At 42.0% G+C, this 144,179-nt stretch overlaps 1 protein-coding gene and 1 long non-coding RNA gene across 3 annotated transcripts; both read right to left on the reverse strand.

The window, feature by feature from the left end:
* Positions 1-48,446: 48,446 nt before the first annotated feature.
* LOC122539979 (uncharacterized) lies at positions 48,447-118,921 on the reverse strand. Of its 2 annotated transcripts, XR_015752510.1 has the most exons (6): positions 118,876-118,921; positions 118,626-118,751; positions 84,683-84,735; positions 80,162-80,278; positions 75,806-75,923; positions 48,447-48,597 (listed from the first exon to the last, which is right to left on the reverse strand). It is a non-coding gene; the product is annotated as an uncharacterized LOC122539979 (long non-coding RNA). The 2 variants fall into 2 exon arrangements; XR_015752509.1 differs by having other exon boundaries at positions 118,626-118,921.
* LOC122539978 (frizzled-2) lies at positions 100,426-104,381 on the reverse strand. Its single transcript, XM_043675225.2, has one exon. It carries the CDS (start codon positions 103,029-103,031, stop codon positions 101,331-101,333), a length of 1,701 nt encoding a protein of 566 aa, XP_043531160.1. The 5' UTR covers positions 103,032-104,381; the 3' UTR covers positions 100,426-101,330.
* Positions 118,922-144,179: the final 25,258 nt, after the last annotated feature.

Consider the following 144,179-nt stretch of genomic DNA (forward strand, 5'->3'; position numbering starts at 1 on the left):
CACAGGGAGAATGTACAAAGTCCACACAGATAATCACCTCAGGGTGGGACTGAATTCAGGTCCCTGGCTCGGTGAGGCAGCAGTGCTGACTACTGATCTACTGTTGCCACCCCTATGTCTCAACCTAGCACCAGAATATTACAAAACATGAAGAATACTATTTATAACTTCAGTTGCACTATGAACAACAGCTCATTATTTTGCGTGGCCTATCTTTGGCCTCAGTACATTGTTATTATTTGAAGGGAAACCAACCCGAGACGCACCAGCTATCCTGATTGATTCCAGCCCTTTCATATTTTTGCTGCCATCCGTTTTTTTTTCAATTTCTTTATAGGAGGGCTTCATGGAAGGCTGAAATATCATGAAGCACACAAGTTCCGTTTTGCTGGAAGGATCCATTCATGATTGAAAGAAAGCAGGAAAATAAAAACAGCTGAACACATCAAAAAAAGTGAACACATCAAAGGATCCATCCCTTAAAGAGATCTGAACAGTGCAGCCTGATGTAATGATCCTTCTTTTAACTACTTAGACACAACTGTTACATGGAAAATTAAAGACGGTGAATTCCTGGTGGCCTAACCATATTATCCAGTGTGATACTACAGCATGAACTACTGGAAGATTCTAATTTTAATCACTGGCCTATCGTGCTGATCTAACCTTAGCCAGGGCAGAGACAGGGAGGCCATTAACATAAAACAAAGAATTGTGGGAATTAGAGATTTGAAAGAAACAAAAACCGAAATTGCTGGCGAAACTCAGCAAATCTGGCAGCATCTATGGAGAGGAAATCAGAGTTAGCGTGTCTAGTCTGGTGACCTTCCGTCAAAACAGAGAACAGAAAAGGTCTCAGTGCCCCTAGGCCACAGGGAAGGAGGAAAGTCAGCCAGGGTTCTCTGAAATAACAGAAGAAGATGCATTTCTGTACCATCTTCACTACCTTATGTCACCCCAAAGCACTGTGCAACAATAACATGAAATTGAACTGGAACCACATGCAATATGTGAAATACGTCAGCCAAATTTTGTACAGCAGGATCTCACACATGGCACTGAGAGCAAAGGTCAGATAAATCTTTTGTACCCTTGGTTGAAGAATAAATATTGGTGCACACACCCCAGGATATGTCCCAGATTTTCTTTGAAATGTGTTGCATAACCTTATATGCCCCATTTGACACAGCAGATGGGGTCGCTTTTATCTGCAAGGTGACTGTGCACCACACTCCATTAGTACAGCATTAGTTTTCCAATCTAGGCTATAAGAGTCAGAAAGTGTGGTGCTGGAAAAGTACAGCTGGTCAGGCAGCATCCAAGGAGCGGGAGAGCTGACGTCTCAAGCATAAGCTCTTCATCAGGAACATTAGATACTTTAGCATCTTGTACATCTCAATTACATCTCATTCCTAATGAAGAGCTTATGCTTGATATGTCAACTCTCCTGCTCCTTGAATGCTGCCTGACTGGCTGTACTTTTCCAGCACCACAGTTTTGACTCTAATCTCCGGCATCTGCAGTCCTCACTTTCTTCCAACCTAGGTTATATGTTCAACTCCCCAAAGGAGGACCAAATGCAACAACCTTTTGGCTCAATGGCAAGCATTCTATCACTGAGCCAAGGCTGCGGTGCATTGATTAGCTATGGGAGTAGGCAATTCAACCACTAGAAGCTGCTCTGCCATTTGATACGATAGATGGCCTCAACTTCACTTTCCTGCCTGCTCTCATTACTGATTATAAATCTGCCTATCTCCCCCTTAAATTTACTCAATGGCCCAATACCTATCGCACACTGAAGTAATGAACTCCACAGATTCGTGACCCTTTGAGAGAAGTAATTTCTCCTTATCTCTGTTTTATCCCTTATCCTCGAACTATGACCTCTCTTTCTATATTGCGCCACATGAGGAAACTTTTACTCTGCACCAGCTTTGTCAATCCATTCTAGCGTTTTGAACATCTCAATTAGATCTCCTCGCGTTCTTCCCATTCGCAATCTCTCTTCATAAGACAAACCCCTCATCTCTGGAATCAATCGAGCGAACTTATTCTGAACTTTCTCCAATGTAACTACATCCCTCATCAAGTAAGGAGATCAATATTGTATACAATAAGCTTCATACAATCATAGAGTCATAGAGTTGAACAGCATGGAAACAGACCCTTCTGTCCATGCCGGCCAGATATCCTAAAGTAAGGTTTCTGTAGACTGGATCTTAGTCATTTCCATTTCTGTTCCATTAAGAAAGCAACAAATAAAGTGAAAATTAAATTTGGATGGCATAGATACTGCATTATTGTCACTGACCTGCCAAGATCTCTCACAGACATGCAATCTACCCCCTCACAGACTTGCTGTTCTGGCCACAGAAGCAAAGAGGAAGCAAAAGGATTTCCTTGAAAAGGAATGAGTGAGTTAGAAGATTATCTGAATGTAAATTAAAGGAAAGTAAATGGCCTACTCTTAGGAATAAAAAATGAAGATCACTACTGCTGGCAGCAACTGCACAAGCATGTGTCCTGTTAATAAACAGACAGCAGGGCTTTCCATGTTGCAATCTCAGTTCATTTTAAGTAGTGAGTAAACATGGATACTCCCAGTGTGTGCACAATTGTATCCGTGTCTGTCAAACCACAGGAACTGTGTAATGCAAGAAAAATAAATTGTGTCTCGTTGTCTCTCTTGTGATTGCACTTACATTGACAAATGTCACTTTTGTAAAATCTCTTCCTGAGCAATTAGGATGGCTTTAGAAAGACGTTGTTGGTCTTACAGTCAAGCTAGATGAATAAAGTGCATCAAAGTGGTTAGAAAGTGGATGCCCAGTCACCATCACTGACATTTAAGATGTAACAATATGTATGTTACTGATTGCCACTAACTTATACATTTTATCCAGTTACAGGACAATTTTAGATGGATGGAAAGGAAAGAAAATAAATAACATAGCACCTTTCATGATTTTAGATCATCTCAAAGTACTTCACAGTTAATGGAGCACTTTGAAACATCAACTCTGGTATAATGTTAGGAATAGAATAGCTATGTTGTGCACAAAAGATGAAAGGAAATAACTAAATAATTTGTTTATTTGTGTTGGGTGAGGGATGAATGTTGGCCGGGTCACCAGGAGATCCATGTTTCCTTGATGAAATAATGTCAAAGGATCTTTTACATTTAAAAGTACAGATGGGAATTCAGTTCAATGCTCATCCAGAGATGGCATATATGTCAATACAATGCACCCTCAGTACTTGACAGGAATGTCAGGCTTTGCGACACTCTCTGGCGAAGATTCGAACACACAACACAATGACGCAGAGGCACAAATGCTATCACAAAGCCAAGGCTTACACTTGATTATAAAAATATCTTGCAGTAAATGGAAGCTTGTAAATGTAATGGCTGCCGTCACTTGCAAGAATGTGGCATTGACTAGTGTGTCCATTTGCCAACCATATGGATGACACATTGCAGATCTTGTCAGTAAACCACAAATAAAACTTTCAACATCACATTCCATTTCTTTCTTTGCTTTTGTTGATCATCAGTGGAATGGCTTCACTTAGAAAAACAATGAGGTCCTTGAAAGTAATCACAATTTTAAGTGCGTTATACTGTCGAAAAAGACAGAATTGGCAAGAATGATTGAATATTTATTAAACTGATTATGAAGTATTTCATGCATCGCTGGATTTCGGAGTGCGTCTGGGAAAATTAACAAACAGTGAAATTCACAACTAATCTTGGAGGAACTGTTTGGGCGAAGTTCACAGCACAGAATCAGATAAGTGAATTGTCTTTAAGTAGAAATTCTGCAGTAGTGGGTAGAGTTGGATCTTTCTTGATTATATCTTTTTGAGATTTGTCTCTTGATTAAACTTAAAATATCAGCCATAACTATTAATTTAACGTGGGGCAGTGTTTTGTAGAGGAATAAGATGGTGTTATTTTCTGGGTCTGTAGATTGTGAAGGAGCAAAAATGGCCTTTGCAGTGATATGTACTTCTTGTCAGATGTGGGAGTTTAAAGAGAGTTTAAGGGTTACTGCGGATTAAATCTGTAATAAATGCTAATGGTTGCGAATCTTATCAGATCGAATGGATCGGTTGGAGAGACAGTTAGAAGCGATGAGGAATTTGCAACAGCAACAGTATGTGATGGATGGCAGTTATAGGAAGGAGGGAAAGTCTCAGATACAGTCACATAGATGGGTTAACTCCAGGAAAGGTAAGATGGGTAGGCAGCGAGTGCAGGAGCCTTCTGTGGCTATACCCATTTCAAACAAATATGTTATTTTGGAAAATATAGGGGGTGATGGGTTCTCAGGGGAACGTAGCACGAACAGCCAAGTTTCTGGTATTGAGACTGGCTCTAATGCAATGAGGGGTACGTCGGGTTCCAAGAAATCAATTGTGTTAGGGGACTCTCCAGTCCGAGGTATAGACAGACATTTCTGTGGTCAGCAGCGAAAAAGCAGAATGGTGTGTTGCTTCCCTGGTGCCAGGATCAAGGATGTCTCAGAGAGGGTGCAGAATGTTCTCAAGGGGGGGAGGGGCCAGCAGAAGGTCATTGTCCACATTGGAACCAACAACATAGAAAGGGAAAAGGTTGAGATTCTGAAGGGAGATTATAAAGAGTTAGGCAAGAATTTCCGGTGCTACGAGCTAGTGAGGGCAGGAATAGGAGGATAGAGCAGATGAATGCATGGCTGAGGAGCTGATGTATGGGAGAAGGATTCACATTTTTGTACCATTGGAATCTCTTTTAGGGTGGAAGTGACCTATACAAGAAGGACAGTTTGCACCTAAATTGGAAGCAGACTAATATACTGGCAGGGAGATTTGCTAGAACTGCGAGGGAGGATTTAAACCAGTTAGGTGGGGGGGACCCAGGGAGATAGTGAGGAAAGAGATCGATCTGATACAAGTACAGCTGAGAACAGAAGCAAGTCAAACAGTCAGGGCAAGCAGGGACAAAGTAGGACTAATAAATTAAACTGCATTTATTTCAAGGCAAGGGGCCTAACAGATGAACTCAGGGCATGGTTAGGAACATGGGACTGGGATATCATAGCAATTACAGAAACATGGCTCAGGGATGGGCAGGACTGGCAGCTTAATGTTCCAGGATACAAATGCGACAGGAAGGATAGAAAGGGAGGCAAGAGAGGAGGGGTTGTCGCGTTTTTGATAAGGGATAGCATTACAGCTGTGCTGAGGGAGGATATTCCTGGAAATACATCCAGGGAAGTTATTTGGGTGGAACTGAGAAATAAGAAAGGGATGATCACCTTATTGGGATTGTATTACAGACCCCCTAATAGTCAGAGGGAAATTGAGAAACAAACTTGTGAGGAGATCTCAGCTATCTGTAAGAATAATAGGGTGGTTATGGTGTGAACACAGACTGGGACAGCCATAGCGTTAAGGGTTTAGATGGAGAGGAATTTGTTAAGTGTGTACAAGACAATTTTCTGATTCATTTTCTGTGGATGTACCTACTAGAGAAGGTGCAAAACTTGACCTATTCTTGGGAAATAAGGCAGGGCAGGTGACTGAGGTGTCAGTGGGGGAGCACTTTGGGGCCAGTGACCATAATTCTATTCGTTTTAAAATAGTGATTGAAGAGGATAGACCAGATCTAAAAGTTGAAGTTCTAAATTGGAGAAAGGCCAATTTTGATGGTATTAGGCAAGAACTTTCAAAAGCTGATTGGGGGCAGATGTTTACAGGTAAAGGGATGGCTGGAAAATGGGAAGCCTTCAGAAATGAGATAACAAGAATCCAGAGAAAGTATATTCCTGTCAGGGTGAAAGGAAAGGCTGGTAGACATAGGGAATGCTGGATGACTAAAGAAATTGAGGGTTTGGTTAAGAAAAAAGAAGGAAGCATATGTAAGGTATAGACAGGATAGATCGAGTGAATCCTTAGAAAAGTATAGAGGCAATAGGAGTATACTTAAGAGGGAAATCAGGAGGGCAAAAAGGGGACATGAAATAGTGTTGGCAAATAGAGTTATGGAGAATCCAAAGGGTTTTTACAAATACATTAAGGACAAAAGGATAACTAGTGAGAGAATAGGGCCTCTCAAAGTCTCAGCCAAATCCCTCCAGCCCGGCACCGCCTTCCTGACCTGCAGTCTTCTTCTTGACCTCTCCGCCTCCACCCTACTCCGACCTATCACCTTCACCTTGACCTCTTTCCACCTATCACATTTCCAACGCCCCTCCTCCAAGTCCCTCCTCCCTACCTTTTATCTTCTCCTGCTGAACACTCTCTGCTCATTCCTGAAGAAGGGCATGTGCCCGAAACGTCGAATCTTCTGTTCCCTAGATGCTGCCTGACCTGCTGTGCTGTTCCAGCAATAAAGTTTCAGCTTTGATCTCCAGCGTCTGCAAACCTCACTTTCTCCTCTCAAAGATCAGCAAGGCGGTCTTTGTGTGGAGCTGCAGAAAATGGGGGAGATACTAAATGAATATTTTGCATCAGTATTTACTGTGGAAAAGGATATGGAAGATATAGAGTCAGCTATTACGAGGGGGCATAGCTTTAAATTAAGGGGTGGTAGGTATAGGATAGATGTTAGGGGTAGATTCTTTACTCAGCGAGTCGTGAGTTCATGGAATGCCCTGCCAGTAGCAGTGGTGGACTCTCCCTCTTTATGGGCATTTAAACGGGCATTGGATAGGCACATGGAGAATAGTGGGCTAGTGTAGGTTAGGTGGGCTTGGATTGGCGCAACATCGAGGACCAAAGGACCTGTACTGCGCTTTATTTTTCTATGTTCTATGTTCTATATAGACTGTAGGGAAATAGATGGTGACATCTTGCAAAATGTCCATATTACAGAGGAGGAAGTGCTGGATGTCTTGAAATGCATAGAGGTGGATAAATCCCCAGGACCTGATCGGGTGTACTCTCGAGCTCTGTGGTAGGCTAGAGAAGTAATTGCTGGGCCTTTTGCTGAGATATATGTATCATCAATAGTCAGAGGTGAGTTGCCAGAAGACTGGAGGTTGGCTAAAGTGGTGCCACTGTTTAAGAAGGGTGGAAAGGACAAGCCAGGGAACTATAGACCAGTGAGCCTGGCGTCGGTGATGAGCAAGTTGTTGGAGGGAATCCTGAGGGACAGGATGTACATGTATTTGGAAAGGCAAGGACTGAGTAGGGATAGTTAACATGCTTTTATACATGGGAAATCATGTCTCATAAACTTGATTGAGTTTTTTGAAGAAGTAACAAAGAGGATTGATGAGGGCAGAGCAGTAGATGTGATCTATATGGACTTCAGTAAGGCAATCAACAAGGTTCCCCATGGGAGACTGGTTAGCAAAGTTAGATCTCACAGAATAAAGGGAGAACTAGCCATTTGGATACAGAACTGGCTCAAAGGTAGAAGACTGAGGGTGGTGTTGGAGGGTTGTTTTTCAGACTGGAGGCCTGTGACCAGTGGAGTGCCACAAGGATCAGTGCTGGGTCCTCTATTTTTTGTCATTTACATAAGTGATTTGGACGCGAGCATAAGAGGTACAGTTAGTAAGTTTGCAGATGACACCAAAATTGGAGGTGTAATGGACAGCGAAGAGGGCTACCTCAGATTACAAGTGGATCTTGATCAGATTTGCCAATGGGCTGAGGTGTGGTAGGTAGAGTTTAATTTAGGTAAATGCGAGGTGCTGCACTTTGGGAAAGCAAATCTTAGCAGGACTTATACACTTAATGGTAAGGTCCTAGGGAGTGTTGCTGAACAAAGAGACCTTGGAGTGCAGGTTCATAGTTCCTTGAAAGTGGAGTCGCAGGTAGATAGGATAGTGAAGAAGGCTTTTGTGATGCTTTCTTTTATTGGTCAGAGTATTGAGTACAGGAGTTGGGAGGTCATGTTGCGGCTGTACAGGACATTGGTTAGGCCACTTTTGGAATATTGTGTGCAATTCTGGTCTCCTTCTTATCGGAAAGATGTTGTGAAACTTGAAAGGATTCAGAAAACATTTACAAGAATGTTACCAGGGTTGGAGGATTTGAGCAGGCTGTGGCAGTTTCTTATAGAGGTTTACAAAATTATGAGGGACATGGATAGGATAAATGGACAAAGTCTTTTCCCTGGGGTGGGGGAATCCAGAACTAGAGGGCAGAGGATTAGGGTGAGAGGGGAAAGATATAAAAGGGTCTTAGGGGGTCTTTTCACACAGAGGGTGGTGCGTGTATGGAATGAGCTGTCAGAGGATGTGGTGGAGGCTGGTACAATTGCAACATTTAAAAGGCATTTGGATTGTTATTAGAATAGGAAGTATTTGGAGGGATATGGGCCAGGTGCTGGCAGGTGGGACTAGATTGGGTTGGGATATCTGGTCGGCATGGACGATTTGGACCGAAGGGTCTATTTACATGCTGTACATCTCTTTGACTCTATGACTCTACTACATATATTATTCATCAGATCAGTTAGAGTGGGATAGTGTAGATCAGCCACAAGATTACACTGAAATAATTCTCTCAATTTCTCATTTGGATTCTTCAAACATACATTATTAACCAAGAACACAAGTGATGGAGAGCTGGTTTAGCAACTGTTCTCAATTGCCAGCTTACCCCATGTTCAAATGTCAACATAATTATTTGTGCTTTGTTGGTGGTCTAACTGCTAAAACAATATCTGATTTTTCTTTAAAAACATGCTTATCTGAATGAGGATGGTGAGTGAGGTGAAATAGAATATTTCCCCCTGCAACTCCCATGCCTACAGAAATGTGTGCAGAAGTAGAGTTCCTCCTATTTTGTCCTGTTTTTAGTGAGTACTCACAAATGTGATGTCATCACATTTGCTACACCAGTCATCCTTTGGTCTGTCTTAGTGCAATTGTAATACGAAATTAGGGACAGTTTTGTGTTGTGGATCCACATTGACATTGACCAGGACTGAAGCTTCACAAACACATTTCACATGGAACCTTTATTGCCAGTAGACAGAAGACATGTTCATTCCATGAAGCCATGTTGCATTTAAAGCTTAGTGTCAAAGGCAAAATTTGAATATTGTCCTTTGCTTTTTTTTTTCCTCTTCACAACTCTATCTTCTCCTTCTATTTTATTAAGTCTTTCTCTCTCACCACAGAATGAGAGATAGTAAGGATGGATTAGACTTCCAAGTAGGGATTTCAAAGGATGGAAGAGGACAGGAAGTATGCTGTCCATATGAAGATTATTTGAAGAAGAGATTAGATTACTTACAGTGTGGAAACAGGCCCTTCGGCCCAACAAGTCCACACCGACCCGCCAAAGAGCAACCCACCCAGACCCATTCCCTTACATTTACCCCTTAGCATGGCCAATTCACCTAACCTGCACATTTTTTGGGCTGTGGGAGGAAACTGGAGCATCCGGAGGAAACCTAACACAGACACGGGGAGAATGTGCAAACTCCACACAGACAGTCGCCTGAGGTAGGAATTGAACGCAGGTCTCTGGTGCTGTGAAGCAGCAGTAACCACTGTGCCATGTGCCGCCCACTATGATTTTGCTGCATCAGCTGCAGCTATCTGAATTCAACTGGAATGAATCAATTGCCCACACAGAAAGGAGCCCCTTGTGACTCGACACTTTGGACACAAAGTACCAAAGTGTTTGTTTTGGGGCATTTTTATTTGTGCCAATAAGTTGCAATCAGGATCACTTCAATACCTTCCATGACACATTGTACTCTATTTCTGGAATCCACAAAACAGGAAGGATAAGATTGCACTGGAGACAGTACAGAGGAGATTTACCAGGATGTTGCCTGTGCTGGAAAGTTTCAGTTATGGAGAGAGATTGGACAGACTGGGTTGAGAGGGAACATAAGATATATATGAGGGCTATGGATAGGGTAGACAGGATCCTTTAATGGAGAGATCACTGACCAGTGAGCACAGATTTAAGTTAAGAAGGAGAAGGTTTAGAGGAGATGTGAGAAAAATCTTTTTCACTTACAGGGTCGTAGGAATCTGGAACTCACAGTCTGTAAGAGTAGTAAAGGCAGAATCATCATACTATTTAATTAGATGCACACTTGCCATCCCAAGGCTATGGGCCAACTGCTGGAAAATGGCATTAGAATAATTAGGTTATTGTTTTTGACTGGCACTGACAATGGGCTAAAGAATTTTTTTTGTGCTATAGATAGGAGATAGCGAGGTCTGCAGATGCTAGAGAAGTCAGAGTTGATAAAGTGTGGCACTGGAAAAGACACAGCAGGTCAGGCAGCATCTGAGGAAGAAGACAGTCAATGTTTTGGATTTAACCCTTCAACAGGACTGGGGAGGGGGAAGGATGCTGAGAAATAAATGAGGGGGTGGGGCTAGGGGAAAAGTAGTTGGGATGGCAACAAGTGGGCAAAAGTAGGAGGTGATTGTGATGGGTTGGTGGGAAGTGTGGAGCAGATAGGTGAGAAAGAAGATGGACAGGTCGATCAGGTCAAGAGGGCAGAGACAAGTCAAAGGGTTGGATCTGGGATGGGCCACACCACACCCCCCCCTCACCTCCGTCCAAACCCGAAATGATCATTGCAAGTCCGGCAATTGACGCTGTGTGGTAGATCTCTATGACTCTATAACTCTAAGTGCCCAGCAAATGATTCATTAAATGACACAATTCCTTTATTCTTTTCTTTTGCATGAAACTGTAAGTAGTGGATTCCAATGTGTCTAAGCCATCCATTTATAGCTCACTTACTGGCATTGGAAAACATGTAAACAATAGTAAGCATTAGGAAAAGTGAGACGTGGTTTTATTACTACATTTTTTATGAAACTAAATTAAGCAGGAAAACATCCAAAATGAGTGTGGAGAACTTGTAGCAAGTTAGTTCTGATGATAAAGTTCCAGCTTTGAGGACTGCAAAGAGATGAGATAGTGTGGACCATGACAGATTGTTTTACTTTGTTCCAAGATATAGAACTGGGAAATGTGCCTGAAGAGGAATAGATTCAGGACTATTCTGTGGAAATGCTTACACAATGCACAAGTATAAAATCTATGGAGCAGGCTTCCTGGGAGCTAATGGAAAGATATAGTACTAATTTATTCAAATGAAATTCAAAATGCTTATTTTGGGATGCAGAATGTGAGTTCTTTGAAACATGATATGGTGAGTATCAATGGGAGATTGTGGTGACTTTGGACCTGAAGTTCCCAAAGATTTAACACCAAAGGTTCAGAGTGTAGTGACTGGGCCTGTGGCGAACTCATTTTTAGAGATTGGTTACCATTGTTTGTCAATGACTCCATTACCATTGCGTCATGAGAAACTAGGACAGTAGAAGGAAAAATAGGTGGATCTTGCACTTTCTAATTCCGCAGTCCCCATATTCCTAAATGGAATGTAATCAAAAAAAGACCATTTGAGAAGGTTTGGCAGCATCCATGGAGCGAGAAACAGAGTTAACATTTCAAGTCCATTATCACTCTTCTTTGGATTTTCTAGTTAAAGACCTAACTTCTTTTTTGCTCATTCTCTTCCTTCACAGTTTATATATTTTAACTTCTGTTCATTTTCCTTGGATACTATAATCTCCCTTTTTTCTTAGAAATAATACTTTGCCTCCTTTATTTCTGTGTCTTCCAGATGCCACTGTATATTTATGTAGAATTCCATTTTTGGGAACACTAGCTCTATGCTTTGACTAAAAACCAGCTGGAAATATTTTATTCAGGCAATCACAGTTCAGAATTGTCAAGGTTTAATTGGCTGTATCAAGTTCAGATGGAGCCTGACTCTTACATAAACTGCTTTTTCAACAATGATATCAGTCATGTGATTCCAGCCTAACCAGGACATGCCATTTATAGCACACAAAGGGTTAACAACAGACATTGCTTTTGGAAAGTTCCAACCAACCAACTCACAAACCTGATGTCCTTAGCCCAAAACATCATACACTAGGTATTATATGCCAGATAGGGTAATTTACTCATGTAAAATGCTTTCAAACCAGCATACGCAATGTCTTTGTGGTCTTCCTATCAAGAAAGCACATTCAGTACTATTACATACAGCCCTCATCTACACAAAATACCAAAACAAGTTTTGCATCCCACAGTCCAAAAATGTGTAGGTTAGGTGAATTGGCCAAGTTAAATTGCCCATAGTGTTAGGTGAAGGGGTAAATGTAGGGGCATGGGTCTGGGTGGGTTGCGCTTTGGCGGGTCAGTGTGGACTTGTTGGGCCAAAGGGCCTGTTTCCACACTGTAAGTAATCTAATCTAATCTAATCTAAACGTGCTTTCTGATTGAATATTTCTAGAATTGTATTGAGTGTAAATGGTATTTAAATATTCCCAATGCCACTGTCAATTTAAGCCATTTTCAAAACTCCTGGGACAACAATTAATAAAGATGTTACTAGTCTTCACTTCTGAAGTTGGATTGGAATGAAATCTAGCTGGTTGGGTTAAAATCTTCTCGAGCTGCAGGCTCTAAGTGAAATGAACCAGTGAATGTCGATCCAGTCCCTAGTGAGTGTGACCTCAAAATATACGTAGTCTTACATATGAGAAAAAGTGGCATTAGCTGACAAAGCATGTCTGTACCCAGTAACAGAATTTTTAACATTGAAAAATCTTAGCTGCAAAATACCCTTTTAAGAAAAGACTTAATTCTGTACAATACTATAATTTCATGGTTACTTTCTGCTGACCAACCCAAGTGCAGATTCTAGAATCCCTGGAAACAGGCCATTTGACCCATTGGGTCCACATCAACCCTTCAAAGAGTATTTCAAGCATATTCACCCTCATACCCTATTCCTGTAACCTTGCATTTACCACAGCTAATTCGCCTACCCTGCACACTACAGGCAATTTAGCATGGCCAATCCATCTAACCTGCACATCTTTGCCTGTGGAAGGAAACTCACACAGACACAGAGAGAATGTGCAAACTTCACAGAGACAGTCATCTGAGGCTATAATTGAGCCCAGTCCCCAGTGTTGTGAGGCAGCAGTATTCACCACTGAGCCACCATGCAACCCAACAGCTGAGTATACTGTTGTGATGGTGTTATTCGACTTGTTACAATCACAGCACATCTAATAATTTACATAATTTTGCTTGAAAGATTAAGGCTTCATTTTGATTGAAAATTTAATTGTAGGAAATGTTCCAAAGCAAAAAGAAATGAATGTCATTAATTAAGTTTTTAGTTTTAAGGGTGTCCATGAAGTTTGGTTTTTGATAATCTGTGGTGCTCAGGAATCTCAAACCCATTTATAAATTTTCTTTGCTGATATAAATTATCAGTGACTTCTCTGAATTACATCTCTAAATAATTTTGTTTGTTCTTCAATAGGTAAAAAAATAAATGAATACATAGACCAGAAGAAATTCAAAAAGTTCTTTACACTCACCCATTGGCAGATCAAACAGATTTGTTTGTTCGTTAACAGATAATAAATTCTATATTGCTTATGAATTTAATTTTGTGAATTTCATCAATGAGAAACATTCATAAAATCAAGCAGACATTCTGTTCCCCAACCTCTAAATCTGACATACATTCCTGTGCGCTGATCAGCAAATGACCCTGTATCTATAGCTATTGTCAGTCACGTAATGCTGTAATGCTTCAGTGATTACTTCACAAAGGCTAGTATTTCTTTTCTTTCTGTCACACGATGCTGCTGGCATAATTTAAACAGAGCTTTGTCAGTTTGAAAGAATTTAGCCAATGGTTTTTACCTTGGATGTTTGGGTTTTGATATCCCATCACAATCGGGGGTTTTTTTTAACTGTTTTCAAAGCAGTTCTTCTTTACATTCTTCCCAGTTTGTTTTTGCAAATACCTATAAAGCACTTCAAGTGAAACATGCCAATTGCATCACCTACCCTTTGCTCGTTCCATTTCTACACCACAATCGACTGAGTTCTATAAATGTTCCTGATGATTGAACAGGTTTGCAATATGGACTTGCTCTTTTTGACTGTGATCATAATGAAGTGTTCACTGTTATAATACAGTAAATTGGACAGCACCTTATGATGTCCTCACATGCACTTGGACACAAAAAATATAAAATTCCTTGTGAAGGCACACAACACTTCTATGAAATTGAGGACCTTGTCAACAGATTTAACAATAAAATCAATTCTTTGGCATGGACTTTGTGCATTAAGTCACTTGTTCCCTGCTAAAATTGGAAGCAAAACTTAAGAGATGCATTCAAGAGTATGTAATTTTTAAATAGCATGAGAAGTCATAATTTCTACCAAACAAGCTCAGTAACCCTAAACGTTTAAGTTTTCAAGTGTGGAGTCTTAATTGTCCTGAAGGTTCTTGTTGGAATTTTAAAGATAAAAATATATTAAAATAAGCACGTCTTCCTTTTTTTGTGTCATTTTTATTTGTTATCTCTCTAAGTAAAATTGGTCTTTCCCAATCTTTATTCACTTTCTGCGGAGGTTGTGTTGGATAATAGTGATTATCCCTGCCTCCCTGAGCCAATTGAGTCCATCCAGGACCTAATGGCTAAGGAAAGTGCACTCATTATGGAGTCAAGTGGGTTGAGTATCAATCAGCAAATCCTTCCAATAATTGCCAGTGGCAGGTCATAAAAGTAGGAGAGATTCCTGGTTAGCAATGCAATGCAAAGGAAGTGGAGCTTTTAATGTCAATATCCATAGCTCCAAGCTACAACATGCCTGTACAAGTATATGGGGGCAAGTGGCTCCAATATGAATCAGATTTGTGCCAGTAACATAGGCATCAATCCCTGTTCAGCAAGGGGTGGATTTGGGACCTGCTTACCTGCCCAACCCATGGTGGAGATTGCCACTGTGCTAATGCAACCTACTATCCTGAGTTGGAGGTGCTGGTGTTGGACTGGGATGTGCAAAGTTAAAAATCACACAACACCAGGTTATAGTCCAACAGGTTTATTTGGAAGAACTAGCTTTCGGAACGAAGGAGTGGTGCTCAGAAAGCTAATGCTTCCAAAAGAACCTGTTAAACTCTAAGCTGGTGTTGTGTGATTTTTAACTTTGTAATAGCCTGAGGTTAGTTTGATGATAGTCCATCATTTTTGGAATTCTTCCAAATCTCCTCAAGGAGAAATGAATAACACCCTGTAAATACAAATAACTGATGGTGTTCATAATGTTCTCATTAAGGACATCACACTTCATGCTATGCTGTTATACAAAGAAACATATTTTGTACACTGACCAGGACTGACTGAAGACATCTGCAAACATTGCAGTCACAGGAGCCTCTTGATCTGAGGGAGCGATGCTGAGCCATTAACGTTTTGTACAGAATTGATTTATCTTTTTAGCCTTGCTGCATGTACACTGGTTAACTATTCAAGGGCCCATGCAGCCTTAGAGAGCACACTAACCAAATGTTTAACAGCAGTGCAGTTGATTGATGGAGGAAAACAGTTGTTGAAGATCACTCAAGGTAAAGGACACAGAATGTTGAGGTTGATGAAGTAACAGAAAGCAGATGTAACAGTCAGAAGAATAATAAAGGGTTAAGGTAAGGGATAACAAGATAAAAGAAGAAAACAGAGAGATGAAAATGGTGAACTGAAATAAGGAAAGAGTTGAGAGTCTTAAGGACACAGGCAGTTTGGTAGAATGCATATTCTAGCAGTAGATGAAACTCAATGTAGAGATTGTGAAGTGAAACATTTTGGGAAACTATGGAGAGACAATACAAAATAAATAGTACTCTGTGATGGTAATACCATTGAATATCAAAGGGCTTTGACTCTCTCTTGTTGGAAACGGTAATTGCCTGAATTTTGTGTGGTTGAATATTATCAACTGAAGCCAGATGTTGTCAGGAAACAGCGAGGAATGCAGATGCTAGAGATCAGAGTTGAGAGTGTGTTGCTGGAAAAGCACAGCAGGTCAGGCAGCATTCGAGCGGCAGGAAAATCGACGTTTTGGGCCGGAGCCCTTCATCAGGAATGGGGACCACTGTGAGGGAGGGACTCACTAAGATCTTTGTAGAGACAGGAGAACTTCTTCAAGATAGGCATCCTTGGAAAAGGCTTCGCAGTCAGTTTGAAATCAACTAGGAGACAATGATGCTGGAGATCAGAGTCAAGAGTTTGGCGCTGGAAAAGCACAGCAGATCAGGCAGCATCGGAGGAGCAGGAAATGTTTCCCTGATGAAGGGCTCCAGCCCGAAACATTGATTTTCCTGCTCCTCAGATGCTGCCTGACCTGGATGTTGTCCAGGTCTTGCTGAATACAGCATGCACTGCTTCAGTATTTGGGCCATTGTGAATGATGCTGAACATCAGCGAACATCCCCATTCTGACTTGAAGATTGAGGAAAGGTCATTGATGAAGCAGCTAAAGGTGGTTGGGCCAAAGACACTATCCTGAAAACTCCAGCAGAGCTATCCTTCACCAGGAGAGTAAGGACTCCATCCAACAGATCATAGAGTTCTTGGTCTGTAGCTGTTGAGCTCAATGTTAAATCTTAAACTGTAAAGATCCTAAGCAGAAAATGTTCCTCCAGCTTGCATTGGACTACATTGGACATTACAGCAGGCCTAGGTCAGCAATATTACCATGAGAGCAAGATGATGCTTCTAAACGGTGAGTGACCTGAAGCTTAGAGTTATTCTTGCAGACAGAATGGGCATGTTTCACCAACCATTCACCCAGACCAGATTTGGTCTCACCAATGTAGAGGACATTGCATTGCGAGCAGTGGATACAATAGACTAAATTGAAAGAAGTGCAGGTAAATTGCTGTTTCAACTGAATTATGTATTGTGGGTTTGGACAATGAGAGGCAAAGGAATAAGTTTCACACTTTATACAATTGGATGGGAAGTTGCAGAGGTGTTGCAAGTGTCAGAAGAGTGAACGAGGGAGTCCCTGTGATCTTTCAAGCTGTTCTTCCACTTTCAAAGGTTTTTGTACCGGAATTCTTAAATCTTTATGTTCCTTTTAAATTTTTAATACTGTAGTGATTGGAACCAGGGCCAGGTGGATCTCATTGACTATAAGATACTTGACTGAGGTTGTTAACCTGGGCCAATCAGGGAGCCCTGGCTGACAGATATATACATGAGATTCCAACTCTATTTTGATTTAGTCCCTACCCTCCCCTTCACTGTTTTGATCACACAGCACTGCCCTTTGATGTGAAGGGCACTGCTTGTCACTGGACACTCAGGTGTTTTCCTATCTTCCTGGTGCACTTTGTGTCTTTCACTGTGTCTCACACGTATACACACACACCATGGTGCTGGGGATAAAATAAGCACTACCGCACTTAGGTGGTAGTGTGGGGGTTAATTTTAAAAAAAAGAAAGGAAAAAAAAATTAAGAAAAAAAAAATATATATACATGAGATTCAGAACGTCTCCACAGTCTAGAGACTGGCTTTGTACTAATTGTCAGAGCCCATGAAAATAAAGATGAATTGATGAGAGGATACTGGGCTCTGTACAGTTATTTCAACCACATAGCATATATTTCATTTCCTCACACTTCCTACTAAAAAGTATCACCTCCCATTAAATTTCAGTTGACATCTATCTGTTCAATGGATTAATCTATCTCTGTTCTCTTATAGACATGATGAACGACATAGGGAATTAACTTTGATGTACTGGGAAATCCCTCACCTGTAAGTAGGTTGGTTATGAATTATAAGCCTCACCTAAAAGACTTAAGCACCTAATGTAGTTTGAGACTTCAGGGAAGCATTGAGGGAGTGTTGAACTGCTGCAAGTGATGTTGTTCAACCTCTCTAAGGGAGGGAAATTACCCCAAAGTTTTTTTTTAAAGATGAGCAGGGCGTGACTTCTGGACAAATTTTATCATTCAATAAATATTGCTGAAACTAACTATTATTTTTCCTTCATTCATCTGTAGGTTGTGGCCATTACTGGAAATATCAGCATTTTTTGTCCATCCCTCATTTCCCTTTAACTGCTGGGTTTGCTAGAGCCCTTGGGCTGCATGATGGCTCAGTGGTTAGCACTGCTGCCTCACAGTGCAAGGGACCTGGGTTGAATTCCAGCTTCAAGCAACTATCCAGGTGGAGTTTGCACATTTTCCCCGTGTGTGTGCGTAGGTTTCCTCTTGGTAATCTGGTTTCCTCACAGAATCCAAAAATGAGCAGGATAGGCGGATTGGCCATGTTAAATTGCCCCATAGTGTCCAGAGATGTGTAAATTAGGTAGCTTAGCTATGGTGGATATGTGGTTATGAGGATAGGGTGGGGGCTGGGTGGGATGCTCTTTAGAGGGCCAGTTCCGAACTAATGGGCTGAGTGGCCTCTTTCCATATTGTACAGAATCAATTATTTCAATATCAGGCACATGGCTGCCTGTCAGCAGTTATAAGCCTGACATTATGAGGGGAGCAGACCTCCTTTCCTAAAGGATGCTGGTGAAGCTGACAGGATTTTAACAACAACTGAATATAGGTTTAAGGTCACCCTTCCAGTTGCCATAGTAGGATTTGAATCTATGACCTCAGATCATTAGTTTGAGCCTCTGAAGGACTGACTGAGAAATATGACCACTATGTTACCATCTCCCTTCGAATTGAATATACAGTGATATATCTCATCGCTGTCTGTGAGATCTTACCATGTGCAAATTAACATTGATGTTTTCCTATATAGCAGCTGGGTTTCCATTTTTAAAATGATTTCACCATTTGTGGAGCACATATGAAACTCTTGCAGGTGCAAAAGCAGATTTACATCTGCTGATGTTCTTTCTTTAACTATTTTAGCTCCACCTTAAAATTATAATGATTTGGAGATGCCGGTGTTGGACTGGGGTGTACAAAGTTAAAAATCACACAACACCAGGTTATAGTCCAACAGCTTTACTTGGAAGCACGCTAGCTTTCGGAGCGATGCTCCTTCATCAGGTGGTAGTGGAGGGCTCAACTACCACCTGATGAAGGAGCGTCGCTCCGAAAGCTAGTGTGCTTCTAGTTAAACCTGTTGGACTATAACCTGGTGTTGTGTGATTTTTAACTTTAAAATTATAACGTTGCCTCCCATATGCTTAAAACCAAATTATCATGGGCACTGTAAAAATAATTTCTGATATTTCTAAAACATCTGTATTTTATAAAGGTAAGTCTCTTCAGTTGTCATATTTAAATTTTCACAAGTAAAGCTTGCAAATGTGACTTTTGCAATCATTCAACCAAATGCTTTTCTGCCCTAATTCTGTAAATTAAAACATTTGATGACTCACTAATTTGTACAAGAAGTACTCTGATTGTAAATTTGCAAGTTGTTGAACTCTTGGTAATCATATCATAACAGAATAAATGTGAAATATTTTACTGGACCAATTCTTTTCAAATCTAAATTGTTTGCAAACCTAATCAGCTTGGATATTGCGCTGCAACATAACAAAATCGTTTTCTTTTGATAACTAGGGGCAGCTCAATGGTTAGCACTACTGCCTCACAGTGCCACAGATCCAGGTTTGATTCCAGCCTTGAGCGACTATCTATGTGGAGTTTGCACATTCTCCCCATGCTTACATGGGTTTTCTCCAAATACTCTGGTTTTCTCCCACAGTCCAAAGGTGTGAAGGTTACCTGGTTTGGTCATGCTAAATTGCCCATTGTGCTTGGGGATGTACAGGTTAGGTGGATTAGCCATGGTAAATACAGAGATGGGGTGAGTCTGGGTGCGCGGCTCTTTGAGAGGTCAGTGTGGTCTCGATGGTCTGAATGGCCTGCCTCCGCACTGTAGGGATTCTAAATTTCAGCATTTTACAGAAAAATGCATCCTTTCTCTTCCTTTTGCTGCTTCCCTCCTGTTCACTGTCCTACGCACTACCACATTTCACCTGCCACCACTCATTTTAGCCATCTCCAGCACTTACACTGCTTCTCTCTTGCTTGCCGAGGGGGGAAGGGAGCAAGTGAAAATGTCACAGCGTCTGTGTGAGACAATCCGGTGCGATGGTAAACCAGAGGTGGAATTTGGCAAGCTGGAAGGAAGTTAAAAGGGTTAATACTGTGAGTTGTTACAGGTCGGTAGACTACTCAGAGTTAGTAAGAAGGCCTCAGGGCCCAGTTCTGAAGAAGGATCACTGAACTTGGAACATCTGTTTCTCTCCATAGGTGCTGCCAGACCTGCTGAGTTTCTCTAGCAATTTCTGTTGTTGTTCCAGATTTTGGGGATGATTTTATTTAAGATTTACAGAAAGCATGGTTAGTAAGTTTATAGATGATACTAAGATCGGTGGTAGAGTGGGCAGTGAAGAAGGTTATCTAAGATTACAAAGAGATCTTGATCAATTAGGTCAATGGGCTGAAGAGTGGCAGATGGTGTTTAATTTGGATAAATTCAAGGTATTGCATTTTGGTAAAATAAACAAAGAAAAGACTTATATAATTAAAAGTAGTGCCTTGGGTAGCGCTGCAGAACAGAGAGACCTAGGTTTTGGTACATAATTCTTTGAAGTTTGCATCTCACATATAGATCAGGTGGTTCAGAAAGTGTTAAGCATTCATTGCTCAGACTTTGAGTATAAGAGTTTCGACACTACGTTGAAACTGTACAGGATGTTAATGAGGCCTTTTCTGGAGCACTCTGTCCAGTTCTGGTCTCCCTGTTACAAGAAGGATATTATTAAGCTGGAGAGGGTTCAGAAATGATTTACCTGGGTGCTGCTGGGAATTGAGGATTTGAGTTACAAGGAGAGGTTGAATAGGCTGGGACTTTTTTTGTAGGATTGTAAGAGGTTAAGGGGTGACATCATAGAGGTTTATAAAATCATGAGGGGTATAGATGAGGTGAATAGCAGTTGTCTTTCCCTAGGGTAGGGGATTTCAAGACCAGGAGGCATATTTTTAAGGGGAGAAGAAAAAGATTTTAAAAAGATATGAGGGGCAATTTGTTTACAGGGAGAGTGGTTCGTGTGTAGAATGAACTTCCAGAGGAAGTGGTGGATGAGGGTACAGTAACCTTGTTTAAAAGACATTTGGATAAGTACATGAATAAGAAATGTTTTGAGCGATGTGGGCCAAGTACAGGCAGGTGGGACTAGTTTAGTTTGGGATTATGTTTGGCATGGACTGTTTAGACAGAAGGGTCTGTTTCTGTGCTGTATGACTATGACTCGATGAAATAGCCTATGGGTTTTTAATGTAAAAAATACGGTCAGGAATGTAATCCACCTTTATTTGGTTTTGTTTACGGGAGAACAACCTTTATTTAGTACATTTTCACTTAGCCCATTCTTTCAGGAACACATTCAGAGTGCTAAATGAAGGATAACTGTCAAGAGTTAGCTCTTCCCATTTTAAGTCATTTTCTTAAATTATTCAAGTTTGACATGTTAAATTGCTGGAGCATTAATTATGACTGATAACTGCAAACAAGAAGTCACGTGAGTCCATTTATTCATGGTCTGATTTTCTTATGTCACACAAAAATGAGACTTGCACAATAAAAATAAAGAAATAAATGGCACAGAATCATGCTTTCTGTTATTTGTGGCTGGTTCACTCGATTGATATTACATAGCTGAGCACAGTTTCATTAGAAGATAAATGCATTACCGACCCAATCATAGAACTTCAGTCTGTAAACCACTTCCCATTCCCTCCAGTTGTATACAATCCCTGATCCAAGCATAACATTGCAAATTTTGGAAAAATATTGTTCCATGTATAAACTATTTCCCAAATATCCTGTTTTTAATGGTTGATACACTAAATCTAGTTAGTTCACAAATACCGCAGTAATGCCTATTTGCCTGTTTCAAGGATTATGGAGATTAATGTCTTACTTATATTAATAAGCAGCTTAACAGCCCTGCATCAATGTACAAATCAAGAAGAGTTATCCTCTTTCATTGCCTTCTGAACTGCACTGGGCTGCATTTATTCTGATCTTATATTAGGGTGGCCCATTCATGGAGGAAGTAGTGTCTGGTAGTGGGTGTTTCTAATCAAAAGAATGAATGTAAGGGGCTAGATCCATAATCCTGACTGGCAAACACTGATATATTAGGCACTTGCCTTTCTCCAAAGACTGTTCTGATCTCCATTAAGCTGCCAGGTTATATGAGGAAAACTGATTAAATGTGAATTTTAGGCTCATTATAACATTAAAGTGACCAAGCTACCTCGGGGGTGTGGTTGCGCTCCCCCACTCCTACCTTTGTTAAACCTGAAACTGGTATTGGGAGAAAGCAGGTTGGAATCAAATTTGACATTTTTAAGAATGATATACATTTCACTCAACCCTGGCTGGTTATGCGATTTAAAATTCATTCCTGTTCACAGTTTTTTCTCTTTCTACAGATGTAAGCTGTCTTGCAAATGTTTCCTGGCATAATTATTAAATCATAGTCATAGTTATTCAACATGGAAACAGACCCTTCAGTCTAACTTGTCCACCCTGACCAAATATCCTAAATTAATCGAGTCCCATATGCCAATACTTGGCTCATATCCCTTTAAACCCTTCTTATTCATACACCCGTCCAGCAGTCTTTTAAATACTGTAATTGTACCAGCCTCCACCACTTCCTCTGGCAGCTCATTCCATACACGCACCACCCTTTGCATGAAAATGTTGCCCCTTGGGTCCATTTTAAATCTTTCCCCTCTCACCTTAAACTTTGCCATTTGGTTCTGGAGTCCCCCAATTCAGGGAAAAAAATCTGGTCTATTTACAGGATCCGTGCCCCTCCTGATTTTGAAAACCTCTATATGGTTACCCCTCAGCTCTGACACTCTAGGGAAAATAGCCCCAGCCTATTCAGCCTCTCACTGTAGCTCAAATCCTCCAACCCTGGCAAAATCATGAGATGCACTAAACTCCACAAACCACAAATATCTCTTGTGATAGGTTAACTAGATCCAACAAACAACTGACCATGCCTCTCAATTCCTTTCTTTTCCAATTTGTGGGTGGCACGGTGACACAGTGGTTAGCACTGCTGCCTCACAGCGCCAGAGACCCGGGTTCAATTCCCGCCTCAGGCGACTGACTGTGTGGAGTTTGCACGTTCTCTGCGTGGGTTTCCTCTGGGTGCTCCGGTTTCCTCCCACAATCCAAAAATGTGCAGATTAGGTGAATTGGCCATGCTAAATTGCCCGTAGTGTTAAGTGAAGGGGTAAATGTAGGAGAATGGGTCTGGGTGGGTTATGCTTCGGTGGGTCGGTGTGGACTTGTTGGGCCGAAGGGTCTGTTTCCACACTGTCAGTAATCTAATCTAATTATATAATTTTGCTTCAGTGATCTTTTCTTTTGTCTTATTTTCCAAATTTTGTTGCTGGCAGCAGAATTTTTCTGTTTTACTTTCAAGAGTTATTAAGATTGGAGCAAATCAAAATTGCATCTTCAAATATGTTGGTGGCTCAGTGGTTAGCACTGCTGCCTCACAGCACCAGGGCCCCAGGTTCAATTCCAGCCTTGGGCAACTATCTGTGTGGAGTTTGCACATTCTCCCCGTGTCTGCGTTGGTTTCCTCCGGGTGCTCCGGTTTCCTCCCACAGTCCAAAGATGTGCAGGTTAGGTGAATTGGCCATGCTAAATTGCCCATAGTGTTAGGTACATCAGTCAGAGGGAAATGGGTCAGGGTGGGTTACTCTTCGGAGGGTCAGTGTGGACTTGTTGGGCTGAAGGGCCCGTTTCACGCTGTAGAGGATCTAATCTAGTGTTAATACTGAAAATGGACAGAGATGAGAGTAACAGTACAGAGGCTTCAGCCAATGTTGCCGTGAGGAAATGTATTGACCACTGACAGCATGTGGGAGAAAGGGAGGACTGCAGATGCTGGAGATCAGAGTCAATAGTGTATTGCTGGAAAAGCACAGCAGGTCAGGCAGCATCCAAGGAGTAGGAGAATCAACATTTCGGGCATAAGCCCTTCATCAGGAAACATCGACTCTCCTGCTCCTTGGATGCTGCCTGACCTGCTGAGCTTTTCTAGCACTGCACTCTCGACATTGAAAGCATGTAGCTGGATAGATAGCTAACATCTCACTTTTCTCAATGCCTACTTGGTTTAAGGGGGTTGAGAATACCACTTGGTAGTGCAATGAGAAAAGGTTCTTGGCTTAAACAAGACTGGTTTATTGCATATAGCAATCTGATAAAAGTTATATTCATAGGATAGATATTATTCTTAGCTGGAAATGTGTTGCTGGAAAAGCGCAGCAGGTCAGGCAGCATTCAGGGAACAGGAGAATCGATGTTTCGGGCACAAGCCCTTCTTCAGGAATCATATTATTCTTAAGTCTATAAGGAGACCTAGATGATAGGTCTGGTTTCCTCAGGGTTCAGAGCTATTTTGTCTTCCCCACGTAATTCCTTATCACAACAATAGATTGGGTGGAGCTTAATGCAACCTTTCAACACCATTATCTTTTATATATATGTAACTGCTACCCAATTTAGTCTAGTCATAGAATCCCTACAATGCATATAAAAGCCATTTTACCCATCAAGTCTGCGCCAATCCTCCAAAGAGCATCTTCCCAGACCCACACCCTCCCCCCATAACCCCACATTTCTCATGACTAACCTACCAAGCCTGCCTATCCCTGGATGCTACAAGACAATTAAGCATGACAAATCCACCTGACCTGCTCATCTTTGGACTGTGGGCAGAAAACCACACAGACACCGGAAGAACTTGCAAACTCCACACAGACAGTTATCTGAGGTTAGAATCAAATCCGGGTCTGTGGCACAGTGAGGCAAAAGTTCCAGCCACTGTGCCACCATGTCATCCAGTGATATTTGGGGGAAATCGATGGAAATTCTTAAATATATTCAAATAAGGTCAACCTGATGTCAATATGATGTTTATGTAAAATTGGTTCAAAACACTAAATTATGACAGAATCTGTCAAAAATAAGGAGAGGTAATGGCCTTGTGGTATTATCACTGTGTTGCTAATCCAGGGACTCAGGTAATATTTCTGTGGACCTGAGTTCAAATCCCAACTTGGCATGTGGCACAATTTGAATTCAATAAAAATCTGTTATTAAGAGTCTAATGATGACCATGACTCCATTGTTGATTGTCAGGAAAATCCATCTGGTTTACTAATGTCCTTCAGGAAAGGAAACGGCCATTCTACCCTGATGTGGCCTACATGTGACTCTGGACTCACAGCAAATACCCTCTAAGCAATTAGGGATGGGCAATAAATGTTGGCCTAACCAGTGACACCCTCGTCCCATGAATTAATTTTTAAAAATGCTGCTCTATAAGATGATAGGTCTGGAACCATAACACCATAGGTCAGATCAGAACAGCATGAAAGAGCATGTGGCCAAATGATGAACGGTAAGTTGGAGACAGGTGCCTGAAGTAGTCATTTGCACAGAGAGTGATCAAAATCTGAAACAAGTTGCCAGGCCTGGACAGTGGACTAATTTCAGCAATGTAACTAGATATGGTAATGTTGAGATGGTGGGATTGGTACTCTGAGAGCAAATGAAGAGAAAAGGTCTTTTTGTCCACTTATGTCCATGCTGGAGCAAGACGCCAGAGGTTCCATGATCCATATGGTCACAGAAAGCACAGTGAAAAACTACACAGAGTGAAAACAAATAAAAATTAAATTTAATCCATAAAGATTTCTATTGAGCAGACTTTGATCTTTACAGAACATCGCTTTGATATTTTACATGGCAGTGATCAGGACTGTTTATTTGTCCATTCCAAAGAAAGCTGGAAAGAGATCTTTTTGTCTCATTAAAATTTAACAAACGCACACAATAAATGGAAAATATGTGCTCAGTAGTCTGATGCCAATTTCTATTTTACTTTTGATGAGTGTTGGATAATTCACTCTTGAAATACAAGCTGGGGCTCCAATGCCAGCTATCGAATGATATTCTCAACATTTTTCGTTAATAACACAAATGGCTCCATTGTAAAATGTCATGGAAAAGTTTGGTATAATTTTAACATATGAAAAATAACCTGTGGGTTTCTGGTCTCTCTGTAGTAACAGGACCACATAAAACTCTGTGAATGTAACAGTCTAGGAGCCACACAATTCCTAATTTGAACCAAAACATGGCAATGTATCAGCATCCTCATTCACTCCCTCATCACTACTTCACCGTTCAATTAGATCAGGAGTGATCTACATCTCACTTAATCCATCTTTCATCCATGTCTCTTAATATCCTAAACCAGTTCTGTCTAAACATTTTTCAAACCCTGAACCCATTTTTGAAATTTGAAAACTATCACAATACTCAGTGAGTGATGGGGGACGGGGAGCAGGATCAAGGGTTGATGGGATAGCTTGGTCATTGTGACTTGAAGCTCATGACCCTAAAATCTCAGCTCATGACCCCACTGGGGTTCCCAACCCTCTTTATGGGAAGACCTGTCTTGTACCAATAAAACTCTTTCCATCTCAATCTTGGAATATTGTAAATGACCTTCACAACCTTTTGAATGGCTGAATTCTACTACTTCACATGTGAAACAGTGGGGTCTTCCTCATTTTTGAATAGCCTTTATCTGATTTTATGACAGTGATTCTTTTTCTTTCATTTGCAAACAAAATTCTCTGTCTATTCTGCTAAATCCATTTGTTGTTTAAACACTCCAATTAGGTCACACAATTCAAACAAATACAGTCCAAGCAAAGGTAGCCTGGAATCCATTAAACCTCAATATAAACATATTGAATCCATGCTTCAACCCTCTACAGTCAATATATCCATTCTGATGTACTGTGTCCAAAACTAAATGTAACGTCCTAGAGGGGGTGGGCGGGGTTCTGAACAGGCTATTTTCAACTAAAACAAAACTTTCTTTTGTTTTCTACCTGTGCAGAAACTTTCAATATTTGGCTGCCAAGTTCCTTGGCTCCTCCACGTTGACATTAAGAAAATAGTCCAATTGGCTTTCTTGAATCAAACATGGATTCTTTATTGAACATTGAACTCCCTTTGCTATTCTTTTTACCATTCCCTTAAACAGGGTATGTTTCCCTTTACTCTATACTGCCAACGATATAAAGTTATCATGTGTCTGAAGGTAGCATCACCTACGTACAGTACAATGTTATATTCCTTCATTCAAGTCATCAACATTGAGTTTGCACCTTCTCCCCATGTCTGCGTGAGTTTCCTCCTGGTGCTCCAGTTTCCTCCTACAGTCCAAAGATGTGCAAGTGAGGTGGATTGGTCAGGCTAAATTGCCCTGTAGTTTCGAGGGATGTGCATGGAAGGTGGGTTAGCTTTGGGAAATGCAGGGTTACAGGGATCTGAATGGGATGCTCTTCGGTGGGTGAGTGTGGACTTGATGGGCCAAATGGCCTGCTTCCACACTGTAGGGATTCTATGATTTTACAAATATGCTGACTCAAACAGCTGGTAAACAGCTGACTCAAAGAAATCCCTAGAATCCCTTGCCACATCCCTTCCATAATTTCCCGTTATCCTTATAACCTGCCTCCTACATCTCAATGATACAGCAAGCCATAACGCAAAATAGTTGTGTTGAAGTGAGTACTTGTTCTCCATCCAGCATGTTCTGACTTGTATTCTGTGCATCAGTAAGTTTCTCCTCTTACTATTTGGCATATGATAATGAAGTTACATTCCAGTTTCACAAGCTTATCTTGATTAGAAACTGGGATATTTCTTTTAGCTATCAGAGCTGCCTATAATTCAAAACTACCTCTGTTGAACATAAAGTCTAGCATGCAGATGCCCTATGCAGGAGAAAGTGAGGACTGCAGATGCTGGAGATCAGATTCGAAGAGTGTGGTGCTGGAAATGTACAGTCGGTCAGGCAGCATCCAAGGAGCAAGAGCGGCGATGTTTTGAGCATAAGCTCTTCATCAGGAAAGATGCCATATTCAGAAAAGTGATCAGAAATCTCACCACTGTCTGTCCAACAATATGGTACTAATTGGGTGGAAGCAGTGAAGGTCTGTAATAGCAGATCCTGGCCATTTGTAGTGGTCATCCAGACCATTTGCTGTCATTGTTTCCAGCAGTGTGTGGAAATGCTCATCTTTCTTGAAAAACCTCATCAGGAGAATGCTGCTGTCCTTTCTGCTGTCCTTTCTGTCTGAGTTATGTTCATTCAAAACCATGGCACTTTAAAACAGATGCTTGGGATTAATAAATGCACTGAGGAGCAAAATGAGAGTTTAAAAGGATGACCTTCTGCATTTACAGGTGATTACCGTGTCAGCTGTAGGAGACATTCAGGAAACTGAGAGACAGGAGCCCCTTTGTTTACCACATCTGGCCATTACATTAAGAATCCAAATATCACACAGGACAATTCCACATGTCCGACCATGGAATGGCAGGGTGTACTGTGCATGGCCTGGTTAGCAGACCCTATTCATCACCTTTTCAATGGTATACATTTACGCAATGTATAAATGGCGACTTAGCATTGTCAATGGGTCTGATTCTGTCGGTCGGGAGCAGGGGAGAGTTAATGACATTTTTCATCATTCCCCCTCTGAAACTGATGATGATTTCAGAATATCAGCCAAATGCAGATCAGTGTGGAAATGCTGACATTGTGATTTACCACTCGAGGCTACGACATAGTGTACCCCATGCACCACTCCTATCCTGAGGTACCCACCAAACACCTAATCCCCAAGCCCCACTCCAACCGCCTTGATCCAGTGACCAACTTTCCAGCCCCTGCACCACAACTAGAAGCCCCTTACTCAATTATAATGTGCAGCAAGTGGTCAATCAGACATTTCTAACAGCGATGTGATGAATAAAATCTGACGATCACCAGAACCAAACTTGAATAAATAATTTTATAATCATACAGTACTGTCATATGATGAATTAGCAGTTATCTTAAAATGACTTCATCAAATTTCAGAATATGATGGTTTTTACCTTCATCCCATGCATCTGTCCCAAACTTTACTGAAAACAACAAATACTGGAGATCACAGCAGGTCACGCAGCATCCATGGAGAGACAGCAAACTAACGTTTCAAGTCTAGATGACTCTTCATCAGAGCTGAAGTGAAGTATGGAGGGGGCACCATTTGTACTATAGTTCAGGAGGTGGTGGCGGGTGGTTGTTGTGGCAGTGGTGGGTGTAGAGCACTGGCAAAAAAGAGAGGTTGATAATTCAGATTAAGTGATCAAAATATGAGAATGGCAGAATTGCTGCAGGTAAAATTGATCAAAGTGACTTTATTTTAGTGCTTTTAGTTCCTTGCATGCTTTCTGCGAACATCTTTTTTGTTGTGATTAATTACTTTGTCGACCTGATGACATGACTTTAGCTCCAGATAAGAGTGGGGCACTCCATTGCAGTATCACTGCACAGCGAGAGAGGTAAAAATCACTTCAGGAAGACCATTAGCTTTCTCAGCACATTCTTTGTAGTCAGTGATGAACACCTTTTCTTAAACACTGACTGCAAAGTCTAGCCCACTGTGTACAAACTAATCACTTGAAAGTCAGCATGAATTATAATAGGAACAACAATATGAATTTGTATTTCACCTTTAATATTTTTAAATATTTAAAGGCACGTCTCCACGGGACTTTTGAACCAGATTCCATGCTAAGCAATATAACATCAGGTGATTTAATAACATGGTGAAAGAGTTAGATTTTAAGGAATAATCTAAAGGAAGAGACATCAATAGGAAGGCAGTGGGTTGGATGGAGGAAATTTCATGTGTTAAGGGCTAGGCAGGTGAACATAGGGTGTGATTAAAAAAGAGGATGCACTAAAGGCCAGGTATAGCAGAATGCAGAAATCATGAAAGTTTGTAGGGATGGAGAGAGTTACAAAGATAGGGATAGGTCGTAATTCATGTTGTTAGGAAGTCCCTTTCAGCCAATGGTTTATAGATAGATACTCTACAGTATGGAGAGGCCCAAGAGGTCCACACCGACCCTCTGAAGAGCACCCCACACAGACCCATTCCCCTTCCTTATATTTACCTCCTGACTAATATACGCAACACTATGGGCAATTTAGCGTAGCCAATTCACCTGACTTGCACATCTTTTTGGATTGTGGGAGGAAACCGGAGCACCCGGAGGAAACCCACACGGACACGGGGAGAATGTGCAAACTCCGCACAGACATGGAGGCTGGAATTGAACCGGGTCCCTGGCGCTGTGAGGCAGCAGTGCTAACCACTGAGCCACCGTGCCGCCCTGTGTTCGGTTTACAGCTATTGCAGTGTCCTGCCAAAATTTCTGCCCAGAGAATCTGCAATTATACATTGAGGAGCTCAGTTGTCACTTGAACCACAACCATTTGACTCAAAAGGCAAGCGTTATACCACTGAGCAAACATAAGATTGCAAAAAGCTGCATCATTTCCAAATTCCTTGCAATTTGACAGGAGTTTTCCACCACAGCAGCTACAGGGCAAGCTGTCCTTCCATATCCCTCCTTATCTATAGTTCCCTGCCTGCCACTCTCTCACTGACAGGCAGATCTGTTGTAGTCTGTTTGGAATACATCTACTGTAATCAGACAATCCTAAAGGCTCACTTGACAGCCTCACTTGGGAGTTACGCCTTTTTCAAAGGAAAATGCTGTCAATAAATGAAAGCAGAGCAAAAGTTTCAAAGTTTACAAGAAACACACAATTTGTTTTTTGTTCGCAGGTTAGTGCAGCTGGCAACATTTCTATTTGATTCCACATCACTGCCAAGCCCTGCTTATGTGGAATTAGAAATTAATGTCTCACTTTTCTTGCGTGCTTACAGACCAGCCTCTTTTAATTCAGCAGCATTTATATACAACTATTGGCAAAAAATTTAGAAGTCATATTACACATAAACTCTAGCTGTCTACTTTGGATAAGTCAACCCTCTTGAACAGCCGTCAAAAAGATTCTTATCATGTGCTAACAAACATCAAAATCTGGAATGGGTTGTGAATGCAAATTCTCAAAGCAGCTCTCTGTCTCCAGTGGTAATGTTGAGGAAATCAAAACCTGCCAACATTTCACTGAACCCAGTCAACTTCTTTGCTCGGATTATCTTTGCACCGAGGTTTCTGTGCACCATTGCAGTCAATCTCAGCCTCAACACAATGGAATCAGATCAATGACCAACTCGATTATTTATTAGATTCCCCTACAGAGTGGAAACAGGCCATTCAGCCCAACAAGTCCACACCGACCCTCCGAAAAGCAACCCTCCCAGACCCATCTCCCTCTCTCTAATGCACCTAACACTATGGGCAATTTAATGTGGCCAATCCACCTGACCTGCACATCTTTGGATTTTGGGAGGAAACTGCAGCAAACCCACACATACGCGGGGAGAATGTGCAAACTCCACACGGACAGTCGGCTGAGGCTGGAACTGAACCCAGGTCCCTGGCGCTGTGAGTTTGCAGTGCTAACCACTCAGCCACCGTGATTACTCAGTCTTTATTTGGCTGATTTGGAGATGCCGGTGTTGGACTGGGGTGTACAAAGTTAAAAATGTTGTGTGATTTTTAACTTTATTTGGCTGGTGTTGCTAGGAGGGAACCCAAACAATCCCAAAGATTATACAAGGTGTCAGTTATACATTGAAGATAAAGTGTAGTCCTCTTGAGAGCTTGGAATGCACTTAAGTTATGTATAAGTTACATCCAGCTAGAAATGTATGGTTTAAGTGTCTAAATTTGCATTTACTAGAGAGGTTAGAGCACAGAGCAGAAGGGTGCTGCCCCCAAGAGTAATGATTCAAGAATAATACACAAGGAACATAACGTTTTCAAGCTTTGGATCAGTCTTCCCTTTAATGGTTCAGTGCCAATTTTGTCTGATCCTGTGTTGTGCCTTGGGACATGAAACTAAATTCAGGATGTAATAGAAAAACAGATTGCTGTTGTTGTACTAAGGGACAGCAAAGAAATTAGAGTGTTTTCTTTCTGGAAAAGAATGCATTCAAAATGGTTTAAATTTTGTAAATACCACCACACAAATATTCACATATTAGACAGTGGAGGGAGAAGAATCGGGCAATGAATTTGCACACAAAGGATAATAAATTGGTGGAAAGAAAGAAGAAACAGCTAATACCTACAAGGTGCCTTATCACATCTTTTGGACATCACAAGGCAATCTGCAGCCAATGGATTACTTTAGGTTGGAGTAAGGTATCAGGAAACTATTTAAAACAAATGAATGTTTACTTGGAGATAAACAGTTGAAAGATATGCTGAAGAGTGGGATGGGTAAGGTTGAAATCTATTTATGAGTATAAGCCAGTCTTGTCTGGTGAATCCCCACTGTTTTGAGAAGTTCTTATAAAGAAGACAGGATTCATCAGTTGTATTGATCAAATCAGTTTTTTTTTAACAAAAACCATGAGCCCTTCTCATTCAACATGATCTAGAATATCTTGGAAAAAGGCATCAGAATTTTTTTTTTAACCAGTGAGTCATTTGTCAGAATTGACACCTTTCCATCACTGATCTGATTGAGTTTATCGTCACATGCAGCATATAGATTTCGAACATCAGCGATGACGTAAGTTTGCATTACACCTGTCAGCAAGTTTCAGGAAATAATTCCCAACAGGAAACTGGATAAATCGCAATTTTTTTCAAGTTATGGTCTGAATTGTAACCGCTGATGAGGGTCATGCTGACAGGAACCTCTACATTATGAGGCCCAATAGATTTTGACTTCTGAGTCTTATCTGCATAAACCCTGTCAATCTTCTGCGCACATATGCTGGCTGATTGGCAGGAGAGAGACTTTGGAAAGCAAGAAGAAGCATCATTCTGGCAGTCAGTCAAGTGGTTGACAGTGGTGGACATTGCAATCAGAGACAAGCAATCTATGGGGAATCAAGCCTCATCATCTCCATCTCCACTGGAGGAGGGTACTGTTTTCTCCTGGCTTACAAGGAAGCTTGAGAAAAATAAGGAATACTCAATGTTTGGATGAATATATGCTAAGCTGCATGTAGCCATTATTGAACAACTTTGTATACACTTCCCTAACATAAGCGAAACATGACAAAAAATTCATCTCTTGCAATACATCACACTTCTGTCACTTTCAAAAAACAACCAAGGCATTAACATGTAAAATTGTACCTATACAATAATTGCCCGATATATAATATAGCTAAACAAACATCAACAGCACTTGAAAATTTACCAAGTTGGGTTTCAATGCTTTTAAAAATCAGAATAAAAATATATATAACTGATACTGCTGGAGACATTTATTTGCAAAAACGTTGTTTTTCCTCACCATCACTATATGCTTAATACAAAAATCATATCAAGCTTTGAGAAGATTTTAGCTCAGGTTGAGCTTCTGGATGCAGGTTTGCTCGCTGAGCTGGAAGGTCCATTTTCAGACGTTTCATCACCATACGAGGTAACAGCTTCAGTGAGCCTCTGGACGAAGCACTGCCAGTGTTTCCTGCTTTCTATTTATAAGTTTGGGTTTTCTTGGGTCGGTGATGTCATTTCCCGTGGTGACATCATTTCCTATTGTGATGTCATTTCCTGTTCTTTTTCTCAGGAGGTCGTAAATGGCGTCCGCGTCCAGAAACCTTAGCCACTCTCCCCTACATAAAAGACATCTCGGAAATGACTGCCAGACTACTCAGACCCCTTGGCATCATGGTAGCCCACAAACCCACCAACACGCTAAAACAACAGCCAATGAACTTGAAAGACCCTATCCAGACAACAAGCAAAACTAATGTCATTTTCAAAATACCGTGCAAGAACTGTAACAAACACTACATCGGACAAACAGACAGAAAACTAGCCACCAGGATACATGAACATCAACTAGCCACAAAATGACATGATCCTCTCTCACTCTCTCCCTCTCTCCTTACATACAGACAAGGAAGGACATCATCGACTGGGACAACACATCCATTCTAGGGCAAGCCAAACAGAGACATGTACGAGAATTCCTAGAAGCATGGCATTCCAACCGGAACTCTATCAACAAACACATCAAATTAGACCATATCTACCACCCCCTGAGAAAAAGAACCGAAAATTGCATCACCTCCGGAAATGATGTCACCATAGAAAATGGCATCACCAACCCAAGGAAACCCAAACATATAAATAGAAAGCAGGAAACACCAGCAGTACTTCATCAGGAGGCTCACTGAAGATGTTACTTAGTATGGTGATGAAATGTCTGAAAATGAACCTTCCAGCTCAATGAGCAAACCTATATCCACAAATATCATAATTTAACAAGGAATAAGGAAAAGAACAACTTTTCCCTTCTTTCTTCCAACATAATTTCAATGGAGTATCTGGCTTTGCTTTCTCAATATTTCTAATTATGTCAAATCTGAACCTTGCCTTTGATTGTGAGCCACACTTAATGATTGGACATTTGACCTTGATTGAATTGTATTAACCAAAGTTCCTGATTCATGTCTCTCTACATTTTCTAATTTTAGTTTCTTTGCAGAATCATAGAATCATTGCAGTGTGAAAGCAGGCCATTTGCCTATTAAGTCCACATCAACTCTCCAAACAGCATCCCACCTAGACCCACCTCCAACCCCCCTACCCCATGGCTAATTCACAAACGTGCAAACCACGGGCAATTTAGCATGGCCAATCCACCCTAAGCTGCACATCTTTGGGAGGAAACTGGAGACGACAATTGAACCCTGGTCCCTGGCGCTGTGAGGCAGCAGTGCCTCCCTAATGTTTCATTTCTTTCAGATTTTTTCTTTGGTCTGTTGGAGAAAGTTGGATATAGGAGGTTTCTCTGGCTCTCCTCTTGTCAGATTCCCTCTTGTAAACAAATATTCGGCAGGACACCAACAGAGTTTCTCCAGTCTTTGCCCAATGTGTCACTGCACCCAGACTTCTTACAGTAAATCTACCACTTCCTCTTATCAGCCTTGCATTCCTGACCAATTTTGAACTCTTTAAGGTGCAAGGTTTGTGTTTCAAGACTCACTTGCACTTTTTTTTTGGTTTTATCTTACTTTGCAATTGACGTCAGGCTTAAACAATCTCAACCTAGTCTGAGCAGGATGCTTAAACACTAACTCATAATGGAGGCAATCTGTTAAAGTTTATATTCTGCAAATGAACAGAAAATGTTTTACCTATGACAAGGAAAATCATACAAATTATTGCTTTCTTTGTCACTTCTGCAAAGACAACTTCACAATCAGCATACCTTTCTCTGCAGCCGCATTTGCTGCTGGATTATATGGTGGTACCAGAGTGTATTTGGCTCCATTCTACACAGAAATATTTCAAATACTTTGCCTTGCTGTGAATTAGTAGGTCATTTAAGAAGTGAATTCTCCTCCCAGCCCAATTAGCATCTCATCCATGACACTCTGGAACATTGTATGACCAACAGACACCCCAAATGGTAACCTTTAACACTGTTACAATGCTTTTCTGTGAATGGTTGAACAGTTCCTAGCTCTTGGCTGTAAACATGAATTGTGAATATGCATTTGACAAATCTATTTCATTGAGCACTTTTCCATTAGCTAATTAGAAAACCAATCTTCACAAATAGAAAATGAGTAATTTTCAATTTCCTTATTTACAGTGTGATTATAATCTCACAAATCCAAAGAGACACACGTGCTTTTGAACTATGACAATAGGTGCAGCCCATTCCCTGCCTTTCACCTTCTTTATTACCCCTCCCTTTTTAACCTATTCAGCTATTTACTTACTGCTTCCAAATATATACCAGCCCTGGTTGAGATCTGCAAAATATCAGCTGAATATTGTCCTTATCTTGACTTCAGCCTTGTGATGCTTAATTTTATCATTTGATCCTCTTTGCTCAAAGACTACTTTGTGCTCTCACAGCACTTTCACAATGTCAGATAGATTCCTACTTATCCGTATTTTATTAAGATCATAGCTGGGCAGTTGATGGAAGTTAGTGTTTAACCTTGTCAGTGAACATCAACAATGTTTGTGCAGTATAATCTGTCTGTACATGACCAAGCAAGAGAGGACAGCTCTATAACTCTACACACTCATATCCTAGTTCCATATGACCTGATAGTATCTTGATGTAGCTCCATACAGACATCCTGAAGACAGAGTTAACCCTTTACTCCACACTGAAATCCAATGGCTATCTCCTGGTGGATCAGGGAAAGAGCTTCCTAACAATCTATTACACATTCTCTCTCTCTTTCTCTGACATTTTCATGGACACTACCTCAGTTTAATGCCTTTACTCAGTAACTTAGCCTGGATTTTATTGTTCATTAGGCCTTTTACAAACTTGTCACTGAGGTTGATTTCTTTGTTTCTCAGTTATTTGCTTTCATTCCTTGTTAAAATGGTCCTCCATATAGGGGTTGAACTCCCCTATTCTCTCCAGATATGTCTCCAGTTCCATTTTTAGTTGATGTACAATGCTGAGTCATGGTGTATATATAATATAGAACATAGAACAGTACAGCACACTACAGGCCCTTCTGCCTTTGATGTTGTGCTGACCTTTTATCCTACTCTAAGATCAAACTTACATACCCTTCATTTTACTGTCATCCATGAGCCTAGCCAAAAGTCACTTAAATGTCCCTAAAGAATCTGACTTTACTCCCACGGCTGGCAGTGCATTCCATGCACCCACCACTCTCTGTGTAAAGAACCGACCTCTGACATCTCCCCTGTACCTTCCTCCAATCACCTCAAAATTATACCCCCTTGTGATAGCCATTTCTGCCCTGGGAAGAAACTCTCTGATTATTCACTCTATCTATGCCTCTCATCATCTTGTACACATCTATCAAGTCGCCTCTCATCCTTCTTCACTCCAATGAGAAAAGCCTTAGCTCCCTTAACCTTTAATCATAAGACATGTCCTCAGTCCAGGCAGCATCCCAGTAAGTCTCCTCTGCACCCTCTCTAAAACGTCCACCCTCTCTAAAACGTCCACATCCTTCCTATAATGAGGCGACCAGAACTGAACGCAATATTCCAAATGTGGTCTAACCAGGGCTCTATAGAGTTTGCAGCATAACCTCATGGCTCTTTAACTCAATCCTCCTGCTAATAAAAGCCAACACACCACATGCCTTCTTAACAACCCTATCAACTTGGGTGGCAGCTGTGAGTGATTTATGGACATGGACCCCAAGATCCTCTGTTCATCCACACTGTCAAGAATCCTGCCTTTAATCCTGTATTCTGGATTCAAATTCGACCTTCCAAAATGAATTACTTTACATTTTTCCAGGTTGAACTCCATCTGCCACTTCACAGCCCAGCTCTGCATCCTCTCAATATCCCATTGCGAACTACAACAGTGCTCCACACTATCCACCACTCTACCAACATTTGTGTCATCAGCAAATTGACTAACCCACCCTTCCACTTCCTCATCCAAATTGTTTATAAAAATCACAAAGAGCAGAAGTCCCAGAACCGTTCCCTGCAAAACAGCACTGGTCACTGAGCTCCAGTCTGAATACTTTCCTTCTACTACTATCCTCTATCTTCTATGTGCCAGCCAGTTCTGTATCCAAACAGCCAGGTTTCCCTGTATCCCAGACCTCCTTACTTTCTGAATGAGCCTACCACAGGGAACCTTATCATATGCCTTGCTAAAATCCATGTACATCACATCCACATCACATCCACTGCTCTGTCTTCAATGTGTTTTGTCACATCCTCAAAGAATTCCATAGGGTTGTGAGGCATGACCTGCCCTTCACAAAGTCATACCTTAGTTTAATGTGTGAAGGAAGCAATTTTTCAATATTTCATACTGCTCAACCCTTCTCAAAATTAACTTCAAGTGTTCAAAAAATGTGACAAAATGTTCTTCAGTCTTTAGACTGTGGCTGGGGTGCTTTTCAACCTGAATGGTATGACTTGATATTGATACAACTGTTCTGATGTAACAAAAGCCAATATCACTTTAGCTCTTGATGTTAATGGTATTTGCCATTTCCCCTTTCGTAGATCAACCTTTGAAAGGAATGTGGCACTGCCAACCTTATCAATCCCAACAATCTTCAACTGAGGAATTAGACATAGCTCAGTTTTTATTACTGTGTTTACTTTTCTGTAATCATACAATCATGGAGTTATCCAGCATAGAAACAGACCCTTCAGTCCATGCTGAACATAATCCCAAACTAAACTAGTTCCACTTGCCTCCTCCTGTATTCCTCCAAACCTTTCCTGATTATTGTGCTTATCCAAATGGCTTTTCAATGTTGTAATTGTACCCACATACATGACTTCCTCAGGAAGTTCATTCCATGTGTGAACCACCCTCTGTGTAAAAACTTGCCCCTCTTATCTTTTTTAAATCTCTCTCTTCTCGCTCTAAAAATGTGAAATCCTCCGTCCTAGGGAAAAGACAACTACCATTAACTCTGTCTATACTCCTTGTTATTTTGTAAATTTCTATAAGGTCACCTCTCAATCTCCAGGCTTTCCAGCTTTTCTATATAACTCAAACCTCCATATCCAGCAACTCTCTTCTGAACCCTCTCTAACTTAATAATGATTTGGAGGTGCCGGTGTTGGACTGGGGTGTACAAAGTTAAAAAAATCACACAATACCTGTTGGACTATAACCTGGTATTGTGTGATTTTTAACTTAATAATATCCTTTCTACAACTGGACAAATGGAACTGGACACAGTACTCCAGATGAGGCCTCAGCAATGTCCTATACATCTCGTTAGTTTAGAAACGAATACGTAGTGAACTCTAAAAGTTTTGAATAAGTTCAGTCAGGTGATTTGCTAGCAGGTATTCAACATCCCTTTCCAAAGTTGACTTTGTGAACTGTCTACTTCTTCTACTTCACTCTTGCTGTCTCTGTCAACCCTGTTATTTAAAAGACCTGATACACTTGTTCTCCCTTACCTTCCTCTCTATGATGACATTGCTTTAGCATGTTTGTGTAACCCAATGAATTCGAGTTACTGCAATCTGGAATATCTATCAGACAAGTTACATTTCTAGCCCTCCTAACTACCTTACATAGACTAATTGATCTTACTTTCAGAAGATCATCACCTAAAGGTAATATCGTGAACACTTTGTGTCCTGTTTGAAATGTTCCATTTAACTTGCTTGTCTGCAAATTATTTCATCTTTGCCTATGAAGAATTTGAATACTTCTTTACCTCTTTGTGAGGTTTCCTAGAAAGATGATATGTAATCTAACTGGTGGATCGGTGGCTCAGTGGTTAGCACTGCTGCCTCACAGCACCAGGGACCCAGGTGACTGTCTGTGTGGAGTTTGCACATTCTCCCTGTGTCTGCGTGGGTTTCCTCAGGGTGCTCTGGTTTCCTCCCGCAATTGAAAGATGTGCAGGTCAGGTGAATGGGCCATGTTAAATTGTCCATAGGTGCATTAGTGAGGGGTAAATATAAGGTAGAGGAATGGGTCTTCAGAGGGTCGTTGTGGACTTGTTGGGCCGAAGGGCCCGTTTCCACACTGTGGGGAATCTAAACTAACATTGAGAATCATCTTTTTGTCTAAAAACATTTTCTTGATCAATTTTAATGGGTTTCTTATCTCATGGTCATAAATTGAATCGATTAAGTCCAATCGAATCATTTGGCAAGTCTCTCGTGCAACTCAGTGCTCACTGTAACGTAACAGGGTTATTGTACAGTTTGAAAAATTCAAAGGAAGATTCCTAACACTTGATAATAGACCAGCCAGATCTGATGATGGGAAAACAAATTAGTTGTGCACCAGATACAGTCAGGTATGCAGCCCCATTGACTTGTGGGAATGACCAGGATGAGAGAGGAACTAAAGAAGTTGGTGGAAACAAAGATGTCAAAAATGCAGTGGGGACTTTGCTGAGGAACTATTGATGAAGAGAAAGCTGTAGGTTAAGAAGTTTAAAAATGCAATTGTGAATAATTTGAATGATTCTTTCCCTGGTGGGGAGATGGAATAAATAGAAATTGGCAGCACTTTATATATATGGTGGGTGCGTACAGATACCGTGGCCAAATTTCTAATCCTCCCTCTCAAACTAGAGCAGGCAAGGTGAGGGGTGTGTGTAAAATGTGGTGGCATAATGGAGGGGGCATTGCTCCTGTTGCCCTACTCATCGCTATTGGTTGAAATTCAGCTGTCAGTGTGGCCACATTACATAGGGAGGCTAACAGATATGTCTGGCAGCCTGACTGAGGGCTCAGGAGAGGTTTCCTCCTATTTGGCCACAGTGTGCCTCACAAATGGTCCACATTCGCCATCCTCCCAGTGGCAAGGTCTACCCTTACTGGGAGAACAAGCTGCCTGGGAAGCCCTGGATAGCCCATCCTACTGGTCCAATTCTCCAGCCTCCATTGCTGTTCCTGATTGGGAACTGGCTGCAGTCCCACAGGTGGCCATGACTCCCAGTGGTGCTGCTGGCACTGAAGAGGTGTGGGGCCATTGAGTGGTTGGTAGCTTTCGGAGGCAGGATATCCTTTCTCAGGGGGACAGAAATCATGACTTCAGGTAACTAAATGCCTAAACACTGCAAACTCCATTTCATCATTTCAACCGTAGTCCGGGGGCACCATCACCACCACGTTCAATCCTAACCAGTGTATCTCTGATAAACACCACAGGAGTAATGAGGGCATGGGAGACATTTCAGCCTAATAAACAGGACATTATTTGGAAGAAGAGGTTTGGGATAATCATGAGGGCAATAAATTCAAAGGAGAGAGGGCAAGTGGACCTGAGACGAAGACAGAAATTGCTGACAACAATTAGCCATAAAGCAGAACTTACAGAAAGATGGATGGAGAGAATATCTTGTTGAAAGATTCAGGGTAGGGTGAGGAATAGTAGACAATGAAGATCTTAAAGGGAAGACAAAAAGTGTTGAATAAGTTCAGGTCCTCAGAAGCAGAAGATGACCAGAGAGAAGATCAAGGTGTGATCGTGGTGCTAAGGGCTATATTGCCACCACAGGAGCCTGGTTGGGTCTGGATTGAGGTGAATGACTTTAACCTTGACTCAACACAAACCTGCCCCTATTATAAGATTGAAATTCAGCCCTGAATCCGAATACATGAGATGGGAAGTTGTTAATATTGTGGTTGAGACAGAGGCAACTTGGTCCATGGTGTGTGCACTCAGAGTTTTGTGAGGAATGAAGAGAACATGAAGGAAAGAGTATGAGCAGGGATGTAGTTGAATCTACTACTTAAAATAAACTAGGGTTAAAAAATAAATTTGAAGAAAAAGACAAGGAATTGGAACTAGGCAGTTTATTTTGCAGAGTCTGCATTGGTACAGGCAGAATGAGTTTAATAGTTGTCTTTCATGCTGTAATTTACATGAACTATATGCATCTATGGTGCTCAGAGTTTTGTTATTGCAACAATTCTCCACCTCATTGCAAAAACCGTGTCCAAAGGAAGAACATGGATGGAGTTAAATACAACTCCTGAAGTGAAAACGAATTCTGTGAAGTCTTTAATGTTTAACATTTAATACAGAGAGCAACTGGCAACACCATACTGTTTGCTCTTTGCCAATTTTGATCAATTCAAGTCGCAAAAATCCAAAACAAATGATTAGTTCTAATTATGAAATAGTTGGGACAGTGACCTTGGGTAGATCAAATGCTAATGCTGTACTGTGCTGACTTGTGCTCTCTGTATTTTGTTTTGTGGTCTGTGTGTGTGTCTGATAGCTGCCTTTGGGCTGGAATTCATGGATAGCAAGCTGTGAGTTTAACAGGGATATAGTGTACAAATATCTTCCCTCATTAACAAAGCCTACTGTAGTTGCAGTGATTGTAACAAAGTCAGCTGGGTTGACATCATAAACTATACATTCCTTGATTGGGGCTCTTAACCGGATCCAATCAGGGAGTTCCGGCTGACAGAAATAAACAGCAGTCTCACTGCCAGCAACCATGCTGTTCTGCAGCTTTTCCAGGGAGATCAGATTTGACTTCAATTGCACAGAGGTGCCATCTACGGTAGCAGTTGGAAGTATTCTACCTTTTCTGGCTACCTCTTGTATCAGGATTGAAACAATGTGCTTGAATAGCTAAAATGCTTTGCACTCTGATCACTGTATCTTTAAGGGTCACTGAAGAGAGTTGCCAGAGATGACTTGTTAAACTATTGCAGTGGTTTTGTGGAATTTGGGTTTGCACTGATTGGGCACTTTAACCTGTGATGCCTTGCTGGGAGAGTTGTGAATATATTGTTACAGAATGTTATGACTTGTACTTGTCAGTCGAAGACAACTTTCTGTGACTGTTTGAAATGGATAGATTCCCTTAGCAAGATATTCTGCTATTTACAATGCCTCATGGTGCCTCAATAAAGATATTCTGCACTGTTAAAAAAAAACAGTAGTCTCCGCGGTGGCGAGGGTGACCAGGGTCGGGGACGTGCTGGGTGGCAAGGGCCTGGGCTGGACGCTGCCAGAGGATATATCGAGCAGGGCAGTGCTAGACGTCCGGTTCGTGGCCACTGCCAGCCGACGCCTTAAAACGGCAGTGCTCGGACCTGAGGTAGTGCACCAGTTGGAGGATGCTCAGGTGTGCGGTGGGATCCCGTCCGCACTCACCCCAGCCTGGACGGAATTTCACATTGGCCCCAAGGTCCCATACTTCCCGTGGGAGCCTGTGTCCCACAACCTGAGCCGCCTCTGGAATTTTCATTTTGTCCCTTTTAAGGATGTAAAAAGGCGGGCCCTGTATCGACTGCTGCTGCACACCGTCCACCTCTTCTCCCTCATCCACCGTCCGGACACGCCTTGGCGTGCCCATTTGCCAGACTGTCTGACCTTTCCATTTTGCTGACAGTCCACCTTTAAAGTATTCAAAGTTTATGAGACGATTTGTAGCTCGGGCGCTCGTTGTTGTGGTTCTGTTCGCCGAGCTGGGAATTTGTGTTGCAGACGTTTCGTCCCCTGTCTAGGTGACATCCTCAGTCCTTGGGAGCCTCCTGTGAAGCGCTTCTGTGAGGTTTCCTCCGGCATTTATAGTGGTTTGAATCTGCCGCTTCCGGTTGTCAGTTCCAGCTGTCCGTTGCAGTGGTCGGTGTATTGGGTCCAGGTCGATGTGCTTATTGATTGAATCTGTGGATGAGTGCCATGCCTCTAGGAATTCCCTGGCTGTTCTCTGTTTGGCTTGTCCTATAATAGTAGTGTTGTCCCAGTCGAATTCATGTAGCGTGTGTGGCTACTAAGGATAGCTGGTCGTGTCGTTTCGTGGCTAGTTGCTGTTCATGGATGCGGATCGTTAGCTGTCTTCCTGTTTGTCCTATGTAGTGTTTTGTGCAGTCCTTGCATGGGATTTTGTACACTACATTGGTTTTGCTCATGTTGGGTATCGGGTCCTTCGTTTAGGTGAGTTGTTATCTGAGAGTGGCTGTTGGTTTGTGTGCTGTTAAGAGTCCTAGTGGTCACAGTAGTCTGGCTGTCAGTTCAGAAATGCTCTTGATGTATGATAGTGTGGCCAGTCCTTTGGCTTGTGGCATGTCTTCATTACGTTGTCTTTCGCTTAGAGATCTGTTGATGAAATTGCAGGAGTATCTGTTTTTGGCGAATAAACTGTGTAGGTGTTCTTCTTCCTTTTTTTGCAGTTCTGGTGTGCTGCAGTGTGTTGTGGCTCTTTTGAATAGTGTCTTGATGCAACTTCTTTTGGGTGTGTTGGGGTGGTTGCTTTCGTAGTTTAGGACTTGGTCTGTGTGTATGGCTTTCCTGTATACCTTTGGTGAATTCTCCGTTCGGTGTTCTCTGTACCATCACGTCTAGGAATGGGAGTTGGTTGTCCTTTTCTTCCTCTCTCGTGAATCAGATTCCTGTGAGGGTGGCGTTGATGATCCGGTATGTGTTGTCTATTTCTGTGTTTTTAATGATTACAAAGGTATCATCTACATATCTGACCCAGAGTTTGGGTTGAATTTGCGGTAAGACTGCTTGTTCTAATCTTTGCATTACCGCTTCTGCTATGAGTCCAGAGATGGGTGAGCCCATGGGTGTGCCGTTGATTTGTTCATATATTTGGTTGTTGAATGTGAAGTGTGTTGTGAGGCACAGGTCCAGTAGTTTGAGTATGCCGTCTTTGTTGATAGGTTCACCATCTTGTTGTCTGTTCTGTATGTCCAGCAGGTTGGCTATTGTTTCTCTGGCTAGGGTTTTGTCGATAGAGGTGAACAGTGCCGTTACATCGAATGAGACCATGGTTTCTTCCTTGTCTATGTGTATATTTCTGATGATGTCCAAGAATTCCTGTGTTGACTGTAGAGTGTGTCTGGATCCGCTGAACAGGTGTTTCAGTTTCTGCTGTAGTTCTTTAGCCAGTTTGTGTGATGGTGTCCCTGGTAGTGATACTATGGGTCTGAGTGGGATGTCTGGGTTGTGCACTTTAGGTAGTCCATAGAATCTGGGGGTGTTATTGCTTTCAGGTTTCATTCTTTGTAGGTCAAACCTGGTTATCTGTCTGTTTTTTTGTAGGTTCCTCAGTGTGTTGTTTATCCTATTGGTGAGCTGTGGGGTGGGGTCAAACTCCCTCTTTTGGTAGGTGTTGGTATCTGCAAGTAGTTGTTGCGCTTTTTGGATGTAGTCTGCTTTGTCCAGGATGACCGTCATTCTGCCTTTGTCTGCTGGTAGTATGATTATGTTCTTATCGTTTCTTAGTGATTTTAGTGCTTCCTACTCCTTGGTGTTGAGGTTATGTGTTTGTCTTTTTCTTGTTATCAGCGGTACGATACTTTGTCTCACTGTTTGTTGTGTCTCTTCTGTCAATCCATTGTTCCTGAGTGTGCATCCTAGTGCTGCTAGGAAGTCTGCTGTCTAGGCGTCCCTGTGGTTGTAGTTGAGTCCCTTGGCCAGTAATGTTTTTTCCATGTCTGTGAGCTGTCTGTGGGAGAGGTTTCTAACCCAGGTGTGTGTTGTGGTGTCCTCTCTGTTGTGTGTTAGTTTGGCCATTTTTTCTTTTAGTGCCATTTTTTTGCGGTGTGTTGTCCTGTTCTGTCCTATGGTGACAGCCTGTTCTATGGTCCGGGTCCATTCCTGATTGGTGGTTTTTGAAATTAACGATTTTTGGCATGCAATTTCTTGTCTGTATTTGTGAAGTCTGTTGTGAGCATCTGTAATCATTACCTGGATCATCCTGAATCCGTTCTGTCTGGCTGTGTCCCTGGCTTGTGCGTTGTTGACTGGTGGTCTGTATCTGACACATGGTGGAAGGATTCGATTCTTTCGGCATTCATGCAGGAACCGGAGTTGTTCGTATGTGGCGCTTAGGCGGTTAGCGCAGGATTCCCATTTCCTGGCTTGTCTTAGCGTCTCTCGCCTGTAGATGTTCAAAGTTTGTGAGAAGATTTGTAGCTCGGGTGCTCGTTGTTGTGGTTCTGTTCGCCGAGCTGGGAATTTGTGTTGCAGACGTTTCGTCCCCTGTCTAGGTGACATCCTCAGTGCTTGGGAGCCTCCTGTGAAGCGCTTCTGTGGTCTTTCCTCCGGCATTTGTAGTGGTTTGAATCTGCCGCTTCCGGTTGTCAGTTCCAGCAGTCCGCTGCAGTGGTCGGTATATTGGGTCCAGGTCGATGTGCTTATTGATTGAATCTGTGGATGAGTGCCATGCCCCTAGGAATTCCCTGGCTGTTCTCTGTTTGGCTTGTCCTATAACAGTAGTGTTGTCCCAGTCGAATTCAAGTTGCTTATCATGTTGCTTTAAAGTATCTTGAATACTTTCACCTAATTAACATCAGTACTGCTCCTCCTTTCCTGTTCCGTTTGTGTCCTTTTCTTGTGTAAACCCAGGTGAGATGTTTAATTTATGCCTCTGTTATGATTTGACTTAAAATGAGATTCCTCAGACTATAGCTGGAAAAAGCCCCGAAATTAAGCTGAAAATTTGAAAAGTTAAGCATATTAACTAACCCCCTACAATGGAAACCCAGGTACAGAGATAAATCTGAGATCCCACATTACTGTTGATACACAACAATCAATGACATTTGGGATAGTTTGGAGGGCAGAAGGAATGTTGAGTTGAAAATAGCCAAAGCTTTATTTTAGACGAATGTCAGTTCTTGAATAGGGCCACTCTTATTATCATATAAACTACCACTTCTTATTGTAAACTTGTTATCAACCACACTCCCACCAATTTTTTGCTCCATTCATAACAGTTGAAGGTTCTTGGTGCTGTGAACACTCAGCTGTGAGCTTGGCAGTTGCTCAATGTGAGGTTTTCCTTGTGTTAATTTGTGACAACCTGGAGATGACAAAATGATTTATTTCACCTCCTGAACAAGGTTTCTTTTCTAAAGTGAATCCCTTGAAAAACTCCAGAATCATGTTGAAGAAGGAAAAATAACAAACTAGGAAAACATGCTGTAATGAGGCGACATTGTCAGTATTTCACTGGATCTGGTAAGGGCGGGATTGCTGCTATTCTTGTATTATTGTCCAATCCAAGTACAAGTTGAATTCCCCTCTGATACCTGGCTTGCAAAATAAACCTCCACGTTTAAACTAAAGGGCCTACGACCCAATGGGCCTGGATTTTATGACCCCCTACTCCATTCGATGATGGCGGTGAAGGGTGGCTTCATAAAATAAAACACATGGCCTTCCCACTGACGCCCCAACTCTAACTTCTGCCAGACTACACACTTTTGGAAAGTTGCGATGTAACCACTTAAGGGGTGAATGTGTCCATTGTACCCATCGGAGGCACATCTGATGATTGCACCCCCCCCCCCTTTAACTCTTAGACCTTAGACCTTAACCTCTCTCACCCACCTTACTGAGATCTGCCATCCCATTCAAAACCAGCGACTTGCCTTCGATCTGGGCTCCGTTGCTTCTTGGTAAAAACAATGACTGCAGATGCTGGAAACCAGAGTCTAGATCAGAGTGGTGCTGGAAAAGCACAGCAGTTCAGGCAACATCTGAGGAGGATGCTGCCTGAACTGCTGGGCTTTTCCAGCACCACTCTAATCCAGACTCCATTGCTTCTTCTCCAGTGCTGCCTACAGTCCCGACAGCTACTGCTGTTGACCCTCGTGCTGCTGTCACTACAGAGCTCCCTAAAGTCGGCCAGCTGATGGGGGCAGAAGTCTTACCCTGAAGCAATTAAATCTGTTCCAAGTATGAAACAGTTGCGGGGTTTTGGATGGTGATGATCAGAGTTTTGGTCAGGGCGAGGAATGCAGAGGCAATAGTGTAAACTCCAGCCCAATGTCAGTACTGTATTACCTCACTGCAAAGGAAACTGCCAGCCGTGAGTATTGTAGAGTATGTTTTTCTGGGCAAAGTCTTCAAATGGATTACATAAAGCTTGAAACAGGAATTTGACATATTTCTTTGACCCAAAGTCAATTAGGGATATATCTATAAAACAGGCAGATTAGTTCATCTCTCAAAGATCCCTGATCTCCTGTTCTGGTCCAATGATCTGTTTAAACACTGAAGATGAATTTTAAAAGAAATCTCTGTCCATCCAGTTTGTGAAGTTTATGCCATGTAGAGATCCCAATAGCCAAAGCTACAAAGTTGGAGGAAGTTAATCCCAGAAAAAGAATATACGGCAGATATCGGAAATCTGAAACAAAAGATGCTGGAAACTCTAACAAGGTCTGTCAGTGCCTTTAGAGAAAGATAAAAATCAAACAACACCAGGTTATAGTCCAACAGGTTTAATTGGAAGCACACTAGCTTTCGGAGCGACACTCCTTCATCAGGTGATTGTGGAGGGCTCGATTGTAACACAGAATTTATAGCAAAAATTTGCAGTGTGATGTAACGGAAATTATACATTGAAGAATTGATTGTCTGTTAAGCCTTTCATCTGTTAGAATACAGTGAAAGTTTCACTTCTTTCATGTGTAAATCACAAAACCCTTTTTTTTTAAAGTTGCATTCTCAGGTTAGCTGTTAACAATGGTGATAGCTAGACAATATGTTGAAGATGTTGGCCCCCTGTGTTCTCTGTCTATGACCTGATGTTTAGATTGGTTCTAATCTAAAAAGTGAGATAACAGAGTTTTACATAAATTCATGCAGTTTTTGAGCTCAGAGTTCGACATGAATGTATGCAGTTTTTGAGCAAAGTGCAATGTAACTCTGCAAGTACAAAAAAATTCACCACACAAAATATATGTGTGCATGTGGGTCTTTGTCTGTGTGTGTGTGTGTCTGTCTGGGGTGGGGGTTGTGAGTGTGAGAAAGTGTGTGTGTGTGTGTAGTGAGTGCAGAGTGTCTTAAGTCTGTGAGGGGGTGCATGTGTGGGAGTGTGTGTGTCTATAAGGGTGTGTGTGGGTGTCTGTGTGCGCATCTGTGTGTACCTGTGTCCGTGTATATGTGAGAGTGTGTGTGTGTAGGAATATCTGTGTGTGTGTGTGTGTGTGTGTAGTGTAATGGTGATCACCTGTAATGTGACATGAACCCCAGGTCCCGGTTGAGGCCCTCCCTATGGGTACTGAACTTAGCTATCAGCCTCTGCTCGGCCACTTTCCTCTGCTGCCTGTCCCGAAGTCCACCTTGGAGGATGGTCACCCGAAGGTCCGAGGCTGAATGTCCTGGGCCACTGAAGTGTTCCCCAACAGGGAGGGAACCCTCCTGTCTGTTGATTGTTGTGCGGTGCCCATTCATCCGTTGTCGTAAACTTTGCTCGGTTTCCCCAATGTACCATGCCTCCAGGAATCCTTGCCTGCAACGTATAAGATAGACAACGTTGGCTGAGTCACATGAGTACCTGCCATGTACAAGGTTGGAGGTGTCCCCACGCGTAATAGTGGTATCTATGTCCACAATCTGACACGTCTTGCAGCGCCTACCGTGACAGGGTTGTATGGAGTTGTCCTGAGAGACGGGCAGTTTGCTACCAACAATGATCTGTTTGAGGTTTGGCGGTTGTTTAAAGGCAAGTAGTGGAGGTGTGGGGAAGGTCTTGGTGAGGTGCTCATCCTCATTGATAATGTGTTGCAGGTCACGGAGAACATGGTGCAATTTTTCAGCCCCTGGGAAGTACTGAACAACGAAGGGTACCCTGTCAGTTGCAGCACATTTCTGTCTCCTGAGGAGGTCATTACGGTTCCTTGCTGTGGCCCGTCGGAACTGGCGGTCGATGAGTTGAGCATCGTACCCCGTTCTTGTGAGGGCATCCTTGAGTACTTATAATTTCATTTACATCACACTGCAAATTTTTGCTATAAATTCTGTGTTATGATCGCGTCCTCCACAATCACCTGATGAAGGAGCGTCGCTCCGAAACCTGGTGTTGTGTGATTTTTAACTTTGTACACCCCAGTCCAACACCGGCATCTCCGAATTTAGAGGAAGAAGCAGAGTTAGTGGGAGGTATTCAGTGTTGGCAATAAGCATCATTGCTGCAGCTGGATAGGCAACAAGGAGTCAGCATTGCCTATTTTCAAAAAGGTTTACAGAGGCACCTTGATTATCCAAATGCGATGGGCAGGCCGTATTTCGTTCGGATAACTGATTATTCAGTTAATTGATTCAATGCCTCTCCTCTGGGGCTCAGATGTTTTGGAAGTTCCCTTTTTCCTTGCTCTGCCTGCCTTGTTCCCTCTCTCTGTCTCAGGGTTTGTTTCTGAGCAGATGCACTCTTGTGCATAAGGGACCTGCAGCATTGCTGAAGCCTCACCTCATCCCCCTCAAACAGTTGAATGGGATTGACACAGCGAGCACTTGCTAAGTCAGCTTTCTGCTCAGGAGACGAGGCAGCAGCACACTGTGCGCATGACCTGACCCTCTATCTGCCCCCATTCGGCCCCCAACTCCGGTCCATCCCCATCCAGGATTCCTGAAGAAGGGCTCATGCCCGAAACGTCGATTCTCCTGCACCTTGGATTGCTGCCTGACCTGCTGCGCTTTTCCAGCAACACATTTTCAGCCCTGGTCCAGATTGCTCAGACATTGTCTGGGCAGATAGTGCAGATTCTGCTTAGCTGTTTCATGCAATGCTGGAAGTGGTAGAGGTCTTGTCATTTCTTTAGAGACAGTTTTAAGATTCCTACTCAAGCAGACAGTCAGCAGCAGGAATGGTGAACATTTAAGATTTCTAAAGAAGAAAATCTTGTGCAAGATTGAATCTACAATGGTCAGTGATAAAGGATTTCGGATCTGGTCAGAGATGCACAGGAGCTGGAGAGTTGGCATAATTTTTAAAATCTGGAGTATTAGTCAATCCAGGCAGTAACAGAGTGTCTCAGGTGCCTATGGTCTGTAGGAGCAGTGCTCATTTGGAATTCAGCCTGCGAGTGAATCAGAGATTCTGGGAGCAAAGTTCGAATCCCTGGTGGACAAGGAACACCATTAAAAAATTGGGCAGATCTACGAGCTGGGCAAGTGAAAATCAAGAGAGCCACTTATGATTCATATTGACACTGATGCCACAGCGGGCAAGTACCACACAGCATGGCTACAGTTAGGGAAATCACAGGCCGCAAAAACAATTTAAATTAAAGCCAGCATTAAAATAATAAAGGGGCTTTTTATAACCCGAAGCAGATAAGATCTATTAGATGAAGAAAGGCTCATGTTAGGATGAGACATGAAGGCCCAGTTAGGGCACTTGAGAGTTACAAGTTAGCCAGGAAAGACCAAAAGAAAGAGCTAAGAAGAGCCAGGAGAGGACATGAGAAGTCATTGGCAGATAGGATCAAGGAAAACCCGAAAGCTTTCGATAGGCATATTAGGATTAAAAGAACGACTAGAGAAAGATTACAGCCAATCAGGGATAGTAATGGGAAGTTGTGCGTGGAGCCTGAGAAGATATGGGAAGCGCTAAAATGAATATTTTTCATCAGTATTCTCACTGGAAAAAGACAATGTTGTCACAAAGAATACTGAGATACAGACTACTAGACTAGATGGTATTAAGGTTCACAAGGAAGAAGTATTAGCAATTCTGGAACGTGTGAAAGTCCCCTGGGCCGGATGGGATTTATCCTAGGATTCTCTGGGAAGCCAGAGAGGAGATTGCAGAGCCTTTGGCTTTGATATTTATGTCACCATTGTCTACAGGAAAAGTGCCAGAAGTCTGAAGAATAGCAAATGTTGTCCCCTTGTTCAAGAAGGGGAGTAGAGACAACCCTGATAGTTATGGATCAGTGAGCCTTACTTGGGAAAGGTTATAAGAGATATGACTTATAATCATCTAGAAAGGAAAAAGTTGATTAGGGATAGTCAACATGGTTTTGTGAAGGGTAGGTCATGCCTCACAAACCTTATTAAGTTCTTTGAGATGGCGACCAAACAGGTGGATGAGGGTAAAGCAGTTGATGTGGTGTATATGGGTTTCAGTAAGGCATTTGATAAGGTGCCCATAGTAGGCTATTGTACAAAATATGGATTCATGGGATTGAGGGTGATTTAGCAGTTTGGATCAGAAATTGGCTAGCTGAAAGAAAACAGAGGGTAGTAGTTCATGGGAAATGTTCATCCTGGAGTTCAGTTACCAGTGGTGTACCTCAAGGATCTGTTTTGGGGCTACTGCTGTTTGTCATTTTTGTAAATGACCTAGATGATAGCGTAGAAGGATGGGTTAGTAAATTTGTGTGGAGCGATTCACTTTGGAAGGAGCAACAAGAGTAAAGAGTACTGGCTAATGGTAAGATTCTTGGAAGTGTAGATGAGAAGAGAGATCGCGGTGTCCATATACATAGATCTCTGAAAGTTGCCACCCACGTTGTTATGGGTGTTAAGGAGGCATACGGTGTGTTAACTTTTATTGGTAGAGGGATTGAGTTTCAGAGCCATGAGGCCACGCTGCAGCTGTAAAAGACTCTGGTATGGCTGCACTTGGAGTATTGCGTACAGTTCTGGTCACCACATTATAGGAAGAATATGGAAGCTTTGGAAAGTGTTCAGAGGAGATTTACTGAGATATTGCCTGATATGGAGAGAAGGTCTTACGAGGAAAGGTTGAGGGGCTTGAGGTTGTTTTGTTGGTGAGAAGAAGGTTAAGAGGTGACTTAATTGAGACATATAAGATAATCAAAGGGTTAGACAGGATGGACAATGAGAGCCTTTTCCCTCAGATGATGATGCTGGCACAAGGGGACATAGCTGTAAATTGAGGGATGATCGATATAGGACAGATGTCAGAGGTAACTTCTTTACTTAGAAAGTAGTTGGGGTGTGGAATGCCCCGCCTGCAGCAGTAGTAGACTCTCCAACTTTAATGGCATTTAAATGGTCATTGGATAAACATACGGATGAAAATGGAATCGTGTAGTATAGATAGGCTTCAGATTGGTTCCACCGTTTGGTACAACATTCAGGACCGAAGGGCCTGTACTGCGCTATAATGTTCTATGTTCTATGAAAGTTGGGAGACTATTGGGACCAGAGAGAAGGTGGGAGATCTGAATACTTAAGTCATGGTAAAGGCAGGAAGCATTTATTCAACCCAGGGGCAACAGGAGTCATTTAGGAGAAACCATTAAAACAGTAGGATTTATTTTATGAGGTTGCTCAAAGTAGGAATCATGACTGAGACAGGGATTGGAAAGGGAGTCACTTCTTAAAGCCACAGGCAGTGGGATTAATTTAGTGCAGGTGTTAATGAAATAGGAATTATTTACTAAAACCACAACTGTTGAGATTCACCCTAAGAAACTCAAAAAGGTGCAAATCTTTTACTTTATTCATAAAAGATTGAAGAAACACTGTCCATAACAGAAAGTAATCCAACTACCTGGCCGTGGAAATGTATCACTTATGATTAAAAGTATGCTGCATATAATGCTGTAATACAGGGGTATCAGATAGTAGGAAACTTAGATTTTAGATGCTGAGGTGATTCAGAAAGTGAAGCTCAAACTGCAAATGCTATTTTCTGATCTTCCCAGGATAAATCTGGAGTGCCTGTAACAAAGAACACACCAAGCAAAAACCAATCCTCAAGCATTATGACTGAGGAAGTGAGCATGCTGGTTTCATTGAGGGTTATAGGAAGAGTCCAAGTTGAATACCAGATTGCGGTAAGCAAAACTATATACTTCAGCATAGATTAAAAATACAGTTCTGACACAGATCAAAAATGTGGTGCATCCAATTCCATTGGGGTCATTACTGAGAAGACATATCCAATGGTGAAGTAGCAATTGCCTGGCAGGATACTACAAAGGAAAGAATTCCTCGGTCTAGTGAAACAGTCATTTCCACAGGGTCACCATGTCTATGCCTACCAGCAAACATCAAACATCACAAATTCCATTTACCAGCACTTCATAGAAATCACAGAATCCCTATAGTGTGGAAGGAGGCCATTCGGCCCATCATGTCCACACCAACTCTCCAACATCCCACCCATAACCACTCCCACCTACTCTATCTCTGCCATTCCTTTGGCTAACCCATCCAGCCTGTACATGCCTGGACACTGTAAGCAATTTATATGGTCAATCCACCTAGTCTTTGGACTGTGGGAGGAAACTGGAGCACCCAGAGGAAACCGCACATACATAGGGAGAATGTGCAAGCTCCACACAGACAGTCGCCCAAGGGTGGAATTGAACCTAGTTCCCTGGCGCTGTGAGGTAGTAGTTCTAACCACCGAGCCACCCTATACACTTGGTCCATAGCCTACTATACCCTAGCATTTTAAGTGTTCATCCAGATGCTCCCTAGAGTGCCTGCCTCCTTCACCTTCTCAGTCAGAGTTTTCCATATTTCTTCCACTCTCTGATTAGAAACATTTTTCCTCAGATCCCCTCTGAAGCACTTACTCCTGACTTAAACTTATGCTCTCTGGTCTTTGACATATCTGCCATGGGTCAAAGATTCTCACAAACCACCCTATCCAGCCTCTCACAATTTTGTATACCTCAACCAGATCCCCACCCAGTCTCCTCTGCTCCGGGGGAAACGTACCCAGCCTACCTAGTCTCTCCTCATAACTGAGAAAGTCGAGAAGGTACAACAATGCCTCCTCTTTTTAGTAGGCTAAGGAGATTCAGCATGTCCGTAAGGGCCCGCACCAACTTTTACAGATGGACTGAAGAAAGCATTCTATCTGGATGTATCACGGCTTGGTACATGAACTGCTCAGCCCAAGATCGTAAGAAATTACACAGAGTTCTGAACACAGCTCAAACTATCACACAAGCCAACCTTCCATCCATTGACTCCCTCTACATATCTTATTGCCATGAAAAGGCAGCCAACATCAAAGACCCCTTCCGACCCTGGTCGTAATCTCTTCTAACCTCTTCTGTGGGGCAGATGGTACAAAAGCTTAAACACACAATCTGACAGCTCAAGAACAGCTTCTTCCCTGCTGTCATTAGACTTCTTATAGAACCTCTCATACTTCAATTTGAATGTTGATCTTTCTTTTTGTGCACCTTCTTTGCAGCCAGATGTGCCAGTGGGCTGAGGAGTGGCAGATGGAGTTTAATTTAGACAAATGTGAGATGCTGCATTTTGGGAAAGCAAATCTAAGCAGGACTTATACACTTAATGGGAAGGTCCTTGGGAGTGTTGCTGAACAAAGAGACCTTGGAGTGGAGGTTCACAGTTCCATGAAAGTAGAGGTGCAGGTAGATAGGATAGTGAAGAAGGCATTTGGTAGACCTTTATTGGTTAGAGTATTGAGTATGGAAGTTGGGAGGTCATGTTGCAGCTATACAGGATGTTGGTTAGGTCACTTTTGGAATATTGTGTGCAATTCTAGTCTCCTTCCTATCGGAAAGATGCTATGAAACTTGAAAGGGTTCAGAAAAGGATTACAAGGATGTTGTCAGGGTTGAACTATGAGGAGAGGTTGAATAGGCTGGAGCTGAGGGATGACCTTATAGAGGTTTATAAAATCATGAGGGGCATGGATAGGATAAATAGACAGAGTCTCTTCTCTGGAGTTGGGTAGTCTAGAACTAGAGGTTTATGGTGAGAGGGGAAAGATATAAAGAGAACTAAGGGGCAAACCTTTCACACAGAGGGTGATACACGTGTGGAATGAGCTGCCAGAGGAAGTGGTGGAGGCTGGTGCAATTGCAACATTTAAAAGGTATCTGGATGGGTACATGAATAGGAAGGGTTTGGAGGGATATGGTCCGGGTGCTGGCAGGTGGGACTAGATTGGGTTGGGACATCTGGTCAGAATGGACGAGTTGGACCGATGGGTCTGTTTCCATGTACATCTTTATGACTCCATGACTCTGCAACTTTCTTTACTTGCTCTGTTCAATCACCCTGTTATCTTTGCATGTTATGATCTGTCTGTACTACATACAACACAAAACGTTTCACTGTACCAAGCTCCATGTGACAATAATAAATCAAAATCAAATTTTAAAATCACTTTTTATCCCTGGCAACATCCTTGTGAATCTCCTCTGCACCCTCTCCGGTGCAGTCACACTCTTCCGATAATGTGGTGGTCAGAACTGCACACATTTGATCCATGGCCGAACCAACATTGAATGAAATTGCAAGGAGACAACATTGTTCCTATATTCTAAGCCCTGGCTAATGAAGTCAAGCATCCCATATGCCTTCTTCACCACCCTGTCTACATGTGCTGATGCCTTTGGCAATCTATGGACTTGTACACCTTTTGTTCCTCAGTACTCCCAAGGGATATATCGTTCACTGTGTATATCGTTTCCTTACTGGACTTCCCAAAAGGTATCACCTCATATTTATCAGGATCAATTTCCATCTGCCATTGCTCTGCCCAATTTACCAGCTGATCGATATCAGACGATAGCTGAGACCATTCTCCTCACTATCAACAAGACCAATTTTTGAGTCATCTACAAACTTACTAGTTATACCTTTTACATTTGCATTTACGTTGTTAATGTACATAACAAACAACAATGGTCCCAGAAATGATCTCTATCATACCCCATTCGTCACAGACTTTCCATCGTAAAAACAAGCCTCCACCATTACTCTTTGCCTCCTTTTTGCAAACCCAATTTCGGATCCAGTTTGCCAACTTGCCCAGGGTCCCATGGGTGCTTACCTTTTGACCAGCCTTCATGTGAGACCTTGTCAAAGGCCTTACTGATGTTCATGTATACCGCATCTACTGCACTACCCTCATCAATACATTTAGTCACCTTTTCAAAAAACTCAATTAAATAAGTCAGACAGATGTCCCACCAACAAATCCATGCTGACTACCCCTGATTAATCCCTACCTTTCCAAACATTGATTAATCAAATGCCTCGGAACTTTTTCCAATTATGTCCCTACTTGTGACATCAGACTAATTGGTCTGTTAGTCTATTCCTGCCGCCTTTCTGGAACAAAGGAACCAAACTTGCTATCCTCTAGTCATCCGGCATTTCATCTGTGGCCAGTGAAATATTAAATATCTCTGCCAGGGTCTCAGAAACCTCTGCCTTTGCCTCTCATAGCAGCCTGGGATACATCTCAACAGGCCTGGGGGATTTATGCACCTAAAACATCTAATACCACCTCCTTATCAATCTTTACATGCTTTAGAACCTCACCATCTAGTTGAAATCCCGAGCAACAATGTCTTTCTCTTTTATGAGTACAGATGAGAAATATTCATTTCAGACATCCCCCACATCCCCTGGCTCCATGCATAGATTGCAATTTGGTCTCTCATAGACTCCACTCTTTCCCTGGTAATCCTCCTGCTCTTAATATACTTAGAAAATGTCTTTAGGTTTTCCTTAATTCGATTTGCCAAACATACTTTGTGGCCCTCTTTGCCTTCCTAGTTTATTTTATATAACATTACTTTCATATTGCTGAAAGGTCTCTTTATTTATGGAGCTCTGTACCGAACAAGTGCTTCCTTCCTTATCAATATCAAGCTCTCAATATTCCTGGACAACTAGGGTTCCCTGGACTTTCTGCTCTTGCCCTTGCCCTTCAACATTCACTGAAGTACTTTTAAAATACTTCCACTTTTCAAATGCAGAATTATCTGCAAGTATCTGCTCCCAGTTTATGTTTGCCAGATCTTGTCTAATGATATTGAAATTGGCCTTCCCCCAGTTTAAACATTTAACTTCTGCATCATCCTTATCCCTTTCCATAAGAAACCAGTTATGGTCACTCTCCCCACAATGTTCATCCACCAACACTTCACCTACTTGACCGGCTTCATTCTCCATGGTTAGATCGAACATAACTCCATTCTGGAAGGATTATCTATGAACTGGCATAAAAACCTCTCCTTGATGCACTTTAAAAATTCCACCCTGCCCAATCCTTGCACACTGAGTCAATCCCAGTTCATATTAGCCAATGTGAAATCCCTTACCACAATAATCCTATTCCTCTGTCCTAATCCTATTCACTTACATATTTGCTCCCCTATCTCTCTCTGACTGGTGGGAGATCTTTAATATAATCCCAAAAAAGTAATTGCCTCTGTACCCAGACTGCCTCATTTGAGGACCCTTCCAATACATCCTTCCTCACTACTACGGTGATGATCACTTTTTTCAATAATGTAATGCTCCGTCTCTCTTATCTCACCCCCTATCCCATCACACCTAAAACTTCTACACACTGAAGTATTGAGCTGCCAGTCCTGTCCTTCCTTCAACCATATCTCAGTGATTGCAACAATACCAACTCACCATGTAAGGAACAATTCTCTAAGTTCATCTGCCTTACCACTCAGTCTCCTTACATTAAAACAGATTTCTAGTTTAGCTCTCTGGTTCTCCCGTGTGCCTTACCTTGCCCATATCTTCTCCACCGCTGGACTGTCCTATTGTTCCTTCCTTATCTGATTGAACCTTGTTCCTGATTTCCCACATATTACACAAAGAGCATTCCAAAGGGCACAGTTCTCCTGCCAATGTGATCCTTGCCAACTACAAACAATGAAGTAGGAACTTTATCCACTACTCACCAATCACATTTCTCTCTCTCCCTCTCTATTTCTAACAAACTATTAATGACAAAAATAAGGACTTTACACTTTGTCTCCCTCCCAGTACTACTCTCTTAGGCTCTAATGTTTATTTCTAAGCAGCCAATCATCTGACTGCTTCCCTGTGATGTGACCGTGATTGTTTCGCCTTGTTCGGACTGTGTTGGGTTCTTTTGTAATCACTCACTGCTCAGTGCAAGCCCCTTCCCCGCAGGCTCTGCTCTGAGACCCCAATTCCCAGTGAGTGTCTCCTATGGTTTTCCTGTGATGTCACTCTGTGCTTTTAATATTTACTCACAGGACATGAACATTTATTGGCTGTGACCAGTTGCCCTTGAGAAGCTGCTGGTAAGCTACCTTCTTGTATCATGATCTGTAGGTTGCCTTGCAATGCCATTAGGGAGGAAATTCCATGATTTTGATCCAGTGACAGCGAATCATAGAATCCCTACAGTGTGGAAACAGGCCCTTCAGCCCAACAAGTCCATATCGACCCGCCGAAGAGTAACCCACCCATTCCTCTACCCTATTATCATACATTTGCCCCTGACTAATGCACCTAACTTACACATCCCTGAACACTGTGGGGCAATTTAGCATGGCCAATTCACTTAACTTGCACATCTTTGGATTGTGGGAGGAAACTGGAGCACCCAGAAGAAATCCACGCAGACACATGGAGAATGTGCAAACTCCACACATACAGTCGCCCAAGGCTGGAATTGAACCCGGGTCCCTGGCGCTGTATGGCAGCAGTGCTAAACACTGAATGACGATATATTTCCAAGTCAGGCTGGTGCATAGCTTGGAGGAGAACTTGCAGATGGTGGCGTTCCCATGTATCTGTTGCACTTGTCCTTTGAGATGGCAGTGTTGTGGGTTTGGAAGGTGCTGTCTTAGGGTCTTTAGTGAATGTCTGCAGTGCATCATGTAGATAGTACACATTGTTGCGACTGAGTGTCGGTGGTGCAGGAAGTGGATGTTTTTGAATGTGGCATCAATGAGGTGGGCTGCTGTATCCTGGGGGTGACAAACTTCTTGAGTGTGCTTGGAGTTGCACCTACTTTGGCAAGTGGGGACTTTCGCTTTGGAGATGGTGGACAGAGTTTGGGGAGTCAGGAGGAGTTATTCGCCACAGTATTCATGGTTTCTGACCTGCTCTTGTTGCCACCGTGATTATGTGGCAACTCTAGTTTAGTTTCTGGTCAATGGTAACTCCAGTGAGGGATTCGTCCTGTTTTTCATCCTGGAAATTTATTCTGTTAAAAGATCTTACCAACTATGAACCAGGAAAAAAACAACCAAACAGCACCTCTTCCCATCAGTAATGAATTCCCATGCTGCTCCGCAACTCCCAAAATATTTCCTCAATCGGGCAGTGCGCTACTCCAGATGTAATCGCTCCTTCCTAACTGCGTGACACCAGTAAGCCCTCGCTTAAATAGAGCTGAGATGACTCACATTAGTTAAACTTCAATTACTAATCAGTAGCTATTAAAGGTCAAAACGTGTGGTGTTGGAAAAGCACAGCTGGTCAGGCAGCATCCAAGGAGCAGGAAAGTCGATGTTTCGAGCATAAGCTCTTCATCAGGAATTCAGCTCTGACGCTGCCTGACCTGCTGTGCTTTTCCAGCACACACTTTTTGACTCTGATCTCCAGCATCTGCAGTCCTCAATTCCTCCTCATAGCTATTAAGCGCTATTCAAGCTTCGGGTGATTGACTGATAACTGTCCCTCAGTCGGCCGATTCAGCCAAACAAAAATAGAAATCACTGCAAAAGCTCAGCAGGTCTGGTAGTATCTATGGAGAGAAATCAGAGTTAATGTTTTGGGTCCAGTGACCCTTCTTCATAACTGATGGTAGCCAGGAAAATGTTGGATTATGTGCAGAAAATAGGGTGGGGGGAGGGGTGAAGGAGTAAACGATAGATGGGGTTAGAGTCCAAAGAGAGAGAGGAACAATTGAATAAACAAAGGAATGAATAACGTTCTGGATAGGAGGGTAAATAGCTTTTAACGGAGACTGTTCATGGCTAACAATGAATGGTGTGTTACTATGTGAAAATAAGGCTTGGTGTGTGGGGTTGGGGTAAGGACATAGGAGAGCTCAAACCTTAATGTTATTGAATTTGATATGGAGTCTGGAGAGCTGCAGAGCCCCCAAGCGAAAAATGAGGTGCTGTTTTTTTTCATCTTGCGCTGAGCTTCAGTGGGACAGTGCAGGAAGCCTAAGATAGAGATGATGGTCAGAGAACAGGGTGGTGCGTTGAAGTTGCAGGCAACTGGAAGCTCAAGTCTTTTTTTTGTGGGCAGAACACAGGTGTCCTGCAGAGCGGTCACCCAGTACAGGTTTCATTTCCCCAATGTGGAGGAGACCACATTGTGAGCAGCAGCTGAGTCAACTACATTTTAAACCTTTTAAAAAAACAAAGATTTACTAATTGTTGATCCAAAATCCCAAAATGATGTATTCACTTGGGCTATGTCTCACTCTGGATGTGAGCACTCCTTCCTGACCGTGTGAAGATTACTGACAATACCCTCTAAATATCATAAAGGAGCAATTACCTGTTTCAGCAGGAGAGACATCTCTGTGAAGGTAATCCAAGAGATAAAGTGTCCACCTGTTTAAAGGACTTTTAGACCTCACACCATCAGGGACAGAATCAACATCCACAGCTTGCCCAACCAGCTAATCTTCCAAATCCACAGAGCACATGTTCGGGGAGAACAGTTGCAAAAGTAACAGTTTTGACCAAGTGAGTTAACCTAGTCTTATTTGTCTCTGGAGTTATCCATCCTGACAGCTTTCCATTATGATGACAGATTATTTGTAATAGAACAATTTCTTTTAGTGGTTATTCCTTCTCTGTTTCCTTTATATCTCATTCTAACTTCCTTTGAGATTTGCAAGGAACTGCAGAATATGTAGATGTTTAAATTGGTGTTTTAACTTGCTTGCTGGACTCTATCAAAGTCACTCAGTAAAAGAAAGCAAAGTCCAATATGAAGCAAATAGTAAAGAAAACAAACTATGTTGTGGTTTATTCTATATGGGTACTTCATCTAAATCTACTCCAGGCTGTTGGAAGTGTCTGTTGTGTATTTAACCTCTTGTAAATTGAATTTAACTGAACAGCATCATCTTAATATATGATCTGAAATCACTCAGGACAAGTCAGCAACTCTTAAAACAGGATGGGTGGAACATACCTTCAGCAAGTGAGCAAAAACAAAATGGGAAGAGGGTGGAATATAATTGATGCAGCCCAATGTAAGGAAACATCACAATGGTCTGCAGTTCAATCTTACATTAGACATTTGGATGGACTCCAGGTATCAGGAATTGCAATTGGAACAGCCCTATTAGGGAACCAGGAATGAGCAAGACTCTACAGGCCTTGAAAGCTTCCAGCTGCTTAAAGTGGAAAATCTGTTTAACCATGGATGACAAAAGGTCTTTTTTTCATTATGCCCAGGACAACAGATAGCACCGTGCTTCACACATCTGACCATGTAAATGCTAATGGGTAGATCAGGCAGGGAAGATAGAGGTCCTGCTTGGTGCAGAGCAACAATGTTTCCAAGGGATAGCAACATTGAGTGAGTGAAAGAAGATGGATGGAGAAGGAAGTGGAAAAGTGAGATGATGCATGTGACTAGGGTATCATACCGTTATTAATGCTCCATTTACAAGTTGGAATTTACACTGCAAAATGAATGGGTTAAAAGTAAGCAGTATAATGGAGCTCTGTCCCATTTCTTACTGTCAGTTGTTGGTTAATAAGGCTATAACACCATAAGAAATAGGAATAGGAGGCTATTTGGCCCCTCAAGCCTGTTCTCCATTCAACAGGATCATGGCAGATTCATCGGTCCGCATGTCCACTTGCCTGCATTTCTCTGTAACCCTTGATTCACCGACTGATGAAGGATCTATCTGAGCTTTAAATATACTCATCTCAGTCTTCAATTGGTGCCCCTTTATACCCTCTAGTTCTAGCCTATTCTATGAGGGGAAACATTCTCTCAGCTTTTACCCTGTCAAGCCCCTTAAGAATTATGTGTATTTCAATGAGATCACCTCTCATTTTTCTAAGCTGCAGTGCATAGAGTCTGAGCCTGTTTGGCCTTTGCTGACAAGCCAATCCTTCCATACGAGGGATCATCCTAGTGAACTGCCTCCAATAAAATAATCTGTTTTTTTTTACAAATAAGGGACCAAAATTGCTCACAATAGTCCTCACATGATCTCCTCAGCATTTGCAGTAAGACTTCCTGACTCTCATACTCCAACCCCCTTGAAATAAGGGCCAACAATCTATTAGTCTTCCTAATTAACTGCTGCACCGGTTCATGCATGTGTACCCCAAAATCCCTTAGTGTTGCAGTTTTCTGCAGTTTATCTCCATTTAAATAATACTTTGTTCTTTTGTTCTCCCTTCTGAAAAGGAAAACTGCACATTTTCCCACATTATGCTCCATTTGCCAACACTTAGCCCACTTAATTAACCTATCAATATCTGCTTATGAACTGAAATTGCTGGAAAAGGCCTACTCCCAACAACCCCACCAAGCTTTGTTATCGCACAGTCTACTATTTCACGCAAACCATTTTTAGCCACTAACACTCCCCATTAATAGCTATTTGCCCTTGTTACCAGACCGTTATCCACTTATTTGTCTGTCCAACCTATCATCTACTCCTTAGCCCTTCTGCTCCACCCTATCTTCTGCAAATAAACCAACAATATTTGATCACACAGCATTGCCCTTTTGTGAAGGGCCGTGCTTGTCACTGGCCACTTGGGTGTTTTCCTATCTTCCTGGTGGTGGAAATTGAATAAAGATTCGTGCACCTTGCGTCTCTCACTGTGTCTCACACCTGCACACACACAACATGGGTGCTGGGGAAAAAATAAGCACTACCGCAGTTAGGCAGGAGTGTGGGGGTTTAAAAAAAAAGAGAAAAAAAGAGAAAAAAAAAAAGAAAAAAAAGAGAAATAAAACCAACATTTTTCTAGCTACCAGCAGTTCTGAGGGGGGGTCACTTGACTTGAACTATTAACTCTGATTTCTCTCTACTGATGCTGCCAGACTGCTGAGCTTTTCCAGCAATTTCTGTTTTTGTTTCTAATTTACAGCATCCGCAGTTCTTTTGGTTATAACTATAAACTGTTTGTATCCCTCTCACTTCTTGCCTTTCCACCTATATTTTGTTTTGTCTGCAAACTTGGCTACAGCATATTTGCTTCCTTCCTCCATGTTATCTATATATATATATATATATATATAGTAAACAGTTGTGGTCCCGACACTGATCCCTGTGGAACCCTCTGGTCACAAGTTGCCAACTGGAAAAATAGCCCCTTATCTCCACTCACTGTTTCCTAACTACCCATGATTCAATTCTGTATCCACGTCAATAATAAACATTCAACACCATGGGCTTTTATCTTATAACTCAAACTTTTGTGAATGCTCTACCTTGTTAAAAATCACACAACACTAGGTTATAGTCCAACAGGTTTAATTGGAAGCACACTAGCTTTCGGAGCGCCGCTCCTTCATCAGGTATGATTTTTAACTTTGTACACCCCAGTCCTACACCGGCATCTCCAAATCATCTGTACCTTGTTGAATGTTTTCTGGATGTCCCAACACAACACATCTGTTGTGGTTCTGTTCGCCGAGCTGGAAAGTTTTGTTGCAAACGTTTCGTCCCCTGTCTAGGTGACATCCTCAGTGCTTGGGAGCCTCCTGTGAAGCGCTTCTGTGGTATTTCTTCCGGCATTTATATTTCGGGGATGAAACATTTGCAACAAAAATTTCCAGCTCGGCGAACAGAACCACAACAACGAGCACCCGAGCTACAAATCTTCACCCAAACTTTGAACAACACATCTATTACTTGATCCACTCTGGTTGAGACCTCCTTGAAAAACTCTAATAAATTAGTCAGAAACAATTTCTCTTTCATGAAGCCATGCTGACTCAGCTTGGTTAGATTATAGTTTTCCTGATGTGCTGCTATCATTTCCTACCAATTGCTTCCAACACTTTTCGAACAGTAAGCTAATTGACTGATAGTTAGCCACTTTTGGCTTCATTTTTTTAAAATAGGGCTCTAACTCTGGCTGTGTTAACATGCCTAGAGGTAGGGCTGAAACTGGAGAAAATTCTAAGTTTTGAATTACATACATGTATAGAAATTAATATTTGAGGCAGCAGCCATTTTCTCAGCCATAGCTGAGAGGCCCTCGTTGTACCTTTGCTGGATTCCTGCAAGAAATTACTGTCTAATACAGGATCATTCTATGACCTACAACTTATGTCTTTGCCACAAAATTAAAATGCAACCTTCTCCCAGCTCAGTAAAAATATCTATTTCTGACTCAGTCTTATTGATCCAATACACAATATTGATCACTGCCTTCAGTCTTCCTTTAATAATAATTTCTATATTTATATATTTTGCTTCAAAACATTTTTACATTGTGATTAATTTTCTAAAAGTGTCAAGATGGTTAACCTGTGGGTCAATGTAGCAGCTACTCAATTCCAACAGCTTTTATAACTTCCTGTCAGCTTGTGTTACATCTAAACTTGGATGAATCATAATGTCGTCCAGCTCAAACTTGGTAGATGGTGGTTTTTGGTCTTCATTTGCCAACACAAACTTTGTGCACTAGTCAGTGATTCCATTTCCTGTCTCAGCCAGGCTCTGAGGCTGAATGATGCTGTTTCTACTCCCAGGTCTCCTGCTTGACATTTAGTTGAACTTTAAACCTCACTGAGGCAACTCACTCCACATCGATGACTGCATCTGCTTTCACCTCAGTCTCCCTGCTGAACCATTGCGTGTGCATTAATCGTCCCTGGGCCCAACTATTCTAACATTCACTTTGGTGTTCTTCCAGTCTCCAACTTTTTCATAAGTCTGGTGATGGTTAGATTCTCTCTTATCAGAGATGGTTATTGTCTCTCACACATGTGGCATAAATGTTATTTGCCACTTGTCATTCCAAGCCTGGATATTGTCCAACTTGGACATCAACTCGTTTCCTGTCTGAGGAGTTGTAAATGGTGCTAAACATTATGCAATTATCAAAGAATACTTCCACTTCTGACCTCATGATGGAGGGAAGGTCATTGATGAAGCTGCTGAAGATGGTTAGGTCAAGGGGGAGAGAGGGATTAATGAGGTGAAAGTGGGTGGCACAGTTGTTAGTGCTAGTGCAGGTTGTCAAAAGGTGGTGAAGTGTCCAAAAGAGTGAGAAGGCAGCACAGAAGCAATGGAGAGGGATTAGGGAGGGACTGAGAGCAAGGGAGGGAATATATTTCATGCAATAGTAACTGTTGTAGACTATGAGGCTTGATGAAAGGTGAGTGAAGTACCAGGGGTAGAGTGTGGGTGAGATAGCAGAGAGAAGAGTGTGGCTGTTACCCTGGCAGAGCACAGAAGGGCTTTGACCTTCTTGCAGCATTGCAGGTGGTTCCTCTGTAAAATGGAGATGGCACTGGTGTTGACCTCGGTCCAGGCTGCCAGGGTCTGGTGACTTGCCCTCTTCTGCTGGTACTCCAGGAAGAGGATGGCCATCCTCTGCCCTACCCTATTCATCACGACCTCCAGTGCCCTATCAGAGAACCATGATGCCATTCTCAGACACTCTCAGAAAGCCCATTCTTCCTTTGATGGGCAATGCAGTTTTGGAATATCAGAGCAAAGATGGCATGGGTGCCAGGGATGCTGGATTTTCAGCAGATGTCTGCTAAGTGTTGAGCTCTTCTAGGAATGGCAGTTGTAGGATTGGGCAAAGATCAGGGAATAGGGTGCCATGGGGTGGGATATATTGTTAATGAAGCGAGTTTGGTAAGGTACGGCAAGCAATCTCACTGGGCTTCACAGAGGGAACTCTCTGTGAAACTGAAAGAAAATTACACTTAGCAAAAACTTCTCGGATTCAATCCATTGTTTTATCAAGGAATAGCATCCTTTGGGGGATTGAATAATGTAAAATACTCATTTCATGCTAGGATGTTATCTTTAAACCGGAAGCACATTGGAACACACTTTGGAAGGTGGTCCTGGCATCAAAAATTACTGGAAAAAAAGTAAAGAGATTTTTCTATTTTACTGGTAAAAAATATATGAAATTATGGATGAGGATTACAATAAACTCTAAATCAATACAATAAACTTTCAGAATAATTAATCCATTTTAGAAGTATCATGTGACAAGAAGCTTCGGGAGGCACATCATGGAAATCTACCCCACGCAGAGAAGGAGCTTCTAACCATCTGATTTTCCTGTCTATAAATAGAGGGCATGAGTCTTGCACATGTTAATGAACATTTAATGCCAGCCTGATTCTCACCAAACCAGCAGAAATCCCTTAGTTTCTTGATGTTGCCGTTCAGCTCCTGTAAAGTTTGATGACAGCAGAAGAGAATAAATAACAACAAAAAATTGGATCCCGTGGGCTGTCAAATGTCACCGCAGCTTTTGAACTGATCAGAGCGACCTGGTCCTGACAAAGGAGCTTTCTGCAGATTCTGCAGAGGGGAAGTCTGAGAATTGGGCCAACTCCTTGATGAAAATTTGCTGCCATTGGAATTGAGATGGTCCTGTCAGTGGCCCTGTACTACATCTGCTATCCTCCAGATTAGCATCTAGGGTAGCTGTGGTGTCAGAGGCATGAGTGTGGTGCTGGAAAACCACAGCATCCAGGCACAGGGTAGAGGAGATGACCTGGGGTGGGGGGGGGGGGGGGGGGGGTTAGCTGTGGTATTAGCCAATTTGCTGTCCATCCATGTATTGATTACTCAGTGCGATTGATATCATTTTCTCTAGCTCTGACCAACATTGATTAACAGCTCAATTTTACCAAACTACCCAATTCCCAATGTTGTACTTGTTCAGAATGTTAACAATACATAAACAGAGCAAATTACAAGATGACAGTACGATACGTGTACTCTTTCTAATTTATGAACTTAGTTGTTTTTGTTTCATTTCTGATTTATCTGGCTGTATTGAAGAAGGTGGGGGACATTGACTTTCATAGTGCCATAGTGTTAAGGGTTTAGATGGACTGCCATAGTGTTAAGGGTTTAGATGGAGAGGAATTTGTTAAATGTGTACAAGGAAATTTTCTGATTCAGTATGTGGATGTACCTACTAGAGAAGGTGCAAAAACTTGACCTACTCTTGGGAAATAAGGCAGGGCAGGTGACTGAGCTGTCATTGTGGGAGCACTTTGGGGGCAGCGACCACAATTCTTTTAGTTTTCAAATAGTAATAGAAAAGGATAAATCAGATCTAGAAGTTGAAGTTCTAAATTGCAGGAAGGCCAATTTTGACAGTATTTGGCAAGAACTTTCAGAAGCTGATTGGTGGCAGATGTTCGCAGGTAAAGGGACGGCTGGAAAATGGGAAGCCTTCAGAAATGAGATAACAAGAGTCCAGAGACTGTATATTCCTGTCAGGGTGAAACAAAAGGCTGGCAGGTGTAGGGAATGCTGGATGACTTGAGAAATTGAGGGTTCGGTTAAGAAAAAGAAGGAAGCCCACATCAGGTATAGACAGGATGGACCGAGTGAATCCTTAGAAGAGTATAAAGGCAGTAGGAGTGTACTTAAGAGGGAAATCAGGAGGGCAAAAAGGGGACATGAGGTAGCTTTGGCAAGTCGGGTTAAGGAGAATCCAAAGGGTTTTTACAAATACATTAAGGAAAAAAGGGTAACTAGGGAGCAAGTAGGGCCCCTCAAAGATCAGCAAGGCAGCCTCTGTGTGGAACCGCAAGAGATGGGGGAGATACTAATCAAGTATCTTGCATCAGTGTTTACTGTGGAAAAGAACAGGTAAGATGTAGAATGTAGGGAAATAGATGGTGACATCTAGAAAAATGTCCATGTTATAGAGAAGGAGATGCTGGATGCTTTGAGATGCATAAAAGTGGATAAATCCCTAGTTACCTCATCAGGTGTACCCTAGAACTCAAAGGGAAGCTAGGAAAGTGATTGCTGGGCCCCTTGCATAGATAGTCACAGGTGAGGTGCTGGGAGACTGGAGGTTGGCTAACGTGGTGCCACTATTTAAGGAAGGTGGTTCGGAAAAGGCAGGGAACTACAGACCAGTGAGCCTGACATCAGTGGTGGGCAGGTTGTTGGAGGGAATCCTGAGGGACAGGATTTTGGTGTACTTGGAAAGGCAAGGACTGATTAGGGACAGTCAGCATGGTTGTGTGTGTGGGAAATTGTGTCTCATGGACTTGATTGAGTATTTTGAAGAAGTAACAAAGAGGATTGATGAGGGCAGAACGCTGTATGTGATCTATATGAACTTCAGTAAAGCATTTGACAAGGTACTCCATGGGAGACTGGTTAGCAAGTTTAGATCTCATGGAATACAGGGAGAACTAGCCAAATGGATACAGAATTGGCTCAAAGGTAGAAGACAGAGGTGGTGGTGGAGGGTTGCTTTTCAGACTGGAGGCCTGTCACCAGTGGAGTGCCACAAGGCGCAGTGCTGGGTCCAGTGCTTTTCATCATTTATGTAAATGATTTGGATGTGAATGTAGGAGGTATAGTTAGTAAGTTTACAGATGACACCAAAATAGGAGGTGTAGTGGACAGCGAAAAGGGTTACCTCAGAGTACAACGGGATTTTGATCAGATGGGAAAATGGGCTGAGGAGTGGCAGTTGGATTTCAATTTAGATAATGCAAGGTGTTTAAATTGAACTCCAATAGCCACTCCTCAAATCAGAGCAGGGCTTACACACTTAACGGTAAGGTCCTGGGCAGTGTTGCTGAACAGAGAGCCCTTGGAGTGCAGGTTCATAGTTCCTTGAAAGTAGAGTCACAGGTAGATAGGCTAGTGAAGAAGGTGTTTGTATAGGTAAAAACAATGACTGCAGATGCTGGTAACCAGATTCTGGATTCGTGGTGCTGGAAGAGCACAGCAATTCAGGCAGCATCCGAGGACAGGCAAAATCCGAGGACAGGCAAAATCGACATTTCGGGCAAAAGCCAAGGTGTTTGTATGCTTTCCTTTATTGGTCAGAGCATTGAGTATAGGAGTTGAGAGGTCATATTGCAGTTATACAGGACATTGGTCAGGCCACATTTGGAATATTGCATGCAATCCTATCAGAAGGATGCTGTGAAACTCGAAAGGGTTCAGAAAAGAATTATAAGGATGTTGCCAGGGTTGGAGGATTTGAGTTATAGAGAGAGGCTGAATAGGTTGGGCCTGCTTTTCCTGGAACATCAGGGGCTGAGGGGTGACCTTACACAGGTTTATAAAATCAAGAGGGCATGGATGCAGTAAATAGACAAGGTTTTTTTTCCTAGGGTGGAGGAGTCCAGAACCAGAGGACATAGATTTAGGGTAAGAGGGGAAAGATATAAAAGAGGCTTAAAGGGCAGCTTTTTCAGACAGAGAGTGATGTGTGTATGGAATGAGCTGCCAGAGGAAGTATTGGAGGCTGGTAAAATTACAGCATTTAAAAGGCAGCTGGCCGGGTATATGAATAGGAAGGATATTAGATTAAATTAGATTACAGCGTTGAAACAGGCCCTTCGGCCCAACAAATCCACACCGACCTGCCGAAGCGCAACCCACCCATGCCCCTACATTTACCCCTTACCTAACACTACGGGCAATTTAGCATGGCCAATTCACCTGACCTGCACATCTTTGGACTGTGGGAGGAAACCGGAGCACCCGGAGGAAACCCACGCAGACACAGGGAGAACGTGCAAACTCCACACAGTCAGTCGCCTGAGGCGGGAATTGAACCCGGGTCTCAGGCGCTGTGAGGCAGCAGTGCTAACCACTGTGCCACCATGCCGCCCACCAAGTGCTGGCAAATGGGACTAGTTTAGGTTAGGATATTTGGTCGGCATGGATGTGTTGGGGCAAAGGTTCTGTTTCTGTGCTGTACATCTCTGTGACGCTATGACTCTAAGTCTTTCGGGTCAATGCAGGTCAGTTAGTCGCAGTTGTGTACCCCAGCTACTTCTGTGATCTGTGTTGTTCTAAAGTGTATCAAGAAAAATGTTACAAGGGACAATGTCCTTTCCATTTATGCAATGGGATTTTATTGAGACTGCACAATTGGTCTCTCTTGAATTGTCACTGCCTGACTGCAATGGTCTGTTGCATTTTTGCAACCATATCAACAATAAGTTCTTCTTTCTGAAATAGATTGATGTGATTGGAGTGTAGGGTCACCCTGGCAAACATGTTTTGAATTTGTTCAAGTAGTAGTTAAAGTCTGAGGCAAGAGTTGTTCATTGGTGAGACCCAACAGACTGAGATAGGGTCTTTCAATACTCCTGAGGTAATTGTTTACGGTGTGTGCCAGACTTGTTCATTAGTGAGAGTCAGCAGCACAAGGCAACTTCTTAACCATATGTATGAAGTAATTGTTTTTGTAACCGTCAGTGAAATACTTGGACTGAACAGAGAGATTTTTTTTAAAAATAAATGAGATTAGGCAAAATAACAAAAATGTACATGGTAGTAAGTATTAACATATTTGAGATATGGTAGAGTATTAAATGAACAAATTCATTCCAGCTGGCGTTATAGATTGACCAGTTGCAGGCTTCCCAAAACTCCAATTAACCTTAGTTTTGCATGTACTTGGAGAAATCTCAAATCGGGATTTTCCCATTATACTTGGACGAGTTATTTTCAGCAGGATAAAAATGAATGCAGTCCATGTGAAAATAGCACCAACAACCTTCATTATTTCATACACCAAACATCTAGGGTAAGTAATTTACTCCTGAGTAACTTATTCATTAATGAAGACCCGTGTGAAGTGTTTGTGGACCTCACCTGTGAATAACTCAATGTTTGAGGAAATGCATTCAAAAATCAATTTCAGGTTTCATATGTCAATGACATTCAGTTCTATCCCGCCACCACGCCTCCAGACCTCTGTAGTGTATCTGGTTTTTCACATTGCTTGTCCACTATTGAATACTGTGTGATATTTTTCACCACAGTGTCAATCCCTAGTAAATATCACCAGCCAAGCTATTTGCAACCTTAGCATTGTGTTTGTCCCTGAGGTGAGTTTCCAACCATAGATCTGCATCATCACCAAGCCGAACAACTTCTACCTCCATAACATTAAACAACTTTGGCTCAGCTTATCTGTTGCTGAAACCCTCAACAATACCTTTGTGATCAGTGGATTCCATTATTCTAATGCTCTTCGGGCTAGCTTCCCATCTTCCACCCTACATGAAGCTGAGTTCATCCAAAACTCTGCTTCCTGTATCATAACACCCTAAATCTGATTCACCCATCACCCTTAAGCTTGTTGAAATTCACCAGCTCCAACAGTGCCTTAATTATAAAATCCTCTACCATGTTTCAAACCCCTCTACGACATCATCCTTCACTACCTAAGAAACTCTTTCAGCCCTATGTTGCTTCAGTATCTCTGAACATTTCCAATTCTTGCCTCTTGCGTGTATCTCCGATTTTAATTGGTTGACCAGTGGCCATGCTTTCATGGTCTGAAATTCTCAAATTTTCCACCAAGCCCCATTGCCTTTCAACTTCTCTCAACTCTGAAAATGATTCTTGAAACATCTATTTTTATGGTCAAGCTTTGATGACCTCTTCTGTCAAAAATCTATTTAAAGTTTGTGCGAAGATTTGTAGCTCGGGTGCTCGTGGTTGTGGTTCTGTTCGCCGAGCTGGAAGTTTTTGTTGCAAACGTTTCGTCCCCTGGCTAGGCGACATCATCAGTGCTTGGGACTGCACAAAACACTATATAGGACAAACAGGAAGACAGCTAACAATCCGCATACATGAACATCAACTAGCCACGAAACAACACGACCAGCTATCCTTAGTAGCCACACACGCAGACAACAAGCAACATGAATTCGACTGAGACAACACTACTATCATAGGGCAAGCCAGACAGAGAACAGCCAGGGAATTCCTAGAGGCATGGCATTCATCCACAAACTCCATCAACAAACACATCGACCTGGACCCAATATACCAACCACTACAGCGGACAGCTGAAACTGACAACCGGAAGCGGCAGGGACAGAGCACTATAAACACCGGAGGAAACATCAAAGAAGCGCTTCGCAGGAGGCTCCCAAGCACTGATGATGTCGCCTAGCCAGGGGACGAAACGTTTGCAACAAAAACTTCCAGGTCGGCGAACAGAACCACAACAAAAATCTATTTATTGATGTTTCTTTCAGGACACTCCACCATTCCATTATGGCTGATCATCTGACTCAATGTGACTTTCCTACACCTAGTTCCAAATTTCTTGATATCTGAAAAGAGACATGGTCCCAGTAATAATCTCTGCAGGACATAGCTGCATACTTCTGTTCTAAAATGTAATCATTCTAAAGTGATGATGTTAGTGACTGCATTAAGTTCTAACTTATCTGTTGGTGTTGAACAGATTTGGGTGAGGAGAAGGCAGAACATATCAGAAGTGCGTACCAAGATCAATAGGTCTCCTCACTGATTAGTCACAAAGTCTAATGAGCTTATGTAACTTGCACCTAATTGCTATCATGCAATACAATACACCAGGTTAAGCTAAAGGTCTCTCCTTGTTAAGACTCAATTATGTCTGATCTTCTGCCACTGTAAATCAATTAAGCCATCAGACCCAGAGGAAGGAAAGGGGATTGGGAGCAGCTTTCTTCAACCCACAATTACATATGGTGACTAGCAGTGGACACCGTTGCTTAATATCATAAGATACAACATGAAAATATTATTGAAACTCAGAGAATAAATTTCCAGAACAACAAGTAAGTTTACAGTTTCAAGGATTTTACCATTTTAAGAACTACTCACACAGACAGGCCACAACTGCAACAGCTTGAATAATTTAGCAATCAGCAAGAACAAACATGGAAAATGCTGGAGAAACTCAGCAGGTCCAGCAGCATCCATGGAGAGAGAAGCAGAGCTAACGCTTCAAATCCAGTCTGACTCAACTTCAGAACTGTCATCAGGAACTGCTAGAAAGGTCAAAATGAAGAATAAGTTCTCCTGGCTAAAACGTTTACCTCAGACCTGGAAAGGAAGTGAAGAAAAAGCAGCATGGACTAGAAAGAACTTGAAAAGCTGTCCGACTTGATAGTTACAGATTTCATCGGGAATCAAGGATTTGGAGAGGCATTCCAATTAGAGATTCAGCTATGAAGTAACCATTTCAAAGCTCTGTGAGTGAAGTTAAAAATCTTGTTAGACAAGGAAGAAATGTGCAAATGAACAGCAAAAAAAAAACTGAGAAGGCTGGAAGTAATTAAAGGTTGTCCATGCAGTTCACAACAAGTGAACTGGTGCAGTCACAATTCTGGTGGGAAGAGTGCACTGGAAATATATCAGGTGACTCTGCCCATTGTTCCATGAATCATCACAAGTGGGAAGTATGATTGGTTTAATCTCAAGGATGGTTAGTGACTGACTGAACCACTGTCAAAAATGAAAGAAACACCCACAATGTTTTATCAATGAACAATCAAAGATAACCAAAAACCTAATCATTGTAAAAAACCTATCGTCTGATACGTGGCAAAAACAAATTATTAATTATAAATATGAAAATTTTACTATAGCCCCTTTAAATTCAAACATACACAAATTTATTCACAGCAGGATTGACAGATGTAGTCAACAAATAGGGGCAACACAGTGGTTCAGTAGTTCAGTAGTTAGCACTGCTGTCTCACAGCACCAGGAACCCAGGTTTGATTCCATTCTTGGATGACTCTGTGTGGAGTTTGCATATTCTCCCTGTGTTTGCGTGGGTTTCCACCAGGTGCTCTTGCTTTCTTCCCCAGTCCAACGATGTGCAGGTCAGATGGTTTGGCTATTCTAAATTGCCCATAGTGTCCAGGGAATTAGGGTTGGGGGTGGTTCTGGCTGAGATACTCTTTGGAGGATTGGTGTGGACTTGATGGGCTGAATAGCCTGCTTTCACACTGTATGGATTTTATGAATAATGAGAAGATTTGTAGTTTAGGTTGAGGTTTTGGATGTAGGTTTGCTCACTGAGCTGGAAGGTTCATTTTCAGATGTTTCATCACCATTCTAGGTAACATCATCAGTGAGCCTCCAGACGAAGCATTGGTGGTGTAGCTCGCTTTCTATTCATATGTTCGGTTTTCCTTGGGTTGGTGATGTCATTTCATGTGTTCACATCATTTTCTATGGTGGTATCACTTCCTTTTTTTCCCTTGGGCATGATAAATGCGATCCGAGTCAATGTGTTTGTTGAATGAGTTTCACTTGGAAAGTCATGCTTCTAGGAATTCTCGTGCATGTCTCTGTTTGGCTTATCCTAGGATGGTTGTGTTGTCCCAGTCAAAGTGGTATCCTTCCTCATCCGTATGTAAGGATACTAGTGCGAGTTGGTCATGTCTTTTTGTGGCTAGTTGGTGTTCATGTATCCTGGTGGCTAATTTTATACCTGTTTATCCAATGTAGTGTTTGTTACAGTTCTTGCATGTTATTTTGTAAGTGACATTAGTTTTGGTTGTTGGATAGGGTCTTTCAAGTTCATCAGCTGCTGCTTTAGTGTGTTGGTGGGTTTGTGGGCTACCAAGATGCCAAGGGGTCTGAGTAGTCTGGCAGTCATTCCCGAGATGTCTTTGATATAGGGGAGAGTGGCTAGGATTTCTGGATGTGTTTTGTCCGTTTACATTGGTTTGTTGCTGAGAAATCATCAGACTGTGTTCATTGGGTACCCCTTCTTTTTGAATATACTGTATAGGTAATTTTCGTCTGTTCTTCATAGTTCCTGTGTGCTGCTGTGTTATGGCTCGTTGGAATAATGTTCTGATGCAGCTTCATTTGTGGATGTTGGGATAATTGCTTCTGTAGTTCAATATTTGGTCCACATGTGTTGTTTTCTTTTGGAGGCTGGTTTGCAATTCTCCTTTAGCTGTTGGCTCTACTATGACATCTAGGAATGGCAGTTTGTTGTTGTTTTCCTTCTCTTTGATGAATTTTATGCCAGTAAGGGTATTGTTAATGGTCTTGAAGGTTTCCTCTAATTTGCTTCATTTAGCGATGACAAAGGTGTCATCCATGTAGCAGAACCAATCTAAGGAAACCCAAACACATAAACAGAAAGCGGGCTACACCAGCATGGCTTCATCCGGAGGCTCACTGAAGATGTTACCTAGTATGGTGATGAAACGTCTGAAAACGAACCTTCCAGCTCAGCGAGCAAACCTACATCCATGAATAGTGACTTTAGGAATATCATGGCTGGAAAATGTAGTCAAAAAAGCGCAAAGTCTGTGGATCAAAATCCAAGCCATAAGGGGAAACGAGGAGGTGACTTCTCTCATTGTTTTTGGTTTCTGGCGATGATATCACATTGTCAATGGTAGCAATACTGAACTGTTCCAGACTCCCTCTGGGAAGATATTCTGAAAAGGATACACTGGGGATATTGGGCATCCCAGCTGCACAATCAGGGTCCAGTCAGTGGTATTGTAGCCAGAGATTTCAACAGAACTTGAAGCTCTCATAACTCATTGTGAAATCTGCAAATGTCCAGGATTTTCCAATTTGGAAAATAAAGCTCTCATCACTGGAGAAAAGTAAACTGACAGAAACCTGCAAAGTTTCCAAAAACAAGTGAGCTTGAGCTCATTGATGGAACCTTTAATGGAGTTGTTCAGACAGCACTAGACTTAGTGAACAAATTGTAATAGCAAAATTGAATTTGATGTCAAATGATTAAACAACACAAAGTCAAGAAGAATATTCCAATTCTTCATCTTCCAGGATGAACTATCAATACCAATGACCTACCTCAGTCAGCAGGATAAATCCACCAATTATTTAACTGAAAATGTGAATATGTTGGGTTCACCAGCAAGAAACCAACAGAGGGACAATAAGATATTCAACTTAATCAATAACTTAAAGTAAGTAATTAAACATCAGCATAGACGTATTAACAGATTGAGAATAAAGATTTATTTACATCAATTGAAGATGACCTGCACATAACTCCATGGAACCAACACTGAGGTGGGATGACTAATATCCACTTGTCCAGGACGTGGTCAAGACAAAACTACTTGGCACGGAGATCCAGGATACTGTTGAAAAGAAATTGCCTGGTTAGAAATCCAGGATATACTCATACAGACTTGGGAGGTGATCCGGCAGATTATATTGAGATCTCATGAAGTGTGGACCTATAATAATAACGTTCCCTATAGTCTTAGTAACAATATCTGATTAACTGATGTTATTTGGACCTAATTACCATCATATGAAGCCAACAGCCTCTTCTTATGAAGGCATAATTGTTGTTGATTGTCCACCACTATGAACCAATTAGGTCCTTAGACCAACCAAAGGAAAGAGGATTTGTTACAGCATCCTACTACCCATTAATACCACACCATCCGGCCTGAAAAACTATTGACTCACCGCTTATTTTTGCTTTGTGTCCTTCAGACAATATTGTATCAGTGCAGCTGCTACCACTTTCATCCTATGGGTTTCAATTTTGTCAACAATTCTATAATGTAGTAATTTATTAAGTATCTTTTGAAGCCCATACACGCACCAAGTACAGTACAGTCATTGCTCTTTCCATTACTTCAGCAAGAATTAGATTAAATTATTCAAACATGATTTGCCTCTAAGAAATATTTGGCTGCTTCTGTTGTATTAACTCCTATTTTCCTAAATGCCAAATAAGTTTCTCCACCACCCAATGTTACTCTGAAGTGTTTGTGCAGATGATCTGTCAGTGCTTTTTTGAACCTTGTTTTAACATTTACAATCCTCCAGTTCCCTGACATCACTTCAATACCTAATGGGGATTAGAAGATTTAGGCATAACGACTCCTATTCCTGTCTTTGGTGTCTTCATCAACCAAGGATGCATCTCATCTGGACTGAATAAATTTTATATCCAAAAAAAATGACAAACTTTTCAGTACCTCTTCTTCATCTATTTTTATCCTGCCCAATTTTTCTGTTGCACTTCCTTTAAATGAGCATTTCAGAAACTCTGCTTTAATAAAGACAAGTACAAAGTACTCTTTCGTACCCCTTTCATGCCCTCTGCCTCTTCAAGTTCTCTACAAGACAGCGAAGACCACATCAGGAGCACCTGATGCAGTAAACCACATTGGATGTCAGGCAGGTGAACTTCTGTCTCAGCTTAAACACTTCTGCCAACTCCAACTAGACCCCAACACCAAGAACATCTCCCCCCCACCCCCCCCACCCCCTCCCCCACCACCACCCCTCTCTGTCTTCCACAAGGATCATTCCTTTTGCCAGTCTTTGGTTTGTGTCATTCTCCCCACCAACTACCCCTCAAATTCCCAAGTACCTTCCCTTGCAACCAGAAAATATGTAAAACCTGTCAGTACACAACCTGCCTCCCCTCCATCCAGGGCCCCAAACACTCCTTCCAGTGAGACAGAGGTTCACCTGCCTCTCTTCCAACCTAGTTTACTGCATCAGGTGCTCCTGATGTGGTCTTCACTCCATTAGGAAGATTGAACAGAAACTTAGGGAATGGCTCATTGAGCATCTCAGCCAGATCCGCAGGGGTCGACCCGACCTTGCATTCACAGCCCAGTTTAATTCCCCTTCCCACTCCCTTTCCAACATGACAATCTTTGGCTTCCTCCATTACCACAATGAATCACACCGCAAATAGGAGGAACAACACCTCAACTTACAGCCTGGAGGACTCAACATTGAGTTCTCCAATTTCAAATAACCTCCCTCCCATCCCCCGACTCCCTTCGTAGCCTCTCCCCTTCCCTTCCACTGCTCCCTGCCACCAACCTGATTCATTCCTCCTATTGACCAACCAGGTTGTATCCTCGACGTGTCATCACCTATCCCCACTTCACCACCCTTTCCCCGCTCCCCCCTTTCTCTACAGCTCCCCCTACACCCACTCCCAGTCCTGAAGAAGGATTACAGCTGAAACGTCGACTTCTGCACCTCCTGATGCTGCCTGGCTTGCTGTGTTCTTCCAGCCTCCTGCCTGTTATTTGGAAATTATGAACTTAACATTTATTTTAAACTTGCATTTTCTGTCACCCTTTAATCGCTATATATTTAGTCATCCAGCGAGTTCTAGCTTTGCATGTTCTTCTTCCCTACCTCAAGGGAATATGACTACCCTATACCAAAACTGTCTCCTCTGAATGATTCCCATTGTTCAATTAGTGTATTTATGATTCTATCTTAATCAATTATTATGATCCAAATGGAACAGAAGACCTCCATCTGACTTTTCTTCCAGTTTTGCATTTGCACATTTGATAATTCTATTGTCTCTTTCTACTTTAAAAATAATGATATTATGATCACTGTTTCCAAATGTATGCTCCATTTTCAAATTAGATTTCCAGGAAATCACATCCTCTGTTGATTTCCAGAGCATATGCCCAATGACAGCATTCAATGCTGACTTACTTAACTCATTCCAAAAAGAAGAGATTCATACCTTGTTGGAAATAGAGGTTAAATAAGAGTATAAATAGTGATCGTAAGGTAGGCTATGAGATTTATGGGGAGAAAGTGAGGTCTGCAGATGCTGGAGATCAGAGCTGAAAATGTGTTGCTGGAGAAGCGCAGCAGGTCAGGCAGCATCCAGGGAACAGGAGAATCGACGTTTCGGGCATAAGCCCTTCTTCAGGAATTTATGGCCTCAGTAGCCTGAGACCAAAGAATTATCAATGGAGGAAAACAATCAGCCAGAATTCAATTTTTCAATTATGGATTTGTGGTAATGGTCGAATCAATGGAGGTTTGCTTGATTGCTTTGAAGGTGGAATTACATCAAATATTTTCCCAGAATCCTTTGTCAGAATTTTCTGAGTCTTTTGGTGAGTGACTGGGAAAAATGGAAGACCTACAAATGGCACAGAGTAAGGAGGGAGAAAGTGAGCACTGCAGATGCTGGAGATCAGAACTGAAGTGTGAGGTGCTGGAAAAGCACAACTGGTCAGGCAGCATCCAAGGAGCAGGAGAATCGACGTTTTGAGCATAAGCCCTTTATCAAGAATGAGGGGGTGGCCCAAGGGGCTGAGAGATAAATGGGAGGTGGGTGGGGCTTGGGGGGGGGGGGGGAAGGTAGCTGAGAATGCAATAGGAAGATGAAGTTGAGCTTGAAGGTGATAGGTCAGAGAGGAGGGTGGAGCGGATAAATGGGAAGGAAGATGGACAGGTAGGACATGTCAAGAGGGAGGTGCCGAGTTGGAAGGTTGGAACTTGGATAAGGTGGGGGGAGGGGAAATGAGGAAACTGGTGAAACTCACATTGATCCTGTGTGGTTGGAGGGTCCCAAGGCAAAAGATGAGGCGTTCTTCCTTCAGTTATTGGGAGGTAAGGATTTGGTGGTGCAGGAGGCCAAGCACCTAAGGATAAAAACACCTCCCTAATCTCCAAGATCTGCCTCATGCCCCAAATTCATATTCCCTTTCTTGAGAGCACATAAAATAAAGACATCTTTCCACTTACTACCTTAGTAACGGTATTCACCAGAGGTGCTTCTGCTCAAGCCCTCAGCTCCTTAATTACACAGCAGCTCCAAAAGAAGTCTCTTAATTGGCCAGCACTGGCATCAGGTCCTAACATCAAACGACACAGATTCAGCTTCCACATTCGGCCCTCACAACAGTGTTCTGCCAACTCCATCAAATTCCATTAATTATTTCCATGAATGTTACTTCTATTTACATTCAAAAGAGATTAGATAATACGCAGCAAATGAGATACCTGACCAAAAATGATCATTGGAGGATCTCTATTAATTTAAAGACATTGGAAGACATTGCACAGGGATAGTGGATACATAGACCAACCAGCAGAATGTGACTGGTGCTACTTCCCAATGGGTCTGTGCAAGAAGCCTAACATTTCACAGCACATGCAAAATAAATAGATGAAGGAATAGAGTAACATTTTTCCAAATTTTCAGACAACAGCAAGTTAGGTCGAGTACTGCATTCAGTTCTGATCGGTATAGCTGAGGAAAGATAAAATTGATTTTTGAAATGCTTCAGCACAGAGTCACCAGAACAATATTGGGAATAAAACATTCTGTGGACCGGTTCTTTATGTTAGATTCATTTTCATTTGAAACTGAATGACTAACAGGGGTGTTGTGGTGCAGTGATAATGTCCTTACCTCTGGGCTGAGTTCAAGTTCCAGTTGCTCTGGTAGAGTGTTATAAAATGTCTAAGCAGGCTGATGAAAAACAGTTGGTGAAAAATTAAGGGTGATCCAACTGAAATGTGAAAAGTGATACACAGAATTGTCACAATGCAAAGGAGGCCGTTCAGCCCATCTTACCAGCACTGGCGGTCCAAGTGAGCAACATGGCTCAGTGCATTTCTCTGTAACCTTGCACATCATTTCCATTCAGTAATTTAGTGGTAGGTAGGGATCAAGTATTTCCTCTGGAGAGACCTGAGTATAACATTAAAATTAGTGCAAGACTGTTCAGGGAATGAAGGCAGGAAGCACTTCATACAAAGAATAGTGGAATTTAGGATTCTATCCCACAAAAAAATTACATTCTGGCCAGCAGGTCAATTGAAAATTTCAAAGCTGAGATCAAAATTTATTTTTTGGTAATAATTCATTGATGAGAAAGCAAGGCAGGTAGGTGGAGGTGGAGATTCCCACCACATTGACTGTGCATAGTAAGGACGTTCAGATGTGCCAATTACATCTTTCTACTCACAAAGAAATCCATTCTCTGTAAAATCATGGAATCTTGAACATTTCACAGGGTCTAAAAAATCATCATTTTGATTCTGAGTGCAGTGAGAACAATGTAATATATTAAAAACAAGTGTTCATACAAGAAAAGCATTTGTCAGAAAATATGCCCTCTATAGTCGGAAATCCCAGCATCCAACAAACTATGAACACCATGTTTAGCCAGGATTAGTCATGGTTAGAGACAAAAAAAAACAGCAAATGCTGGATTCCAAGGTAGACAAACAGGAGGCTAGATGAATAGGGCCTATAATGGGGCAGCACAGTGGCACAACAGTTAGTACTGCTGCCTCACAGCACCAGGGACCCGGGTTCGATTCCAGCCTCGGGCGACTGTCTGTGTGGAATTTGCACATTCTCCCCGTGTCTGCGTGGGTCCCCTCTGGGTGCTCCGGTTTCCTCACACAGTCACAAAGATGTGCAGGTTAGGTGAATTGACCATGTTACATTTGCCCATAATGTTCAGGGATGTGTAGATTAGGTGCACTCATCAGGGGGCTGGGTTACTCTTTGGAGGGTCGGTGTGGACCTGTTGGGCCGAAGGGCCTGTTCCTACACTGTAGAGATTCTATGCAGAACACAGCGAGCCAGGCATCATCAGGAGGTGCAGAAGTCAATGTTTCAGGTGCAACCCTTCTTCAGGATGATTAGCTATGGGCCATGCTGAACTATAGGGTAGGAGGATAGGACTGGGTCGACTGCTCTTTGAAGGGTCGGTGTGGATGAGCCGCTTCCACATTGTAGGGATTCTATTATTCTATATGGTCTAATCAATTTGTCCAGAAGCACATTTCAAATCCTCCCCCCAAGAAATAGATTTTAAATTTGGCTTTTAATGGTTTGGGTTTCTGCCCTTTCCTTTTTTATATTGAAGACGCCCTCTGACTTTATTTATACCCCTGAACAATAATTCTGAAAGTTTCTCTCAGATACCACCTTCCGACATTGAAAATTCCAAATTCCTTGCCTCAGATTTCAATCCTTTGACACCAGGAATCAGCTTTCTGTTATTTCTCTATGGCACCTTGCCCTTTCTTTGCCCTTCATTGATAAAACCAGGAAGATGAGATTAAATTCACAAAGCCAGTGTTTCTAGTGGAGGGCTTCACAAAAAGGGAGCTAGGGCTGTCGAATCTGTACTATATACCACTCTGCTCAGAGGAGCCCGGAGGCAATGAATTTACTCCAGGGTTCAGTCTGACCAGGAACCTCACTCTATGATTTAGCAATGGAATGCAGCCTGTTTGCAATCCCCTTATTTTTCCATTCACCCCATGAACAATGCAACACCTGGTGAAGGGGAGAGTGTTGTTCATAAATAACAAATAACTAAGACAAAGAAACAAGTGTCTGAAGAAGAGCAGGTGGGGATGGAACAGTTTGAATCTGTAATGCAGAGTTCCACTGCTCCTATTATCTTTTAAGGACTGGCATGAAGTTTGTTTGCAGTAATCAATGGTTAAAGTCCTAAGGTTAACTCCTATTTGATTCCAAGCCTGTAGTGTAATTAATGTGGTGTAACTGTACTAATGTTAAAAGAAATGAACAGTCAAAGACCTACAGGATGGTGCTCTAGATAAGATTAATTATTAAATTAATATTTATCGTTAAATTTATAGCAAACATACCCCATGGACTGGTTGCTTGGAAATTGAGAATATGGTGGAGATTAAATTATTGCCTCATTGGTCCCATGAGGGTTGGAGAACAGAAAACCAGTTCATACTATGATCAGAATAACTTGGTGAGGTGGGCAAGACACAACTGGTGTAATGCTGAATCCTGAGAAGACAGGTCTGGCCTATCTGGCATTGATCATGTGGATAGCCAGCACGATAAGGAACTGTGTCTCGGCATGGTAGCAGGCTCTGGTTGAAGTAGACAGACCAACCACATGGAGACTGAAAGCAAAGAACTGATCACCATTCTGACAGAGAGAAGCCTAGCAACTTTGCACACATGACCATGTGGCTATATGTCTTACTAGGTATTTGTTTTGAATGTCACATTAAATTTGTTATTTGCATTTGAGAAGCTTGAGTTGTTGATGCTCAAAATTAATACATGAAGCAAAGAGGGATAATAATTTAATAGGGGCATTATTTTAGAAGGTTAATTTACAGATGACATTACACATTAAGTTCACTTTTTCATCCAATATATCTGATATATTTCTGTGTTAGACTTTATCTGATTCTGTTTGACTATGACTATTAATTTGATGGATTAATAAGCAACATGTCAATTTGAAAAATACAATTGCTTATCCATGCCAACCCAAATGCAAATGGGTCTAATTCAGTTTGGGATAGCTGGTCAACATGGACATAGAGCCATAGAGTCATAGAGATGTACAGCATGAAAACAGACCCTTCGGTCCAACCTGTCCATGCCGACCAGATATCCCAACCCAATCTAGTCCCACCTGCCAGCACCTGACCCATATCCCTCCAAATCCTTCCTATTCATATACCCATCTAAATGCCTCTTAAATGTTGCAATTGTATCAGCCTCCACCACTTCCTCTGGCGGCTCATTCCATACACGTACCTCCCGACTCCTGTACTCAATACTCTGACTAATAAAGGAAAGCATACCAAACGCCTTCTTCACTATCCTATCCACCTGCGACTCCACGTTCAAGGAGCTATGAACCTGCACTCCAAGGTCTCTTTGTTCAGCAACACTCCCGAGGACCTTACCATTACGTGTATAAGTCCGACTAAGATTTGCTTTCCCAAAATGCAGCTCCTCACATTTATCTGAATTAAACTCCATCTGCCACTTCTCAGTCCATTTGCCCATTTGGTCAAGAACCTGTTGTAATCTGAGGTAACCCTCTTCGCTGTCCACTACACCTCCAATTTTGGTGTCATCTGCAAACTTACTAACTGTACCTCTTATGCTCGCATCCAAATCATTTATGTAAATGACAAAAAGTAGAGGACCCAGCACCGATCCTTGTGGCACTCCACTGGTCACAGGCCTCTGAAGGGTCTGTTTCCGTGATGTTTGACTCTATGATGCAAAGACGCCCACGTGCCATTTCATAGAACCATAATGCCAATCTCGAATCTATACTATTAAGGTATGTGCAATGCTAGTATCTGAGTCGATAGCCAAAAGTGTTAGATCAAGGAGTATTATCTTTTCGTCAGTGCCAGTCTGTCATTATCTCTTCTCTTCTTGGGACTGCTGTGGCTGTACAGGTAGTAGATCTTAAGTGTCTGAAATCAAGGAATTAAACTTGTAAATTTTGGGCATGTGCACAGGCAGCCAGCAATGTGGCAGTCAGCCCTTTGAACAAGCAAATGAGATGGCACCAGCAAATTTGCAGAGCCACTTTTAACACTATATCCATTGCAGTGATGCATCTCTCCTTCAGAAAGAATAAAGTCAACTTCCACACTTTTACTCCATTTTTGTGGATATTAATGCTTAAATTGAGCTGCAAGCAAATGGAACATGTTTCACCTGTATAGGTTATAGAATCTCTACAGTGTATAAACAGGTCATTTGGCCCAACAAATCCACAATGACTTGCTGAAGAGTAACCCACCCAGACCCATTCCCCTCCCCTATTACTCTACATTTACCATTACTAATGCACCTAACTTGCACATCATTGAACACTATGGCCAATCCACTTAACCTGCACACCTTTGGACTGTGGGAGGAAACCGGAGCATCCTGAGGAAACCCATGCAAACACCGAGAGAATGTGCAAACTCCATACGGACAGTCAGCCGAGGCTGAAATGGAACATCGGTCCCTGGTGCTGGGAGGCAGCAGTGCTAACCACTAAGCCACCATGCCACCACTTTTTTTAAAAACAAGTTTACTTCCTATCCCATCAAGCAGCTTCAGGTATTACACAATTAATGTGAAAGACAGATCTCCACACTGTGCTTCAGTAGTTGTTTTCAGCACCAGAAGTTTTGTTTTTGTCTAACTTGGCAGCAGAGATGATTTCACCACGGGGAAGTTGGCAAAAAGTATAGGGCAGGTGGAGAGTGTGGTGCACAGGTCCTATGGCAAAGTGGTTGGATTGGCAAGCAGTATGCGTGTGTCAGGGATAGTGTATAATACCTGTCCTGGAAAGAGGAGTGACTTCCATCCTTGTAACCTGGGTTTCATTTCAACTGAAAAATCAAAGAGGAAAGCTATGAGTTGGGGATCATCTGTAGCTCAATCCAACAATCAGAGTTCTGGGCCAAAGAACTGCCAGTTCAAATTTTGCTGTAGGGTCATGGGCACATAATCTAGGCTGAAATTCCAAAGCTATGCCGAGGTGTGCTGCACTGTCGCAGATGCTGTCTTTCGGGCGAGAACATTAAATTGAAGCCACATTTACTTTAACTTGAGGAAAATATTAAAAACTCTCCCATAGCATCATTTCAAAGAGAGTGGGGTAAACTTGCCCTGGTTTTCTGGCCAATATTTATTCCTCAAACAAAGAATCCAAAGAAACAGATTCTCTGGTCACTCTGATATTTGTGTGATATTGGTTTGGATACATTGACAGCATATTCCTTACTTTACAACAGGGATTTCACCTCAAAAGTAATAATTAAAATGCACATTTGGGACGTTGTCAGATCATGTATAGAAATTCAAGTCCATTTTTTTACGTTCATCTCGAAACTTAGTCCAGCTTTAATTTACAAAGAGAATTCAGATTAAATTAAAATGAAAGAAGGATTAAGAAAAACAATGGGGTTAATTGAACAAGGATCAGTCTGAATGGAACCATGCTGTAGTTTTACCGAGTTCCATGAACTAGCGAATGTCAAATTCAAATATTGAACTTCAATCACAGTTTTGGATTTAATTGTAAACAAGGTATGAGGGCGCTTTATATAGATGTATTAGCAAATTTGTATCAACAGCAAAAGCCAGCTGCTACCTAACTGGGAAAATATAGAAAGTAAGTAAGACTTGCATTTATATAGCATCATTCATCATCAAGTCATTCCAAAATACTTTACAGTCAATGAAGTATTTTTGCAGAATAATCAATTTCGGAGACACAGCAATCAATTTCCACAGGGCGAGCTTTCACAATCAGCAGTGTGATAACATGCAGATAAACTCCAGAGAACTCTTTGCTTTTCTTCAAAGTAATGCCATAGAATCTTTTACATCTACATACTGGGGCATCAGTTTATCATCTCATCCACAATACAGCCCCTCCAACAGTGAAGCACTCACTGCAGATCCATGTGTCAGTCTAGATTTTATATCCATATAGTCATATACTTCTGAGCCCTGCCCAACACTCCCGAATATTAATTACCTTCACTTCTGCATGACTTACTTAGTCTTCAATGTTTGTCACCAGATTCCAAAAAAACAGCATTCTGCAAACTTTGGGAGCGTTTGTTAAGTTAGTTGTGACTCACTGAACGGATTCATTGCTGTGATTTTGCTACAGGAGTCATTCAAGTTGGAGAATTGCATAGGAGTACAATGAAAAGATTATGTCTGCTTCCAACAATAGCAAATTTTCTAAACCGGATCCCCTTTTCTTTGATAGTACTGGCATGTTAAAATTCACCAACTGACCATAGTCAGAATTTTCTCATCTATGTAGGAGCCAAAAATAGACAAGCTCAGGACTAGTAGTATAGAGGTCCTGTCATTAGGCTAGTAATCCAGAAACACAGGCCAATGTTCTGAGGGACATGGGTTCAGATCTGACCATATCAGCTGGACAAATAAGTAATTGTTGTTAAAACCCTACCTGATCACTAATTTACTTTAGAGAAGGAAATCTGCCAACCTTACCTGAACTGGCCTACATGTGACAGCTGACTCACTGAAATGTGGCTCACTCTCAAGCGCCATCTAGGCAATTAAGAATGGGCAATCAATGCAGGTCTAGCCAATGACACCAACATCCCATGAATTAATATGAAACGAAGGTAATATCTTTGGCCAGTGTGTTACTATTATCAATTTCTCTTGGCAATTTCCCCCAAGGTGGGTTCAGAAGAAAGAGGGCCACACCCCCACAGATGCAAATTGAAAGCCCAATTATCAGAAACTGACTGGAGTTGCCTGACAGATGTCCAGACTCAGGAACAGATCAGCAGCCTCCCAGCAGCAGATTGAATGGCTCGCCTTTCTGAAAGGCTTTGACATCCTCCCAGGCTGCCTGACCACACAGACTGCCTTGTGGAGGGGATTCAAAATGCAAACATTTTGAGAGCTTTTGGGAAAGTGGTCCCCCTCCTCTCACCTCTCTTCCTGCCAAATTCTCTCATCTACAATTGCAGATAGCAGCTTCTGACAAGCTGGCCACCGGAGCCCCCCTGGAGCCCTTAAGCATAGCCTCTAGCCAATTCAAGGAAGATCAGAGTCAGGTGCCTGCTCCCAACACAGTGTGCAGTTGGGGACCTCATATGACCCTGACATCAGGATGTGACCCAAAACCTGAAATCCTGCCTTTTGCATCAGTCTGGAGGCCAGTTTGACATCAGGTTTGATTGAATACAGATACTGGAAATCACTAGATGAATACCCTGCTCCAGTGTCTTGTGATAAAAGACAGTCTGTTCTGTTACAGACATGCATTGTTCGATTTTGTGCTCTAGTCTGGACACTGTAGAACGCAGCTTGGTCATGCAGCCTAGTTGAACATTCCGTCTTTCAGACACTCCTGGTATAGAGAGATCTTCAAATCTTGCTCATTTCAGAATAATCTTGCGGCTTTTTAATCAGATTTCATATCTTGTGTTGGGTTTGTCAGTACAAGATGTTTTTTAATCTTAGCTGTCATCGCCATTTGGGAACTCTTGTTGACATCTCATTTTTTTCCCTTTAATGTTCAGGTTTGCACGCTCTCCGTTTTGTTTTGGTTTAAGCAAATCTTTATTTAAGTTTAAAAAAAGCATTGATTTGATTTTGGAACTGTTTTCTTAGGGATAAATAAAGATCCAGTAAAAATAAATAGGGGCTATTAGGGAATTTAAACACTTATATTGTTTGTATTTTTTAAAAGTAAACTCTTGCATTTATATTGTACATTTCATGATCTTAGAACAACAACAATGTTTTAACACTGATGGACTGTATTTTATGGAGTGTTGTTTGTATTGTAATGCAGGAAGTAAGAGTCATCTTCTGTGCAGCAAGTGCCACAAACAGCGATTAAATAAGTGACTAGTTAACACGTTTTTGGCTTTAGCTACAGAATATATTGGCAGAGCTTCCCTGTTCTTCCTTGAATCGTGTTACAATGGAGCAGGATCATAAGACACAGAATTTATAGCAAAAGATCACAGTGTCATGATATATTGAACAAACCTCCTCTTTCATCTTTTAGAATGGGTTGCAGGTTTCGGTTCATTCTGGGAATTAGATATTAATGAACCGAAACCTGCAACTTATTCTAAAAGATGTCCCTCCACACCTGGTACCAACCCAGTGAACCTTCTCTGGACCATCTCCAATGTCAGTATACCTTTTCTTAAATAAGGGATCCAAAACTGTTCAAAGTATTCAGGCTGTGGATTAATTAATGAGTTGAATAGTTTTGCAAAACTTCTCTATTTTTGTTCTCCATTCCCTTTGAAATAAAGACCAAAACTCCACTTGTCTTCCTTTGTATCCGCTGAACTTGGATGCTAGCTTCCTATGATTCATACACAAGGACTCCCAAATCCCTCTGTTCAATAACTTTCGGCAGTCTGTCACCATTTAAATAAAATTCAGCTCCTTTATTCTACCTCCCAAAGTGCATATCCTCACAGTTCTCACATCATTTCCCATCTGCCAAGCTTTTTCTCATACACTTAATCCTGTTTATAGCCCTCTGCAGACTCTTTGCGTCATCCTCACCAGTTTCCTTCCCAATTAGCATTGTGTCATTGCAAAATTGGCTCTGTACAATCATCTTCGTTATCAAAGTTATTAATATACTTTGCAAATAACTGCAACCTCAACATTCATCTATGTAGCACTGTGCTAATTAAAGGTACAATCCTGAAAATGCCCCACTTATCCCAACACTGTCTTCTATTAGTCATCCAGTCTACTCCTCGCTGCTTCAATGAGACTCTCTGTAGTCTTCACAAGTGTTTCTGTACTGTTTTTTCTCTCTGGTCCTGGCCAGTTCAGAGCATTAGAGGCAGGCTGATGTGCTCCTGGAGCTTTTGCATTCAGAAATGACTGGCTGCTGTCTCTGCTGCAGCTGCTAACTGGCTGTAACTTAAAATGACTGCATTCTCTCTTTTCTTCAGGTTGTTGTGCACTCTTCTCATTAAACAGCAGTCTACACTGCTGGCATCATCTTGCAAGATGGGTGTCACAGTGGTTAGCACTGTTGCTTCACAATGCCAGTGAGCCAGGTTAGATTCCAACTTCGGATGACTATCTGTGAGAAGTTAGCACATTCTCCCTGTGTCTGTGCGGGTTTCCTTTGGATGTTCTGGTTTCTTCCCACAATCCAACGGTGTGCAATTGAGGTTGACTGACCATGCTACATGGCCCATAGTGTCCAGGAATGGGTAGGCTAGCTGGGTTAGCTATGGGAAATGTAAGGGCGATAGGGATAGGGTAGGGGTCTGGGTGGGATGCTAATCAGAGGGTTGGTGTCGATTTGATTGGCTGAGTAGCTTCTTTCCATACTGTAGAGATTCTCTGAGATGCCTATAGATGGCACCTGGGTCTTTGGTTAGATCTGCTGCCACTAACATTCCTTGTGATTTGTAATAACAGGCTCACTAGTGTTAAGTGGTGAAGAATTAACCACTAATAATTCTTCAGCAAAAGAGGCACATTCTTAGTAACAAGAAGTAGTTTATTACATAACAGCAAGATAATAGGTTACATAAGCTTGAGATTGGTTAACCACATAAATGCTAGTCAAGAGATATTGTTATCTCATAAGAGGTAGTAGTAACTAGGTCCGTGCTACATGGCTGTAGTCTGTAGAATGTAGAACTGACAGCTACAGCAAAACCAACCAGGTCTTTCTGAAGCAGTCATTTGTATATCACTCGGCACAGCTATTCCAGATTAACCTTTTCAGGCCAATTACAATCTACTGAGTCGCTATATAGGCACAGCTATAGAATGAGTGAGGTAGTAATGGCTGAAGCTGCCTGTTAAAGTATAATAAAACATACATCATTTGTCTGAAGAGGGGAATGGTAAATGGAAAAAAATTATAAAAGATATGGGAACAACTTTAGACCCATAATTCATTGAGCCTTGAATGTCAATCACTTTGTGATCACTGCTTTGAGTGTGATCAATAATAACCCAGAACTCTATGGAGGAATGACAAAAACTATAATATCAATGAACAACAACACTGCTTAAATCCGTTCTTCAAATGGTTTATGCCATTCTAGCGAGTTGCAAAGGGTAAAGTAAGTGGACAAAACTGTAGCACATGAAGGTCATTGTAAGAATTTTATCTGTCATTCCACTTTGGACTGAAGGAAGATGAATCAGTGTGTTTTAGGAATGGTGTGTAGCTAAGAACTGTGGATGAGGAAAAGATTTAAGGATCCCTATATAAAACATCACTACAAGTTAGTGGACGGCTACAAAAAAAAATAATTAAAAGGCCAATGGAATTTTGATTCTTTTAATTTTAAGGGGACTGAAATACAAAATGAGTTTAAGTTGTACTATAAGTCTGGTAAAAAGCTCTGGTCAGACCCCCCTCGAGAGTACTGCATTACCTCAGGGAGATGAATTGCTCTTGCATGGAGTGCAATCGTTTTCACCAAAAGGACTAAAAAGGGTAAGTCATGGGAGCAGGCTGTACAGATTAGATTTATATTCTCTTCAGTATAGACAATTGAAATGTAATGCAATTGAGGCATTTCTGATAGCTAAAGGCATTAATTGGGAGAAACAGTTTCAACTTTTGCAATAGTCCAGTTAGGGAAGAAAGCCTTAAAATATGAGCTCAGTCTGTGAGGGGTGATGTCTGAAAGTCCTTATTCAGAAAAAGGGTAACAGGAATCTTGGATTCTCTCCCAAGTCATAGAGTCATAGAGATGTATAGCACAGAAACAGATCCTTTGGTCCAACTTGTCCATGGAGAAAGTGAGGGCTGCAGATGCTGGAGATCAGAGCTGAAAATGTGTTGCTGGAAAAGCGCAGCAGGTCAGGCAGCATCCAAGGAACAGGAGAATCGACGTTTCGGGCATAAGCCCTTCTTCAGGAATGAGGAAAGTGTGTCCAGCAGGCTAAGATAAAAGGTAGGGAGGAGGGACTTGGGGGACGTGCGTTGGAAATGCGATAGGTGGAGTGATGTCAAGGTGAGGATGATAGGCCGGAGTGGGCTGGGGGCGGAGAGGTCAGGAAGAAGATTGCAGGTTATTTCCTCATTCCTGATTAGCCTGCTGGACACACTTTCCTCATTCCTGAAGAAGGGCTTATGCCCGAAACGTCAATTCTCCTGTTCCTTGGATGCTGCCTGACCTGCTGCGCTTTTCCAGCAACACATTTTCAGCTCTGATCTCCAGCATCTGCAGCCCTCACTTTCTCCTCGAAGATTTTAACCTACTGCGAATCCTCTTACAAGGATGCCTTCCTTGAAGAAGCTCTCTTCCTCCCTTTACAAGGATTTCAGTGAGTCCCTCTCTCACTGCACACGCAAGGTCATTTCCTCTGCACAGAAGTCCTAACCTGCAATCTTCTTCCTGACCTCTCCGCCCCACCCCACTCCGTCCTATCACCCTCACCTTGACCTCCCTCCACCTATCGCATTTCCAACGCTCCTCCTCCAAGTCCCTCCTCCCTACCTTTTATCTTAGCCTGCTGGACACACTTTCCTCATTCCTGAAGAATGGCTTATGCCCGAAACGTCGATTCTCCTGTTCCTTGGATGCTGCCTGACCTGCTTTTCCAGCAACACATATTCAGCTCCAACTTGTCCATACCAATGAGATATCCTAAATTAATCGAGTCCCATTTAATAGCACTTGGCCCATATCCCTCTAAACCCTTCCTATTCATATACCCATCCAAGTGCCTTTTAAATGTTGTAATTGTACCAGCCTCCACCACTTCCCCTGGCAGCTCATTCCACACATGCACCACCCTCTGTGTGAAAAAGTTGCCCCTTAGGTCCCTTTTAAATTTTGCCTCTCTCACCATAAACCTATGCCCTTTAGTTCTGGACACTCCCAACCCAGGGAAAAGACTTTGTCTATTTTCATTATCCATGCCCCTCATGATTTTATAAACCTCTATAAGGTCACCCCTCAGCCTCCGACGCTCCAGGGAAAACAGCCCCAGCTTATTCAGCCTCTCCATATTGCTTAAACCCTCCAATACTGAAAGTATCCTTGTAAATCTGTTCTGAATCCTTTCAAGTTTCACAACGTCCTTCCTATAAGAGGGAAACCAGAACTGCACACAATATTCCAAAAGTAAAACTGTTGACAATGGGAATGCAGTGTGGGGGTAGGTGGAGGGGGCATTGAATGGGGATGGGGCGGTGTCAATTGAAAATTCAGAAACTGATAACTAAAGACTTTTCTAGGCAGGGGTATTAGGTGTTCTAAAATTGAGGCAGGGAGATGGAGTTAAAGAAATAGATCAGCCGTGACCTAACACAATGGAAGAACAGGCTCAAGAAGCTGTTTGGCTTATGTTCCTACAATTATTATCTGATAATGAATGGATGTGGGTAGTGTATCCAAAACTAAATATTGGACAGACAATCTGAAAGCATACAAGTAATAGAGTGATGTAAAGGTTGTTTCTATTTCTGACTAGAATGGCCAGGTTTGAGTCTCACATGTGTTGTGGCATGGTCAAACAGGTTGATTAGAAATACTTGCAAGAAGGAGTGGGGGGAAAAGGATAAGCTTGATTTCATCAATTGACCTGATGACTGGGCATGATGCTGCTGAGGAACAGCTAAGTGAAAGGAGAGTGACAACAATATCTCCTCAAGAATCTCCAGAGGTGATGGTCCAAAGGCTGACAATTCGTGGACCTGGTTGATAAATGACCAGATATTGCCTGGTTTCTACAGACTGTTAACCCAGCAAGGAGTCAGTTTTTGGGGGGAGAGAAAGTGAGGGTATTCTAAGAAGAATACAAATAATAAACTCAAGTTATTCTGTGTTTACTTTAACTTGGATTAAGTTTCATTCCTTGATGCTATTTCTGTTTGGTGGTGTTGCAAAAATCAATGGTTTGTGATCATCAATCATATAAAAGTTATATCTGAAGTCTTTCTATTATGCAGCCAGGAAAAATAAATTAGTCACAGTTTTAGTTTTACAGTTTTCAAAAGACCATGCAGTGGCCCGGCACACTTGTGGCCTAATAATTTTGATATGTAGAGCTGGGGGCAAAATTTGAATTGAGTAGCAACAGAAAATAAGCAATAATTGGAATGAAATGGCACTAAAATGGCTCACCAGAGGAAGATATGCAAATAGAGAAAGGTAGTGAGGAATGGAGTTCACAGCAATGAAAGGTCGGTGCAGCTGCACATATATGGTTCGGTTCTGACGATTAAGAGATAATTTCTCATACCTGGATCTCAGGTGGTTGAAAAATCTCAAAAGTGCTAGACGTAATTAATTACCGTTTGGAGCTGTTATGTAGGTAAATGGAATGCCATTTTGTGTTTGCAACATTTTACCAACAGGAATGCATTCTGAATAAGTAGTCAACGTATTCGTGGTGTCATTGAAAGGAGGTATTGGGCAGGATACGAGAAGAATTCTATTCTTCCAATACTGCCCATGGGATCTTCAATCAAATTTAAGGGAACCCTGAATTAATATCCCACCCGAAATCTAAAACAGATTAACACAGCAGTCACTCAGCCTCGCACTGCTGGATCGTTGCAATGATAGCAATTAATGTTTTCTGTAAAAGCGGGATACACGAACTTCTATTTTAAAAACTAGGTTAGCGAATAGAGCCTCATTACACCGCCACCCTCTGGTGTTTTGTCTAACTTCCACTCACCACTTTCTGTAATGAGAATGGTGCTCTGCTGTAGTGGAAAGTGCAACAAAACTAATGAGTTTCTATTTTAAAATCTGTAATCCGTGAGCCTTCGGATGTCAGCTTTTGGAATGTAACCAGTCGCTGACAGTCACTCGGGCCGGCAAATGTAAATCTGGAACGGTGGCTAAACACTCTCTTTGACAACCAAAGGAAACCACTCGCAAAAAATGTTTGGCTACAATTGAGTCTCCTCTCGCAGATACTGTGGCTTATTTTCCACAATTTGTATGTATCTGGTTCCACTTAAAAACATTCCATTAGTTAAGCATGGCGCACAGCATCACTTCAAAAAAAAATCCTGTTTTAGATTTACAAGATGAAAGCTAAAAGCCTCTAAGTGTGACATTTGTAACCACAAGTCCTTCATTCTAATAATGTGTTAAAATGGCCCATTTGAAGGAATTACATGATTGCTTAATTTGGGGATTTAAATTTTTTTTTAGAAAGTGCTTTCAAAGCAGAACAGGCACCCATGGGATAATAGTTTGTGACTTTTGTGAAACTTCACACATATTTAAGCAGAATGAGTTACAGAGTAAAGAACAAATTTGTCAGTTTAATTTTATCCCTGCGCTCCGACAGATGTTTACTTCTCTGCTTGCGGTTTAAACAGCCCTATTGTCTAAAGTGCCTTGAAAAGTGCAGTGCTCAAAGCCCGGCCTTATAGTGAACTGCATCTGGAAGGAGCCAACCGTGTATCGCAACTGCAGCTCAAGACAGAGCGTGTAGAAGGTGTCAGCAATATTGCCAGAGATACAAATCCTCCTAGATCAATGTTCTACTGTGTATAATGGACTTAAAATAACTGTGCAAGATCCTGATTGTAGGAAGAGGCCCTTCGTCATCCTGTTATAATACCAGGAGCCATCTTTCATTGTCCTGATTACTGGGTTCTTAAATGGAGGCACACAGTACAGATCAAAGGATATTTACCTTGATGGGTGACTTTATTGAGGTTTACAAAATCATGAGGGATATGAATCAGATGAATGACAAGGGTCTGTTCCCTCGGTTGGAGAAGTTCAAAACTAGTGGGGGCATAGTTTTAGGTGAGAAGAGAAAGATTTAAAAAGAAAATGAAGGGCTTTTTTTAAAAAAAAGTGAGTGATTCATGTGTGGAATGAACCACAAGAGAAAGTAATGAATCCAGGTACAGTGACAGCATTTAAAAGACATTTGGAGAAGTTCATGAATGGTAAAGGTTTGCAGGGATATGGGTCAAGCGCAGATGGGACTAGTTTAGTTTGGGATAATGGTCAGCCTGGACTGGTTGGACCAAACTGTCTGTTTCCGTGCTGTCTAACGCTACTCACTGTTCTCACTCTGATCAAGGATAGCTTCTGCTGAAGAGTAGTTTCATGGGTTTAGGTAATCGGCTTCCTTCTTTGAGTATCCAGTTTTGACACAACAGGACTCTGACTAGAAGATAACAGGGCATCCTGATTTTGTTCCTCACCTGATAATCGATCCATACTTCTCAGACAGGGTCACAGAATATGGGAAGGCATCGAGACAGAGACTGACCTTCTTCCTATCATCAGGCATTTGATGCATATTATACTGTCCCATTATCAATTTATTTTAGAGGACTAACAGAGATTCAAATGCAAAATGGAATTCGAGGAAGTTTTTTTTTTAACCCCAGAGAGTGGTTATATGAAACTCACTACCACAAGTAGCTGAAGTGAATATCATAGATTTTTTAATGAGAACGTTATGTAAGTGCAACACAAAAAGGGAGAGAAAAGGTTATAATAATAGGAAGAAATGAAGAAGATTGGGAGGGGGCTCATGCGTAAGTACCAGCAAAGAAATGCTTTGGTGCTACAACTATTTTGAAACTTGTAAAGTCCCTTCACTTAAGAAACAAAACATCACAATGAATCCCAGATTTTAGGCAGTAGCACTGAATGATTTACATAAATTTAAGATTTAAAATATTGGTTATTGGTTGAAATTAACACCCCAGTCATTATTTTCATGCAACAAAGGATAAATTGTAGCCCACTGTTAGGTTATTCAAAGTACCTGACTGTATCATGAACTACAGACAATTCAGATTGAAACAGGATCACTCAACAGCATTGATGTCAAAAACTTTAGGACTGAATGGTCTTCATTTTCCTTCAGGGTATATAGTTTTACAGCAAGGAAAAAAGTAAAATGTGGTAAGAGGGTCTATTAGATTGCTTTTAAAAAGAGATTAATGGGTATATGTTAATTTCATGTATGCCAATGGAAACTTCAGCATCTTAACTTTATTTAAAGTGATTTTGTTACTATAAAGCCATAATATTAAGTATAACTTTGTAATCTGCCAAAGGATTTTGCTTTATGAAGAATGGAAATGCTCCATGTTAAATCATAGGTTATTCACATTATCACTCAATCAATCGACAAAAAAATGATCATCTCCTGAAGAGGTTTGCATTTGGACCTCTCTGAGAAATGAGGGAATTTGATACAACAACTTTATATATAATGGTAATCTCTAGCACATTCAAGGTGCATCAGAGCAGCTCAATGTTTTCTTGGCTTATCTGTCTAGTTTCCACAGCAGCAACAGTTTATTGTATGAAACAAACCATCACCAGGGATGGAAAACAAAGATTGTATAATGAAGGACTTGCATCAGCCAAATTAGAAACATGTTTGCAACAGGCACTTCATTGCTAATATAATATGGGCCTGGCTCTTAAGATTGTTCACAACAATAGGAAATCGAATACATCCAAGAACCAATAAATTTGCCCATTATTATCTTACAAAATTAAAGTGATTTAACACTGAAGAATTAACTTAGTATTTTAGAAATAAATGCCTTCCAAATGTTATCCAACTTGAGTCAGAATGGACCTGATCCCCTAAGCTGGCCTCTTCTAATATTCCTCCTCCCCACCGTATGTTTTAACCTTCTTCCACCGCCCCCACATATACATTTCCCAATCCTTTCTTAAATTATTTATCTCAATACATGGCAAACACATCATAAAGGTTTCATATCGATTGGTTCAGAGTGAGTCTACAGGCAACAGTATCAGCAACTTATATGAATGGTATCCTGTCTGGACTAGAATATATTTATATTAATTTAAGAAACTTAAAATTCTTTTTTATTAAATCTGATTTTTAGATCATTGTCTGTAATTCTTCCTATTTCTAGTGTTTACTGACATTCACGCCTACCGCTAGTTCCCCATTCCATTCCTACAGTTCATTATCTCATCTGATGAATAGTTTGAGCTCAGCTCACTGAAAATACAGCTTAGTTGTTCTCTAAATATACCACACTGTCTAAAGGTGATTGCTAATGAAAGGGGCTAGGTTTAATCAGGGCTTGGTGACATTAGAACTTTTATCCCCCCCTCAGGTCATGATCAGGAATGTATTTGAGTGAACAGAGGTAGAAACAGATTCAATAGGAATATGCAGGGTGAATTACAAAGGAAACATTTGCAGTGCTGTGTGAAGCAGGGAAAGTGGGATTAATTGGTGACTTTTCCAAAGAGTATGTACGATGGACTTCATGGCCTCCTTCTGTGCTGTATGACTACTTCTTCAGAAACACATGAAACAGGGACAATTAAGAGTGCTATTCTTTAACACTGTGGCTAACTTGATAGCAACCTTTGACTACACCTGAAGTTATGCAACCACATCCCAGGTGAAGACTTCAAACAGAATCAAAGATAACACTTCAGAGTAGTGCCTAAAACCCACTGCAAATCCAAAGGTACCACCAAGACCATAAGTAGACCTGTTTCTGTCTGTTCAATTAAGTAGTAAAGATCCCATGTTGTTTTTAAAGAAACGGAAGATTTCTGCCAGGTTTCTAGCCATCAATCATCACCAGAGTAACAGTTAATTGGTCCTTCACCTCACTGCTGATTATTTCAATTATGTTTGCCTATGTAACAGACCCACACTCCAGCACCACACTCTCAACTCTAATCTCCAGTATCCGCAGTCTTCACTTTCACCTATGTAACAGAGACTGTAGCTCAAACACAGTTTAGATGAAACACACAGATGCTTCCCACGTATAGTGTTATTCTGTAATACAAGCAACTATATCATTAAAAATGATTTTCTCTTCTCCTACCTAAAAAGGAAATCAGAAATTTATTTGAGTATAATTGACCTTGAAATCCAGACAGCTGAGAAACTTGAAATTAGCCATGACATTGATGGAAGTCCTCCTGTGGAAAAGAGTTCGCCAGAAGATTGTTGAAATATCTCAAAACTAAAGTATTGCAAAAGAAAAAAAGTGCAAATGGCCACGGGCCAGTTTTATCAAAGGTTAACCCATCTGAAGAATGGTGAAGTCAAACTGTCAAATTTCATCAGAAGAAAAATGTTGAGACAAAATGAACAACCATTTTTAAAAGTGATTAAGGAATAGGCATCTCATATTTGGTACAAAGAAAATATTCTTTAGAAAAGGGATCTATCCCAACATTTTTAAAAAACCTGTCCAGTACCACAGCACAATCAGAGAATGCTGGTGTGCTGTCACACAATTGGCAACCTTTGATTATCCCAACATCCCAACTGAAGACACAGCAGTTCTGCAAGAAAGGTAAATGGGCTTAGCATAATTCTGACTGTATGGTGCCCTCCTCAGTGCATTGAATTCATTTATGCACAAAACTATTTTCTTGTAAAAGATAATAAATGCAAGACATAATATGTTATGTCAAGTATTGAAATAGGAACAAAATACATAAATTTTCCTGTCTTAAAAGAAAAAAGTTAGGCACAATGCAAACAAATATGTGGATACCAGAATCACATATTTGCAACACCACACAGCTTAATTCAAGATGCCAAGGAAAAGGAGTGCTTTAATGAATGGATATAAAGTCTCAGTTCCATGAGATACAGGGGAAAACAGATTTCCCAGATTGAACAAAAGGTTTATGTATTTACTTGGTAGTGACTGAAACTTGGACTGAAACTTCTCTGTTGGGTTGGACTTAGCGTACAAAAACACATTTTTCCTGACATTGTGGAATTCTTCATGAGGTCAACAGAAAGTTGTTACTATTCAGCTCTAAAGCTTGCCTCAGATTTTGGAGAATTGCTCTGACCTCCAAACAACACAATCTTGCAGAGAAAAAAAATTAAATTGATCTTTTAAAGGTGCTCTCTCTTGCTTTAAAATATACCGTTCTTTGAAAAGTCGATTGAAAGAAACGAGAAAGTTTGGAATTCCAGTCAGTGCCACCAAGCAGAAAAACAGATGTCACTGTACCATTCATGTTGAATTTAATCACGCAAGAATCATGCAAATGTATTTGCATCCTCACAGAACCGCACTAAGCTAAATAGATGACACATTCAGGTCATTTTAAAATCACTTCTGCTAGCCATTGTGGAGGCAAGTCCCACTATTTAAGTCAGTTTTATAAATGGTACTAAGAACTGATTTCAGTTATGGAATGAAGTGCATTTAATGTTTGTGATTATGTTGTTTATTGAACTGGTGGAGCTGGGGATACAGGCAAATGTTTAAAGGGATGTTTTGTTAATTTAAAAAATACAATTTACTTCTCAGACCAAAAATGAATTCAAGTGTTCCCTTACAAGACAATGGAATTCCTTTAGTAGGCACAAGTCACGAGGGTGAGCTGAAAATGTGTTGCTGGAAAAGCGCAGCAGGTCAGGCAGCATCCAAGGAACAGGAGAATCGACGTTTCAAGCATAAGCCCTTCCTTATTCCTGAAGAAGGGCTTATGCCCGAAACGTCGATTCGCCTGTTCCTTGGATGCTGCCTGACCTGCTGCGCTTTTCCAGCAACACATTTTCAGCTCTAATCTCCAGCATCTGCAGTCCTCACTTTCTCCTCAAAGATTTTAACCTACTGCGAATCCTCTTACAAGTCACAAGGGGCAAGGAAACAAAACTAGAGAGTTCAGCTCCTTAATTTCACTAGTAGCAGTATCCAGAACAAAATGGATTGGAGTAGATTTAATAAAATACTTGATCTGAACATGGGCTCAAAGCCTGCAGACATTATAGAAATACTATATGGAGATATAGTAAAATCCTGTTAACTAAAACAAGGAAACTTTTTTTGGGAAAATATGCACTGGGATGGTTGGGGGATGGGTAATTGATTGATGTAAACAGGTTTCCACCAGGAGTCTGATTAAACAAAAAAAAGTTAAAAGATAGCCGATCGCATTTGTGCTTCTTAAAAAAAATGCTTGCAGGGAAAGCAGTTTAACAAACTGCCCCTCAGCTTCTGAGGTGCCCTGACAAGGGAAGATTAAGGCCATGCAATCCACTCCAGAAATCCATTTGTTTGACTGAATCACCAACATGCGCACACACTCTTGAAAGAGAAAGACACAATTACTTTTAACAGAATACTCACCGAGGCTGGTTTAAAATGAAAGATGTTTCCAAAGGGATACCCACCCCCCACCCCCACTCCCCAAACAAAGATTGTCCCACAGAGGTCACATCGGCTTGCAACAAAACAATGCCACTCATGTCTTTGGGGACTTGGTTGAAAACCTTACTTAAAACTAAGACAGACAGTGGTTAGTTCATAACCACACTTTAAACTCAAGTGTCCTTTTCTAGATGGCTTACAGCTAAAGAAATCAGAAAATGACAGAGGCCCTATACAAAACCTTTACGTGGCAAGGAACTTGTCAGTAAGACCCCAGTGTAGAACTGCTCATCCTTTTGGGTGGGGAGATATTGGGGGGGGGGGGGGGGGGGGGGAGAGTGACTGGGGAGAAAAAAAAAGTATTCACAGTACAGAGGAATGGGGAGATATAATGAAATTTACAAAGAGTTTTTGAAGATGCCTATTTAGCCCCAAAGTAAGAAGGATATGCAACTCCAAATTTGTACAAAAAAGTGGAATTTTATTTAAAATGGGAAAACAAAAAAAAATGTTGAATATAGAAACAATTCTACTGATCTATAAATATAAAGACTTGTGATCGAATATGAAACTGAACACACCCAGTCGGAACAACCATTTAAAATACAAGCACTCAGTGCTCACTGGTTGAAAGTGGTGTGCACACTTTTTAAAAAAAAAGACATTTACGCATGTCATTGCATCTCTTTAACAATTCGGCGATCCGAATGACCTGGGACTGCTCAAAACATGCAGACACAAAGAAAACAAAAATCCTCAACTTTCAGTTCCTCAGGAGCATAAGATTAGAAACCAACCTCAATATTAAACAAGAGGGTTTTTTTTTCCAACGGGGAAAATAATCTGCAAAAACCAACATTTTTTTGTTGCAAATTACCTGCAGTTGTGTAAGGAGAAATACTTCGATTGAGGACAGAGAGAGAGAGAGAGAACCGGGCAGCAAGTTTTCATTGATTAAATCCTTGCTAATCTGCGATTTCTACACCACCCTCAACGATATGCCTTAATCGAATCAACTCCAAAAATGCTTCCACTGGGAGAAAATCTTTTAAAAAAGATCAGGTTTCAAGTCTAACTCCTTACTTTTTGTCTTCCCCGGATTTCCACTGGCAAGTCCAATCAGTGACAACTATAGTAACAAAAAAAAATTCAAGTAGAATCTTGTTTTTAAATACAAATATATAATTAAATTTTTTTACAAATGCTATTTACAGGTTTTATTACACCTTGGGAAATTATCCTAATGCAAACGTTAAGTAAAACATTTTCTTTTTTTTTAAAAAAAAAGGAGAGAGAAAAGAAGAAAGGAAATCCCGTGTTAAGTTCAGTCCCGCTCTCTCACACGGTGGTCTCACCGTGTTTACTGTTGGTGAGCCGAGTGTAGAACTTGCGCCACGAGTGTAAGGTCTTGCCTGACCAGATCCAAAAGCCCGAGGTGATGCCCACGATGAGGGTCATGAGATATTTGATCATGTACACCGTGAAGTCCGGGGTCATCCGGGGGTAGTAATGCAGGGGGCAGGGGATGGCGTAGCTCTTGCAAGTCTGACTGACCCAGCTCCTCTCCCACTGCTCCCTGAATGCTTGCTCGTAGAAGTAACAGGCGATGACGATGGTGGCGGGCACGGTGTAGAGCACGCTGAAGACGCCGATCCTCACCATGAGCTTCTCCAGCTTCTCAGTCTTCGTGCCGTCGTGCTTCATGATGGTGCGGATGCGGAAGAGCGAGACGAAGCCCGCCAGCAGGAAGGAGGTGCCGATGAACAAATAGACGAACAGGGGCGCCAACACGAAGCCCCGCAGCGGGTCCAGGCTGTTGAGACCCACGAAGCAGACCCCGCTGAGCAGGTCGCCGTCGATCTGCCCCATGGCCAGGATGGTGATGGTCTTGACCGCGGGCACCGCCCAGGCAGCCAGGTGGAAGTACTGAGAGTTGGCCTCGATGGCTTCGTGCCCCCACTTCATGCCCGCCGCCAGGAACCAGGTGAGGGACAGGATGACCCACCAGATGGAGCTGGCCATGCTGAAGAAGTAGAGCATCATGAAGAGGATGGTGCAGCCCTCCTTCTTGGTGCCCTGCACCACCGTGCGGTAGCCGTCCTCCGAGAACCTCTCGTTGCAGACCACCCGGTTGCCCAGCACGAAGCCGGCGATGTAGGCGATGGACACCATGGTGTAGCAGCCCGACAGGAAGATGATGGGCCGCTCGGGGTAGCGGAACCGCTGCATGTCCACCAGGTAAGTGGTGACGGTGAACAGGGTGGAGGCGCAGCACAGCGCCGACCAGATCAGGATCCAGATGCGGGCAAAGCGGATCTCCTGCTCGTTGAAGAACATGTAGCCGTCTGGCCGGGAGGGCTCGCAGGGCGCGGCGCACTCCTTCTCCCCCAGGAACTGGTAGTTGAGGTAGGAGGGCACCTTGAGGGCCCGCGGGCAGTGGAAGAAGGGTGGCTGGCGGTCAGAGCGGGGTGGCCTGGGGGTGCCCGGCTCCTGGGGGCTCAGGGTGGGCAGGCTGGTGACCAGAGCACCCCCTGGCCCTCCAGCCGCCCCGGCCCCTTCCTCCGAGTGGTTCTGGCCCACGCACAGTTGCTCGGTGCCGTGCACCGGGAAGTTCTCGCAGCGCAGCCGCTCCGGCCACTGGAAGCCGAACTTGTTCATCAGCGCCTCGCATCCCTGCCTGGCCCGCTCACAGATGGAGCGGCACGGCGGGATGGCCTGCTCGAGTACCGTGCACACCGGCGCGTACATCGAGCACAGGAAGAACTTGAGCTCCGGAGAGCACTGCACCTTGACCAGCGGGTAGAACTGGTGCACTTCGAGCCCCGCGTCCTCCTGGTTGGTGTGCCCCAGCAGGTTGGGCATGATGGTCTGGTTATAGGCGATGTCGGTGCACAGCGGGATGGAGATGGGCTGGCAGAAACCATGGTCCGGGATCGAGATGCCCCTCTCCCCCTGATACTGCCCCTTCCCTCTCTCGGAAACGCACAGCAGCAGCCAGACCACGGTCAGCAGCCCGCCCGGTAATACCTTCAAATGCATCCCTCCAGACTCGAATCCTCTCCCTGTACAATATTTTTTTTTAAAATCACAAGTGTCCTTCTATAGTGGCAAGTCTCAATCAATTCTGCAACATTTGGAAGCTTTGTCTTTTTTTTTGCAGAAGAAATTCCTTAGAAGGAAACTTAGAATGAGTCCACGCTGCTAAGTTAGCTCCACACTCTCACTCTCTCTCTCTCTCTCACAGAGACACTGGACTCACTCGCTGCGCCCCCGTTAAACGACTGTCTGACTTTTTCTTTGTGCAACTAACATCATCTCAATTACACCGTTTCAAGAGACCCACTGGCGGAGGCCGGGCGGATCCAGAAAGAAGAGGGGGAGGAGGACGAAACCTTGAAACAGACCCACTCTACATCCCACCCCCCCTCCACCCAAGGCAGCCAATCAGCTTAAAAATTGACGACCAGCCCTCAGGGCAGGATTGGCTAACCGCAACATAATGATCTCAGTAATTAGATGCCAAACTATACCACCTTCACTTAAAGCGGCAGCGTGCTGAAGGAAGTGTACTGTGTGGCTTTGACAACAGCCCTCCCGATTGTTGCCATTTATATAAGAGGCTGCTTGGGCTCGAAAAAGAGTTTAGTCGAAATGTCTCGGAGAGAGAGAGAGAGACAGCGAAAAAAGAAGCGCACAAAAACTTTTTTTTTAAGGAATCCCTCCTGCGACTAGTTTTCCAACTCTGCTTTCAATCTCCAGGGAATCTCTGCTTTTCAAACTTTTCAAATGTGGGAGAGGGCGCTGCAAATATTTCGCCTGCTTCCCCACACCAACTTTCATTTTTTTTTAAAAGAAATACATGTGCTATTTATCCAGAAGGGATTGAGCGCCGTCGAGCGAGTGTGCATCAAGGATAGGAGGGGAAAATTGGGAAGCGGAATGGGAGTGATTTTCCCAACAGGGTTTTAACAGGCGAGAAGTGGGGATATTTTCACTGGGAGACTTTGAGTGCGAGGCGAGAAACTGTGACTATGAGATAATATATTCAATAAAGAGTTTTGGAAGAGACTTAAAAAGAGTGGGGAGGTGCGAGAATACGCGGCCACATGGAAGAGTCGAGGAAATAGGTATAGATGTCTATTGTCTATTTAAGGCGAAATCAGATGTGTGCGTGAAGAAGAGGGATAAGTTGGATCATAAAACGAAGTGAAGGAAGGTAGGAGGAAGCTGGTGTGGAACCTATACATCACATGACATGTTCCTTTGATAAACTACATAAATCCATCTAAAATACGATTAGATTGAATACTATTTCCCAGTTTAAACCCTCCCAGTTTAAAAATATGCGGTAAATTCTTCTGTAAGTATACGATTAAAAACACATTTGCAATATTAGTGGTGTGTAATTAATACTTATAATACTGAACACTCTCAGATTTTGGCGTGGAAAACAGCATGTTGTGTGAGAATTGCAGCCACATTTTTACTGAAGAAGCCTCACTGTAAAACCTCTGCAAGCCCTTTAGGAATTTTTTAGACAGGGCTTCAAACACGAACTGCAACCTATAAATCTAGGTACATTACTTATGTGCATCTGATTTATATCAAGTAAATGCATGCGTTAGATCTGGAATTTTTGCATTAAGGTATTTGATAGCAGTTCCTGATCAGCAGATTTCTTTGAATCAGTTTAAAGTTATCTGGACTTTTTGAAGCGTAAAGAAATTCAGAAGGCCATTTGATTGCACTCAAGAGGACCTGCTGCAATATAGATTATCGACTCAAATAAAAACCCAAGCTGCAGAAGCAGACACATGTCGCTGCCAACATTTCAATGGCTTACCTTCACCAGATGTTTGGTGGAAATCCTATTTACATGTTGAACCAGGATTTAAACTGCACCACTGGCCCAGTTACAGTGACATAGCAGGAACAACTCTGAGGAAATTCGGACTAGTGGTGTTGCATTTGGGCAGGACCAATAGTCAGAATAGCACAGAAATATCCTAGCTGAAATATGAGTCTTTTCTTTCTCTTTCAGACACTGTTTCTTGCCTGAATCTTTTGCTTTCAAAGGCTGAGAATAGACATGCGTTTATAAAAAATAATGCAAGTCCACACCATTTAACACTGAACCAATTGCTATGTCTACGGTGCAAGTTCAAAACAAAGTTATATCTGCAGTACATGTGAAATGGAGGCTGCATTTCATTAAGTGGCTACATCTGAGCAAGCAGTCAGTTTGAACCCAAATTGTTTTGTGTGAACACGGTTTTGGAGATCCCACTGGTTCAAATGACCAATCTGCCCATTGTGTCTTTCTGTCAGTTCTAGCATTTATTTTAGACTTTCAACAGCCTGGTTTCTAAATCTTTTTAGAAGTCTGATGGTTCATAAACAAAAAGAGATTTTTTAAAAAAAACTCAATTTCCATTCCATTTCTGCTTTTACCCAGAGTTCTTGGAAGAAAGTTTAGAACTCCAAACCTTCCTTTCCAGTGTCATAGGCCCCGCATCCAGCAGGGTGAACATTTCTTCAAAGTTACATGGCCATTCTCTCCTCAAAACATTTTTATTTAAAATGATATTGAAGTGATCATTTCTATAACTTTTCTTTCACTTCTCAATTGCTAGATTTTTAATCCAAAACACGTCATGGCAAAACATTACATTTGAAGTTAATCCACACTCAAGAGACTCATTAAACAATCTCTCCATCTCTCTAAGTTTGCCTGAACAGTTAATATATTTCCTTCACAGCATTGTCTCTTTTCCTCACTACTCTTTAGGAACATGAGCTGGTCATTCAGATGATAGAAACTTCTGTCATTTGCTTAGATTACAGAAGATCCATATTTTAATTCATCTACCCAGCTTGGATCCCTAACCTTTATTAACCTTGCTTAACAAAATAGATTGTCCCCTTGTCTTCCACCTCTAAAAAGGCGTTTTTCCCTTCACAGCAAAATTCTACTTCCGATAATATTCTGAGTTTACTAAAGGAACCTTTCCCTAAGATCCATTTGTTTAGTTGGCAAAGATACTCCTTGTATAAAAGTTCTGAGCTCAAAACAACGTTTTTCCAACCTCCTCACTCAAGTCAGCTGCCCTGCTTCCCTTCCTCTCTGACACTTTTCTTACCATTGGTCTTACCTCGGGTTCTTAACTGGCACCACCATCAGCAACCAAGTCTAAGTCCCATGCCATCTCAGGGAAACTATGGTGAGATTAAGTGTTCCTGTCCACAACCTGTGGTTCAGAGTCTGTTCCAAGGACAAAGCAGCAGCATTGGGTGAAAGCCAAATGTTAAGACTAGCAGCGCAAACAGCATCAGGGAATTGGAATTGGAACAGCATTAAACATCCATTGAAATGGCAAATCAACTATTGTACAAAGTTCATGATTCAAAGTTTCATTTGCTACCACAAGGAGATAGCACGTGCGTTTCAACAATGGCCTGGCTCACTGTTGCTTATATTCATCCAGTTCTGTCATCCAGTTCAGTGAATGAACATTTGGAGGGTTTACTCTTTTGTTAGCAAAACTGGCATTCATTGCCTCTCCTTTAATGCCCTTGAGAAGGTGTTGGTGTGGTGCAGTCCATGTGATGCAAGTAAACCTACAGTGCTGTTAGGGAGGTAGTACCAGGTAGTTGGATTCAGTGACAGTGAAGGGATAACAATATAGTTTGAAGTCCAGATGATGTATGATGTGGATGAAACTTTGCAAGTGGTGGTGTTCCCATTCATCTGCTGCTCCTCCTCTTTTAAGTCACAAGCTTGACATCGAGGAACACCTTGGTGAGTTGTTTTGCAGTGTGTCTTGCAGATGGTACACATGATTGCCACAGTGTGCCAGCTTTGGGAGGAGTGAGTGTTTAAGTTGATAAAGAGGGGCTGTCAAGCAGACTGCTTTGTCTTGAATTGTATGGAGCTTTTAGAGCGTTGTTGGAACTTTACTCCTTCACACAGGCGTTGAGTGATCCTTCACAATTCTGAATTGAGTCTTGCAGGTGGTATATATGCTTTGGGTTGTCAGGAGGTGTGTTACTCATCATGAAATTCCAGCTTCTGACCTGTTGTAATCATTGTATTTATATGGGCAGATCAGTTAACTTTCCAGTCAAGGGTCTCCTCCAGGATGTTAATTGTAGAGGATTCAGTGATGATGATGTTCAGTGTAAAGAAGAAATAGTTAAATTTCCTCTTGTTAGACATGATAATTTCTTAGCAGTCATGTTGCACAGATGTTATTTTCCTCCTATCTCTTGAAGGTTGAATGTTGTATTGATTTTGTTACATCCTCATAGGGTGAGGATTCAGCATCTCATAAATTTTAACTGAACATTGTGCAACCATCAGCAAACATCTCCACTTTTGATGTTATAGTGCAAAAAGCAATTAATGAATCAGGAGAAAATGACTGGGTCTGCAGCACTACCCGAAGGAACTCCTGTAATGATATCCTGGAGCTGAGATTACTGCACCTCAATAAACACAATCATCTTAATCAGTTTTTTTCTGATTCCCATTAAGTTTTAATTTGTTAGAGCTCCTAATGTCACAGACAAATGCTAGCTTGTTATCAAGGATAGTCACTGTCACCTCACCTCTGGAATTCAGCCTTTCTGTCCAAGATTACACCAATGATATAATGAGCTATACACTGCTCCAAACTTCAGGCTTGTAAATGATGATGCACGTGTCACATAGAATGGCTAGTGGGGTGATGGCAATATATTAGCAGACTGGTGGCCATGCTAAGCAGGAATTAAGTGATACTTTATTTCCCATTTAGGCATATAGTCTTGTTCCAGTATATAAGATTACACACCTCCTCGTATGAATAATTTGAAGGAGTTGGTTCCCCTCTTCTACTGTCACTTTCTGGGAATCTAACCTCTTGCTGATGTTTTCATCCAACATCCTCTCATCTTCTTTAATCAGTTGGCAATTACTTGCAAACTAGCTTGATAAATGTTGGCAGGCTATTTAACTGCAGAAATCCATTCTGAATCAAACAGTCTATTAATTCATGTGGGCTCTGCTTCCTCCCAATTCAGTAATCCCTCTGCCCATAGCTATAACAACCTGCCTTGGCTCAATTACGTTAGCATAGGTCATGGATTAAGGCTTAGAAATGTACAGATTGTAATTGAATACCAGAAGTGTCTTCTTAAAGTTGAAGGTCATTTTTCCTATTTATTTCTGTGTCTTAGGTTATAGATCTGCTAGCTATTAAGGTTACAAAACTTTTCAATTACTTTTCATCATTTAAACATTGTAACTCAAACTGATCCAACTCTACCTTGCTCCCATCCTGCTCTGCTAGTTCCTGCCACTGAATCCATAAAATGAACATGCCACAAGTCAGTTATATTGCCCCCACTAAAATACTTACAATAGAAATACTTTTTAAGTTGGATAAATAGATCATACTTATAATACATTTTGTAATTAATCATTACATATTTCCTTATGGAACACAAAATCCAGAGATTAGAGACTATTCAGAGATTCACATGGGTATGTACACAAAATTACTTCAGTGGACTGGCTTCAGGTTTTTCTCTTGCCACATAGTTCATCATAGAAACACTATACTTTTGGGATAGGATTTCAGCAGATGTCAGTGCAGCACCAGTCACAAAATATTGTACAACCATGGTCTTACATTGTGCTTACAGCAGAGTCATAACAGTATGAAAGTTACATCTGGAGGGGTTTGTTCTACGTAGCAATATGGTACCCATTACAGAATGGATGCAACTCAGGTCAAAGTGAACTGGACAGAATGTGATGCCCAATGTTTCAACAGAGAGGTTCACTGCTGAATGATCATTCCCAAAAAGTATTAAAGTTATCTGCCAATGTCAGCTTCTGTTTTTTTCAATTTAACCTCCAGGAGGTTTGTATCAGGTGTTTCTAGTTGCCTGAATCTTTTGCTTTCAAAACCTGCACAAACCAGTTGGGAATAGACTGGTGTTTGTAAAGCACAATGCAAGTTTCCACCATTCAGACGGAACCAGTTGCTGTGTCTATTGTGCAAGTCCAAAACAGAATTAAATTTGCAGTTCAAATGGAATAGAGTTTCAGTTTTATTAAATGGCTACATTTAAGCAAAGTAAGTCAGTCTGAACTCAAATTGTTTACTATGAATGCAGTGCTGGAGATTCAAGAGAATGACCAGTGTAAAGTGTTAATGTCTTTTGGTGAGAAATAAATATTATTGCGGAAATAACACACTGCACATTAACAATAGTCTTTAATAAGGCACATTGTAACCAATCTAGTAAGTCACAACCCTCATGATTGAGGTTGGAGTTTCAGGATAGTATCACATTCAGATTCTGGTCTGAGATTTGTCAGAATTTGGGCACAAAGTTACATGGGTCTAGGGTTGCTTGTTTGATTTTCCAGTTGAAATAGGATTAAAGGGATAAGAAACATCGGAAAGGAAAGTAATATAAAATGCCCATAATTTTCATAACTTAAACACCTTCTTCTCCATTCGCCCAACCATTTCAGTAGAGGGAGGAAATATTTCTTGCTGTGATATTGAGATCCAACTATTCAAGGAATCTACAGTTTAACTGGGGATCCATACTGAGTGAACTTATCCACCTGAGGTGAGGTGACTAGCAGTTGGTTTACCATAACTGGGTTCAGTGTGTCTGGGCTAAAAACAGTATTCCTCAAACAAGTGCATACATGAAGTCAAGTGATTTGAGATCCCAGCATAAGTTCCAGAGGAGGTCAGAATATAAAGAGAAAGGATCAGAAATGGAAGAACAACAGTCTTAAGAGAAACATGAGTTCAGCTCATTAGAGTGCCATAATTTATAATTTCGAAGAAAAAGTTATGGATTCAAGTTCCACTGTACTAATTATGGACAAAATCTAGACTGACACCCTTGCGCAGAACTGAAAGATGTTAGTCCCAAAAGTGCCATATTGACAGTGAGATAGTAAATGGTAATCCATTCGCTCAGCTGGATGGAAAAGGTCCTACTACACTATTCGAGTTATCTCCAGTATCCTGATCAATAGTTAATCCACAACTAACATAACAAAACCAAATAATCTAATAATGTATTTTATTGTTGTTCTTGGAGCCTTGCTGTGCACACATTGACTGTCACATTTTCCTACATACAGCATGTTGAAAGCATTTAATTGGCTGTAGGTCATTCTGAGATTGTAAAGTGTGCTTTATGGCTTTTACCTTTTTTTTGAACAAACAGCAATTATTATATTCTAAAAGCAACAATTATTTGAGACTTTTGAATGTAGTAAAAGATAGAAAATGTATTTTAATCTCATTCCATCGTCAGAAGTATGCTTTCCTTTATTGGTCAGAGCATTGAGTATTGGAATTTGGAGGTAATGTTGCTGTTGTACAGGACATTGGTTAGGCCACTTTCGGAATATTGCGGGCAATTCTGGTCTCCTTCCTATCAGAGGGATATTGCGAAACTTGAAAGGGTTCAGAAAAGATTTACAAGGATGTTGCCAGGGTTGGAGAATTTGAGCTATAGGGAGGGGCTGAAGAGGCTGGGGCTGTTTTCCCTGGAATGTTGGAGGCTGAGGGGTGACCTTATAGAGGTTTATAAAATCATGAGGGCATGAATAGGATAAATAGACAAGGTTTTTTCTCTGATGTGGGGGAGTCCAGAACCAGACGGGAATAGGTTTAGGGTAAGAGGGGAAAAATTTAAAAGGGACGTAAGGGACAACATTTTCACACAGAGCGTGGTGTGAATATGGAATGAGCTGCCAGAGGACGTGGTGGAGGCTGGTACAATTACAGCATTTAAAAGGCATCTGGATGGGTATATGAATAGGAAGGATTTAGAGGGATATGAGCCAAGTGCTGGAAAATGGGACTAGATTAGGTTGGGATATCTCATTGGCATGGATGAGTTGGACTGAACATGTGTTTCCATGCTGTACATTTCTATGACTCAAAGTAATAGGCACATTTAACAGTAACAATTTTAACTGTGTAAAAAGTCCCAGTAATTTTCACAAAGACAAAATGAAAAATAAATGCAGGAACAGTGAAGATGTTGTTATGAGGACTAGTCAAAAGGTTGGTGAAAGGGGGGTTTTTAGAGTGGTAGCAGAGTTCCAAAGGAAGTGAGAGAAGTAGTTGTGGAGAGAGTTATCAAATGGGAAACTAGACCATGGGGCTGCTTTGGCTGCAGGCACTGGTAACTCAATCATGGTAAACCCTATAAATCTATAAGTGATATTATATTTGGTTTGTTAGGCTAGTGCCGTTTTAGTGGTCTAAGAAAACCACACTGGTGGATGGACTGGACTGGCTGAATGGCTTGCTTTTGTGTCAGGATAAGTTGTTGACCCGAAGCATTAACTGTTTTGCTCTCTCCACAGATCCTGCCTTATGTTTTACAACATTCTCAGTTATTATTTCAGATTTTCAGCATCAGTGGTACTACATTTCTGTATTGATAAATAACAGCTATGAGATCAGATCATATAAAGCCACACAGATCCAAAGCATTTACTGCAGACAGAGTATGACTTGAGGCCAGACTGACTGTGTAATTTAAACCTTTCCAGCTGCATTTCACACCTTCCAGCTTCAGTTTCATACCAATGCTACAGTATAATTGGGCAATGAGTGACCATAGCACAATGATTGAATGTTACAGTCCCTTACTCCCACACTCAGGATGCCGGTGTTATCAGCTGAGGTGAGGTCCTGTGACTTCACATCGAATTTGGTAATCGATTTGACAGGTTCAATGGCAAGATGCCCAAATGCTTGTGGTTTGCTCATGATTTTCTCCGCATTCTGCATTCTTATAACCAACTGTTTACAAACTATTACTGCACTCATTTTAGATTATGTTATTGATCTCTAGGGAAGGAATGGCGGCTTTAAAAAACCTGAAGATCTTTACTTAAAAATATTAAATTAATTTTGCTGGGAGACTAAAGCTCACATTTCTGTAACACCATTCACAGCTAAAATACTTTCCTAGGAAGACAATTAAGTAATTTTTAAAAGCTGTCACTGTTGTAATGTGGGCATATGAAGATAGGAAGGTAGGCATGTACTGTTATCTCTGATGTATTGCTGGGATCCAGGCTAATGATAGCCTTTTTGTTCATGGCACAGTTATTTCTGTCACTGGTTGTATATATAAAGGCTATTACAAATGCAATACTAGCTATGGAATGTTAAGGACACTCCACTGTGACTCATCCCGATCTGGGCCTTTAGCTTGAAAAAGTTTCTTGTAAATCACCAAAACTTTGATTTTTTTGCACTAAAGCATATGCTGAAAATTATGATCTGCCACAAATTTTGGATGTGTAATTCTTTCATATCTGCCTTTATTCTCTTAGTTATTGATATAGTCATGTCTTGGTCTATTAAAAAAAAGCCTAATGTTGGTGGAACAGTGAAGTTTATGTAATTCAATAGCGAAATACTATGGATGCTGGAATTCTGCTGTAAAACAGAAAATGTTGAAAAATACTTAGATCACAATGTATCTATAAAGAAACAGTCAACAGTGCAGCTCGAAATTCTTTGATAGAAAATTTTAATAATGTAATCCACAATTGTCCCAACACCATGAATTCCCCAGGTGCTATTTGCTAACCAATTTATTTATAAATCCAAATTTAATATAACCCTTATATTTCAGTGTCACAGCTAAGACATAAGACGTGGGAGCAGAAATTAGGCCATTCAGCCCATCGAGTCTGCTCCACCATTCAATCATGGCTGATAGGTTTCACAACCCCATTCTCCTGCTTTCTTCCTGTAACCCTTGATCCACTCAACAATCAAGAACCTATATATCTTTATCTTAAATATACTCAATGACCTGGCCTCCACAGCTTTCTGTGTCAATGAATTCCACGTGTTCACCACTCTGTGGCTGAAGAATTTTCTCCTTATCTCCATTTTAAAAGGTTTTCCCTTTACCCTAAGGCTGTGCTCTTGGGTCCTAGTCTCTCCTACCAATGGAAACATCTTCCCAACATCCACTCTTCAGGCCATTCGGTAATCTGTATATTTCAATTAGATTCCCCCTTATTCTTCTAAACAACATCTTGTTTAGACCCAGAGTTCCCAAACGATCCTTATAATGTTAAGCTTTTCATTCCTGTGACCATTCTCGTGAACCTCCTCTGAACCCGGTCCAGGGCCAGTGCATCCTTCCTGAGATAAGGGGCCCAAAACTGTGCAAAATACTCCAAATGTGATCTGACCAGAGTCTTACACAGCCTCAGAAGTACATTTCTGCTTTTACATTCAAATCCTCTCCAAGTAAATGCCAGCATTGCATTTGCCTTCCCAACTATTGACACAACCTGCAAGTTTACCTTGAGAGAATCTTGTACCAGAAGTCCCAAGTTTCTTTGCATTTCAGGCCTCTGAATTTTCTCCCATCCAGAAAATTGTTTGGAATTCATATTACAGTGTGACAATTGTTTCGATTTTTGACGTGGAGGTAGGTATTTAACATGGAATTGTAGAAGAAAGGGAAGTTTATCTATACATATATATAAATAATAGTCAGAATAACATTGGCGTTTTCCCAATTATCCCCACCTTCTCCCTCACCCTGTTTGAAGGCTGCTGTCTTGCCTTCCCACATGTGCAATGTCATGGGGCTAACCTAAGGGGTAAGTATATTTTTGAAGTTTGTGTATGGCGTGCACTTCCTGTAAATGACACGCTTACTTCCTGTAATGCTTTGCTGATATCCCTGTAGTTATAAGACAGCGAACACTCCGATTCCTTGTGAATAATAATGGAGGGGTTTATGATTAGAAAACAATGCAGCATTGTTAAATTAACATAAAGGAAGACAGGGGAGCTAAGGAACTGGAGTTAGAATGACAGTGTTACGTCTGTTGGATACAGGTCCTGCTCTGTATTTATCCCTGTATATCAGGACTGTTACATACCCATCCTGTCTGTTGTTGTGATGCAGGGCAAACGGTTTGCAATGCCTCATCAATATTGCTAAGTTAGTTAAAATTCCCTTGGAATTGATTTGTTCTGGGCGGCGATGGGGTGTCTTCGTTATGTTATCTTTTTCTTCTTGTGACTTCCACCTTCACTTTGGTAAATAAACATTTAGAGGAGGTCTAAATAAAGTATTAGCTTCATTGGTAATAATCGGCCTTAATTATGATCAATGGTTCTCCACCTCCTTTTTTAAAAAAACTCAGCCTAATAGCAAGACACAATTCAGTTGATTTTTTTTCGCGAGGAATCGTTAGTCCTTGCCTCTTAATTGCACCTTCAGGAACAACAGAGTCAACAATAAGCTGCTTTCTTAGTTGGCACCTTTAAAAGCGCTATAATTCCTTCACAGGTCGTTGTTACAAACGTTGACGATTCGTTTTAAGATGGGGGGGGGGGGAGCACGAATGAATGTGAAATGTGGTGTTTGAAAGCTCTTGTTTCATGAATTTTCTTGACAAAAAAAAGAAAGAAAACACCGGAATTTAAAATCTGCAGAAACGCTGCATTTTCTTTTAATAAAGCGCAAAGTCTGTTGCGAATAAGCCATTGCCTGAGCAACTTAATTCAATCCTATTTATATCCTTTAGATTGGAATTAATCATTTCTGGAATTTGCCTCCAGGGGCTGGCTGTGTCCGGCTGGTTGGATCAGGAACGTTCTTGAATTTTAAAAGAAAAGTTTTTTTCCCAGACAGCTCATTGTGGCAAAGTTCGAATCCCGCGTGGAGCTCAGTAACGTATAAATTCCAACTCTTCTATTAAAATTTTGAGACCCAAAATAATGAAAGTAAGTTCAACGTGGAGTGAATTGGTGTTGCTGCAGCCGGGTTGAATTTTATTTGTTATTTTGTGATTTTTTTAAAAAAAAAAGGTTAAGAAAGTTTTTTTTTTAAGCAGACAGATTGGTGATCTGTAAGTCTCTGGGCTATTTGCTAGTCTAATTTGTTCGCTTCAAGTCTGCCAGCAGTGATGGTCCCACACTCGTTGTTAGTAGTAATTGAAACCATCGCGTTTTTTTTTTTCCCTTTCTCTCGGAGGCAGGGGGTGGGGGGGAGCAGAATGAAATAAACGGGGCGAATTCGATCCTTCAGTCGGAACCTCTTACAAGAAATATATGAAGGTATTTTGTTTTCCCTCTCATGATCTTAGCCAGTGATACAAAGGTCTCGTCCCCTATCGTTTCCGGATGATAGATTTCTGATCCGGCATGGGGTGGGAAGAGCAGGTTTTATTTAAAGGGGCATGCCAGCTGTGGCTTTACCGACAAAAAAAAAGCCTTTTCTCCAGCTCAGTCCCTGTTAAAATACCTTCACCAGCAAATCATTTCACACAGAAAAGTTGTCACACGGCCGTGAGCTAACTTGATTTGGAGATGTCTGTGTTGGACTGGGGTGTACAAAGTTAAATAGCACACACTGACACCAGGTTATGGTCCAACGGGTTTAATTGGAAGCACTACCTTTCCGAGCGCTGCTCCTTCACCAGGTGGCTGATGAAGGCCTTATGCCCAAAATGTCAATTCTCCTGCTTCTCAGATGTTGCCTGACCTGCTGTGCTTTTCCAGCACCACACTCTGAACTCTTGAACATGTATCTGTTGGCCCAGAGTTAGGGATACTGCCCCAGAACCACAAGAGTTCCCTCTAACTTGCATTTGTATAGCGCCTTTCACAATCTCCAAACTTATTGTGGGAGCTCATGGCCAATGATTTGTTCCTGTATGGTACCCACCACTGTGAAGACAGCACTTTTGTGCAGCAAAATTTGAACAAATGATAATGAGGTAAATATTGAATGATCCCCACTAACCCCCATGAACTCCCAGGTACCTCCCCCTGCAAATGGAAAAGATGCAAACTCTGCTGCTACACCCACCCCTCTCACCTCCATCCAAGGCCCCAAACAGTCCTTCCAGGTGAGACAGAGGTTCACCTGCCTCTCCTCCAACCTAGTTTCCTGCATCAGGTGCTCCTGGTGTGGTCTTCTCTACATCGGGGAGACCGAATGTAAACTTAAGGAATGACTCACTGAGCATCTCAGCCAGGCCCGCAGGGGCCAACCTGACCTCCCAGTCACTGCTCATTTTAATTCCCCTTCCCACTCCCTTTCCCACATGACCATCCTTCGCCTCCACCATTGCCACCGTGAACCAAACTGCAAATTGGAGGAACAACACCTCATTTTATGCCTGGGCAGCCTACAGCCTGGAGGACTCCACATTGAGTTCTCCAAATTCAAATAACCTCCCTTCCCAGTCCCTGCCACTCCCTGCCGCCAACTGGATTCATTCCTTCCACTGACCAACCAGGTTGTACTCTCTACTTGACTTCAGCCATCCCCACTTCACCAACCTGCCTCTCGCCACCTTTATCTGCAGCTCCCCTTACTCCCACCTCCAGTCCTGAAGAAGGGTTACACCCAAAACATTGAGTTCTCCCCCTCCTGATGCCTCCTGACTTGCTGTGGTCTTCCAGCCTCCTGCTTGTCTACCTTAGATTCCAGCACCTACAGGTTTTTTTTTGTCTCTTGATCAGTTATAGATTCACAGAGATGTACAGCACAGAAACACACCCTTCGGTCCAACTCGCCTAGCCCAACCAGCTATTCTAAATTAATCCATTCCCATTTGTCAGCATTTAGTCTGTATTCCTCTAAATCCTTGCTATTCCTATACTCATCCAGATGCCTTTTAAATGTTGTAATTGTATCCACCTCCACCACTTCCTCTGGCAGCTCATTCCACACACGCACCACACTCTGTGTGAAAGATTTGTCCCTTAGGTCCCTTTTAAATCTTTCTTAGTCATGAGGTAAATATTGGGAAGAAGGCATCTTTCACATCAAAAAAAACAAAAGAACTGCAGATGCTGTAAATCAGAAACAGCTGAAAAAAGACCTCAGGTCTGGCAACACCTATGGAGAGAAAGCAGCGTGTTCTGAATCATAGAACCTACAGTACAGATAGACGTCATTCAGCCTATTGAAGCTGCACTGACCCTCTGAAGAACATGCCATCCCCACCACTCTGCATTTACCATGGCTAGACCACACAACCCTGGGCACTGCGGGGCAATTTAGCATGGGGTCAATCCACCTAACCTGCATATCTTTGGACTATCCCACACAGATACGGGGAGAATGTATAAATTCCACACAGACGGTCACCCAAGGCTAGAATTGAACCAGGTCCCTGGCATTGTGAGGCAGCAGTGTAAACCACTATACTAACCCAGTGGGCCCAATGTTAACTCTATCTCCACAGATGCTGCCAGACCTGCTGATATTTTCCAGCAGTTTCTGATTTTATACGTTTCTCATCCTCTTGAGAGACAATTATCAGCCGCTGCAGTGCTCCCTTAGTGACACATTAGTTTTTTTTCTTCAAGCCAATGCAACAGGGCTGGAGCCCACAATCTTCTGATTCCACAGGCAGGATTGCTGCTATGGAACGTGAACTAACAAGTACTTGATTACTCACAAGGTTGGTGGACTGAGGGCAAGTTTGGCCAGAGGGATTGTGTCATAAGTGCATTGATCAGCTCTGAAACGACACTTAAATGCCTCCTGTCGACATTAAAAGTATTTTAAACTTGCATTTCTAAAACTCTTAGTTTTACTGTAGTCAGTTTAAGTCTGAAGAGTGTAAAACAATCTTCTCAAGGTGGTCTCACAGTGTCTGCCTGCATTCAATTCCCAATAAATTTACACCTGAAGCAGGTGACACAGCACAGCGTTGATGCAAAGTCAAAACCACTTCACTTTAATGTAGAACTACTCTGTAATAACAGTATTGGAATTCAAAGAATGGACCGCTTGCTCAAAGGCTCACTTAATTCACAAAAAAAGAAAGTGAGAGTTTGGAGTCCTCCACATTAGCATGTCTTGTCCAGCTGCCGAGCTTCCTAATAACGCAATATCTTAGGCACTTGTTCCGTATTTCTGAGTAAAATTGCTTGGGAAGGAGCAAAGTAACTGAGTTATGACTATTGTTATTTTCACAACCTCGGGAAATCGGATGCACATTACAGTCTCCTCAATCCTCTCAGAAGTGTAATCAATGTTGTAATATAAACACAACAGTGAATTTGAGCACAAGACACCACAAACAGTAATGAAATAAATTGGTGATATAATCAGATTTTATCAACACTGCACATGGGTTCTTGTGGTGCAGTGGTAGTCTCCCTGCCTCTGGACTGGGAGACCGAGCTTTAAGTCTCATCTGCTCCAGAAAACATCAATCAATAATGCAGGGTGTTTGAATTCTGACGGGATTTTCTTTTGTCTCTGTTAAAACCATTCTGCAGCAGAGGCTTCCACTCCACTGTGCATGGCACAGCCCTCAAACCTATCTGCCCCATTTCCTGTACTCGTGCTGTTCACCCCTTCCTTCCCATTCTGGAGTTGCAGCAGGATTTCCCTTGTTCTCATCTTCCACATTCCTCACCATTTTCTTCTTTGACTAATACAATGTCATTAACAAACATATCTTTCCTTCCCTTTCTCTATGAATACTATGAAGAATCATTCCTTCGAAAACACTCTGGTCCATTTCCCATCATCATATCACCCACCCCAGTGCACCTTGCCTTGCAAGCTCAGAGATACAGTACTCACTTTTTTACCTCCTTGCATCTTCCCTACCAGGTCTAAAAATTTCTTCCAGGTGAGAGGAGAATTCACTTGTTTTTCCTTTAATATAATGTACAGTATTCACTGCTCAAAGTGTAGTTTTCTTCTGCACTGGGAAGAGAAATTAGATAGTCACATTGCTGAACACTTCAGTTTTCTGTCAAACATGACCTGGAGTTTTCTAGTACTTGTCATTTTAACTTTCCACTCTAAGTTGACCACAAAAATTCCGTACCCTTCTTCAAAATTGGACATACACATCGGTCGACACTCAAGGCTTCGATTTAGTGCTTCATTTGAAACACAAGTGCTACGGCACACCTTCAGCCCTGTGCTGATGTGTCAACCTAGATTCTGTGTTCAAGTCCTTGGAGTGGGGATGGGATTGCACAACCTTCTAACTCAAAGGTGCTAGTACAGTGACTGAGTCAGAGTAAACAAAAAAATTGTACAGCTTCAGGTTAAGCTATTCCTAATGGAACAAGATTGATCTGTACCTGCTGAAAAACTTTGTTTGCACAATGGAAAATATTTCAAAAAGTAATGTCCTTCAGATTCAGAGCTTCATCTGAAATTGGGAATTTAGACTTGTTTTTGGTGTACCTTACATAATATCCACCCATCAGTAAATGGAAAATTGTTTACACTACCAGAAATATATTTCCAATGTCCAGAGTTGGACAGCAAACATTAATTTGTAAAATATATCCTAGGAAACCAAATTTATCAAGGGTGTTTTAATATTACTATGTTGTGGTACTGAGTAACTTTCTCCAGCTTTATCTGTAGATACAACAAGGGCACATGTTGTACAACTCCTGGTGTAGCATCAGGAGTTTCTGTAGGAATCTCACATAACTGACATGAATTTGGGCAAAGTAGCAGGAACCTTTAGGCACTGTGATGATGAGTGCACAAATATTCTACCCAGAGTCCTGATGGAGATTGGGAAGAGGATCTGCGTCTATAAGGCTCATGACTACACCAGGTAATTAGCTTATTCATTGAACCATAAGAGGGTGCTTTCATATGTTTTTGAATGGCCTGTGTGTTGATTGCACACAGCTCTACTGAATAGAGCTTCATTTAAAATGAATTTGTTCTTGGCTGTGGTCAACTTTAAGTTAATGACATTCCACAAGTAAGAGGATTTTCTGTTACTGCTGGAACTTTATGATGTTTTCTTGCATTCTTCAAGCTCACATCTCAAAAATGACATGGCACACCCGGAAATATTTCAAGTCACGCCACACGAGGGCATGCCATACAATTTACCATCGCATCTGAATGCATTGACAAAAGTGCCAGCTGAAAATGAAATAAATATTTTGTTAAAATCGTATGCTATATATATATATATTTAACTCACACGCTTTGTATTGTATAAACAGCATGCATGTAATGGACAGGTGGCTAATGCAAAGTAAATCACTCATGTTGCAGCTGCCTTAATTCACTGACACTTGTGGCACTCAAATGTTATGTGGCTGGTGCCATTTAGCTGTGAATAAATTGTTCCTCCCAGCCACACCCTGTATTTCAGTCAAGACGGGCAGGAACAACGGCTTTAGTGGAGGAGTTGTGATGATGATATTGAATGGGTAAAATTATGGATAATCTGTCTTCTGTCTCCTGACATGATGCAGCAGGCAGAAAAATGTCCCTGTCAATTGTACAAAGTCTGGAAAATACTCCCAAAGTGTCTATAAGTAGCAGTCCGTTGGGAAATAACAAGAGGGGACTGAGAAATATTAATAATTTTCCTCTATTACAAAAGTGATGATTCTTCCAACTACTTTACTGACTTTAAAAAAAAGTCTTTGGAAAAATTTAAAGTCATGAAAACTGCCTTGATATTTTCACAAAAGAAGTGATATAGAAGCAATCTTTCTTTCTTAATGTATACAGGCATCTCTTTTTACAAAACATACTAGTAAACCACTTGTGGCATTGCAAAACTGAGTGCAGTTTGGAAGTGAAGTTAGAAGTTAGAGATGGATCAATCGGGTTGTGCAGATAAGCTAGTCCCTGTTTCAAAATCATGCTCTCGCCCTTATTTTTATATAAGGCCTTGTTTTTTAAAAATATATTCATAGCTAAATAAAAGGCGAAATCTTGTGGTGCAGTGGGTAACATGCTATATCTGAGCAAGAGGCTGTGGGTTCAAGTCCCACTTCAAGATTTAATGACCAATGAACATTGTTTATAATAATACGATAAAGAATAACGTGGTAAATCATGCTGACGGCAAGCGACAGGAACAGAAGAGACTTCAGGTTAATCATCTGCGGAAGGCAATAGCAAATCTTGCAAGCAGTGTCTTGACAGGCATAACTGGGGACCAACACAGAGATCTGTGGTCATTAAGCTTCTTCAATGAATGATACCCAGAAGTCAAAAATGATTTCACTTTGCAAAGCAAAGACTGTTGGAATCCAGGAGTTTAACTGCAGTAAAGTTTGAGAATCTAGGAGACACAAAGCTGAGGCACTATCATTCCAGCATCGACAGGTGTATTTACACTGACAGACTGACAAAGGCAGAGCCCTTTATACTTATGCACACCAGAATCTATCCTAAGACCAGGAGCTCAGGTTGTGTCGACAAAAGTGCTTGCTGATGGATGAGTTTTAGCATGTGATTTTCTAATTTAGTTTCATAAATTGAGATTTATAGTGAGAAGACTTGCTTTGGATAATATATGTTACTAGCATTATAAGCACAACATGGTATTAATAGCAAAAGCGTAAATACATTCCTGCATGTTTACAATTTCGCTAAAAATAGCGACTAGGGGAAAGTTTAAAATTAAAAAAAGAACTGGAAGAAATTATATGAGATACTTGTAACAATATTGGAGCCTGAATGGTGGTGTGACTGGGATTCCCCAGTTCCCTCTGTCTTCATCAGATTGAACGTTCATTAGTGAGCTCTAAAGACACAAAGTAAAATTATTTTATTAATGGAGTGAATTATGTAACAGCCCTCAAGTGTGCAATATCAATCATATTCTAAATGCTTGCACCAGAGACATATATTCTTCGATTTTAAAAAATGTTAACAACTTTTAGTGGATATTTTTCATTGTGATATGGATCTATAGTGACTGACTACATTTTATAATGTTTTTTTCAGAGTTCACATTCCAACTGGAAGTGATGCTGCTGATATGGCTGGTAATGTGGAGTGGTACACAAAGTGAGGTCAGTTCACGTCTCGGATAGCAGCAAGGCCTGAAGGATAGATCACACTCCAGTGCAATATCTCCAGTGCACACCTATGACTTTATGAATAATTAGAGGCTTTGCCACATTGCCAAATATTCATGACAGGCAAATTGAAATAGGTTAGGTCTGCTTACTTTGGGTCTGTCTGTACAGACAATGCAAAACTGAAAATGAAAATGAAAATTATTCCATGATTGTTCCATCCGGTCAGGCAGTGCCTTCCAAATATGATTTGGAGATGCCGGTGTTGGACTTGGGTAGACAAAGTTAAAAATCATACAACACCAAGTTATAGTCCAACAGGTTTAATTGGTGGCACTAGCTTTCGAAGCGCTGCTCCTTGTTCAATCACCTGATGAAGGAGCGTCGCTCCGAAAGCTAGAGCCTCCAAATAAACCTTTTGGACTATAACCTGGTGTTGTGTGATTTTTATCTTTTTCCAAATGTGAAACATTCATATAACATGGTTTTTCCTCATGTCACCTCTGATTTTCTTACCAATCGCCTTATAAATGTGCTTACTAGTTATTAATGCTTCAGCCATGCAAACAATATTGCTTTAATTTCTCCATTTAAACCATTCGTGATTGAAAACAAAATCTATCAGATTTTATCGAGGTTTTCTCTACTCCATTTTCTCTACCCATATAAATGCAATCCCTTATCCATGGAGCCATGCCAGTAAATCTCTTGTGTACAGTTTGTAAACTTTAGGAAAGAGTAGCACTTAAAATTGAACTCAAAACTCCAGCTCGGACCAAACGAGCGTTATGTAGATTTAACTTCATAGATTCTTTTATGAAGCTATATTTCTTTGCAACAGACAATTTGAAGCAAGGCAAGGCACATTCATTCTTTTCATTAAGTTTTAACTTACACTGTCTATCAGTGGTTCGGTAGCATATTATTCTACGCTACTTTCTGAAAAAGAGGAAGAATCCAGGTTTGATTCTTTGACACTCCATAAGCAAGTTTATCCCTGGTATGGCTAGATTAAAGCAATGCACCAGGTAGTCGGTACCAACCACCAGATCCCAATAATTAAGCTGTTGTCTCCAGTGACATTGAACCAGACTTATAGACTCAGTTTTGCATTAGGTTTCTGGAATGCAACTTAAAAGAAGAAATTGTGAAAACTATTGCTCTTAGTGCCCAGGCTAAGGAGGATGAAAGTGAAACAGCCCAATTCACATTCCGTCTCGTAGTTCTGGTGGAATGTACAGATATGTAGATGTTGATAAGAACGAGGTCAGGCTTGCCCTATTGCAAATGGTTGGGAGTCAACTCATCCAAACCTTTGCTGGCCATAAGCTAACTCACAGCAAGTCCCATTAACATATCATCCCTGTGCACACTGGTCTACATTGGCTCTTGGTCAAGTAATGACCTCACCCTTATGTTCAGATTCCTCCAGGTCCTTACTAATGATGCCATATCTTCCTGCGCTTTGAGTGTGGGAGCTTAGTGGTATGTGTGTACACATTCACTGCCATTTCAAGATTTCAGCTGAATGTGGGCATTAAGCAGAAGAGAAACAGACTGTGATTGGTGGCTATACCTTCAGCTGTCTCAGCTTCAACTTCAGAAATTCACTCCCAACACCTCTTCACCTTTGTTTCCCTCTTCCAGTTTGAATCACTGCTTAAAATCTCCCTCTTGGGCAACATTTATATTACATATTCCAATATTTCTTTGTCTGATTGAGTGCCAAATGTTGCCTGATTACTTTCCTGATGAAGGGTTTATGCCAAACTGTTAATTTTCCTGCTCCTCGGATGCTACCTGACCTGCTGTGCTTTTCTAGCACCACATTCTCGACTCTGATCTCCAGTATCTGCACTCCTCACTTTCACTGTCCTGTGAAGTGCCTTGAGATGTTTATATTAATTAAAGAAGATATCTATAAGATATTGTTGACAAAGAGAGAGAAAAATAAAGTGATGAGTCACTCAGATACTTGTATATGCTTCTTCCTTATTTATTTTTCTGTCCAGAGATGCCATTGCGCTCCTCTGAACATTTTCTTTATTACCAACAAATCACCCGTGTTTCTAATTACAAGAATAATTTACAAAGAGCTAATGACAGGGGCATGGGGAAAATATAATCACCTCACTTCGATTGAAATTGTGACAACCAAAAGCAAAGACCAAACGAAACAATTCAGTTCTTTTTAACTCTAAAGAAAACATATCAAGTGGATTGAATTTCTAGTTAGTCACATCTAAAGGTTTGTCAGATACTACAGGTGACTGCACTGTCGTGTGATATTCCTTTTGGGGAGCATATTATCTTTCAGGACTTTAGTTGAATTGCCAGCTTGCCTTTATCAGCTCTGTTTGTGATTTATAGGAGAGTAATTTCCACTTACTGGAATGAGTGACCAAGAGGGAGGGCTTTGCAGAGTGAGACTGACTACTCCTGATCAGAATAGCTCAGACTTCATTCAGTTAGGTTTTCCTCTCTGTTTAGTATTTGTTTATTATGATCTGTCTCACAATGGTGGCTTCAACTGACAAACTTAATAGATTACATCTGTAGTTTACAATGTTTTCATAGTATCTCATGGTCTGTGGTCAGTTAAATTTGTCACTTGAAAGGCTTGCCTATAAGCACAGCGTTATAGGATAACAAACCATGTAACCTGACTATTACATAAAACCGGATGGACAGTAAAAGTTACCAGAAAAGAGTCTTATATTAATGGACTGGGGAAAATGCAAGAAAACAATTTTACTGCTGTCCTGTTGGTGTGTTGGGCAATAGTGCTACTTGGGTATTTGCATTCCTAAATTACAGGAAATAAGAGGGCCCCTAATTCAATTATCTGTGCATTCTGAGTTATTTTTCACTGCTAAGCCCAGATCCTGGACAAGGGAGTAGCAAATAACAAGTCGATAAACTGAAGATTTACATTTGACAACTGGAGGAACTTGTTTGGGAGAACAGTGCTGTCGTTTAGAGCTTAGGCCTGGCTTGGCCTTTTATGCTTTCCATGTGGGAACAATATGTCACAATATCCTTAGTCATGGAAAAGGGCTGTTAGGTGAGATACCATAGGGCAGACATCACTTCAGAAAAGAAGCCTTGCAAGAAATTAACCTCACTGAATTCATAGGATAACATAAACTTAGAGTAAAACTACAGGATGTAATAACTTCCATTGTAATTATCCTCATGCACTGATCGTTTATAATACCATGTGATCTCCTCTAGCAGTACTCATTGGTAGCTAGGACCTAGAGAATGTTTGCAATATTAATTACTGACCTGGTCTGTCCCTTTAAGGCCATTGATAAATTCTTCCCTGGGGAGAAGGGGTTTAAGTAAGTGTTGAGGTCAATTAGAGGCTAATTAAAGTAGTTGCTTGAAGATTCTGTTTATGCGTTACTGCTCTTATCTCAAAAAAAAGCTCTCCAGAGTATCTCAAGGTCAGAAAATGAACAGCAGAAAGTAACAGTTTATTTTTCCTTTGTTTTGAGATTATATAAAACACCAACAATCTGAAATTGATCAAAATGTTGCTTTGAAAACATCTATGTGAATAGATACATGGTAAAGTTATTTAAATAAAGTCTGAACTGTTGTGTTAATGACTGTAAGTGTTTCTTTCTATGGCAATATGAATTATTTAATTACTCAGCCTATTGCAGGATTCTATTTTTTTGGCAAACAGCTTCACAAATTAGCATGCTAAGCAATGTACCCATTCTGTATCCTCCTATTGCTAATTATCCCTTTTATTGCAAGTTGTCTTTCCTTCCTAGTTTTGTTGTCCATGCTACTCCCATTGACACATCGTCCTCAGTTGAGATGGGAAAGGCCTACCGGACCATAGGGTTGCACTATCATTAGAGTGAGATGACTGGTGGTGGTTTAAGCTGAGGGTCACCGTCGGAGGTGAAGGAAGAGGTTGAAAGGAGATTCCTTCATAGTAACCTCAGCCAGCGGAGAAATTGAAGCTATGCTGCAGGCCTTCACTGTACAGTGCATACCACCTGCCCAACCGAATGAATTAACCAACTCTCATATAGGCTGAAAGACGTGGCCTAGAACAGCTGACCCAGCATAGACCATGAAAATAAAACCTGCACGCGTTATGTTCTGCGTGGCTTGGTTACACAATAGGCAGTAAGCCCATTGATTCATGTGGTACATGGATGGGAAAGGTATAGAGGGATATGGTGCAAACAAGGCAAATTAGGCTAGGTTAATTGTGAAAACATTGGCAAGTTTAGCTGAAGGGTCTGTTTCTATGCTATAAACTATGATACCACAGAACACTGACATGAGGAACATAACGGTGTGAAAGATTCCACCTTGTATCAACCCCTTCCATGGTACAGGGCATTAGGGCTGGACATAACTGCTGTCTCTGAGCCATCCTCCTAATTTAAATCAGAGAAAATATCTCGAGGCCTGAATCACATGATAATTTCTGTTTTATCAGAATACACTGGATGAGTTGAAGAACTTAGTTATGTTGGCATCTCTCAGTTTTGCCACCTACAGTCTCCCACTTGACCATCCCTCACTACATTCATTCAGTTTCACAAACCCACAAAGACATTCCTTAGTCATGCACTCTCAATACCATCTGTATGTTGCGCTGATCATGCAAGAAGATTTTGGTGGCAGTGATAGAGGCTCTTACCCACTGGTTGGAGAGCCAGTATCAACCCTATGCTCCTGTTCAGAAACACTTAGCATTTAGCACCAATCAGGTCAATAGCTGGGCAGCAATGGACTTTCCAAAGGATCAAAAACCTTGGGGTAGAAGTCCCGTTAGCTGAGAGCCGCCAGCCAACCTGACACTGGCAGTGCCATGCTGCTGGTAACATCAAAGTCAGAGATAGGGGGATTGGAGGGAGGTGATGCTGGTAACAGATGCTGAAGTCACACTCACTCTTGGCCCAGGATTTCAAAAATACTCTGATGAAAGGGGAGGGTTGGGATGAGGGAGGGTTTGCAAGGAAAAGCAGATTCCAGTTCTCTTAATCGGGCACTGAGCATGCTTGAATACAGACATCTCCCCCCTCCACTTACACGCCCAGCTATCAGGAACTCTGCCAGGTGTGTTACCTGGGCTTCTCACATGGAGAGTGCTGTGCCCGTTGCTCTGTGAGTGCCAACACCAGCGGTTTCAGGCCTTAAGTGGATATTCATTTCCCATCTAAGTGTCAAAATTGCTGATGGGACATGATAGTCTTCTACAAACCTTCTCAGCACACGCTCAATCATAAAAGAGGCAGGAAGATTGGCAGGGCTCCCCATTTGTCACCTCACTGCATGATCAAATACACCTTCAACAAAATCCAGCACAAGGCAAGGTATTACATTCTGTCCTTTTGTGTGGGCCTAGCATTGATCTTTCTTCAGTTATCTCACCATGTTTGTTCCTTTTTGAGTTTAATGGTACTTCCTTGTGGTGGTATGCATCTAACATTCTGTATGTCCTTCTTTCCAATTCTCTATCTTAATATACATATATCTGACTCTGCGCCTTTCCTTTCTGCTGCCCTTTGCACCACACTGCCTCTCTTACATGTGTCCACAAACGCTGCAGCTAGAATTTAATGTCCTCCCAAGTATGGCGAGATTTTTGGCAGAGGTCTTTTCATCAGGCAGGAGGTTGATGGCTGGGATTCCCTACTGCTTTTCTGATTAAATCTGTGAGGGAAAGGCTCATGATTGGCTTTGCTGACCCTTACTAAGATGCATAAGTGTTAATGTCCATTTATGGGCACCATTCACATACAACTGGTATTCACTCAGAACAGTGGAGGAATTTATGACGTTGTTCGCCCAAAGCTGAAACCTGTCAGGTTTGCTTGCAGACTTCCTGAGTAATATCTGAAGGAATGCTGTGCCTGGTCGATGGACGTCAGAAAGGGAGGAGTTTGACAAAAGCCAATTTCTCAACCCTTGCTGCCAACTGGCCACTTCCATAACCCAAACTCATTCCCTCCCAGAATCACTCCATCTTCAATCAAGCTCTTGTGGAGGGAGAGGGGGCATTGCCAAGAAAACTTCTTCAATGGTGCTGCCTAGCAACAAAGAGCTGCCAGCCTCTCATTGGCCAGTAGTTTCCATGGTGGGGTTTTCCCTTGATCAAGGAGTAGACCCATTGCTATCTAATTAATACAAGGGATCTTCCCAAAAGCAGGCAACACAAGGCTCAGTGTGATTCTCCAAACAACAGGCGAGATCCCCCATTGTCACCCATATCAAGTTCCTCACTATATGTACCTATTTCTCTTTCATGAGTCAGAAACAATGTCACAAGTGAATGTAGGACTGTAGAGTGAAAAGCTTTTTTTGTCAAACGTGACGCTTAATCATTTTGAATATACATTTTGCATGCTGCAGCTGCATTCATAAATCCTGCCAATTATATGCTTGTTTGCTCATTGCAATGTGGTAGAAGGTCATTAGTAAAGGCGCCTTGTAATCCTACTCCCCTCAGAGACTGCATTGCTGAGGTGATATTGAAAATAATATGTGATAATTTCCCAGATAACTGTTGTTGACATCTAATGGTATTTGCCACCTCCACCATATGTAGTACTGGGTAAGGGATATTTGAGGTAGGTCACTGCCACCAATCCTCCTTTGTCTTGGGCTGATCTAATGATTTGTGATAGAGGATACATGACTGTAGAGTATCTGCAGAAGAGGCATTGTTTTTAAATAACGAGGTTTCTCATCGATGGTCCCCCATAGACAAGGATGACTTTCTTCCACTCTCAGGTGAGGTCCTTGGCTAGCTGTACAGTCCGATTCAGCTTCTGAAGACTCCGCTGCCCTTGGGTCAGAAGGGGTGAGTGGGGTGTTGGTGTGGCAGCACATTCCTTAGGCTGTTATGGCCTGGCTCCTGTTTTTTCCTAATAGCAAGGTTTATTGCATGACAGCTATAATTGCAACTGTTTGGTCAGGCATAACGACCAGGGCTTTAGGGAGCAGGTACCGATATATCTGGTCCCCTCCAAAGGCTGCAGTAGAACTCCTTGTCTCCACTCACTGATTGTGTGTGACATTAATAGAATGGGTGGAGTTAATGTGTCATAAGCATTAACTCCAACAGAACCATTACCTTGTATAACAGTTTGTATTCTTTTACAATTTCAGTAGGATTTGCTGGTGAATCTGAACCGTTTTATGATGGTCTAATATTTTCTGATGACTCAAACTGAGAAAAATTGCATCAAGCAATTTCATGTCAGTTGTCAAAGTATGAAAAATACTGAAAAAAAGGGACTAAAAGGTGCTTGTTTTATGCTGAGTCTATTCATGCTGTTAATTTACTGCCAATCTGCAAAATTTATTCATTTATAATTGGATACAATCAGGATAAACACAGTGACTTAGCAGTAATACATTGCATAATCTACAAAACTATTAAATGTACTAAACATGAATGTGCTTCTTTTTTACATACTTTTAATTTCTATTCATCATGGATTTGAGTCGACTCAAGTATAATTTTGTTTTCTCCACATTTACAGTGGAAATTATCGCTGGACAATTGCTTTAATTTGTTCTTGGACCTCATTAGCAACATGAGTAATCATTGCTCATTCTTTACTGTTTTTGAGGAGATTATGGTGAGTTGCCTTCTTCAGCAGCCGCAGTCGATGTGGTGTTGGTGCACGCACAGTGCAATTACACTGTCACTACGACTGGGATTATAAATGCATCCACTTTGTGTCTCGTAGCTCTTTAACCTGCATTAGTCAGAAATATCTTGGTTTCTTGTCCAATATTCAACTGTTGAAATAATTCAACCAGCCATCATTACATGTGGCTGTTTCTTGGACTTTGCAGTGTGCAAATTGGTAGACACCTGTTAAAATGATATTTGAAAGAGTTGCCCTGGATTTTCCAGGCTGTTGTTGATGGGCTGTGAGATGAGAGAGTGTTGAGGGGAACCTGCCTTCTTATAGCAGCTACAACATATTGCCAGTGGTCAGAAATATCATGACACACCTCTGGAGCAGATGGGACTTGATGCCAGGTCTTCTGACCTAGAGGAATGGACACGACCACTGCACCCACAGGGCACTATCGTGCAGAAATGGAGGCATTTTCTAATCAACCTGCTCAGAAATGTTATTGCACACCTCTGGAGCAAATGGGACTTGAACCCATGCCTCCTTACCCAGAGCAGGGTCACTATCATTGTGTCACTGGCTGGTGATCTCAAATGAAAACATTTCTAATTGCTGTAGAAACTTAACAGGTCTGGCAGCATCTGTGGTGAGAAAACAGAATCAACATTTCAGGTCCAAGACCATAAAACATAGAAGGAGAAATTCAGCCATTCAGCCCGTCGAGTCTGCTCCACCATTCAATCATGGCTGATACGTTTCTCAACCCCATTTCTCCTTGTAACTGTTGATCCCCTTGATACTCAAGAACCTATCTATCTCAGCTTTAAATACACTCAATGACCTGGCCTCCACAGCCTGCTGTGGCAATGAATTCCATAGATTCACCAACCTCTGGCTGAAGAAGTTTCTCCTTATCTCCATTCTAAAAAGTCTTCCCTTTACTCTAAGGCTGTACCCTCATGTCCTAGTCTCTCCTACCAATGGAAACTTCTCCCAACATCCACTATGTCCAGGCCATTCACTATTCTGTATGTTTCAATAAGATCTCCTCTCATCCTTCTAAACTCCATCGAGTATAGACCAAGTCCTCAAACATTCCTCATATTTTAAGCTTTTCATTCCTGGGACCATTCTCATGAACCTCCTCTGAATATGTTCCAAGGCCAGTACATCCTTCCTGAGATATGGGGTCCAAACAGCACACAATACCCCAAATGTGGTCTGACCAAAGCCTTATAGAGCCTCTTATATTCAAGTCCTCTCAAAGTAAATGCCAATATAGCATTTGCCTTCCTAACAACTGACTCAACCTGCAAGTTTACCTTGAGAGAATCCTGGACTAAAATTCCCAAGTCTCTTTGCACTTTTTCAAACTTCTGAATTTTCTCCCCATTTAGAAAGTAGTCCTTATCTCTATTCTTCTGACCAAAGTGCGTGACCTTACACTTTCTCACGTTGTACTCCATCTGCCACTTCTTTGGCCGCTCACCTGACCTATCCAAGTCTTTCTGCAGCCTTCCCGCCTCCAAGATGCTACCTGACCCTCTATCTATCTTTGTATCATCTGCAAACTTAGCCAGAATGCCCTCAGTTCCCTTATCTAGGTCGTTAATGTATAACGTGAAAAGTTGCAGTCCCAACACAGAACCTTGTGGAACACCACTTGTCACCAGCTGCCATCCTGAAAAGAACTCTTTTGTACCCACTCTCTGCCAAACAGCCAATGGTCGTTCTCACTACAGAAGTTCCCAGTTCTGAGGAAGGGACTCTGGACCCACAACATTATCTCTGCTCTCGCTCCACTAATGCTACCAGACCTGCTGAGTTTCTCCAGCAATTTCTGTTTCTGTTTCTGATTTCCAGCATCCACTTGCTACTGTTGGTGTTCCTTTGTGTTCTTTCCCAGCACAGTGATCAATTCACATTGCTAGCAACTTAAAATTCTAAGAGTTGGCTCATAGATGTCATTCTGGTGCACTAACTACAGAAATGATAAAAAAACCATGTTTCCAGATGAAGATCAAGTTAATGGCTGCACGACACAAGATGTCCTTAGAGATACAAATGATTCACTCCATATTAGTGCATGTTAGGCAAGTTAACAATTCATTTTCTGTTGTTTCTTTGTGTAACAAGACATAACACGAGTCTGTGTGGAACAGAAGATGAGAACTAGTGGGACAATTGTATGAGTCAAGTTATGAATTCAGTCTATAATCTACATTGTGTTACCTCGGTATAATTGGGGGTGTTTTAAACTTGCATTGATTTGCAGCACAGAACTCACAGAATTTATATAAAAAATCAATAGAAATAAGATTCAGCCCAGTATCTGGACCAGATGACAATCAGGTAGGTGATAGGATGCACTTAGAAATGAATTTAATGAGATGACTTTCTAAATTTACAGCAATAATTTTACTTCAAAGTACTTCATTGTGTATAAACTACTTGGGAATGTACTGAGAATTTTTGACATAATTTCGTAAAAGCACAAAAGGCAGTCTGTGAACAAAAGTTCCTTCTTTCTTTAAGATAAAGAAGGGATTTAGACGAATGATTTCGGCTTGATTCCCAGTTTTTGCTGTATTAACTAATTTTGTCTGGATGGTTATACAGATAATACTGTGCTGTAGAGGGAACAGTGCTAAATATAGCAAAAGAGAAATGAAAAGAGGCAAAGAAAGATTTGAGTGATCCGATCATTAACTTAGGCCAAGACTTCAAAAAGCTCTGGAACCAACACAAAATATTATCTGTCGACCCTTCACCCTCCCCTCATTACCTCAAACCTACCAGCTTCCAATCAGAAATATCATCTCTCCCTCATATGAGCCTACACCCTCAACCATCCACATCCCTCACCTGCTCATAGATCATTCTACAACATCCTTGTTAAGCCAGGTGAACCACCCTACAAGACTTTTGATTATCCTAAACGCAAACTGATCCTGCACCGACTCCCTTACCAAATCATGCTTCCCATTGTGACAGTAAATTTTTCCTCTGCCAGTCAAAACATTGAGATGGAACCATATGGACAGTACTGGGCCTGTTCTTGAGGCTTTGAGAGGATTTAGACAGGCTGAGTGAGTGGGCAAGAGCTTGGCATTTGGAATATAATGTGAATAAGCATGAGCTCATCCACTTGGACAGGAAGGACAAAGTACGGAGTATTTCTAAGTTGTGAGAAACTGGAAAGAGTTGATGTCCAAAGAGATCTAAGTTTCCTCATTCATAAGAGACTGAAAACTGCACAACGACGCAGCTAGTGATTTGGAAGGCATGCAATAAGTTAGCTTTTATCGCAAGAGGATTTCGGTACAGCAGTAAAAAAGGGCTTGCTTCGATTGTGTGGCACACTGGTGAGACTGCACCTTGACTATTGTGTGTAGATCTGGTCCCCTTGCCTGAGGAAGAATATACTTGTCACAGGGAGAGTGTAGGTAAGATTCATTAAACTCATTCCTGGGATAATGAGGATAGACTGATAAGACGGGGTCTAGAGTTTAGGAATATGAGAGAAACTTAGAAAACTCTTAAAGGGATAGGCAGAGTAGATTAGAGTCAATGATTTCACTGACTGTAGGGTCTAGAATAGTCTCAGAATAAAAGTACTGAGATGAGAAGAACATCTTCCCTCACAGAGTGATGAATGGAATTCTCTGCCTCAGAGAGCTATGGCAGCGCAGTCATTAAATAAGAGTGAGAGGTTAATAGATATTTTCTTATTGACATAATGGAATATCAGGATAGCATGGGAATATGATGACATGATGGATGATCAATCATGATCTAGAATCACAGACAGGACTGAGAGGTTGAGTAGCCCACTATTCCCATTAGGGTCTTCATTTCTTACCTGACCATTCTTATCCATACCTCACCCACTGACTGCAGCACACTCCATACTACAGGCCCTTCACTCTTACATTTCTCTACTCTGCTGGCTCTACTCCATTCAACTGTCACTCACCCCTGACTTGTCATAGTGTCATAGAGTCATACAGTATGGAAACAGACCCTTCAGTCCAACCGGTCCATGCCGAACATAATCCCAAACTAAACTCATCCCACCTGCCTGCTCCTGGCCCATATCCCTCCAAACCTTTCCTATTCGTGTATCTATCCAAATATCTTTTAAACATTGTAACTTTACCTGCAACCACCACTTCCTGAGGAAATTCATTCCACACGCAAACCACCCTCTGTGTAAAAAAATTCCCTCTTGTATCTTTTTAAAATCTCTCTCCTCTCACCTTAAGTATGTGCCCCCTAGTCTTGAAATCCCCCATTCTTGGGAAAATACACCTATCATTTACCCTATCTATACCCCTCATGACTTTATAAACTTCTATACGGTCACCTGCCAATCTCCTACACTCCAGTGAAAAAGATCCCTACCTTTCTTTATAACTGAAAACTTCCATACCTCGCACCATTCTGGTAAATCTCCTCTGAACCCTCTCCAGCTTATTAATATCCTTCATATAGCAGGGTGATCAGAACTGGACACAGTGTTCCAGAAGAGGCTTCACCAATTTCCTGCACAACCTCAACATGACTTCCCAACTCATACTCAAAGAACTAAGCAATGAAAGCAAGCATGCTAAATGCCTTCTTAACCACTCTGTCCTTGCCTGTCCCAACCCTCCATCCAAGCTGCCCCTCTCCCACTCCACACACCCACCCAACCCCCATAGAGATCAGCAAAGAAAACCTTTGGTCTCAGGTGCAACAGCTCAAAGCCAAGTGCTACACAGCAGCTTCAAACAGACGTGAACCTGGTGCCATGAGATTCCTGTATGCTGCTAACTTAATCCTGTAGGTTGGATGTAATTGCAAGAAGTTTTAATATCATAAGTAAATTATGTTACAGGTTGTATTGTTATAAAGCGTGATTTTCGACTGCCACAAGATCAGCCTTATGTCTGCACACGAACCCAATGTCAGGAAACTGAAGTTTTAGCACCTGCTTTATTCAGTTTCCTGCCCACTACATTCCCCAATCTTATGGGTCCCACAATATACTATCTAATCATTTCCATCCACCTCTCTCTATCTCGGACAGGTTTCATTTGCATTTACTAGAGAGGTAAGGCACACCATTCCATACATTTCTTTGAGGAGGGATACAAACCGACCGACTCCCACAGCTACCTGGACTACACCTCCTCCCACTCTGCCCCCTGTAAAAACGCCATCCCATTCTCCCAATTCCTTCGTCTCCGCCCGCATCTGCTCCCAGGAGGACCAGTTCGAAAAACGTACAACCCAGATGGCCTCCTTTTTCAAGGACCGCAATTTCCCCCCCCGACGTGGTCGACGATGCCCTCCACCGCATCTCTTCCACTTCCCGCTCCTCTGCCCTTGAGCCCCGCCCCTCCAACCGCCACCAGGATAGAACCCCACTGGTCCTCACCTACCACCCCACCAATCTCCATGTACAGCGCATCATCCGCCGTCATTTCTGCCACCTCCAAACGGACCCCACCACCAAGGATATATTTCCCTCCCCTCCCCTATCAGCATTCCGTAAAGACCACTCCCTCCGTGACTCCCTTGTCAGATCCACACCCCCCACCAACTCAACCTCCACTCCCGGCACCTTCCCCTGCAACCGCAGAAGGTGCAAGACTTCCGCCCACACCTCCCCCCTCACCTCCCTCCAAGGCCCCAAAGGAAACTTCCATATCTGCCACAAATTCACCTGCACCTCCACACACATCATCTATTGCATCCTCTGCACCCGATGTGGCCTCCTCTATATTGGGGATTCAGGCCGCCTACTTGCGGAGCGTTTCAGAGAACACCTCTGGGACACCTGGACCAACCAACCCAACCACCCTGTGGCTCAACACTTCAACTCCCCCTCCCACTCCACCAAGGATATGCAGGTCTTTGGACTCCTCCATCGCCAGACCACAACAACACGACAGTTGGAGGAAGAGCGCCTCATCTTCCGCCTAGGAACCCTCCAACCACAAGGGATGAACTCGGATTTCACCAGTTTCCTCATTTCCCCTCCCCCCACCTTGTCTCAGTCAAATCCATTGAATTCAGCACTGCCTTCCTAACCTGCAATCTTCTTCCTGACCTCTCCGCCCCCACCCCAGTCTGACCTATCACCCTCACCTTGACCTCTTTCCACCTATCACATTTCCGACGCCCCTCCCCCAAGTCCCTCCTCCCTACCTTTTATCTTAGCCTGCTGGACACACTTCCCTCATTCCTGAAGAAGGGCTTATGCCCGAAACGTCGATTCTCCTGTTCACTGGATGCTGCCTGACCTGCTGCGCTATTCCAGCAACACATTTTCAGCATACATTTCTTTGGGAGAGCAGGCAGTAAGTTAGCATGTTCACAATGCTAACAGTGAAGTGACATATTTATAGAGTAACATTTGGATTTGTACTTTTAGTTGCGCATTTGCTGTCACATGAACTAGTAAAAACATTTATTTGTGTTAAAAACTATCATGTTGTTAGCCTGGCCATTATTTCAACATCAAGTTATTTTATTCCTGTACACAAAACCCTCATGTTTATTCCTGATAATCCAGTCCATTATTTTACACATTATTAACCATTCACAGATTATCGCCATCTGAGCTATTTCACTTTTGGAATCTTGCATTAACCTATTTCTAAACCCTGCTGTTCAATGGTTGCCTTAAGATTATAGCCAATATTTTACAAGTCTTTGCCCTATCTTCCTTTGTAATCTGGAAGAGAGATGAATGCATGTTGTCAGTGGTCCTGAGGCCCACACCCAGGGTATTGTGGGTCAAGTGCCACCAGCAGCTGATAAAATTTAAATTAAATTAATTAGGCATTACAATAGGAATTAAAAGGTGGTTTCAGTAAAAATGATCATGAAACTTCAATTACATCTGGCTTACTAATGCTCTTTAGCGAAGACCATCTCATGGTTTCTGGCCTACATGATTCCAGAGCCACAGCCGTTTGTTTGATTCTTCTGAAATGGCCGAAGAAGTCATTCAGTTCAAGAGCAGATTGAGATGGGCAACAGTTGCTGACCTTGCGGGTGGAGACCGCAATGAGTCGAAGAATAAAGAAAATAAACAGGTTCTCTCCTTAGGGATTTAATTGTTTGGAGTTTGTCGTTCATTTATATCAAAGGCATCAATTCCACTGAGCTTCTGGAGCAGAATCAGTGCTCGTATCTCCTCCATTTGGAATATTAACTCACAGGATTTATCAATATCTGTCATGGACCTACACCTGCAGCTGCAGTGGGTTCCTGGGAAAATCTTGTGTGCAACAAAGATGAGAAATATTTTCAGTTCACACCCAGAACAAGCAGAGTGAAAAGGTTTTCATGTAAACAGTGGAAAACAGGCCTGATTCTGGCCAGTTTCAGGCAGGTTTGTAAATATTAGACTAAACATGTTACTCTGTGTGCCTTATTATCCAAACACAGGGATTCAGAGGTCAGATTACATTAGATTCAATTCCCTACAGTGTGGAAACAGGCCCTTCAGCCCAACCAGTCCACACTGACCCTCCAAAGAGTAACCCACCCAGACCCATTTCCCTCTGACTAATGCACCTAACACTTTGGGCAATTTAGCATGGCAAATCCACCTGACCTGCACATCTTTGGATTGTGGGAGGAAACCGGAGCACCCGGAGGAAATTCACACAGACACGGGGAGAATGTGCAAACTCCACACAGACAGACAGTCACCCGAGGCTGGAATCAAACCTGGGTCCCTGGTGCTGTGAGGGCTGCAGTGCTAACCACTGAGCCACTATGCTGGATGATTGAAAGTGAGCACTGTTTTTGTAACAATGTTTTAAAGTGAATGTTATCCACAATAAAAAAAAAGGCTCCATATGAGATCGGGAAGCACTTTTTGGTTTGTGTTTAGATGTCCGATTTCAGAAGTGAACCTGGGCATTGACTTCACTTTGAAAGGTGTCGATGAGGCATGAACCACCAGGATTACATTCGGCCTGATGGTGAGACACTACATGTTAAACTAACTAGCACTCAGTGCCTGGGTTCCTACATCACTACCCAACACTGGATGTGGAATTGTAAGTATGTATCCTTCAGTGCCTTTGGAAGAAAGAAGGAAGATGAAAGGAGATGTTGGTGACACCACTGACATTTGCTCAGTTTCCAGGTAGTACCTCAAATCCACAAGCCTTCACAGAGAGGATATGATGGATTTTGGATACGTCCTAATTTTGGATTGGGCAGTTGGAGCATGGGATAGAGCGGTGGTGAAGCAGTAATTGATCTGATATCATACTACATCATTGAATCTCTACAGTGTGGAAACAGGCCATTTGGCCCAATAAGTCTACAACAACCCTCCGAAGAGTAACCCACCCAGACCCATTTCCCCTAACTAATGCACCTAACGTACACATCCCTGAACACTATGGGCAATTTAGCATAGCCAATTCACCTAACCTCCCACTCTGCCGAGGACATGGAGGTCCTGGGCCTCCTTCACCGCTGCTCCCTCACCACCAGACGCCTGGAGGAAGAACGCCTCATCTTCCGCCTCGGAACACTTCAACCCCAGGGCATCAATGTGGATTTCAACAGTTTCCTCATTTCCCCTTCCCCCACCTCACCCTAGTTCCAAACTTCCAGCTCAGCACTGTCCCCATGACTTGTCCTACCTGCCTATCTTCTTTTCCACCTATCCACTCCACCCTCCTCCCTGACCTGTCACCTTCATCCCCTCCCCTACTCACCCATTGTACTCTATGCTACTCTCTCCCGACTCCCACCCTCCTCTAGCTCATCTCTCCACCCTTCAGGCTCTCTGCCTTTATTCCTGATGAAGGGTTTTTGCCCGAAACGTCGATTTTACTGCTCCTCGGATGCTGCCTGAACTGCTGTGCTCTTCTAGCACCACTAATCCAGAATCTGGTTTCCAGCATCAGCAGTCATTGTTTTTACCTAATTCACCTAACCCGCTCACCTTTGGAGTGTGGGAGGAAACCAGAGTACCGAGAAGAAACCACGCACAGATACGGGGAGAATGTGCAAACTCCAGACAGACAGCCCGAGGCTGGAATCAAACCCAGATCCCTGGTACTGTGAGGCAGCTGTGCTAACCACTGAGCCACTGTGCCGCCATACTGTGCCTATATAGCACCTGGACAAATTGGTCAGATATCTTAACTTGTTTAAATGTTACACAATTAAAATTGATACTTAGAAGCTTATGACAATATGCAATTTTCAGACCAGTTTTTGGGTAGGAAACCTCCGTCTACAAATGTTACTTGAGCAATATTGCACTCACACCATTTCCATAATAATAGCTGACCCTGTTCCAGTGATAATGCTGTTGATTAACTAACTAAATAGCACGAGTTGTTCAAAATGGATTCAAAAGTTAAAGTATATGATGTTTGTCTTCAATTTAGTGGGCTAGTGTAGGTTAGGTGGGCTTGGATCGGCGCAACATCGAGGGCCAAAGGGCCTGTACTGCGCTGTATTTTTCTATGTTATCCTTCCTTCTCACCTTTGAGGATTCCTCATGTGACAATCATACTCAGATATCTTACACACGGTGACCAGTGATCCAGTGTGAGCCTCAATGATGATTGTGGTAAACTTTCCAATGACCATCTATCTCACAATCATATCCAACTCTCCCTTTGCCTTGAATCCAAAGTGCATCTCTACTCAAGGAGAATTGGACAGTGCTAAAAGATGACTAATTTTCTCTTCCTTAACCAAGGGCACAGTATCGAGTTTTGACACGCTTCCTGTCTTTCTGGTTAATCTGGTCGAATAATTCAGCTCAGGCACAAGGTGAAGCCTGGGGTCTTTCCTGTCCCGATGGCAAATAGGTGGCAGGAGAACCCGAAATCTCCTGATGGTTTTTAATTTGGCATGTAGAGAAAATGGGTAAAAACAGTCAGGTGAAGGCATCTCTTAGTTGGAAGCTAATAATCCAAATCCCTAAAATAGCTGTTGATGTTGAAGATCTGAACCAAGAACAGAAATTGCTATAGAAACTCAGGAGATCTGGCAGCATCTGTGGAGATAGAGTTAACGTTTTGAGTCTAGTGACCCTTCTTCAGAACTGACAGTAGCCAGGAAAAGCTGATAATAGCCAGCTGATGATAGTATGTCAGGGGGGAAAGGAGTGAGTGGATAGATAGAGATGGAGACCAGATAAAATGAAAGAAAATTAGGCAGACAAAATAGTATAGTACACTAGGGAACAAGGAAAGATCATAATGAGGACAATGAGTAGGTGAAGATGGGTTAGCTGTACTAAGAGCAACCTATGACTTGACAGGACCTGGAGCATGTGGGTAAAGGACATGGAGGGAAGTGTTCAGGCTCTAAAATGATTGAACTCAATATCGAATTCTGAAAGCTGCAGTGCCCCCAAACGGAAAATGCATGCTGTTCCTCCAGTTTGCGCTGAGCCTCACTGGAGCAGGCCCAAGACAGACAGGTTGACCGGGAAACATGGTGACGTGTTGAAATGTCAGGCAACCGGGTCATCCGGTCACTTTTATGAAGCTCAATCCTTAATGACAATTAAAAAGAGCAAACCTGACTGATCTTTTTAGAATCATACAGCATTGCATTACTGAAAGAGGCCGTTCAGTCCATCATATCCACATTGATCATCAAATACGTATCTGTTCTAAAACTTTCTCAGCTCTTGGCCAGTAGCTTTATAGAACATAGAACCATACAGCACAGAACAGGCCCTTCAGCCCATGATGTTGTGCTGACCACTGATCCTCATGTATGCACCCTCAAATTTCTGTGACCATATGCATGTCCAGTAGTCTCTTAAATGTCCCCAATTACCTTGCTTCCACAACTGCTGCTGGCAACGCATTCCATGCTCTCACAACTCTCTGTGTAAAGAACTCGCTTCTGACATCCCCTCTATACTTTCCTCCAACCAGCTTAAAACTATGACCCCTCATGTTAGTCATTTCTGCCCTGGGAAATAGTCCCTGGCTATCGACTCTATCTATGCCTCTCATTATCTTGTATACCTCAAATAGGTCTCCTCTCCTCCTCCTTTTCTCCAATGATAAAAGTCCGAGCTCAGTCAGCCTCTCTTCATAAGATAAGCCCTCCAGTCCAGGCAGCATCCTGGTAAACCTCCTCTGAACCCTCTCCAAAGCATCCACATCTTTCCTATAATAGGGCGACCAGAACTGGACGCAGTATTCCAAGTGCGGTCTAACCAAAGTTTTATAGAGCTGCAACAAGCTCTCACGACTCTTAAACTCAACCCCCCTGTTAATGAAAGCCAAAACACCATATGCTTTCTTAACAACCCTGTCCACTTGGATGGTCATTTTTAGGGATCTATGTACCTGCACACCAAGATCCCTCTGTTCTTCCACACTGCCAAGAATCCTATCCTTAATCCTGTACTCAGCTTTCACATTCGACCTTCCAAAATGCGTCACCTCGCATTTATCCAGGTTGAACTCTATAATCGTATTTCAAGTGTTCATCTAAATGTTTTTTAAATGCTCTAATGGTTATAAGTTCTACCACCCTTTCAGCGGTAGTTCAGATACCCAACACTCTTTCAGTGAAAACAATTCTCATTAATCCATTCAAATCTCCTGCTCTTTATCTTAAATCTATGCCCCCAGTAATGAATCTAATCTACTAAGGGAAGGGTTTATTCCAAATAACCATATCTTTGCCCCTCATCATCTTGTAGACCTCAGTCAGATCACCCCCCCCTCAGCCTTCTATACTCCATGGACAATAACCTCAGTCTATATAGTCACTCTTCATAGCTGAAATCCTCTGGCCCAGATGATGTCTTTCTTTGTCCTGTGTACTGATTACAATAGGGTCAGCCAGGTGGACCTCATAGAACACGAGTTCCGTGACTGGGGTTGTTAATCTGATCCAAGCAGGGAGCCCTGGCTAACAGATATAAACAGGAGTATCAGAAGTTCTGTTCACTCTGAGAGCTGGATCAGTGTCAAGAATTCTTGACGTGTAGATAAATGGTGACCTGATGGCAGGATACTGGCCTTTGTGGAGTAATTTCAGCCTGGGGAATAGCGACAAATTGTTACCTCATTTTTGCCCTCATTGATAGATCAGGTAACTCACCACATCAGGGCCTACTCTATCTGTGTATCTCAATGACGCAATTTAACAATCATGTGAGCTAAGGAAACTAACCTAAATTACAATTAAATATGAAATTCTTATTTAAATATACTGTGCTTCCTAAATAGCTATTTTTGGCTAGTCAGCATGTTAAATCTGGTCCATGTCCTCCCACATTCCACTAAAAGACAGGAACAGGTCTGTTAAATGTTTTCCTTTGACTTTGTTTAGATTTGATGATTAAGGGCTTCTGGCACAGAGATTACCAAACTGCCTATTCTACCTGTGGTTGACAAAATTCCTGACTCGGGCAAAATATTTTTTGGCATAGCCAATTTCATGATTTAACTCTAAAGCGATCAAATTCTATGGGTCTCCTCCCTGGCCCCATTTTGAAAACTGGACAGGTTTTGTTGTAACTATCTTTTGATCAAGACTTTGGGATGTGCTGAAAAATTAAATTCTTATACATTTACCCTGACCTGGCACGAGTCATACCTGTGGCTTTCGTTTATTTGAGATTGTAGCAATTAGTTCCAAATGAGGTGCAGTTTTATACCACTGTTTTGTAACTGAGAAAAAAAAGCAGTCTCATTTTAAAATGCTTTTATACTGCATTTAATGGGATGCTAACGCTGTCGGCTCCTGAGGTGCAGCCAGCAGTACCCTGCAGAATAAACTTGCTGCTTATGCTGAAGTCTGCTGGTGGGCAATATATTTTTATAGAGTCCTCCCATTGGCAGCCTTATAATCAGAGAGAGAAAGAGAGAGAGACAGAGAGAGAGAGAGAGTGTTGATTTGCATGTCATCAGTCTAAAATTTCAAGCCAGATCCCAAGGGCTAAGGAACTGAGGTTTTAATTCACTTCAGGAGAAAGTGAGGGCTGCAGATGCTGGAGATCAGAGCTGAAAATGTGTTGCTGGAAAAGCGCAGCAGATCAGGCAGCATCCAAGGAACAGGAGAATCGACGTTTCGGGCATAAGCCCTTCTTCAGCCCTTCCTGAAGAAGGGCTTATGCCCGAAACGTCGATTCTCCTGTTCATTGGATGCTGCCTGACCTGCTGCGCTTTTCCAGCAACACATTTTCAGCTTTAATTCACTTCATCCAACTTGCACTTTCAAGAATCTGAGGCATGTGCATGTAACTGCTTAGTCTCTTTGTCCCACCAACCAAGTTAACTGAATGCAATGGATAGCTTGTTACCCATTTCCAGTTTGGCAAAGACACATGCAAAGTCACAGGGAAGATGCAATTCATTTCAGTCTAACTCAACGAAATTTAAGTTGATCCACTGACAGAAATGGGACAATGGAGTGCCTTTACCTAACCCAGAGAACAGAAAGCCCAATTCAATGCGGTGTCTTCAGGGGACATCATGAAAGCAATAAAATGACAAATTCCAGCTGGTACTGATTTCTTTTTGTCGACAATACTGAAGCACCAATATCAGCATCCAGTGTCAGCAAGGATGCTGGGAGTTAGCAAATTCTTTGCTTTCTGTTTTACGTTAAAAAGTGCGGTGCTGGAAAAGCGCAGCCTGTCAGGCAACATCCGAGAAGCAGGAGAGTTAACGTTTCGAGCATAAGCTCTTCATCTGGAATGTGGTGGGAGTGGGTGGGATTGGGGTCCTTTCAGTATTCCACAGAGATTATTCCCTCCGCAACTTCCTCGTTAGGTCCACGCCCCCCACCAACCCACCCTCCACTCTGACACCTTCCCTTGCACCGCAAGAGGTGCAAAATCTGCGCCCGCACCTCCCCCCTCAACTCCGTCCAAGGCCCCAAAGGATCCTTCCACATCGGACAGAGATTTACCTGTACCTCCAAATACCTCATCTACTGTGTCTGTTGCTCTTGATGTAGTCTCCTCTACATAGGAGAGACGGGACACCAACTTGCAGAACATTTCAGAGAACATCTCTGGGTCACACGCACTAAACAACCCCACCACCCCATGGCTGAACACTTCAATTCCCCTTTCCATTCTGCCAAGGACATGCAAGTTCTGGGCTTTTTCCACCGCCAAATCCTAGCCACCTGATAATTGAGGAAGAACACCTCATCTTCTGCCTTTGGACCCTCCAACCACAGGAGATCAATGTCGATTTCATTAGTTTCCTCATCTTCCCTCCCCCACCTTACCCAGATCCAACCCTCCAACTGGGCACCCTCTTCTTGAACTGTCCTACCTGTCCATCTTCCTTCCACGATGGAAATGTGTTGCTGGAAAAGCGCAGCAGGTCAGGCAGCATCTAGGGAACAGGAGAATCGACGTTTCGGGCATTAGCCCTTCTTCAGGAATGAGGAAAGTTGGTCCAGCAGGCTAAGATAAAAGATAGGGAGGAGGGACTTGGGGGAGGGGCGTCGGAAATGTGATAGGTGGAAAGAGGTCAAGGTGAGGGTGATAGGTCAGACTGGGGTGGGGGCGGAGAGGTCGGGAAGAAGATTGCAGGTTAGGAAGGCGGTCTTCCCGACCTCTCCGCCCCCACCCCAGTCTGACCTATCACCCTCACCTTGACCTCTTTCCACCTATCACATTTCCGACGCCCCTCCCCCAAGTCCCTCCTCCCTATCTTTTATCTTAGCCTGCT

This window comes from Chiloscyllium plagiosum, unplaced genomic scaffold (assembly GCF_037043375.1).
Source record: "Chiloscyllium plagiosum isolate Xiang-an unplaced genomic scaffold, Cpla_swu_hap1 HiC_scaffold_32, whole genome shotgun sequence".
NCBI lineage: Eukaryota > Metazoa > Chordata > Chondrichthyes > Orectolobiformes > Hemiscylliidae > Chiloscyllium > Chiloscyllium plagiosum.

Excerpts from the sequence above, each read along its gene's own strand:
- LOC122539978 (XM_043675225.2), bottom strand. The coding sequence starts at position 103,031 with ATGCATTTGAAGGTATTACCGGGCGGGCTGCTGACCGTGGTCTGGCTG.